General features: G+C 32.7%; 7 protein-coding genes across 11 annotated transcripts in view; 4 read left to right on the top strand and 3 right to left on the bottom strand.

The window, feature by feature from the left end:
• Window positions 1-5,657: 5,657 nt before the first annotated feature.
• On the bottom strand, window positions 5,658-29,446 carry LOC132752026 (LIM/homeobox protein Lhx9-like). Its single transcript, XM_060742285.1, has 5 exons — window positions 26,457-29,446; window positions 24,579-24,784; window positions 22,243-22,607; window positions 15,384-15,601; window positions 5,658-8,837 (listed from the first exon to the last, which is right to left on the bottom strand). Exons 1-5 carry the CDS (start codon window positions 26,556-26,558, stop codon window positions 8,553-8,555), a joined length of 1,176 nt encoding a protein of 391 aa, XP_060598268.1. The 5' UTR covers window positions 26,559-29,446; the 3' UTR covers window positions 5,658-8,552.
• Window positions 29,447-31,296: 1,850 nt separating this feature from the next.
• Window positions 31,297-32,678, top strand: LOC132752023 (uncharacterized). Its single transcript, XM_060742278.1, has 3 exons — window positions 31,297-31,305; window positions 31,446-31,624; window positions 31,949-32,678. Exons 1-3 carry the CDS (start codon window positions 31,297-31,299, stop codon window positions 32,676-32,678), a joined length of 918 nt encoding a protein of 305 aa, XP_060598261.1.
• An 18-nt stretch (window positions 32,679-32,696) lies between these two features.
• Window positions 32,697-35,036, top strand: LOC132752031 (uncharacterized). The gene is made up of 2 exons (XM_060742294.1): window positions 32,697-33,435; window positions 35,002-35,036. The coding sequence occupies exons 1-2, from the start codon at window positions 32,697-32,699 to the stop codon at window positions 35,034-35,036; spliced, it is 774 nt and encodes a 257-aa protein (XP_060598277.1).
• Window positions 35,037-36,405: 1,369 nt separating this feature from the next.
• LOC132752032 (snaclec alboaggregin-D subunit beta-like) lies at window positions 36,406-39,302 on the bottom strand. Its single transcript, XM_060742295.1, has 5 exons — window positions 39,173-39,302; window positions 38,610-38,751; window positions 37,823-37,989; window positions 36,886-37,047; window positions 36,406-36,719 (listed from the first exon to the last, which is right to left on the bottom strand). Exons 1-5 carry the CDS (start codon window positions 39,207-39,209, stop codon window positions 36,454-36,456), a joined length of 774 nt encoding a protein of 257 aa, XP_060598278.1. The 5' UTR covers window positions 39,210-39,302; the 3' UTR covers window positions 36,406-36,453.
• A 12,565-nt stretch (window positions 39,303-51,867) lies between these two features.
• On the top strand, window positions 51,868-76,129 carry LOC132752028 (LIM/homeobox protein Lhx9-like). Its single transcript, XM_060742286.1, has 5 exons — window positions 51,868-52,556; window positions 62,480-62,685; window positions 66,461-66,813; window positions 74,589-74,794; window positions 75,331-76,129. Exons 1-5 carry the CDS (start codon window positions 52,443-52,445, stop codon window positions 75,613-75,615), a joined length of 1,164 nt encoding a protein of 387 aa, XP_060598269.1. The 5' UTR covers window positions 51,868-52,442; the 3' UTR covers window positions 75,616-76,129.
• An 18,543-nt stretch (window positions 76,130-94,672) lies between these two features.
• Window positions 94,673-129,614, top strand: LOC132752029 (actin-related protein 5-like). Of its 5 annotated transcripts, none has more exons than XM_060742287.1 (20): window positions 94,673-94,775; window positions 96,488-96,679; window positions 98,168-98,262; window positions 99,084-99,188; window positions 105,054-105,165; window positions 108,262-108,357; window positions 110,128-110,321; window positions 111,788-111,904; window positions 114,480-114,578; window positions 115,091-115,177; window positions 117,631-117,759; window positions 118,300-118,452; window positions 118,952-119,035; window positions 120,461-120,569; window positions 121,090-121,151; window positions 122,256-122,350; window positions 124,652-124,726; window positions 126,797-126,914; window positions 128,598-128,709; window positions 129,317-129,614. In XM_060742287.1, exons 2-20 carry the CDS (start codon window positions 96,562-96,564, stop codon window positions 129,484-129,486), a joined length of 2,130 nt encoding a protein of 709 aa, XP_060598270.1. In that variant the 5' UTR covers window positions 94,673-94,775; window positions 96,488-96,561; the 3' UTR covers window positions 129,487-129,614. The 5 variants fall into 5 exon arrangements, with proteins under 5 accessions (XP_060598270.1, XP_060598271.1, XP_060598275.1 ...); XM_060742288.1 differs by having other exon boundaries at window positions 94,686-94,752; window positions 96,486-96,679; XM_060742292.1 differs by having other exon boundaries at window positions 94,698-94,775; window positions 96,541-96,679.
• A 3,430-nt stretch (window positions 129,615-133,044) lies between these two features.
• The window catches only part of LOC132752030 (ciliary microtubule inner protein 2B-like), a 12,226-nt gene continuing 1,091 nt past the window's right edge, over window positions 133,045-144,179 (bottom strand). Inside the window, exons 2-6 of the mRNA XM_060742293.1 lie at window positions 136,352-136,587; window positions 136,038-136,213; window positions 135,683-135,821; window positions 135,268-135,489; window positions 133,045-133,845 (exon numbers count right to left, since the gene is read on the bottom strand). Of these exons, the coding sequence (XP_060598276.1) occupies window positions 133,763-133,845; window positions 135,268-135,489; window positions 135,683-135,821; window positions 136,038-136,213; window positions 136,352-136,587 (856 nt within the window). The 3' untranslated portion in view covers window positions 133,045-133,762. The remainder of the gene's footprint in view (window positions 133,846-135,267; window positions 135,490-135,682; window positions 135,822-136,037; window positions 136,214-136,351; window positions 136,588-144,179) is intronic.

Raw genomic sequence — 144,179 nt, forward strand, 5'->3', positions numbered from 1 at the left:
TCAGCGCCTTCTGTGCTTTGATTATATTAATAACCCCGCCTTGCCAGTTAAGTGTCAAATTGCTAATCAGCGACTCGTGTTTTTTGTTTTGTTTTGTTTTTTGTTTTGTTTTTGTTTTGTTACTTTGGTGTTGTTTTTCCGTTTTCTTTTCTGTTCTGTTAAGGACAAGACTTTTTTGGCCAAAATATTGGTCCGGCCAAGACCGGACCGTCGTCGACGGCCTTGTTTGAACAGAATAATTCTGTTGGATTTCTAAAACCGGGATATTGGTTGTGCAGGGATAGAAAAATTTCCGATAAGGCATAATATGCAAATGGTAAATTATATATATTTTTTAATATCGCGGTTTCGAGTCAGTACCTATTCCGTTTTACCATTCCAGAAAGTGAATTCTAGAGAAAGTGTATGTATGTGTGTGGGTTCTTCTCTTGTTTGCATCATCTCTACCTGTCAAGACATGTTTATCATGTGTGAAAAGGGAAGAACAAACTTAAAGAATTTATAACACTGTAACTCACAACAATGGCATACGAGAGTTACGGCGAGATCTTAAACTTTTTCCAGACGAGCGCACAGATGCACTCGATTTACTGATTTTCAACAACTCTCTCTGATTGATGTATAACCAGATTTTTTGTACCTCTAGTTCAACTGAGTGATTTACAACTCAGGAAAGGCACTTCATATTATCGTAAAACGTATTTTGTGGCGTGCACCTGTCTGTACGTGTCTTTCACGTGTCAGCTTACTTCCGGAACCTGTGTAGAATTCTTTTGTGTACTGAAAAAAGTTGTAGGTCTTTTTTTACAGTATCAATGATTGTGAGGGAAAAACTTAATACAATAACTTCATTAACAATATTCATATTATAGTAAAATATCTTAATTGTCTGAAAAAATCGCTTTCCTCTATTTAAAGTGACATTATGCTCTTTTTTCATATAAATGTGTTTTTGTTTTTAAAGAATTTTATAATGGCGATTGACCAACAGTTGATATTGGAAAATGTTAACGATAAAATATAAATCTGCCTAAGATATATGAAGTTTATGTTGTAATACTTTAGACATTGAAGATGAATACCATTTTGTTTGTATATGCCGTTGTTAAGTAGTAAGCCGAAAACTGTCCAATATGTAAAATATTAAAGGCTGGAATTCAATGTTTTACATATTGGTCAGTTTGAGGCTTATATCTTACTTAAATTGCTACTTTTATTATCAAATAATATCATCATGTTATCTATCGTTAAATTAGAAATAATGTATTTTTGTGCTAAAAGTGTACAATTCTAATGTTTTAGCAATTATTTTCTTCTTACTTGCAAATTCCTATATAACAAAATGTCCATAGCGTTTTGAAATATGACCAATTATGTACATGAACACAATGATATACACAAAATATACCAGTTACAAAAAAACAGGGTCTTTCAAATTTCTATTTGAAAGACCCTGACTTACACGCATACAGTAGAGATCAATTTAAATAGGGGATTTTACAAGAAATAGTAAAAATAAAAGGTTTTCACATTTTATGTGTAAAATCTTGGATATTTTAAATGATTGACTGGGACAATTTGTGACTTTTAAGAATGATTTATACTGACCATTTAGTGTTAAAATGATATTTTTAACTTCTACAACTATCACCGATGTAAAATGTTGTGTAAAAATGGCCAAAAGTGTGAATTTTGGATATTTACGCAGTAAAATGATACTTTCTTATTTTTCCACAGGAGTCTGAAATCGTTTCTGTAAATAAGCTAAACATATATGTAGTCAAATATAACCGCTTTTGTTTTGAATAGATGAATTTCTTTTCTCTATTACATTTATTTGTAAAGGCTTTCTTTTTTTTGCTGACCATTACACTTATTTGGAAAGAGACATTACGTACATACAATGAAGCAAATCAAGTATGATTGTCGACTAAATGTTTTTTTTAAAAAACAACAACAAAAAAACGGACAATAGGCATCCCATTAAAATCATATTCTAACTGATGCTCCGCTACCCCCCAGCTAGAGATAGGAGTTTTAGGGCTTGGAAATCGAAAACAAGTAGGCTTGAAGATAAAATTCGAAATGATCATCGGCAGATAACAATTATCAGATTAGTGTTCTTTTCATAAAATTCTGTAAAAATGCGTAATGGGCAAAGGAAAGACATTCCTCGTGTTCTGATATTAGAGGTTGCATTTTACTGAATCTTTTACTGATAATTTTCCACAAAGTCAAGTGGTCATACAAGCTTCCGCGCTGTCTAATATTAATGGTCTGTTGGACATTAATATTGGACACCTTCCTGTACTGTTTTAAAGATACAGTACAGTCAGATCAAAGGAATGACGTCATAATAGTAATTTAATTCGTTTTATATACATTTATTAATTAATTTTCTTGTTACTAGATAAATTTAGATGATGAATTGTGAAAAAAAATATCACGATTGCTATTACCATTATATTGACGTTATGTTTGTAAATATTATTGTATTATAAATGATGTACAATGTACAAATCTATATAAAGTATCTGTTCTGTTCTATAAAAGGACTGCCTCGCTCTTTTTATAAATTGAATATAAATTCCGGTGGACATTTACTGAAGTTTGGGCCAGTAAGTTATTTTCCATTCATGTGAAGTAGATTATAAAATTTAAATGAATTATGGCAAAGTGTAAACTTATTTTGACTTTCAAGTAGTTCACTCCCTGTATACTCTTGGCTGGGCATTGTGTCACTTTAATAAAAAAATAATTGAGAATAAAAATTGATTGCATTTTTGAAAAGAAGAGCTGCACGCCTCCAGATGAGAAAAAATGAAAGAACTTCAAACTTGAGAAAAATGTATTAAGATCTTAAAAGAAGTAAAAAGATTCAGTATTTGATGTCATGTATAGGTTAAAGGTTATTAGTACAAGAGAGACAAAAATAATGTTTAAAGAAAAATGGAAGAAATTGACCCTACTCTGGATTGAACCGACAACCCGCAGTTTCAATACAGTGGTCAATATTTGTAGCCTATTATATATAACTTTATTTATTATTTTATTTATTTAAATAATCTTCAAAATGGAGGTAATGCATTCTATCCTAAAAGCGTAAAACGAGCAATATATTTTTGATATTCGAATATACTAATTGTTGATTTTGAATTGCTGAATATTAATACCATCAACAAATTCTTAATTGATGTAAACTCACAGAACAGTGAACATAGGTTGACATAAGGTGTAGATTGATACCAAGTGAGTGAATCCACGCGTTATATCTGGATGATGTACGAGAACTATATACAGAAACCTGCACAGTGTCTGTGTAGATTTCGCAACGACTTTCGACATGCTTGTCTATTCTGACAAAGTTTTTCATAAATCATCATTAACGAGAAAGAGCTATAGACATTTTTACATGTGCTGCTGAAAAGCATGTATGGATGTGCATGTTATTTCTACAATGTCGGACATGAAATACATAACAGTTTTCTCCCCAAATAAACACTAAATAACATTTTGTTGGTTTTGTTATATATATATAAAACAACGTTGATTTAATCTTGAAATCCATAGAGTTTTTCATTTTCAGAATCAGACGAATATAACGTTGGTGAACACAAAAAGAATAATTGTCTTAATGGTGCACAAAAATAGGAAATTGTTTAGACAGTTTAGGGCTTTATATATAGGAAAATCAAATTTTAAATATTTACATTTAAAAGTGCAAGAGCCTTTTTTAATGCATATAAAATGTCGATAATTAGATACATTTGGAAGAATTAATGCTATTTAATCTGTATTTTTACTTGATTAATTTGTTATCAAATAAATGTATCCATCAGAGTTAAAATGTTTGCGCAACAAAATTTTTTAAGTTTATTTCTCATTTTTGCATGTTATAATATAAAGAACACATAACAAATGCTGCATGAATTATTTCATAACACAATGCATGTAAAACATACTTAAATAGATTTATTGAAAAACAGTATATTCATGTGATACATGCATCAAAAATTGTACCTAAAAAAATTGTTGTTGTTTTTTTCATTTGGAATAAAACATATTACCCTTGAACTTCTTAAATTATCAGTTTCCACATTTTGAACTGTAGAGATATCAAGACGAAAGTAAGTCAGCCAAAAGTGTCAGAATTAATGCACAGATACTGGCTGTATACTGGTGACAAATGCTAATTCATTTTAGTGCCAGCAGGGTGTTAAAAATGTAACAGACTGTGAATTGCCAACTGTACGACAATGTATTTAATATGTAATGATGTAACTTTGTGAAGTATTTTCGTTGAAAATCTCGATATTAAGTTTGTACTATATATGGCCAGTTAAAATACGTTTGTTAATATATACAATTTACATAATTATACATGGTGTTGTGTACGATCTTGAGTTTGAAGAATCCTTCGATTTATTGTCCGACGTGACAATCTTTTTGTCTTGAAATCTTAGAGTACTCTCTTTCCACAACAATGTGTATGTGTGTGGACTGTGGAGGGGATGCTAGGAAAAGCTGAGCACAAGCCGATATGTTATTTTCTAGAGGAACTTTAACGACAATACACTACAGCAAACGACTCGTTACCAGTGATTTGTAGGCTGTCAAAACCCTGCTGTGGTAACACTCTATAAATCGAGAAAGCTCTTGAGATAAGGCGAGATACTCCATGGGTTACAAATTATCTACAATTTCCATACTTCAACATGCATGTCATGTGGCTAATATCTTCACTTCATAAAAATACGCGATAAGACCCCCGTATAACTCTCGCCAGAATTCCGCAAAGCTCAGTATGTTTCAAAACATTTCCTTGCGGAGTATGTATTTCGTTTAGAAGAAATTTATTTGTAATTCTTACAATATGTTTGAGACAAAAGATTAAAATATAAAACGTTAAATGAATAGTGGATGTCTACATTTGATGCCATTAGATTGTGTCTCAGTGTTTAAATATCTTAGGAGTATTGAATAACTGTATTAAAACAAAATATCTGAACAGTTATATAATTCTCTAAATTTGATGCATCGATTTCCATTTTTCCACCTTTTAAAATTACCAGTTAACTTATAATTGTTTTCCGACCAGTATGTGAAAGTGAGGATTATACATTAGGTTATGACTGTACAGACATCAGTTGATTTATTTATTTACCAAAATATATAGGTGTTTGTGAACCAAGCACGCACAAGATTTATGCATGTTTAGTATCAATAAAGACAGTTGACACGTGAAGAGTTATGGTGTATGATAAGCCTTCTGGCGGAGCATACAATCGCTTTGTCTTCAGTCACTGATAATACTTGATAAATGGTTTGTCAATATTTTCAACTTTCTTGGGGCCAAAAAAGTTTAAGTGAAAGTATAATTTAAACGGCATTTTTAAATATACATGTATATTCTTTATATATTCTAGTTCCATTTAAAGTGTGTTTATGTCTACTTCTTTATAAAAGTTAACAGTTGGTACAAAATAACAGCATTATCCAATTTTTTCAGATTATGGAAGACGACATTTTCATTTCAGTCCTGTAAAATCCAGATTTTGTTGTCATGACAACAAACACATTAATTTAATGATAAAATACTACATCACTACTTAATAATAAGAGAAACATTGTTATTGTGTTTTATATATCATGTCATTATAAAATTTATTACGTAAGTCTTGTGATGTCAATTATAAATTGTTTGTGAGCTCTCAATTTTGAAATATGATCATATATATTAATATATGTATTATAAATATTTCTTAAAATATAGTTAAATACTTATTTGAAACTGTAATCAAGGAAAAACTATAAACTCTGTTTTCACGTTTACTCTTCACAATAATACCATAGTCACAGAAAAATATCATGACTCAAAATCATTACACGTAATTCTAGCACATTTGTGAATGTCAACATGTAAGCACAACTTGACAATTGTGAATATGTACATTTGTATACCTCAGTTTAAACAATGAAACAGGTACATTTATAAACATTAAAATATAAGCACAGTTTAACAATTGTGAACATGTACATTTATAGATTATATGTCAGTTTAATAAAATCAAAGCCCTTAGGGTAATGCCAAAGGTTAAAATGTGTGAATCGTGAAAGTTCAACGTTTTATTTATTTATTATCATTATTTATTTTATTTTGTTTACTTGTAGAGCAGATTGATACTTTTTACGTTATATCAGTCTACGCTTTTATAAGAAAAGTAACGTTAACATTATCATAAAATATCATCCACATAAAAATAAATTTTATCAGATCGATATTTTTTTAAAATTTTACTTCACATTTCTTGTGTGTTAAATGAGAGATCGCCACTTTTGTCGGTAGGCAAATACATGTACATTCTTCTGTAAAAATGAAATAAAACCAGAAATGAAACAAGTACATGTCAGTAATACATCATATAAACAAAAGCATTGATATGAAAAATAAATCCGCGATATACACACACTCAGTGTCTTGTTTTTAGATACTGTATTGATTAAAATTGTACATCATTGGGTATTCTAAAATTTATTTTGCATATTCAAGTTTTTTTCTATAAATACTTAATTTATTTTCATCGAGTGGCATGAAAATAAATATTTCATAAGTGGCGTTAGCCACGAGTGAAATATCATAATTTTCATACCACAAGATGAAAATACATCCTGTATTTATAGAAAAAAAACTTGAATTTTCTGTTTATTATATACATGTACATTTTTCTCAATTTTGACATAACAATTTGAAAAACATTCCCTTAAATTTTGTGTACTGGTAGAATTTAGAAGAAAGAAGTCCAGCAAGACACCAGTGAAAATACGGAACATATGTTTCACTGCAGTGAAAAATAAATCTTTACAGTGAAAATATGAAAAATGAAAATACGCATTTTATTTCATCAATATTTCACAATATTTCATTTATAAGTATATGATAAACACTATTTTCAAACGAACGTCAAAAAGAAAGAAAAAACATATTCGTGACACATATTTATATAAAAAGTTACATGGTAGAATTATCATTTTAGAGATGATTGGTTATTGATAATCAGCGTGATAGAAGATTCGCTCAGAATGTGGTAATTGACCATGTAAATAAATTAAGAAATTTCTGGCGGACAAAATACCGAACACAAACATTTTTCATCACTTTTATTCTTTTCAGTTTCAAAAGTGAACAGACTACAGAAATATCAAAATACTTCTATTAAACGCGAATGTACATATTTGAGGCGGTGTAGAATCTTATGTTTCGCGTGTAATGCATAACAACATTTGCTACATATTCCAAATATCATCGTTTGTCAATTTTTGTTTATGGGTAATAAAAGTATAAGGTTTACCAACACAGACTAAACATAATTTAAAATACATACACATGTATATATATCGTCAACATTACTTAGTTCTATTGCACTCATTATTTTACGTGGTTCTTTAATAATAAACATGGGATGACAAGTTTGTATGCCTTCTTTCATAACATTTTGTAAAAATAAAAATAAAAAATTTGTTATTTATGCATCATGATACATAAACAAGCCATAATTATGCCATGCAGTTAACAATTCTTTAAATGTTGATTTATTTGTTGAAGAATTACTATGTTTGAAACGCAAATATGCACGAAATGGAAAAAAAAATGTTTTTATAGTAACATGCATTTGTTTGTGTTTTGTTGTTGTTGTTTTTCATAAATCTATCAATAATAATAGCATTGTTCTTGAATAAAATAATCATGAGTTAAGAATGAAGGTAAATTTGTGTTTGTTCACCTATCAGCCTACAATGATAGTATCACGGATTGAAACAAAAAGTTAACCGACAAAAAAAACTGTTGGACAAAAGTTAACTTGTAATTTTGATCATCATATATAAGATGCAAAGATGGGCTCCTGTTACATAAAAACACAATAAAATATTATTAATAAGATCCAATTCAAAAAAAAAATCTATTTTGAAATTTAAGTTATACTAATCATATCATCATATCACTTACAAGATTTTTAATTGATACCTAACACGTGCCTAAATAAGTGAATATTAAAGAAGTTGATTAGAAAACTTTAAGAAATCTACAAAGGAAGATGGAAGCAGATAAATACGAGACAATGACAGATGTGAACATTTCCGTGGATATTTAGACATTCTGCATCCGGGCACTGCACAGTACAAAGCACGAAACAATATCTATATTCATTAATCGTAAATTATAATCATGAGATAGTTTCAATAAGAATGTTTTAAGTTGATAATTTAACTATTTAGTTTAAGTTTTCTAATATTATGTCAATACAATCAGTTTGATAAGTATATTCGTCAAACACATTATTCCCATCTTATTATGTCATTTAGTCCAAAGGGGAAGTTTATTTTTTGCGAAGTGTGTTTAAATAATTGTTTTGAGCACAAAACCTTCACGAAAATAACTTGCCACAAAAGGTTTTTTCGAAAAATATTTTGATCCACACCTGTTTAAGCAGAACGTCATAAATATGTTTGAATTTTTATCACTTTCTTGAAAAAGGTTTTACACATATTTAGCGTTAATTTATCGCAGATATTGAATTAGTGAACAGTTCAGTCAGTCCGCCATTTTGTTGGTCATAGTCAGTTATCCCAGCGGGCATGTCCGGAAGTGACTGCGTGGAACTCATATCCGACAACGACGACGAACTATTATTACTCATTTCTGTAAAAGCCTTGTCGTCTGTTTTCTCATCGTCACTCAACCGGAACTCACTATCTGTTACCGCTTGGCCGTCACCTTTCGTCTGCTCTTGTTTTAGGACATGACGTCGATACTTAGCTCGTGCATTCTGGAACCAAACCTATGATGGAAACAAAATTCTACATATGACACGATTCAAGGAACAAAATGAGACAATGTTGACACCAATAGAAAGAAATAATTCCGAATTACATGTTTATGTCCTATTTCATATCGGGTTTACATGTTTATGTCCTATTTCATATCGGGTTTTCTTTCTGTATTTTTTACAGAAAACTTCATTAAAAGGGGCGTCACCACCTCTCCACAGTGTTCAGACTGATTGCTGGCGGCATCCATTTTTGCGTATCTGATTGTAGTGAACGAATCTCATTTACAGCTAAAAACCATTAGGAGCAGTCTACAAAATTTGTTTTGCGCATGCTCCGTTTCAAAATACGACTTAACTTAAACGAAAAATTAACATCGAAGTGAACGAATCGGTACATAGAAAAATCGGAAAATATCATTTACGTTACTATGCGCTACGTGGATGTTTCATTTCGTTCTAATCTTTTAAACTGTATAAATCGATTACAGTATTGTTTTCTGAATAGCGTTTTACTATTTCATGTTCCGATAAATAGTAACAGTGACAATAAAAAGTAACAGTGAACATTATAGCTACACTATTATATGACCGAGTGAACCATGTACCGAAATTTTGCTGCTCCTTAAACTTTTAAACCGGTATGACTAAGTAACGCAACGGGGATTTTTAGGCGCAAATTTGACACAAGTTTGATTTTCTTAAAATATAGTGGTTGGAGGCATGCAGCTTTATATTCTGTTTATTCCAATCAAATTATATAAAACATTTTTTCTGTAAATCCTGGACTTAAAATTGTCTGATTAACATACTTTATGCCCGTTTTTGAAAATGTAGAGGAAATGTTTCCATATACTTGCCAAAACATTAAGCGAAAATTTTCTTATTGAATTTTACAAGAAAATTTGATACTACTTTTAATATACATATCATTTATTTTAATTAAGTTCCCGTTGTAGAAAAAGTATCCCTAATGCGCCAAGAAATAGTCAATTTCTCCGGCATATAATCTTTCAAAACATTAAAAAATGAAGTGTAAAACAAACTTTCATTATGATACTATATATTCAATTTATATAATAAATTCTATTTTGTTAAATAATTGTAATTTATAACCATTCATTGTGTCTTTTTTCCAAATATTTTCAAATTAAACAAATCTTCTACAGCAGCAAAAAGACCTCTCGCATGCTTCTTTTTAAAGAAGCAAACTTGTAAGTTAATTGCAGCGAAAAGTTAAAAGCAAGAGGGCCATGACGGCCCTGAAATCGCTCACCTGAATATTAAAACTCTCCATGACAAGGAACAAGTCATATTGTTAATTTTAAACAAAAGCAGATACAAGTACAAATGTTGCTGCATTGCAGCAATTGAGAAGCTCCGCGCCAAAAAAAATGCGCTCATTACAGATACCTTACCAAATCATTCCTGCGAACAGTTCATTTTCTATTTATATCAAGTACAAGTGTACATTATTCCGGATGTTTTTTACATTATTTAAAATTTGCATAATTATTTACTTATCGTATGCACTAACAAATTAAAACAAAACAAAACCCCATCTTTTCTACTTATAACACGATTCAGAGAACAAAATGAGGCAATGTTAACACCAATACGAACAAATAATTTCGAATTACATATATATGTCTTATTTCTTAAAATACAAGCACAATTATCGAAACACTTCAAAATATAACCTTGCGGAAACCAACTGTCTTCAGACAGACAGACAGACAGACAGACAAACTGAAAGACAGACAACGCCATTCCATAAAACGTCTAGAAGTTTCTTCAGGCGTATAGAAATAAGACAGGGAACCTAACAAAATAAGACAGGCGAACCAACCCAATTTAACAGAAGAACTAACTAAAAAGACAACGAAACTATCAAAAAGGGACAGAGAAATTAACGATATAAGACGGAAAACTAACAAAATAGGACAGAGAAAATTTGAAAATAACACAGGGAAACTAACAAAATAAGACAGGGAAACTAAATTTAACAGAGAAACTAACAAACAGGTCTGTGTGACCATGGATGTCCCATGTTCAAAGTTGAGTAAGATATTATCAAAACAACCTTTCTGGCAAATTTTCAGGATATTTACCTCTAAAATGTAAACAATGTTTTCCATATTTGAGTTGTGTGACCTACTTTTTGACCCTAGATGACTCATATTCAAACATAACCTAGAAATCATCTAAACAAACTTTCTGACTATTTTTCAGGATATTTGGAATAAAACAATAGCCTCTAGAGTGTTTACAAGTTTGTTCTATAGTTGGGCTGTATGACCTAGTTTTTGACCCCAGATGATCTATATTCGAAATTGCCTTAGAAATCATCAAAACAACCTTTCTGACTAATTTTCAGGATATAATTTGGACTGAATCAGTAGTCCCTCAAGTGTTTTCTCTATTTGGAAACATATAGCCCCCGCGGTGGGGCCTACTTTGAAACTAGTAGAGGTAATTTTTGAACAATTTTGTTAGAAGACATATAGGTGATATCATTTAATACATATCAAAACTCTAAGCTTTGTATCTTCAAAAAAGAAGATCTTTAAAGTTTTTACTAAATGTACATAATGAAACCAATGACTTCCGTGGCGGGGCCAATTTTGATCCCAGAACTATAATTTGAACAATCTTGGTAGAGGTCTATTACACAATGTTTCATGCTAAATATCTAACCTCTAGCCTTTGTCAAAACAGAGAAGATGTTTTTTTAAAGTTTTTTTTTTATTATACATAAAATAAATCATTGAACCCCTGGGGTGAGGCCAATTTTGACCCCAGGGTTATAATTTGAATAATCTTGGTAGAGGTCCACTACACAATGTTCCATGCCAAATATCTAACCACTTGCCTTTGTCGGTTCAGAGAAGAAGATTTTTAAAGTTTTTACAATATACATATAAGGAAAATCAATGACCCCTGGGGCAAGGCAAAATTTGACACCATGGCTAAAATTTGAACATTTTTTGTAGTTTCATTAGATGATGCTACACACAAAATGTCTAAGCTCTAGGCCTTGCACTTTCAGATGAGCAGATTTTTAAGTAAAAATCAACCAAAGGCGTATATTGAACAATCTTAGTAGAGGTCAAATACACAATGTTAAATGCAAAAAAAACAAACAAACAAAAAAAAAAAACAACAAATATCTAACATCTAACCTTTGTCAAAACAGTGAAGATGATTTTTAAGTTTTTACTTTATATATATAGGAAAATCTATGACCCCCTGGGATGAGGCTAATTTTGACCCAATGGCTATAATTTGATTAGATGAAAATATCTAAGCTCTATGCCCTGCACTTTCCGAGGAGAGTTTTTTTAAAGATTCCATTTCAAAAACCGTTTTTAGCTTTTCTGACCCAGATGTTCAATGGAGCAGAACCATTTGAACAATTTTTGTAGAGTTTCAAGCTAGAAACATCCCAGGAAAATTTCATCAAATTTGGCCCAGTAGTTTCTTTGTACATAAAGTTACACGGACGCACTGACGGACGATGGACGCCGGGCAAATTGTGATCACAAAAGCTCACATTGAGCACATTGTGCTCATGTGAGCTAGAATAGAAGACATAGAAACTACAAAAAGACACGAACACTAACAAAATAAGACAAGGGAACTTACAAAATAAGAGAGCAAAACTAACAAAATAAGACAGGGGAACTAACAAAATAAGACAAGGGAAGATATCAAAATTAGACAAGGAAACTTACAAAAAAGGGAAACTAACAAAACAAGAGCGGGAACTTACAAAATAAGAAAGGGACACTAACACAATAAGACAAGGAAACTACCAAAATAAGACAAGGGAACTTACAAAGTAAGAAAGGAAGAAGAGAGTGAATTTACAAAATAAGACAGGGAAACTAACAAAATAAGACAGGGAAACTAACAAAATAAGACAGAGAAAATAACAAAATAAGACAAAAGAACTTACAAAATAAGAGAGTGAAACCGGGAACTATCAAAACAAGATATGTTTGTAAAACATGTATGCCCCCTATCAGCAGCCAATTATTCATGTGATAAGGTAATTATGCATGACTTCTGACCCAGTGATCAAACAATTAATAAGGGTTATCAAGTATCTACTGGTCATGACCTTGACCTTTGACCCCTTGACCCAAAACTCAATAGGGGTCATCTACTGATCATGACCAATCACCATATCAAGTTTGAAGTCCCTAGGCCTAAGGGTTCTTTAGTTATTGATCGGGAACCGTTTTTACCTACAAGGTCAATGTGACCTTGACCTTTGACCACTTAACCCCAAAATCAATAGGGGTCATCTGCTGGTCATAACCAATCACCATACCAAGTTTGAAGTTCCTAGGCCTAAGGGTTCTTTTGTTATTGATCGGAAACCGTTTTTACCCAAATGGTCAATGTGACCTTGACCTTTGACCCTTGACCCCAAAATCGTTAGGGGTCATCTACTGATCATGACCAATCACCATACCAAGTTTGAAGTTCCTAGGCCTAAGGGTTCTTTACTTATTGATCGGAAACCGTTTTTGCTTACAAGGTCAATGTGACCTTGACCTTTGACCCCTTGACCCCAAAATCAATAGGGGTCATCTACTGATCATGACAAATCACCATACCAAGTTTGAAGTTCCTAGGCCTTAAGGTTCTTTAGTTATTGATCGGAAACCGTTTTTACCTACAAGGTCAATGTGACCTTGACCTTTAACCCCTTAACTCCAAAATCAATAGGGGTCATCTACTGATCATGACCAATCACCATATCAAGTTTGAAGTCCCTAGGCCTAAGGGTTCTTTCGTTATTGATCGGAAACCGTTTTTGCTTACAAGGTCAATGTGACCTTGACCTTTGACCCCTTGACCCCAAAATCAATAGGGGTCATCTACTGATCATGACCAATCACCATATCAAGTTTGTAGTCCCTAGGCCTAAGGGTTCTTTCGTTATTGATCGGAAACCGTTTTTCCTACAAGGTCAATGTGACCTTGACCTTTGACCACTTAACCCCAAAATCAATAGGGGTCATCTGCTGGTCATAACCAATCACCATACCAAGTTTGAAGTTCCTAGGCCTAAGGGTTCTTTTGTTATTGATCGGAAACCGTTTTTACCCAAATGGTCAATGTGACCTTGACCTTTGACCCCTTGACCCCAAAATCGTTAGGGGTCATCTACTGATCATGACCAATCACCATACCAAGTTTGAAGTTCCTAGGCCTAAGGGTTCTTTACTTATTGATCGGAAACCGTTTTTTCTTACAAGGTCAATGTGACCTTGACCTTTGACCCCTTGACCCCAAAATCAATAGGGGTCATCTACTGATCATGACCAATCACCATACCAAGTTTGAAGTTCCTAGGCCTAAGGGTTCTTTAGTTATTGATCGGAAACCGTTTTTGCTTACAAGGTCAATGTGACCTTGACCTTTGACCCCTTGACCCCAAAATCAATAGGGGTCATCTACTGATCATGACAAATCACCATACCAAGTTTGAAGTTCCTAGGCCTTAAGGTTCTTTAGTTATTGATCGGAAACCGTTTTTGCTTACAAGGTCAATGTGACCTTGACCTTTGACCCCTTGACCCCAAAATCAATAGGGGTCATCTACTGATCATGACAAATCACCATACCAAGTTTGAAGTTCCTAGGCCTTAAGGTTCTTTAGTTATTGATCGGAAACCGTTTTTGCTTACAAGGTCAATGTGACCTTGACCTTTGACCCCTTGACCCCAAAATCAATAGGGGTCATCTACTTGTCATGACCAATCACCATACCAAGTTTGAAGTTCCTAGGCCTAAGGGTTCTTTAGTTATCACTCGGAAACCATTTGGTCTACTGACCGACGGACCGACGGACCGACGGACCGACGGACCGACAAGTGCAAAGCAATATACCCCCTTTTTTTCAAAAGGGGGCATAATAAGACAAGGGAACTTACACAGTAAGAGAGGGAAACTAACAATATAGACCGTATAATCATGTATAATATTATAATAGATACGTACAAAAACTTAAGACTGAGAAAGGACGATATACAAATTCGGATAGAGACTGAAGTGAATATTGCTTAAAAAGACACAAGTTTAATGAATTTCACTTTCTCCTCATTTGCCCTTTATATAACACATGACGTGAAACGTATTTCAGGGAGTAATGGAAATCTAGTTTATCATGTCAACAAACTTTTATTAATATCTTGTCATGCAGATTAAAGTGAAAACAGTGTCTTTCAATTAGCCACATATATTGCTAATGAATTCTCTTTACGAAAAAAAACACAGAAGAAGATTTTCAATAGTGATTAAATTATAACTTATGTACTTTTAAAAACATATGCCTGCCGAGTGTTAAACATGAAAAAATGGCATTATAATCATATGTTAATGACTAACTACTTGTATTTTGCGCCGAAGGCCTTTTATTGCAACTAAATTCATTGTCAATGCCATTTTCATTTTTGTAGTCATTTTCAGTCATAATGTGAATATCATTCCTTTTAAAGATGCTTCTTTGATATAAATGGAAAGCGTTAAACAAGACTGGTTTACCTGTAGAACCCGTTTTGATAGACCAGTTTTCTGGGCGAGCTGTTTGAGATCTTTGGCATCAGGATTATGATTCAGTTGAAAGTAAGATTTCATAGCTCGAAGCTGGTGATGCTTAAATGATGTTCGAATCCGTTTCTGTCGTGGTTGCCCGGATGTAATGTAACCATCTGGGCCCATGGTTCCGTCTCGTTGCGCATCTGGATCTCCCGACATAAAACCTATTATAAAAGTTATCATACTATGATTATTTAGTAAGTAATAGTTGTTTTATCACAATAACATAAACGATTTATTACATTTCTACATATTTGGTTCATATGTAGATACTATAGGCAGAGTTTAATCTGGTGATAAATATATGCTTCTTTGATTAAATTGTATTGGAATATGAAGTTTATTTACATGTTTGTGTATACTAATCTAATATACAAAAGGACGTTTGATTAAAATTATTTTTAATCTGAAAAAGAAATTGAGTACAAAGTACCAAAGGACCCTTTTAAAAAAAGATCCTATATTGTTAATAAAAAGTTTTGCGGAGTCATAAAATACGTGTTATTATGTTTTTCTCTTACAAGTGAAATTTTCGGTAAGGTCCTAAAGTTCTGTAATATATTCTTAATTCACATGTTTGTTTACGATTTCCTACAAACATATTCCATTGCAACCGTTACTTAATTTATTCTATGTTCTTGGTCTCTATAATCGTTTTTTATTAATTCAATGTTTCCACCAATTCGTACGTGCAAAGGTCGTAACGCCTATCTTCTTAAAGAAACAAACACGGAGAGCGTTCATCGTCGGTGGTCAGAAATCAAAGACATGTTCGTCGGTTAAGCTCGTGTCGGAACCTATTCTATCCTCTGATTGAAGAATCTCCTTTAAGAGGCCTACTTGAAGATCACCTCTGTGTGCGTATTTTACAGACATTTTACTGAAGTGTTTTATTTTAACTGTACCACGTGTTCAAGAGTAGTAGTAGAAAATAGACAAACAAAATTCGGTTTCAGTGTAAGACACGTTCTCCTTTTTCTTTTGTTTGATTAAATTTTTGAAAATATAGTATAACTTTACTCCTTCACTTGAAAGGACAAACATAAAAATGGATCGTCAATATTTAACTTACACCATTGAATCAATAATTGTAAAAAGAATTGTTCTGTTTGTTTCGGGGGTGTTTGGTTTCGTTAGTATTTACAGTTTTTGAATACCGTTGGTACTCTGGTATGTTTTCTTCAAGTTACGACAAGGAACGTGCCATAAGAAGGTGAAAAAAGAAAACACGATAGAAATAATACGTTTGTAAGCAATGCGATTATAATTTCTCCTGTAGAACTCTAATTGCAATAGTCAGTTTTTAATGTTGTTTTTTTTTTAATTTTTAAAAAAAATATTTTTTTACACTTTTAGTTCCCATTCAAACAACCATTTATTTAGGGGAGAATTATGTAGGAACTCATTCATTAAAGCATATTGATGTCCATATCCTTACGGTAACATTTATATATCTTGCTACCCTACAAAATGAAGGTGTGTGTGTATATTCCGGATCACGGCAACGAGCCACGTTGAATTCACCAGCGTACATGTGCACCCATCACACCGTTCCTGGGCAGCAGGCAATTTACCAGTACTAGATGCACCTCCACAAGTTAACTAATTCTTAACATGTCAGAGCGGGGATACAGTACGAATAACCGTAAAAAAGTTCATGATCAATCACAACGAAAGTGACCTGCAATGTCTGCGAATAATAATAACCGGGTTGCCAAATTCAACATTTCAGAGCTAACCGGACGGAGCGTTTTGATGTGGATAGTTTATATTCTCGGTAGACAAAAGCGCTTGAATGAATTATAACATGTTTTGTTATATTAACCATAAAAACACGCAAAAAGTGTTATGATTTGTTTTATCCAAAAACAATATTGGACGTCCCAAAACCGAACCAAACATTCCAAAACGGAAGCTATTTTTTTCCTCAAAAAGAAGTGTAAACATAACTGGATCATATATACATGTATATGACACGATTGATATGATTCTGCAATACAGAGCTTTAAAATATTCAAGAAAATTTCATGGTAAGTGGTCTTAACATATTGTTGCTTTCTTGCTAATGAGCTAAAATAAATACCCGTGTGGCACGAGCGCGTCTAAGACAACAAAACGAATAAAACATAAACAAATAACAAATATGTGTCATATGTACTGATTAAAAATGCATTCAACGTCTTTACACTAATTATATGTACATATATCTTATTCATTTATTCCTTCATTTTTTAAAAAAGATTTTTAAACTTTAAAATAATTAAAATTGCATTAAATTGTAATTAAATCGTTTGTATTAACAGATTGGTTGCATCTTTTCACATAGTAAAAATTCCTACGTTAAAGGTACAATTTGAATATGTGCATTTCGAAAAATAACAAAAGTAAAAGCAAATATTTTTTTCGAAAGTATTTTTCAGTTTATGTTTTGTATGTTAAGAGAAGCATACACTACTGAAAAGTTTAATCTCTGCCTAGAGCACTGGTTACACCACTCGACATTTCAACTCGATTCGCTGCACGTTTGATTGGATTGAAACTTAATAATCTTAAAAAGATCGTGAACGCGAACAGACGTGGATTGTCCGCGTTAGATGAACTGTAAATAAGTCTAGCATTGTTATCTGTCTCTTGCCAATGTTCAAACACGCCCCCTACCGGCGAATTATTTCTCCCATGTTAACCTTTTCTCTTTATCGATCAAAGACATTTTCTGAGCACGAAATTATGCCCTAACTCATGATGTCAAATGATAATTGATAATTTTTTAAATGCAAAATAATAATAATAATAATAATAATAATAATAATAATAATTATTATTATTATAATTATTATTATAATTACTATTATAATTGTTATTATTATTTTGTTTTATTATTATTATTATTATTATTATTATTATTATTATTATACTAACAATTCATGTAATAATAATGAAATAAAACAAATCAAGACTTGTGTATCAATAAACTGCCTTTTTATGTAAAATAATAAACATGAACAAGGCCGTCGTCGATGGTCCGGCCGGTCCGGCCTTGGCCGGACCAATATTTTGGCCAAAAATGAGTAAAAAAAAAACAAAAACAAAAAAACACGCATCGCTGATAAGCAATTTCACACTTATGCAATGCGCGGTAATATACAAACTTGACCTGAAGAAACAACTGGATAGTCCGATACTGTTAATTGTTAATTGTATATGTAGGAGTCCTACGAAGTCAAGTGTTAAGTTATCTTAATTGGCATTAATTGACATCGACGTGGCTTCGGACAGTATATATATATATATTATATGTTTATTTAAACTATAACATCACAATTCTCAAAAAATTACTTCAGTTCATATACAAGTATCTTAATATGAATAGCTAAAAAAATTAAGATAGCAAACTATCATTATGTGTGACACAATTCCATCGGAACCAAATCAACCAATATCATTTTCGTTTCCAAAACGAACATAAATTTGTGAGTACATTTTTTCATCAATGTTATATATATTATGATATAGCAAAAAAAAAACAGTGCATGAGATTTGCAATATGCATTATGAAAATCTTAAACTAGTATGCCTGAATTCTCCGAGAACTTGATAACATTTTATTGATTGTATACGGCAACCGTGTTCTGGCCTGCAATCGATCTTGCCATGGCTTGTGTTAAAGAGAGATTTGACCAACCGGGATATCCCGTATTTCAGAACGTGGAGGATTTACGTACTATGGTCGCACAACCTTTGAAGACCGAGTACACTAGAGAAACTTGGTTTTGTTTGAAATTCCTATGGTAACGACATTAACCGAGACATCTTAGAGGTGCAGCTAAGGCCTTACCTGTTACGTTTCACATTTTGACAAATCAGAAAATAGTACTGTTACTCTACCTGACGTTTTGAAATTTGTGTCAGAACAGTCAATGCTAAAACGAGCACTGTTCTCTGAGGTCGTTGTGTTGTTTAAGATTTTGTTAGAAATGCCTGCTACTAATGCTACAAGTGAAATGACATTCTTGGCGCTCAGAAGAAGAAAGACATACCTGAGATCGACAATGTCTCAAGTACGTTTGAACAATCTAATGGTGTTACATATTCATTAAGTACAGGACAGATTCACTTAACTAACGTGACTTATTGCCAATGAGTTCATTACCACCAGAGAACGATGGCGATGTGTTTTTGGAAAATTTACATAAAATGAAACTCTGTGTTGTGTAAGATTATTGTGAACAAAATACAAGTTACTGCTAAACAGAAAGTGGTTATTAGTGACTCGTAATGTACTATTCTTCCATCATGTCATCGATTGATATTTAAGCCTATACCATTGTGTGATTTATGTTAAACAATAATCCACGTAGCTGTACTATTTCTTGTATTTGTTTATCTATAATTATCAGATAAAAATGCATCTAAAGAATTATAACATCAGTTATTGTTTATTTTTCATTTGCCAAATATCAATTACATGTACTGTATTCATTTTTATGTACACCTGTCCGTCCGTTATGCGAACCTTAAATTTCACCCTTAAAACTTACGGCGCACTTAAAAATGTAAAAAATCGTTGACATATATTACTATAACATGTACTAGCGGCAGGCTGTAAACTGTGCCAAATATACGGGAAAACGCCCCTGAGAGCGTCCTAGAATAAAAAAATTTCCGGGGGAGCATGCCCCCGTACCCCCCTAGATTCGGGCTCAAACCAACAAAGTTGGCCGCACCAATCACAAAATCGTGACGACGGGCCTGATGAAACAGATTACTTTTTTAAGAATGCCCTAATATTATCAAAACTGGAAACCATTTATATCATTCTGTTGAAAAGCTATATTATAGGCAATGGAAATCTTCTATATTTTATATACTAACTTTTAACAAAAATGTAAACTTGATTGAGCAGTCATCTTCAAAGAGTTTTATATAATTTGATAAACTATTACTGTAAGATAAACCTAAAAATATCGTATGGATATTGTAATAACAATGAAGAGAAAATGTTACACGGATGAAAGAGAATTTTATAAAATATTATTACACAATCTTTTTAACTGAAGTATTTATGAGATAAGAGCAAGTTGTGAGACTGGCCGGGAGTGACGGACTACATACTGGCTGTCCTGAAAGCATTCAATGAGGCATTAAACCGTCCTCTCTCCGCCATCCTTCAAGGACGTATTGTTAAAAAGATCTGCCATTTGTACTCCCGCTGTCCGAAATAAATGGTATTTAAATACGGTTGTATTAACACAGTACCTGGCTTTTGTCGCATGGCGTGCGGTCCTTTTATTAAGGTCTGTTTTACATAGGTGAATGAGAAAAGATATTTTCACGTGATAGTTTTGCTCAAAATTGTAGCCATGTAAAAAAATCATGAAAAAAAAATCTCGCTTTCTCCTTGAATGTCCGCGCGTTCATGATTGTACATCAGGCGTATCAATCCGTTCAGATTTGCTAAATAAGTCTATATGATAAACAGCATGCACAATATCACTTATTACTGACCAAAGTCACATCTTAATATCATTAAATTAAAATGCATATATCTAACCCCCCCCCCCCCACCACAAAACATGTATTTCATGGCTTACGGTATTAACGTGATACAGAGGTCACACGTGTTTGTTGTTGTTGTCTTCTACTTTATTTAAATGGTAGTTTTACCTTGTCTACCTGACACCATTATACTCCGAGCAACGCATGTCACATGAATACTTAATAAAACTAAAATTAATAAAACTAAAAGAAAATAAGCTAATCACCAACAACAATAATGAACGCAAACATGTCCTAGGAAAATTATATAGTACATTAAAAGCTTGCATAATGTATTGAACAAACTCTAATTAGGCATACACTATGTGAACTTTTTATTTAGGTGCAACCTGCAGATAAATGTGATTATGATTGCGGAAATGATAAAAAAACGCTCATATATGCTTACCATTTTTTTTTATAAGTTAATGCTTTACATTAGAGTTAATATTATCATTTTCATACGTAAAAATAGTGAAAAAATAAGTAGTCAACAATACCAACGTTCTTCAGGGTACATAAATAAGAGGTTTATACACGACAGATTGTCTATTTTGATAATTCTATCGTTGATACCTTATGTGTAGCGCTATACAAACTTACATAGTCCACTACATCTACTGTAGAAAAATTGTCATATTTCTTTTCTTTATTTTTTTTTATTTAGAAACATTTGTGGTTGTTTCAGGATAATGGTATATTTACGTAGAAAATAGAATTTTTCGACAAGATGTGCGCCGGCAAAAGAGAGGATGCGGCCGTATTAAAAATAAAGGGTAGAGCCATAACACTGAATTACAGAAACAATCTGTTTTTAAATTGTGTTAAATCATAATTATAAATTATTGCATGCATATATTTTAACATTATCTTGATTTAAACGATTCGCACTCCATGTTTTCGTACCTTTTGAAATTTTCGGTCGACCTATAGTCTTTTCACATCTTTACGTTGTTGAAGTAATATTTAATGGTGTGTGGAATTGTTGTTGCTGGGTTTTTTTTAAATTAAACTTATGTAAAAGTTATCTATTTTAGAATCGTCGTTATCAACCATATATTTGCTTTATTATTAACATTTACAGCAGATAGATTAACTGTTAAAATATAGTCTCTGTTTTGTTGGTATTATTGCTGAGTTGAGAACGTACTTACACCTTATTATCAGCTTTACTATAAACAACAAGATAGTAATGTCAAAGGATCATCAGGAAGTCCATATTGATAAGAAATCAATGATTAGTCTTTAAAATATGCATTAAATGACTTACCCATCGTTCTGTATCCATTATCTGGAGCAGCTATTTTTCTTTTCCGAGGTCTTCCCTTTTGTGTTCTTTTTGTTTCTGGTGGAAAATATGGAATGTTTTCAATCCCGGGTCCCCCCATCATCCCCGGGCTAGCAGATGGCTGTAACCCCTGTCCTTGGGGCGCACCCTGCATCATATTCTCATAGTCTTCACGACAATATATCATATTGTCCCGCATACCGAAATAATCTCCAGGCATTAAAGTCTTATTGCACAAAAAACACGTGAAACATGTCACGTGATACACGAAGTCTCGTGCACGCATCACCATCTCGTTTGCAGCTATACCATGTCGACACTTTGCACAGCATTTTATTGAAAAACGTCTGGAAAAACATTAAAAAGGAACTCTAACTCATAATTCTATTTATCTTATAATGATTTAAATATCGATATTTTCAGAAATATTATTCTTTTATTGTAGTGTTGACAAAAAGTTTATTACTTCTAAAAGAAAATGTCTCTGTCCCTATATTTTACATTATTTATGACACATATAAAACATTGCGCTTATATACATATATTAAGTGAAAGTATATAAACGTTTAATACTTTGTTTCATTCTTTTCTTTATTAAAAAAGAAAATGAATAAGATTGTAAAAGAGACAGAATCCATTGTGTCAAGAGAGTAACTGTCATGCATGTAATTTTGGACATTGGGCAGAAAGTCCGCATTTATCAAACTCAAGAACTCCTACAGATTTTAGTTACATCACTTCAACGAAAACTTATCGAGAGATCCAATTTTGCATAATTGAATATTTTACACATCATAGAGGCTATTTAGTATCAATTTTCGAGAGCAAATTAGATGTTTGTCAAAAGCTGACCGGGCTAATTGTAGCCCTAGTGTGGCAGGGATAATGTTCGCAAGACTGGTGCCGCAGAAAAGAAAGGATAACCGTATTACAAACTTATTTTCAACTTTAGTCCGAATACAGTACTGAAAAAAACAACAACATATTACCAGGGAAAAAGTTACATTTATTTAATTTTCGATTGTATGCCTCATAGTCTATTGACCATCATTGAAAACTCATTACATTACAATTCATTTCTGTGTTTACTTTTTCATAAATATAAACATAAAATCAAAGTACAACACTTATATGAAATAGAAACCGTTTAAACAAATTTAACGATAAAAAAAAATAAAAACGATAAAAAAGGTTTTAAACTAACATAGCGTTTGATAGTTTTAAATTTAAAGTTTTACCAGTCCAACATATGAACAGAATTTGAAAAAAAAAATACTTATTAAGTTATTGCGATAATTTTGCCTATATTTTACATTATTTATGACACATATAAAACATTGCGCTTATATACATATATTAAGTGAAAGTATATAAACGTTTAATACTTTGTTTCATTCTTTTCTTTATTAAAAAAGAAAATGAATAAGATTGTAAAAGAGACAGAATCCATTGTGTCAAGAGAGTAACTGTCATGCATGTAATTTTGGACATTGGGCAGAAAGTCCGCATTTATCAAACTCAAGAACTCCTACAGATTTTAGTTACATCACTTCAACGAAAACTTATCGAGAGATCCAATTTTGCATAATTGAATATTTTACACATCATAGAGGCTATTTAGTATCAATTTTCGAGAGCAAATTAGATGTTTGTCAAAAGCTGACCGGGCTAATTGTAGCCCTAGTGTGGCAGGGATAATGTTCGCAAGACTGGTGCCGCAGAAAAAGAAAGGATAACCGTATTACAAACTTATTTTCAACTTTCCGAATGACAGTCCGAAAAAATACAGTAGCTGCCAACTTTTCATGGCAAACATTGACCATATTATTTACATTTTCATTGGTGTATTTTTGCTGAATATAAATATAAATTCATGTACAATCATTTATTGAAAGAGCAACACAGTATTAATTTCCAAATTATCGATATACTTAACAATAAAAAAAATGTTTTAAACTAACATTGTGTTTGATAGTTTTAAATTTAAAAGTTTTACCAGTCCAACATACAGACAGAATTTGAAAAAAAATTACTTCAAATTTATTGCGATAATTTTGCTTTATGTTATGATAAGATATAAATACAACTATGGTAAACAGGAAAAGCATTAATAGTTTAGCCATGATTATTGAATGTGAACTATCCAAATAACTCTATTAATCATGCTATATGTATTACAAAAGATATGAGAATATATGAACGACTATAGTTCAGTATCCAAGTATTTGTAGCTAACACAATTTATGCTATGTAAGGACATTCATAAAAGCTATTTTTAAAATAATATTATTAAAAGTGATTTTTGTTCAATTATTTACCTATAGTAGTCTTCTTTACAATAAACATTTCCTTCTCGCACAAAGCACGTGAGTTCATTATCAAGATGTAGTTTACAGTCGTAACACTGTAGACATTGCACGTGCCAATGTTTGTCGGCTGCCATGAGGAAATATCTATCATCGATTCTACAACCACACCCTGCACAATATCGAAACTCCCCTGACCCGTGCATATCCGGCATTGCCTGAAATATTTAAGCGTGATTACAGTATTTGATTAAAAATAACTATTAAAAAAAACTATTAAAAAGCAAACATAAACCCTAGCACCGGCTACAAATAAAGTGTAAACAAGAAGTTACATGTCGCAGGTATGTACATATAAGACTGGATTGGAAATTCAAAAAGTCTATTTATTAAAAATATATATATTTTGTTATATTTACTATAAGAGTATTCAAAACATTTTAGAACGAAAGGATAACACAAATTGATTCAGATACTTTTTACAAAGAAAGCGATACATGTGTTTAGCAGAGTGGTGAAGTTTAAGTGTTCCTTAAAAAATCACTCTTAAACTTTTAGTGCTTCCTTTAACTTTAATGGTTTTAACAATTACACATTTGTTTTCAGATTGTGGGGAAAACCTAATTTTTATTGTTTGTATTGTAAGAAAGTTGAATTTTTTTTAATATATATTGACATGTTTAAGTTAAAGTTAAGAAGCATTAGGAGTATGCACTCAAAATATTGACTCTTCAAACAATCCGTTAAATAAACTCGCTGCATTCATCACGGTGACGGCTATTTTCATAGTTGTATAAGATATAACAACAACAACACTTGCAGTATTTGATCAAAGTTATTTGTTAAGTAGAAAAATAAAGAACAGACTTGTATAGAGACCTTTCAACTGTCATTTACGTGTGTTACTGATAGTGAAAAAAATGTCTCCCATCAACACGTAACATTTCTTTTGAATAAAATATACATGTATTTGTTGTTACTGATTGTTCCGAAACATCCAAAAGAAGATCCAAATATAATAAAAAGAATGATGCGAAATCTGGTGTAAAAAACGCAACAAAAATCTGCTAAATGCACCCAAAATGTTTAGATCACCTGCAAATCGTGTTTTTGAATATGTCTGAAAAGGAACCAAAAATGAGATATGTAAATAAGAGGTATCAATGCACGTGTATTTATCTACTCGTGCATTTATTTATAACATCATAAACATGAACAAACTTTATCAAACGGAAAATAAATAATACATGTAGCAGAAGTCTTATTATATCTTCCATGATATATATTTGTAGGAACAATACATAAAACACGGTTTAAAGTGAGAGGTAAAACCAGTGATACACATTCGTTCACGGTCGTCAATACTTAGAAGAATCACTTACATTAAAATTTATAACCGGATGTGCAAATTATTATTAGCAATTTTAGAAGAACATGTATTAATATGTAGCAAAAAAACATGATGGATGACAATGTGATATATAGATAACACGGAATGATGTAACATTATGATGCCGGTGGGAAAATTCAACCCCCGTAGATACACGATCTCAGTCCGGAGGTAACAAGTGCGTTTATAGATTGTAAAGTCTCTGTGGCATTTCTACATGAAACACAAGACATATCTAAGAATTTTAAATGATAAAACACACTATGGTTTCTAAACAGTAATACTATATACACGAAATGTTTTTATCTGCTACCGTGATGCTCGAACTGAATGACTTGTTATTCTCAATTTAAACGAGTCTTTCGTTTTTTTCTTCTTCTCTTTTATAGAAATAGTTATAAGAATGCAAATAAAAAGAATTTACATTGTTGTTCTTTTTCACACCACTCTATTTTCTCAAATTAATCTCTAAACTTTCGATATAAGAATATAAGACATACCTCATTTAGGTATTCCATATCGTGGTCGGTTCGATATCGATCATCGTACCTTGTATCGTCATACCTCCGATCACCTTCTAGTGGATTCATCGTCTCCACCATTATGTTCTATTAGCACTAATTTTGTTGTTAGATATCATATATAAATCCGTGATGTCGTAGATTAATACACGTAGATAAGTCTCATTTTTGTAATATATTATTAAAGAAGACTACACATATTTTGAGATTTGCCACATCACGTTGCCTTCAATGGTTTTTGTACGTAAAATATAAATAATGATAGTAACATGTATCTACAATGTCAGTGATCATATGAACACCGTGCACCCGATACCGTATATCAGTATATATACACACGAGACGCTCTAATATTTACCAGAATCGTTCAGGTGACACAATTATCATTATATTGTCTACAATATAATATCGTACGTCGGTTGTTAAATTTTTTTTTAACCTCAAGCTTTAATATTATCGTCTTCTACTAAACACTTAGCGATTTTGCTACAAATAGGACAGTATCAAAATCCAAACAGTAAAGAAGAAAAACACTTGAAAATACACTAAAAATGTTGGTCAACTTTTGATTTTAATCCGTATTTGTTTATCCGTACAATGACAACTATTAAAGAAGATCAGAATATTTATCGTGCTGATAGGTTTATTTGTTAAACAGCTCAGCTTTTCTAACTACCAGCATGAATCACAGAGGAATTATTTGCTAACCGTGGGAGTGGGCGGAGTAAAAACGAATTAGTATGCATGGGGAGCTGAAAGGGCATGGCCATAGACGTAAACGAGCAAATTCTGTAAGAAGGCGGTTATATTGATTTACCCGTACCAGAAAAGCAAGGAAAGTCGATGTGCTAGAAGCAAGCCTCTTGCTATAGAAATTCTCTGTATGCTAGCGTTTAGATTGGTCGGTTAACGTCGTAGATAAATTCCAGTGGCGTGTGCGTTTTTATTCTTTTACCCAGGTCTCAAAGACCCTGTTTTACCATACGTACTCTTCCAGCGAAGTTTTTTGTTACAGCACAAACGTGCGAATTTTATTCCAGTTTTTTTTTCTTTTAAAGAGATAGAAATATAGAAATTAGAATTTGATCTGACTCGACATGTATGATTTAAAACTAAAATGTATCAAAGTGTTCATTCCTCAGTCCTGGAATAATGTTTTAGAATGTTTTAAAACAGATGTATGTAACTTTATACATACTTGTTGACAGAACTTATCGGTATTTTACTCTGGTCAAAACCCAACCAAACCTACTTCACACAGAGGAGGCAAACATGTCTATAATTTTTGTTCTTCCATAGCCCTCGGTGTACATACGGGCTTCTTTGAGCTTATACATGTAGTCTTAATTTTTACTGACTTGACAGGTTTTTGGACGTTATAAATATTATGAAATTCTAGGTATATTCTCTGAATCTTAAATTACATACACAGCGTGATTATATATTTAACCACGGGTATTTTACTGGATTGAATTGCATACTATTCTACTACTTAACCCTTGATTATCTAACGTCCAGTCGACTAGAAATATTATAAGAAACATTGCGTTATTGTTTGCAAAAACGAAGAAAAAATGTCGAAGTACCGCCTTTGATAGATGCATTTTCATTACTTTATTGAATAAGTTTATTAATCAGCCTATTTTCTTTTAAATTCACATTTGATATTATCAAACGATGTTAACTCTTACCAATTTACAAAGTTAATAATTATAACATGTGTATTTGCGTCATGTTTTATTGTTAATATGGAATGTGTAATGTGTAATGCATATTGATTAAAACTTGATTAAAAAATTGAAATCTTTGGACTTAAAATCGGGGATTTTCAAAGTGTTTCTGATTCAAGAATTTCGGAAATTCCCCATACGTTAAGGAATGCATTGTTTACGCACATGTGAAGTAAACTTCGCGTGTTTTTTTGTGCTTCTGCTCAGCACGCTGACGTGTTAGTTCTTTTTTTTTCTATTTTCCTTTCTTCAACAGAAACTTGTTTCTTTGCTTCTCTAACTTTTAAAATAAAACTCGAACCATACGCCAGCGGAGGAAGTGATTCCCAGGTGTTTTCCGACTTCAAAGCATCATAAAATAAGGAAATTTCTGTATATATTGTATCGAGGGAGCAGGTTTTTGTAATCATTCTGTTTTCAAAATAAACATTCGATCACAACACCAATATTTACATTGGACAAGTTAAAAGTTTGCACGCGCTTTACAAGTTTTGTTTTTCTTCTCGTGGCTGCATACTGAAACTCGTCTGCGACCATGCATGTTGTTGATATAACGGAAATCAAAGATTTGTTTCAATGTGTAGATACTGTTTGCATGTGACGAGCAAATTTAACACCTACAATTCTGTTCCAAAAATATTTAAGAAATTCTTATTTAAATTATCTTCTTACAAAATACATCAATCTTTGTTTTAGCTGAAGGCGTGATTTATTTCATGGAAAAATATAAATTTTGTGTTTTGTACGTAATTATACACAAACTTTCTCAGAGTGTCGGCATCTTTGCAGACAAATGAAATGTATTGATATATTTTGAGAACTACGGGCTATATATCATCTTCAAGAGAAATTCAGCTTTTCTTTTTCTGCTTTAACGATGCCACTTTGGTCACAAACTGGCGCGTGCGGCCTTGTGCGCATGTGCGCACAATTCATTATTTCCGACTTGTGCGGAAAAATGAAATGGTCGCGGAGAAATCTTACAAATTACAAATCATTGTTAGAGTGTGTTTAAATCTTATTTTCCAGTAATTAAGGGAAGGATTTCTGATTAATGACTCTTTAACTGTCATTCGACACGCGTTCAAGTTTTATAATGAGAAGATGACTAGATGTTCTAAATAAAGACATTTTACATCGCCGAAACAAAATTAATGGAAACAATGTTATACATGTATAGATTATATATATTATATATTTGACAAAAATTTTAAAAGTTTTTACATGTAATGTCTAAGACGATATGAAATAAACTGACAACTTATAGATATCATCATAGCAAGCGACAATATGTGTTTGAAATGATAAACACCAGTTATCAAAAAAAAAAAGTTTGTATAAAGCAAAAATGTTACAGTGAACGTGAACTTGATAAAAGTAACAGGAATAAATATAAACAACTGATCCATAACGACTTCAAAATTCTAGATATATTGTTAGTTTTTTATAAAACTTATACATTAGTAAAATATAATTATGATTAGTGAATATATAACGAAATATAAATAAAAAATAACTTCAAGGGTATTTGAACAACAGCATATTTTCTCATATAGTGGTTGTCAGATGATAACGGTTAAACGATTATTATTTCGTAGCCTTGACATACTAAGGTACTTCATGACATAAATTCCACTTAATTTCTTCGAAATGTGGATCTAAAAAATTACAAACCTCGCCAATTCGTCTGGCCACGAGATAATATAAGTTATATCATTAAGAAAGAAACCCTCAAGTCTGATCAAAAGAAAATAAGTAGATCTGAACTTTAGTCATATTGAAAACTCGCTAACTCGTGATAACGAAGAAAAACCCACTCGTGGTCACGAGATAATTTTTACCCTCTGTGCTTCCGATGGATCCTGTTCAAGATCAAAGTTCATTAATTTCGTTGTTAACTTTCTTATAGTGAAACTTCAAATTTAGGATAAAGTTGAATCGGAGACAAGGTCAGATTAGGTTAATAATAACTTTTACATATATTCATTTCAGTAAAAGATAAAAAGATAGCCATTCAGTAAATTGAAGTCAAATTACTCTGAATCTTCTTATATCAAATAGTGATATATTGATACAAGCATGTAAGCTCCTGAATAAAAAACCCACCGACGTAAGGTTACACATTCGTTTTACATACATTTTAAATAACTGTTCGTGAGCTAGGACAACAAGGAAATAATAATAATAATTGCCTTAATTATGTCTGCAATTCAGAAGAAATTATGTTGGTAGATTGAACACCATCAGTTTAAATTGACATTTTGTAGTGAGATATCGGACAAACTGATCGTTACCGCAGTGTCGTTTGCAAATCATGTTGTCAATTGTGATGAAAAAACTTTAATTAATATCCTGATGTTTCCTTTAAGTTAAAGAAAATTCATGAATACAAATACTTCGTGGAAAATTTCTGCATACTAACGGTTATTTCATTCATTCATTCATTCATTCATTCATTCATTCATTCATTCATTCATTCATTCATTCATTCATTCATTCATTTTATTATATATATTGTTATTACTTTTTTTATTAAAGTCTATAAAAAAGTTTTTAAAACACATATTATATACTTTGACAGTACGAGTATTGGTTATTGTATGGACATAAATAATGCTCTTTGCTATTTGTCTATAGTATAAACAATGGAAAATTATATCTTTAATTGTATTAAGCATAAAATGTATGAACCGCACATAAAAACATTAATATGTAATCAAACACAATAGCAAAAGTTAATATATAAATATTAAATCATTGTCGCTAGAATGGTAAAAAATTGAGCCTGGGTACGTTTGGAGAAGAGTAAAATAGTACGTTCGAAATGATAGTCTATAATTCCTATTTAATTACAATTCATGAATATTCTAATACATCTTTCAAAGCTTAGTACACTTAGTACGCTCACTATAAACGATTTAAATCTAAAAGCCTAAGTAAGACCACCGCATAAGAAATGCTGAAAAATACGATTATATATACGTATGTATGTGGTAATAATCTGAACAAGTACAAGTTTGACTTACTGGATACTTTCACATGAGTCCATCACAGTGACTTTGTGCCTCGGAGAATTTAAATCCAACTTCATGTTACAGGTAAGTCTCGTTTAATTTACCAATGGACGTACAACGTAGTCCTATCAAGGAAGAAAGCAAAACTAGATCATATATGGTTCAATTGTGTTTTTTTTTCTTAAAACATATAAAACTGGTTAACTTCACCCATTTATTTTAAGTTAAAATATTTCAACAAAATCGAGAGTGATAATGATGAAGATGATAATAATAATGATGAAGATTATAATTCTAATGATGATTCTAATGATGATAAAATTGATCATCAGTATTATGATAGTGGAGGTAAGGATTATGGTGGTGGTGATAGTAAGATAATAATGGTGATGATAGTGGTGGTGTAAATGATAGTGGTGGTAGTAATGTTGATATTGGTGGTGATAATTATGATGGTAGTGGTGGTGAAATGGTGGTAGCGGTGACGCTGGTAATGTTGATAGTGGTGGTGATGATAATGATGGGAGTGGTGATGATGATGATGATGATAGTGGTGGTGGTGATAATGATGATATTGTTGGCGCTGGGAATGTTGATAGTGGTGGTGGTGATAGTGATGATAGTGGTTGTGTTGATAATGATGGGAGTGGTGGTGGTGATAATGTTGATAGTTGTGATGGTGATAGTGATGATAATGATGGTAGTGGTGGCGCTTGTAATTTGATAGTGGTGAAAGTGATAATAATGATAGTGGTGGCGCTGGTGATGTTGATAGTGGTGGTGGTGATAGTGATGATAATGATGGTAGTTGTAGCGCTGGTGATGTTGATAGTGGTGGTGCTGATAGTGATGGTAGTGGTAGTGCTGATGATGTTGATAGTGGTGGTGGTGATAGTGATGATAGTGGTGGCGCTGGTCATGTTGATAGTGGTGGTGATGATAATGATGGTAGTGGTGGCGCTGGTCATGTTGTTAGTGGTAGTGGTGATAATGATGGTAGTGGTAGCGCTGGTCATGTTGTTAGTGGTAGTGGTGATAATGATGGTAGTGGTGGCGCTGGTGATGTTGATAGTGGTGGTGATGATAATGATGGTAGTGGTGGCGCTTGTAATGTTGATAGTGGTGGTGGTGATAGTGATGGTAGTGGTGGCGCTGGTCATGTTGATAGTGGTGGTGGTGATAGTGATGATAGTGGTGGCGCTGGTGATGTTGTTAGTGGTGTTGGTGATAGTGATGGTAGTGGTGGCGCTGGTCATGTTGTAAGTGGTGAAGGTGATAATGATGATAGTGGTGGCGCTAGTGATGTTGATAGTGGTGGTGGTGATAATGATGGTAGTGGTAGCGCTAGTCATGTTGTTAGTGGTAGTGGTGATAATGATGGAAGTGGTAGCGCTGGTGATGTTAATAGTGGGTGGAAGGTGATAATGATGGTAATGGTGGCGCTGGTCATGTTGTAAGTGGTGGTGGTGATAGTGATGGAAGTGGTAGCGCTGGTGATGTTGATAGTGGTGAAGGTGATAATGATGATAGTGTTGGCGCTAGTGATGTTGATAGTGGTGGTGGTGATAATGATGGTAGTGGTAGCGCTGGTCATGTTATTAGTGATGAATGTGATAATGAAGATAGTGGTGGCGCTAGTGATGTTGATAATGGTGGTGGTGATAATGATGGTAGTGGTAGCGCTGGTCATGTTGTTAGTGGTAGTGGTGATAATGATGGAAGTGGTAGCGCTGGTGATGTTGTATAGTGGTGAAGGTGATAATGATGGTAATGGTGGCCATGGTCATGTTGTAAGTGGTGGTGGTGATAGTGATGGAAGTGGTAGCGCTGGTGATGTTGTTAGTGGTGAAGGTGATAATGATGGTAATGGTGGCGCTGGTGATGTTGATAGTGGTGAAGGTGATAATGATGGTAGTGGTGGCGCTGGTCATGTTGTAAGTGGTGGTGGTGATGGTGATGATAGTGTTGGCGCTGGTGATGTTGATAGTGGTGGTGGTGATAGTGATGGTAGTGGTAGCGCTGGTGATGTTGATAGTGGTGGTGGTGGTAATGATGGTAGTGGTAGCGCTAGTTGTGTTGATAGTGGTGTTGGTGATAGTGATGATAGTGTTGGCGCTGGTGATGTTGATAGTGGTGTTGGTGATAGTGATGATAGTGCTGGCGCTGGTGATGTTGATAGTGGTGTTGGTGATAGTGATGGTAGTGGTGGGGCTGGTATTATGTTGAAAGTGTTGATAATGTTTACACCTTATATGAATAGAATAACATTTAATATATTTAAAGATGGCCTGCAAATTATTTTCATTACCAGAAAAGTAAACATAGCAAGCGCAATTCAATATGAATTCAATAACAACAGCTTGTTGTTTTTTTTATCCGACATCTTGGATGTTTTTGCCAAGCGTTGTAGACAGTGTTAATTGTTAACATATAAAATCACGAATCTTTATAAACACAATAATAAACGGTGTGTTGGAATATACCGACTAAATCTCGTATTACAATTATGCAAGTTGTCAACCTTGTTTTGGCATCTTCAGAAAAAAAATAATTTTATGTCCCCGTTTACCGGCATAGAAAAAATGTTTTATTTTTCACAACACTACCCCAAAAGAAGCGTCAGTTTATGTAACTTTGAGCGATGGGTCAAATTTCTACCTTTGGTGATTTTTTAGCCGTGATGCCGTAAAAGATAAAAGTAGAAATATTTACGCTATTCTTTTTTACTATTTTCAAGACTTCTAGGCCTTATTTGATATCAGAGATTGATAATCATTGATGATCTTAAACTGTTGCCGATCGCCAGACTTCCCTCTAAGATAAAGGACATCGAACGGTCTCAATGTAAGAGTTTTTTTTTTAATTTCTGAGGCTAATGTAGACTTTTTTACCTGGTCGTCTAAAATCAGTTTGACTTCCTGTAAAATTTACAGAGAAGGACTGAATATAAAAATTTTCATTTCTCATTTTAGAAATTACAAACTAAGATCTGGGAATCTCAATAGCTATTCTAAAATAAAATGTAAAGGATAGATTAGTAGTTCTTGTCATTCTGAAGCAAAATTGTAAGGATAGTTCTATAAAAATGTAAAGGATAGTACTTGCGATTATGAAATAAAATGCAAATTATGGTTTTAAAATAAAATGCACAGGATAGTTCTTTAACATTTTCGTTTGCTGAGATATTTAAGTAAAGTTCTGTTTACCCATACTTCCTTCCACAAAATAATTTCTCATTACATTTTCTAGTGAAATTAATTTACATAACTTACTAGTTTATTCTATACAAGAACATACTGAGTTATAAATTCTGTCCAAAATAACGAGACCGCCAATAAATTCCAAGATGCTGTAAGTTTACTCATGTACATGAATATATGGAAAAATGACATTCAGTACATTGAAAGTACAAATAAACTTAAATGAAATCAATTGTTCTCCATGTATGTGGAGTTAACATTTATTTTCATACCCCCAAACTTTCACACTTTACATAATTAATGTGGTTGGTGGGTTATAAAACTTCGGCCGATTATCCTTTTTTAAAGATACATTGTACTTTTTGTTTCAAGATAAAAGGCGGTTATGTGACTATTAATAAAAAATCTACTGCCTGAATTTTCTAAAAACCATCATAATTCACTTTTGCCCATGTATATATAACTAAAATACCACGTTCGGACGGAGGGGCAGAATCAGTAAATGAAAGAAAAAATAAACGAACTGAATAAAATGTTTGAAGATGAGGGGAAATTTGTCATACTGTAAATATAACTACAGGATTCCAGCGTGGATTTGCTGTAGTTATACCCTAGAGACTGGCAAGTTGGAAACTTTAATACTCTATGATGCCAATTAGTGTGGCTTAAGCAGACGGTCAGCATATAAATGTACCGTTATATTCTCCTTTCATTGCCGGAGAATTTATTTACAAAATAAAACTGTAAATCATCATTAGGGTACGGACTAATTCCGCACACTCCCGCCAATTATCGCCGCCTTATCGTAACGTTATCGTCACTTTTATCATGCACGATCAACCCATAACAATAATACCCATGAAAATAATTTCTCACTGAAACAATTTACCTTTTTGTCGGCTTTACTTTCCATTGCTAACTGTTCGAAGTAGCGCGTGTCTGCGATACACAGTTGCTTTCAATTCTGCTTCTCACATTTTACACATATTACGTACTCCTAATAGACAAGCAGTGTTTGATAAATAACGGTGTTATTACTTTACTTACACATTATCTTTTATGGACTAGTGACGTTAAATAAATTTGCGAACGACCGCTAAAATTCAATGTTAAAGAGATTTAATCGAATATTCTTTTGTTGCTAAAACAATAAGGACAACAACGAATATGACAAAAATACAATCACTTGAGAGAATATAATAATCAGAATGTGATCGAGTCCTTATAAATGCTTAACATTCTATTAGACGCTTTTCATAACTTTAATAGAATTTCCAACTGCGCAACAAACACGAATAAGGTGGTTTTGTATTACGTACTCTAATGCTATGTTCTCACCGCCGATCAGATCAACTCGATCGACCCGATCACATTAATTCCCCGATGATACCCGACCAAGCTGGATTAAATGCACATTCATGACTCCTACACGACCTCAAGTCGACCCGACAACTCACCAACATCCCGACTTCTTCTCGAACACCCAGACCTATACGCGAGTCATACACGATCTCAACTAGACTAACTGGCCTGGACCTCTGCTCGATCGTTGCCAGATTTCCACCCGACCAGATCGTAATGATCGTTATCGAGTCGTGAATAGAAGTCAAGATGATCGTGAACAGATCGGGTAAGAGATGTATACCTGACCAAACTAGATCGTTACACGATTTATTCTCGATCAACTAGGTCTTCTATTTGATCACTATACGATCGCTTCTCGACCGCTTATCTACTCGATCGCTACTCGAATTTTTTTGACATGTCAAAAAAATTCGGGTAGGAAGCCCGAGCCATGCTGACCAAGGTAGACCACTCCGACCACCCCGATCACGCATGCAGGCCGACCTAGACCGGTACCCGATCGCTTGATCGTGCTTGATCGAGTTGATCTGATCGGCGGTGAGAACACGGCATAAGTTATGTTTCATTCTTTCAAGGACTTTGCTTACGCTTCATAAAAAGGTTTAAAATAGAATTAACTTTTGCTTTGTTTTGTTTTGTTTTGTTATACTTCAGTATCATCCATGTATTAAATACATCTACATGAAATGCATCCGTCATTGCCGACGAAAACGCCTGAATATCCGCCGGGACATGACTTCTGGCAATCTATATCCTGGCATGCCACTGTTGTCGTCATCATAACTGGTGTTGTTGTTTTAGTTGTTGGTGATGTAGTAGACAATGTTGTTTCTCTTACCGTCGTCGTCGTTGTTTTCATTGGCGTCGAAGCCGTCGTCGTTTTTATATTACTAGTGGTATGAGTAGTTTTATGGGTAGTTGTTGGAAGCATGTCTGTATAGATAAGACAAGAAATATTACAGTGAATTTGCACACTCATGACTTAGATATGAGCTTTAACAATATTTAAAACCAATGAAATAAGAAATGAAAACTAATTACTAAAACTGAAAAACATTGCGCTTTTTGTATGTACAGGTATAAAATAAATATTAATTACCATATTGACATATAAAATTGTAGGTAAAGGGCCAGAGTCCACACGGTTCGTCCCACCAGTGACCACCGTCCTTGATCTGTAATACCACGCAGTCTTGAGCAAAATGAATCAATTTACTCGGTTCGTCTTTACCCCAATACGTAAATCCATGAAGTCCATCACCTGAAATACACGTATGAACATTAAATAAAACCGAACTAAAAGCTGGAAGTAGGAGGTGACTCGTTGTATGTGAGCTTGTCGACTGAAAACAACATATACCCGAAATTCTAAACAATTTAATGGATAATTTAACATACAGTAAAATTGGTGTAAGGAGGTAGGTCAGTGGAACATTGAGAGCTATTATTTTTGCATCTCAGTTAGTTAAACACATGCTGGAAATTTCATCTGGTATTGGGATGCCAGATGCGTCACGTGCTTTAAAATGACGTCATTTCGGTACATTTTAGAATAAAACTGCATGTCTAAGACGGCTTCATTTCGCCTGTAAATTCATACACTACTGTAACAAAATAGTTACGTATTAAATGACATTAATTTTCCATGAACAAAAAATATTTTGAGGTAAACCATTAAAAATATGGAAGAATATTCAAGAAAATAAAATGTGAAAAGCCCCGTTACTTCGGGACAGATATTCTAATCGGGATGCATCATTTGACATATAATTTACAGTATGTTTGCTATTCCAGCACACTTCACATTAAAGTCAATATTTCAAATGTCTTGCTCTTTAAAAGTACTGACATTGTTTTAGTGTTTTTACATATGTATTTTATGTACTTACAAGGACAAACTGGCAATCGTTAGGGGAAACCTAACCTATTGGGATCAAATATTTCTCTTGAAAATGACTGAAATATTGTCTGTACTGTAGAACAAATAATGGACCCATCTCCTATTATATTCTTAAAGAATTGAAATATAAACTGACCGTTTTCCCAGACATAATGGTTTTCATTGGACCTGTCATTGAGTCCTATCCACAGCCCCTTCGAATCCGGGGAAAACTGTTGCCATTCTACAGCCTTCATCAGAAACTTCTGGGTACCAGAATCGGGAATTGACACTAGAGTACCGCCCCGATGGTGGCAGTAGTCCCTTAAGTAATATAAAACAGATTATAGTAATTGTTAAATTGACTCATGGTGGTGGGTTACATTAATAACCTTGAATATACAGGTACATACACCTTAAGAAATATGTGACCGTTGTATATCATATCAAATCGATCATATTCATTTAAGGTTCAATGGTAAGTAAAACTACATATAATCTTTCCACATTAATTTTAAATTGTCTGCAGTAGCCCTGAACCTAAACGTATTTGACATTAATGTGATATCTGTTTAATATTATGATAATCACATTTACATAAATCCATCAAAATGCAGTATCTGAATATGTAGAAGGAACTCAATTATGTCATTGTCATTATCAGATTAGTACAGAACAAAGAGCTTTACTCAAACATAATGGTTCGTATGCCATTCGTTCTCCATCGTAGTTGTATATATGTGCAAAAGTTGACAATTACTTAACTATAGTATAACAACACTTGTCAACATAAGGTAACTACTTCTACAGTAATGTAAGATGTCCTCCTAATCTAGCACATTATAATCGCTCATAGAAGGCACATGTTTAAATTCCTCAAACGTTTCAACAAGTAACATAATATCATAAATGACAAAAAGGACATCAAGAACGAGGTTAGAAACCTTGCATCACTCCAATACGTTGGATTGCCGACTACAAACTCTATACAATACTGGCCATACGTGAAGAGTCTAGCTGATCGGTGTATAATAGGGGGACATCTGTAAAGGTTGCGGTTGAAATCGTCCAATAGAAACCCTAACCCTACAATCAAACAATTTACAAAGTTATATACTCTTTATTTCCACTTTTCAACAGAAAATTGTTGTTTTTTAACTTTATTTTGACGTCATCACATTTATTACCTATAAGATATTTTTGATAAGAAAAAAAACTGTGATTGAAGTAAAAGTAGCTTTAAATAGCTCGCCGCTATGATGATAAAAGTAATGGTGTCACAATAAAGTTAAAAATAACTATATATATTTTATTTTTTGCGATTCTTTTTAATTAAAGATATTGTACACACATTTAAAAATCTTTAAAATCAACAATAAAAATGTTTCCTCGTTCTACTGAAATACTGTATATCCGTCTTGTTGTTGCAAAACAACAATATTATGAAATAGAATTCGAATTACAAATCAAGTTAGATCTATATTCAATATTGAGCAATAAAGCTTACCAGTGTGTAGCACAAAAATTACTAAAAGTAATTTCATTTTGTGATAGGAAAAACAATAGGTCAACTATGTATCTGTCATACCGTACTTTATTCATGTACACTGTGTAAAATCTTATCTCCTGACATTTAAATACAAGCATACATATCATTATAATTAAGAAGTTTTAAATTTAGAAGTTGTTGATATTACAAATAAATTACCGTTTTGGGTTCGAGTCCCACCAGAACAAAGATGTCCTCTTCTACAGATTGACACTTGGTGGAATCCTGCACATTGGGACACTTGAGGGAATATCCAGCACAGAGTGACGATTGAGGGAAGGTAGATATCGTCTACAAAATGACACTTGAGGGGAGGTAGATATGCTGCACATAGGGACACTTAAAATAAGGAATTCAGCTTGTACATATCGACACTTGAAGGAAGGTAGTCCTGTACATAGGGACACTTGAGGGGTTGTAGTTATTTTGTACTTGGGGACACATGAAGGAAGCAAGTTATCCTGTACATAGTAACATTTGAGGTGAGGCATAGGGACACAAGTATCTTTCAGAGAGGCATACAGCCGCCAATAGTTTTTGGTAAATAAAAATTTGGAAAAAAAAGAACTTCTAATGTCGAAAATGTATACAGGGCCCTACTAACCATACGTTTGGCTAGACCAGGGGCTCTCCGGTAGGGAATCTAGCTCTTTTTGATATTTGTCGATAACGATACTCTTCTTTTGCTTCTTATTTTGCATTATGTCTGTCAATACACTTTACTGTATTTGCCTGACAATTTTTGTACGTTTTGTATTTTTCTATTGCAAGCGTTGTATTATGTTTACATGTTTATGATGTCTTGGCCATATTCTTCACAATGAAATTGTTAAATTGGCCAAAGGCATGATATTATGTCGATTTGCTAAAAGAACCTGAACTGAACTGAACGAATGATCAGTGTTACATAATCAATTATGCTAAAAGCTAAATTCATTGAGATATATAGTTAAGAGTGATGAGGTCTTAAGACCTATTAAATGCAGGTCAATTTAATATTTTTAGAGGGAATTGAAAAAGTAGTGGAAAATATAACGGGGTACTTTAATCAAGGAGGAAAGTTTCAATATCATCATTTTTGTATCTCTGCTGCTGCTGCTTGGTTCCATTCCATAAAAATTCTATTCGATAAACATCCTCGGCTTAAGCATATTATTTCTTTTAATAAAAAAAGTCAGAATTAGATAGGATATTGCACTTTTATGTTTATTGCGTCATATATTTACCTGAAACAATATGAAAGTGACAGAGCCAATAAAAGTAACGTTTATAATGAATATATTTTAATACAGAAAATATGGACGATATGCGACGCAAAGACACACTCTCGCCGCAAAACATACCAAGTACGATATGCACCGCAAAACGTCCACATGTGTACGATATGCGACGCAAAACGTCCATACGCGTACGTTTTGCGGTACGGACGTTTTGCGGTGTTACAGGGCCTCCGTCGCCGACTGGTTTCGGCGACCGACTTCAATTAACGCTGTAAGTTCCGACAGAAAACAATCCGGCTAGCTTATAGAAGTTCGGTGTTTCTACTCGAGAAAAATATCCATGTGTGCCTGAAATAATGCACGGAAAGGTCCCAAGGCCTTCATCTACCATTCAAGCTGGTTAGTCACCATCTAGATTACGTGAAATGTAGCGTGAGATAACAAGTTTGCTTCTTTAAAAAGAAGCAAGCGAGAGGTCTTTTTGCAGCTGTAGAAGATTTGTTTGATTCGAAAATATGTGGAGACATTTTTGCGTGAAAGGCACAATAAATGTTTAAAAATTACAATTAGTTAAGAAAATAGAATTTATTTTATATATTGAATATAGTATCATAATGAAAGTTTGTTTTGCAATTTATGTATTTTATGTTTTGAAAGATTATATGCCGGAGAAATGGACATTTTCTTTGCACATCAGGGATATTTTTCTACAAAGAGAACAATTTATGTTATGTTATCAATCATTTCGATTAATGTTTTGGTAAGTATATGGAAACATTTCCTCTGCAACAGAGATTTTCAAAAAACGAACATAAAGTATGTTAATCAAACAATTTTAAGTCCCAGATTTACATAAAAAAATGTTTATATTAATGTTAATGTTTGATTGGAATTAATAGTGTAAAAAGCTGAATGCCTCCAACCACAATATTTCAAGAAAATCAAGCTTGAGGAAAATGTGTGCCATTTGCGACAAAAAGTCTCCGTTGCGTTATTTAGTCATGCCGGTTCAAAAGTAAAAGGAGCAGCAAAATTTCGGTACACGGTTCACTCGGTCATGTAATAGTGCATGGTGATATTGTAGCTAATTACTGTTATTAATATTTTTCGGAACATGATATAGTAAATTCAGAAGACAATAATCGATCTATACAGTTTAAAGGATTATAACGGAATGAACCATTGCTCGTACTTTACAGTAACGTAAATGATATTTTCCGATTTTTTCCTTGTACCGATTTGTTCACTTCGATGCTAATTTTTCGTTTAAGTTGCATTTCGAAGTGGAGCATGCGCATAACAATTTTTGTAGACTGATTCTAATGATTTAAGGCTTAAAATGCGACACATAAGTTCTAATTTGATACGCAAAAATGGATGCCGCCAACAATCATTCTCAATACTGTGGAGAGGTCTGATAACCTCTCCAATTATGATTGTAAGATAGCCAATGAATTCACCGCACATAGCATTGTTTTAGACGGTAAATTTAACTAGTCTAAATGAAATGATGTATAAAATCATTGTGCGCAGCAGATTATTGTAACGCCGCATGACAGCGCTGCCTCATAAACGTTAACGTAGTCGAGTTAGTTTAGTTTGTACTAATTTATTTTAGTCACTCGCGAATCCGTCACTGGAACCAATCAGTGTCAAGTTACTTGCTCAAGTAAGCAACGACTTGCCTCTGATAGGATTTGAACCCATGCGTCCAGTAATTCTTAGATCACTAGTTCGGCGCCTTAACTACTCGGCCACACCAGCAGACATAAAGTGGTCGAGTTCGTTTAAGTGGCGATTTTCAAATGTGACATGGTAATTCAAGCAAGAAAAGACTTTTCGGAGAATATTCCATTTTTTGTCACGCACTTGCTCAGAAACATGTGTGCGCGGATTTGGTATGGAAAGAATAAGTTTTAAAAATTTATTTAGCCTCCTTGAATTCGATCACGTGTCACCCTTTATTATTTTATTGTTGGAGCCGACATAAATATGAATCAACGGAACTCAAAAGATGCCACCTTTTATTTCGCTATGACCCTTAGTATAACCGTGGAAACGATATAGTAATTGAGGAAAGATTTCGAAACCGAATCTAAAATTCATATCGAAAATGATGAACGTCTGTTCGAAATAAAGATAACACTAACAAACAGTTAAAAGCCATAGTATCATAAAATGAAATTAGCAAAGTTTTTCAACTTTGTTCAAAACAATGCCCTCAATAATGAATACATTGAACGAATACAGTATTTTGGTATTTACCTATGCTACTAAACTTGTATAGTAAGTTGCTGACTAAGTTTATTCCACAGTCAACCTAAATCAACAAAAATCATAGACAGTAGATTTCGGATTTGGATATAATTCTGAAATCCGATTTAATTGTCCGTCATTGTGCATTTTAAAATTGATTCTGGCTTTCAGACATGTTTTTCAGTGATTCTTTTACCAAAATAGAATTATTTTTCGGCAGATGTCATCTTTATTCATTATACAAAGATTGCACTTAGCATCACGTGGTAGAACTATTTTCAATTCGTGTGAAATTCGAGATGATATCGAAATATCGTTGAGGTGTTGCAATAAATGTACAATTCAATTGTTTGTAAATAATTTTTCATTAAGTGGGGTAAAGTTACATTGCACTATAACATTTTCTCTACTTCGTTAACAATTATATTTTGTCTTAACTGTTTTAAATCCTAATATACAATCTTAAAAAGTTCCTAAATTTTGTAGATACAGGAAGGTCAAATAAGAGAATTTGATGTAATTGAAAAAGTATCCCCTTAAGAATAGTCAACTTTTTGTGAGGTAGTGTGTAAGAAAGAACCTTAAGTCAATAGGCCTTGCAATTTGAATAGGTAACTATATTATCGGAAGCAAGCCAGGCTTATTCACTGTTCTATACTTTGTTGATGTAGACATAGTAATTGCATGAAATGGTGAAGAAGGTTACATCACAGGACTCCTAGTGCACATAATGCCTCAGAAACAATTAAATTTTACTTCTCTAGAAAGCGCAAACATGAATTTTTATAAAATTTAAATAATGGTTTTAGAGAATATAAGATGTGTTTTACCTGAAGAAAGTAGCTGTAAATGTGAAATAAGTTTTCATGAAAGTAGCAAAATGTTACTGAAGTAGTATTTTGACTTCCATACAAAATACTGATTCGCTATAACTATACTTATTGCCAAAAAAGCAACAGCAAAAAGATGCTTAAGATAATTGGCCTGGATACTATAAAAGTGCACCAAAAACAAAAAGCATTTTCAGAAATAAAAATAAAAACATCTTTATGCATAATGGGCAACAATAACAACTAGACTTGTGAGTGATCAATCTACAAAAATATCAGAGTAATCAATCTACAATCAATATACGAGTTATCAAACTATAAACAATATTAGAGTATTAATCTACAAACCAATCTACAAATAATACACGAGTTATCAATCTACAAACAATATTAGAGTATTATTCTACAAACAATATGAAAGTTATCAATCTACAAACAATATCAAAGTGATCAATCTACAAACAATACACGATTTATAAATCTACAAACAATATATGAGTGATCAATCTACAAACAATACATGAGTGATCAATCTACAAACACTATCAGAGTGATCAATCTACAAACAATACACGTGTTATCAATCTATAAACAATGTTAGATATTAATCTTCAGAAAATACGAAAGTTATCAATCTACAAACACTATCAGAGTGATCAATCTACAAACAATATACGAGTTATCAATCTACAAACAATACAGAGTATTAATCTACAAACCAATCTACAAACAATACACGAGTTATCAATCTACAAACAATATTAGATATTAATCTTCAAACAATATGAAAGTTATCAATCTACAAACACTATCAGAGTGATCAATCTACAAACAATACACGAGTTATCAATGTACAAACAATATCAAAGCTATCAATCTACAAACAATATCCGAGTGATCAATCTACAAAAAATACACGAGTTATCAATCTACAAACAATATTAGAGTATTAATCTACACACAATATCAAAGTAATCAATCTACAAACAATGCAGTGATCAATCTACAAACAATATACGAGTAATCAATCTACAAACAATACACGAGTTATCAATCTACAAACAATATACGAGTGATCAATCTACAAACAATACAGAGTGATCGATCTATAAACGCTCACATCTCACAACTTCAGAACGAAATTCGCTAAATGATAACATTGCCTTATTTCATACCAAACTGTCAAAAATGACAAATATAGTATTTAACCCCGGAAAGATAATAATGCAATAGTCGGAAAGTATCACTTCCTCCTGCGCCTCCTTTAGCGCCACGTGACTGCCATGCGATCGTATCCAGACGACCATAAAGGTCTTTGGCTAGAGACCACGATATCGGCACCCTGCCGTTTAAATTGTTTCTATATCTGAAACTAAATACTTTTCAATGAACAGTTTCCCCAAGTCGTTGAAGTATTTCGAGTTTCTAATGATTGTTTCACCGCTGTTTGCGGAATACCAATGACAAGAAACACGTGCATTCCGGAAGGATGCCATTAATTATCATATCAAACCAAGTTTTTAATAATACGGTTACGCACGATAACGAAAGCGTTACAGTCTTAAGGCTGTATTTAAGATACTTTATATGCTCCGTGGTTTATTTACTTTATCATATCATATCTCTAAAATATTTGATACTGTTGTAAAAACAATACACTTAAACGAGTATACAATAGGGCTTCCGATATTAGGCAAGATCAGTTCTCATATTGAAGCTGTTTTATACAAAAATGTCTCAAACTTTTTTCTTTTACCTTTTCCGGACCCTCACTTCTGTGTTCATAAGTTTTACCCCAGCAATGTGAGGAAAGTAAATATTAAGCTAGATTTATATTAGGTTGATGCTCATACTTGCCTGGTTTTCTGGTCTATAGGCACTATAATTTTGCGGTAGAAAAGCCGGTGTTACGTGTTCACATGGACGTGGCCAGATTCACGGTACGGGAAAGTCGCCATAATTATGACTTGTGATGAGTTCATTGCGTGTAATTCTTTAGTATATTTTATTTGTTCTCTTTAAGCTTCGGTAACTACCTAAAAAGTGAAATAAATTGAATTTAGATTAGGTATATGAATGGGATATATTCTAAAATCTAATTATTACTATACACCATTATGTCCATTTGTCTATTTACATTACTTTCCACCAATAAACGTCTAGAAATCTGTCATGTAAATATAATTAATTTTACACACTGAGTATATCTTGAACATTTACAAGTAGTCGCCGTATACTGTAGCATGTTACGGGAAGTTTTACTATTTTTATAAGATAAGAAAATGGTTCAGGATGAAGAGTGTCTTTGTGCCGATATTATCGTCTGCTGTTAGATTACAGTTGCTTGTCAGACATTCGGCTTTTATTTCTAAGAATCCACCATAAAAGTAGGGTGGTGATATTTATCCGCGATATAACACTAGGGTGGAGTTATTTATACACCTGTCAAACGTGGGCGATCACATTGGTTTAGAAATGTAACATGTTGACTGAGAAGGGAAAATGGTGTTAAAATTAACAAGCAAATTACTTTTATTTTTAATCACTCTTTAAATAGTGACACTTTAATTAATTAAATGTGCTTGCGTGTGGGTTAGACAAAAAGATCAGACCATGTTTTGCAATCTACTAAGACGTCCGTGCGTCAAGCTTCTCTTGGTGCTAACGTGATAACTCGCAGTTCGTGTTAAGAAGGTAACATATATGTCTAATAACTGTAACATATTATTATTTTACAATATTTCATCCTTTATTTGTTCTGAAAATATGGTCGTTATATTTTGTATATATGAACAAATATGAAAATTGAATAAAGACGGAAACTTTTCCGTGATATTGATGACGGGTATTAGTATCGGTTACGTTTCCTTTCAACCGGATCTATGTTGGCATGAAAAGCTGTTTCAAATAGCGGCTGTAAGACCTTTTCATACAATCACGATCGAAAACCTATTATCAAGGTAAATATTTGATTAAATTGTTGAGCCCAACTCTTACAAAAAAGGAACATTGAAGTACGTTATTCCAAGAGATTCCGTACAAACGCCTCATCGACCCAAAGTAAATAAACTCGCAGGTGTTCTGGTATTTATTACTACATGCTATTTTCACAGGGTATTTTTTACTTAGGCGTGTCGATAGGTTTTCATATGTCCCAGCGACCAACACCAACCAAAGTTCGGTTTTAATATTTCGTCACAGACCCCCAAAGCTTGCCATCAGATGCTTTATTTCATCTTTCATCAAGTTCTCCGAAATTTTGAAGAGAGGTTCATCACAAATCTCCAAAACTTTAAAGCAGACGTTTGATTTGATACAAAGATCTCCGAAGCCATTATGCAGGCGCTTTTTTTAATCAGACGTTTGACTTTTTACCAAGTCCATAAATTATACATGTATTACTGTGCCTAGACACTAGACAGAAGTAGGGCGGGACAACTATCCGCTGGTGGGGAGGCACACACATAAAGGCCCATTCAGCCTAAAAATGCTATCACTATTTTTCAAAATCTATTTTATTTTTGATGTCCTTTTACAGTTTCCAAAAAGTTACTCATTGGTCATATTTCTGAACCATCTTTGCGCTTTGGTAATAAGTATATAGTTATAGTTAATTAGTGTTTTGAATGGAAGTCAAAATACCACTTTGTTTACATTTTGCTACCTTTATCAGAAATGATTTTAAACTCAACAGTTTTTTCATCAGGTGATAAGCATCTCACATGTCATAAATCCATTTTTACAACATCATTTAACTCATTTTTTGCACTTTCGATAGAATGAAAAAAAAATTTCCATTGTTTTTCGAATTTTGATAAGCAATACTCTCAAAATACCTGTATGAAAGAAATATGTTTGTATATTTACTTAAAACGGAAGGTGCATGCACAAAATCATTACTAACGGTTTAAACTTATCTTAACAATCGGAACATCTCGGCTATAATTCATAATAACCTCGGACTTAATACGGATTGAAAGTAGTTCTACCACGTGGTTTCAGATGTAAACAAAACTTGAGGGTATATTTGACGTCCAAAGGAAAATTAAGTATATTTCGGTAAAATTATGATCGAACACGTGTCTGTCAATCATAATCAATTTAAAAATGCTCACTGATGTACAATTGTAACCAAATCCGAATAAATGTCAGGTGTATAATTTGTACTTTTGGTTATAATAAGTATATAGATAATGTGGTGTTTACTTTTATATCTGTAAATTTACTTAATTTAGGTGCACTTTTACTCGAGATATTGATGTAAATAAAGTATTCAAATGCAAGCATTAAATTACCATATTTGTTAACAGATTAAGTGTAGACCGAAATACCGTATGAGTTCTGTGTATTCTTTGTGTTCGAAGAATGGCGGAAAGGGCCGAAAAGTTGCGATTGCTTAACATGGCAGCAAAATATTCTTTTCCAAACATTTTATTCTGTTTAGGTACAATATCTATTTGTGTTAATTATCAGAGACAATTTATGTTAAAAGTCTGTCGCGAATCGGTTATAAGATTGTGGAATTTTACCGTTTATAAATTTTATAGAATTATTTCATGTTTATCTACCGTTTATCTATAAAGCCACCGGCTTCCCACAGTGGGTTTTTAAGTCTGTTTATACTCGGCGCCGGAATAACCATATGTCCGAGATAATCGCATCATTGTCGGTTCACTACGGTAGTCACATCGGGGACGTCTTTTTATGCCGAATCTTCTGGGAGCCCGTTCTTCGTTCAATGCCACAGTTTGATAAGTTGTATGCTTTTATATTATATCTTAAATAATAAGGATAAAGTTTTATTTATGCGCACACTATTTCTCTCATTTTTTTATCTCCTTAGTTAGAAAGTTTTTTTGCATATTCTTGTAAAAATCTTTTTCAAAGCTTCAAATAGTCAAATGCGCAATTTTCAGGATTCGTGTTGTTCATAATAATAATAATAATAATAATAATAATAATAATAATAATAATAATAATAATAATAATAATAATGTAGAAATGACAATTTTGCTAGTACTGAAACAGTTTATTCGCTTAAAAATAACACTTAAATTCAAAGCACATTTTACCCTATCATCATATTTGTTTATTCATTTTTTAATTCTGGTATGATTAAAAAATGGTTTTACTTTATGATATCATAATGAACTTTAATGAGAAGTACATAATATTATTAAGTCTGTCTCTGTTCGTTCTTTCCTGATAGTATTTCTACAAAACCATTCGCATCGAATAGAAAAGATTTGCAATTATATGGTGAGTAAAGATGATACGTTGGTAACTTCTGGGTCACATATGTTCTGTGTTATTGTAGTGATAATCAAGTACTCCTTACACTGTACGGAAAGGTTCCAATCAACTGCGGCCATTAATCATGTCACCAAGCATTTCCGTGGCGTTGATGAAGTGGTCCGCAGTTTTCTTCGAAATAATTCACAACAAACGTTATTATCTTGTACAAATTAGATAAATTATTCCATGAAATATGTTTTAAATAATGACGTAGTGCATCAAGGAATGAAAACAACATAAAATAAGAACTGATGGTAGGAGACTAGCTGGATATTATTGATTTGTGTTTTATTTGTAGTTATTTTACAATCCTTAAACGTCATCTTTTCGCGTGATAACTTTACGTAGTAGTTAACAATTCTAACTGTTTATTTGTTAGGGGAATTTCAGGACCTGGTGATTTACAGTAGAATTATTATCTTATATAATTATCTTCACGACAGTCGTACAGGAATAAAAACAACAACAACAAACATTTCTTTAATTTAACAATGTGTATGATCACGAATCTTCATTTTACTTATTAACAACGTTTTTTTATATTACAATAGCTTTCAAAAACTTAACCCTTGATAATATTCTCGGACAGTTTTTCTAAAATACAAAAAAGTTTACATCGTTATGACATTTTTATAACTTCATACATGTATAACATTGTTATTAAGATGTGAAATAAATTCATTTGGAAAATTAAGTGGGATAGAAAAAAAAGCAAAACTTTTATCAGACGTTTTCAGGGTTTTGTTAAGTACCTTTCAAAATACAATAAAATCAATTAACAGTTCATTTGTGTTTATCAGTGCTTGTAAAACAATACTGGTAGTATCTGTTGTTATCAGGCAACTACTCATGTTTCGTTATGGTTTATCAGTCTCTGTGTATTTCATACGGATCTCTAGTAAGTCTGCTATAACTCAAGACGATTAGCAAACAATACATAAAACATGCAAAATGCAAGCGTCTCAGTATTTCTTGATCAAACAATAAAATAATTGCCTTTATCATTATTGTAGCATTAAAAAGGAAATATAGAATCGCAAAAATATAAAAAAAAATATTGTAACTGAACAGTCAGTAGATGTTAAATGACAGGAAACTTATGCCCATTTTACGAATGATCATCTTTTTCTCAAAAAGCAAAACATTGTGTGCAAACGATTCATATTTAACTATCAACCGCTAGTACTTGTATATTTATTGGGCCTATGAGCCTTTGCATAGTGTCACCATAGTTACATTATATTAAAAGTTAAAATCTCTTTGGAAAAACGGAAAACAAAACTTGACTACTGTTTTATATTATTATTTTTATATAATGATGATTGTTATTATAACGGTTTGTAAAATAAAACTTTAACACAGTGTATAACCGCATAAACATCGTTAATCAGCTTTAGTTATATTGTTAGATTTGAGGTTTTTGACGGCCGACTTCTCAACGGTCGACGTGTCAACATGACAGGGACGCTGGGTTTACAAATTCCCTATCAAGGCTATCAGGAGCAGAGTCAATATTTCTGCCCATCATTCCTGCCAAACTACAAGAAATCAGCACCATAAATTGGTGGTAAAATTTTTAAATCTGTAATAAATCAAATGTAACGGCGGTAATTTACGATAACCGTCACGTGCTCTAGTCTCGATATGGATCGCGTGAAAATATCGAATTCTAATTTTATCACGACATCAGATGATTTGTGATAAAGGCGATTAAAAGCCAAACTATCAAATCTCAAAGTCAGCACGTTATGAAATTCCAATTCATTTTTTATTTTGCCATTCAAACGTATGAAAATTTTAAATCAATTTTATATAAAATAGTTTTATTTAAACAAACGAAATATAACATTACAAAAAGTCCATTTGTTTACTCAGCTTCCATATTCACACGATATAATGAATTGAACATATAAGTTCATATAAACATTTTAATTTGCACCGTTTGATTGCAGACATTGATTAAGTAATGCTTCTTATAATTTAAATATAAAACGTAAAGTAAAGTTGTAACATTTTTAGCGGATTGCATCATACAGACATAAGTGTTATTTTCTACAACATTTCTACATTCATTTCTTATGGTGGTCGACTTAGTTAGTCAGCACAACAACTTGTTTCAATATATCATTTAAGTCATAATTTTATTTTATAAAAACCTCGCATTTCTTCAATTTTACAAGTGTTGAATTATCTAAATATAATTTTTGTTTAGTTTTAATTAGACTCCTTGCGTGATGATGATGCAACTGGAAAATGACATTTATGAAGAAAATAAGGTGATAATCCAGACATATAATGGGACAATGTAATAATGTTATAATTTGTTTGTTTAGCGTGACACAGCTAAAGTTGACCAGTATAATCCTCCTTAAATACTTAGTGGCAGGAAAAATCCTTATCCAAAACCAAAGCTGTCTTCCGGCAAGACAAAAGTGAAACAAAATGCATTATATAGGATTGTCTAGTGGCCCCTCACTTGTATTATATCATAATATTGGTATCTCTCTTGTTTGTTTCTGATTCAGGTTTTTCTATGACTTTTTTATTAAAAAGTATATAATTAAAGTTCTCTTCAAGTTTATGGAACATGAATGTTTGATAACTCTTACACATCTACATGGTCTGAGGAGGTTGTCTTTATATTACCGACAAGCGGCCGGGAACTAGTCATTTACTACATCGTCAGTGTTCCCTATGTGACGACGGGGCGTCATGTATTCATTTCAGTCCATCGCCTAGAATAATAATAGAATAATTCAATGACTTGTCATGTACACATGTATCGGTAAAGTAATTGAGAAAAACAGGTGAAAGAACCTCACAAAATTTGATATTAATATAACGAACAAGTCTTATTATTTCAAAGTTACGTAAAATGAAATGCCCGACTTAGCTGTTGAAAATAAAGAGAATATCGAGATGTTTCTGTTCTTCCTGATTGCAGCGAAGATATCAACTACATCTCCAATAACATGCTAACGTTTACTGCTGGCTCCGCCTCAAGGAGGAACAAAATATCAAGAGCTTGATAGTCCCGCCCATTGTACGGATTCTTAAGGCACCTGCGGATTGAAATGAAAAGAAAATCAAACAGGGATCGATTTTATGCTGTCTAGATATTGTTGAAAGGGGTAGGAAAGTTGTAAATACCCGAGGGCAGATTCACCTACCGATCAAACATGTAGAAAATCTTGTGACATTTGAGAACACTATTGTTTGAATAGTAAAAAATCAGCGGGATATTTGAGCTGTGCGAAAATCTCCAAAATCTTGTAAAAACGGAAGGAATTTATGTACAATGGCACAGCGGTCGACCGACTGGATTAATCGAGGTACGACCTCGGGAATAAAACGATAAATGTACAAAAAAGATTTCGTATTCAATCTTAAAAGTGTGCGTCTTTTCAAGAGATTAAAGAAAATACGTTAAAGAAAAAGGATGTTTTAAAAAGAAACATTTATTAGAAGTTGGGTATCAAATAACTCACTTTGTTCACATAAGTGCACTTATAATGAATCAATCAGTTGACAAACTTCAAACTACAGACTTTGTATGTTATAAATGAAACACAGAGACAATATATTTTTATCACTATTTTATAATAATAAATGGTAAAATAACATCTCATGAATAGCAAGATGTTAGATCAAGTTTATGTTGGAGCAGCGCCTGATGTGTTTGCAGACGTACGGACGAACAGTCTCGAAAATGAAAAGCATTATGACACGAACATAAACCAGGTAGGTTACATGCATGCTTGTTAATTTAGCATCATCATATCTTATGACACACGCGGCACAAATTCACGTGATTTTGTCTGGACTTGGTAATCCGTCTTATATATACTTGTACATGAATTTAGTGATATAATTATAAATAGTTATACTCTTCTATCATCTAACTATCTTTATAGGTACAATTTACAGAAATAAAGAAATACGTTGAAAAGATACGTATAAATTAAATACATGTACATCTATATACTTGTTTAGTTATATATATAACACATTCCTCTCACACATTATACTGTACATAAATGATAAAAAATGCCGGAACAAGAAAAATTATATAAAAAAATAACTGTTTCTCAAAATAATTTATTGCCAACCGGTTTATTAAATATATTTAGGAATAATAATAATAATAATAATAATAATAATAAAAATAATAATAATAATAATAATAATAATAATAATAATAATAATAATAATAATAATAATAATAATAAATATTATAATAATAATAATAATAATAATAATAATAATAATAATAATAATAATAATACATGTAATAGTAATAATGCGGTACAAAGTACAAATAATTTTTATGGCCTTCTGCAACAAAACAACAACATCATTAAATAAATTCCAGTAACAACATTACATAATTTGAATAATATCACATTCATTCGTAGACAAATAATACCTGTATGCTTAAGGTATATTATATTACATATAACCAATTATATGTAGGTAACTTATATGTAAAATTTATACATACGTAATGTTTATTTTAACAAAATTCATAAAAACTTGTCTTATCATTCGATCTGCATAATATGCTTTTTTATTCTTATTGCTATCTAAAATATATCTGAGAATACGAGAAGTGAATAGCGTATGGTACTGAAATACAAACCTTTGTTACATTTGTAACAAAATGTGTGTTACCGTTATATGAAGCAGATCCTAATTTGTGATTTTCCTTCAAAGTCAGAGATAAAGCTAGATCGTGAAATGAAATTCCCTGTGTTCATTTAATGACATCCGCACAAGTTCAGCATATATATGTACTTATTGACAGATTACAACATCACTGTATCTGTAATTATTGACAGTTTCAACGTCACTGTATCTGTACTTATTGACAGATTACTACGTCACTGTATCTGTACTTTTTGACAGATATCTACGTCACTGTATCTGTAATTATTGATAGATTACTACACCACCTGTTTCTGTACTTATTGACAGATTACTACGTTCACTGTATCTGTAATTATTGACAGATTACTACGTCACTGTATCTGTACTTATTGACAGATTACTACGTCACTGTATCTGTTCTTATTGACAGATATCTACGTCACTGTATCTGTAATTATTAACAGTTTACTACGTCACTGTATCTGTAATTATTGACAGTTTACAACGTAACCGTATCTGTACTTATTGACAGATTACTACGTTAATGTATCTGTACTTATTGACAGATATCTACGTCACCGTATCTGTACTTATTGACAGATTACTACGTCACTGTATCTGTACTTATTGACAGATTGCTACGTCACTGTATCTGTAATTATTGACAGATTACTACGTCACCTGTTTCTGTACTTATTGACAGATTACTACGTTCACTGTATCTGTAATTATTGACAGATTACTACGTCACTGTACTTATTGACAGATTACTACGTCACCTGTATCTGTACTTATTGACAGATAACTACGTCACCTGTATCTGTACTTATTGACAGATTGCTACGTCACTGTATCTGTAATTATTGACAGATTACTACGTCACCTGTATCTGTACTTATTGACAGATTACTACGTCACTGTATCTGTAATTATTGACAGATTACTACGTCACTGTATCTGTAATTATTGACAGATTACTACGTCACTGTATCTGTACTTATTGGCAGATTACTACGTCAATGTATCTGTACTTATTGACAGATATCTACGTCACTGTATCTGTAATTATTAACAGTTTACTACGTCACTGTATCTGTAATTATTGACAGTTTACAACGTAACCGAATCTGTACTTATTGACAGATTACTACGTTAATGTATCTGTACTTATTGACAGATATCTACGTCACCGTATCTGTACTTATTGACAGATTACTACGTCACCTGTTTCTGTACTTATTGACAGATTACTACGTTCACTGTATCTGTAATTATTGACAGATTACTACGTCACTGTTTCTGTACTTATTGACAGATTACTACGTTCACTGTATCTGTAATTATTGACAGATTACTACGTCACTGTACTTATTGACAGATTACTACGTCACCTGTATCTGTACTTATTGACAGATTGCTACGTCACTGTATCTGTAATTATTGACAGATTACTACGTCACCTGTATCTGTACTTATTGACAGATTACTACGTCACCTGTTTCTGTACTTATTGACAGATTACTACGTTCACTGTATCTGTAATTATTGACAGATTACTACGTCACTGTTTCTGTACTTATTGACAGATTACTACGTTCACTGTATCTGTAATTATTGACAGATTACTACGTCACTGTACTTATTGACAGATTACTACGTCACCTGTATCTGTACTTATTGACAGATTGCTACGTCACTGTATCTGTAATTATTGACAGATTACTACGTCACCTGTATCTGTACTTATTGACAGATTACTACGTCACTGTATCTGTAATTATTGACAGATTACTACGTCACCTGTATCTGTACTTTTGTATTAGAATTAAAAAAATAATCACCTGAGGCTAATGAGCCAATGTAGTTAATAATTATTTTAAGTTGTGGGACTGCATCAACGTCGTTGTTGTTGATGATTTTTTAAAAGTTTAAAAGGTTATTTAAACCTTTTGCATACATATATGTATATGCTTTATTATTGTTTAGCAAACAAATAGATAAATAAATAAAATAAATATAAATAAATAAAATAAATAAAATAAATAAATAAATAAATAAATAAATAAAGGTGTCTTGCTCAATTCTAAAAATGAACCAACTTTAATTTGGTTTGGTATATATGGCATTGCACCAATCTGATTAAAATCAGCTCTAAATAACGCTCCGCTTTTAGATCTGACCGTGACCAAATACGAAATCATTTCTGGTGACCTTTCACACAGCCAATCATCGGCGAGCTTTCATAATTTTGAAAGCGATGTGGTTTCTAATTTTAACCCTGGGAAAACCAATATAAACCAATTATAAAGAAGATGAAACATATACGGTCATCATCAGATCTACATAAAGAAAACAAGTAAATCTGAACTTTAGTCAGATTGGGCACTGAACTTCATACCTTTAGAGCGAGGTATACTTTTGTATGCAAATACTCGTTTGTTTTAAAATGATGGTATCACCACATTGTCATCGTCACGTATACTTTGACGCGCCTATAGTGAATGCGCTTCTTTGCGCTATGTCTGTGCAACGCAAAAAAAAGCCATGTCACAGTATATGCACGGCGGTGCCGCAAAATAGGAATAGGTTTATGATAAATGATCATAAAGCGACTCAAATAGGAGTCAGTATGATACAATTTTAATTTATATAGTATATGGCCAAAAACGCGTAAATATTTTTAGATTTTGATATATGTTACACATATATTTGATAACATGGATTTGAAATATGACAGTGTTCAATGTCGAAAGAAAGAAACGTGATGGGACATGACTTTAAAATCATGATGCGCTTTTTCAAGCAACCAGTTCTTTATTTTAAAAAAATCGGCATTTTAGACATATAGCCAAAATGAATCAGATTTTGAAAACAGACATTGCTAGTGTATTTTTATGGAATGTAGCACGTGTTATACACGAGACTTGAACACATGTCCCGTGCTCGTTTACTCATCTTCTTTGCACGCGCTATAAGTTCACAATATCTGTATGAAATATGCCAATAACTTCACGCATCATTAGCGCCCTGCCAGATGGGCATATCAGGCAGACATCTTTCAGTTTTGTAGTAGGGTTTTGTTTTTTTCTATAATTCATAATAAAGACACAGGGATCAATTGTGGTGGAAGTTTTATTTATTCATTAAGTAGAAAACAATATTTTTTATTGAGAACGTAAACATTTACTGTTATTATCTTTCTTTGTTCTTTTTGTAAAACTCGTATATGAAGACATAACCTTATATCAACATTTACACAACTTAAATTTGTAAAATACCGGCATCAGTATACGATTCTGCAAGTTTTTATCCCAACAAATATGTGTCTAAAAATTAAGTTATAGACTGTATATGATTTACATTTTGATATTATTATATAAGTACAGAAAAACAATACTATAAATGTGTCATTCTTATCGTGTTTAATGTTTTGATATATATTAAGGTATTTTAAAGTTAAAGATATACTGGTCGGAGAGATAACTCCGACGCATAGATAACCCTTGATAAATTTTATATAATTGTTATAACTTTGTTTTTCAACAAACAAGCACATGGTCACCTAAAAGTATTGGAGTAGGACAGAATGGGGTGATTTTTTTATAATTTGGTAAACTTTTTAATGTTTTTCAAATAACCTAAATTTTTCGTAGGCAAAACTACTTCAAAACGTTCTTTTTACGAAATTACAATTAGGTTGTTAAAATTGTATAGACCACAGGCCACTGACTTGGGAATGATTTTAGTAAAATTGTTTAAATATTCACAGAAAATAGATAAAACATATAAGAGGTAAAAATAAATTATTGATGCAGATTTTCGAGTCATTTTTTACTTAAAAAATTAAGTGTCGACTTTATGTACTGTTGTGGGGTAAAAAGACCATGTTTTGTATACCTCATTCAGGACCTTAAAGAAGTACCAGATTCCATTTTCATACATAACTTTTATAGTGTAATGTAAAGTCTTTGAACTGAACTTTGTTAAGGTGGTTCAATATCTAAAATATACAGGAAGATAAATAAGATATTGCAAAAAATATGTGATTCAGTGTTGGAGTTATCTCTCCAACCAGTATTCTGTTAATGTTCAAATATGACATGTGAGAAACTCAGATATTTAGTTATATTCTCAAATATTGAAAAATATTCCATACATTTCTATTGTCTACCCGTTTATTGGTCTAAACATTAAAAACTTGTCAGTGTTTAGTCTCAGATGTATGAAATGACAGAGAATTTCTCCAAATTTGTAATGACCTTCAAACAGAAAATATGTGTCACGAAACATGTTGTTGTTCTAGATTACATTGTATTTATCTTTCATTGGTCTATCTTTTAATCGGCAAAATAAAACATTTATAAACAACAAGTTATTTTCTTCTGTAGCTTAAATATCATGATAACTAACGCGTTAAATGAAATAAATACTTACTCAAAACTGTCTACTCTACTTATACAGATCACGAAAGAAGTAAACAAGTTGAAAGGTTTCCTTTTATAATTTAATAGAATGACAGATCCTTACTTTTCATCATATTTATTTTTTCTAGAAAGTACGAGATATTTGTTATATAAGCGCACGCCCATAAAATACTCTCTCCTCAAAAATGATACATTATTTTCGACAACCATTACCAGTGTGTTTATTTAATAATCTTCAAAGATACATAAACAAGTTGTTAAAGATATTAGACTTTGCGCCACAGCTCTTTGATTTTAATACATATAGTTTTTTTTTTATTTTGGCCGGAGTTATTAACTTTTTAAACATTGAAATTACTAAAAGTGCGAGAAGTATGGTGTTCTAGCTAACATTAGGCCTCTCCAGCATCTACCTACTGGACCACAACCTAACCAAATAATGTAGAGTAAAAGCCACGCCCATTTCATTTAGTTAACCAGAATAACTTCTTAACTTATATCAAAATATACAACATTTCCAACACAGAATTATTTTAAAAGAGGTTGTGGGTGTATGTGTGTGCGCAGTTTAAGTTGTTTTAATTAATCACCGTGGGTAAGCAACTTTGGTCACGTGACCACAAAAGTCAACGAACACGGCCAAAAAAGCCCGCTGACGTAAGTTTTTATAGTAATTCTTTTTCTATCGAGCCGATTTAAATTATGCAATATAGCCTAACGACCGCGGTATTTCCGATGCTTTCTAAAAAAATGCATTTGGTGTCGTCTAACGTTTTGTACTTTCTGAGAACATTCAAACAATATTTACAATTTGTCGATGACAACGTACACACTCTTGTATAAAATATTCGAAAATTACTTAATAAATGATGTCAGTTCTTAGTAAAAATTTCAAGTTTTAAAATGTATAAGAGAATGTTTTAATAAAAAAAGAACGTGTTTCTTGCTGTCATTTTTTGTTTTTATTTAAAAATTGTCCAACTTACGAAATGTCAACGTCCATGTGCAGTCAAGAAAATGTCAACGTTCACACTCCCAATTAAGTTTGATGGTGGTCTGAACATAATGCTGCAACTTCGGACTAGGTGGCTTTTTCCGTTTTTTCTGTATTTCTCTATTTCATTGTCACATCCGTGTTATTTGTGCCGTGTGGCGGCTGTAAAAAGTCTCCCCGTACATTTAATCAATGATGTTATATTTTCGATCCTTAAAGATCGTTCAGCACGACATAATTGTTGTGTATACATGTTATGTGGTACTTTAAGTTTCTTCTATTTGGCCTTTTTTAACTTGGGTGGTTCCAGTATTCCTACTTGAATACTGTATAATCACCCTTAGGATATGTTGCCTGCTTTTTAAATTTGTCTTTTGACGTCTTATCTGTGATATGCAGGCTTCATAACCTCAGATCCCCTTTCAAAATTCCATTTTATTTAGTTCCGCCCATTGTTTTCTCGTTTAGGGCACAAGCATTCTTTTATTTGGGGACCATACGCCGCTTTACATGGAATGGCACTACTGTGTCACATTGAAGGTTCCATGATAACCGCCGTATGAACACATCTGCGGATGTTTCTAAATTCAAAATTTCACCATTTTCGTGTTAAATGTTGAATTCTGCTTAAGCCGGTGCTAGGGGGCGTGGACGGTAACTTGCACTTTCCATTACCGTCCATGAACAGGCTCAATCAAACCGAGCCTGCAACATTTACGATTTTGTCGTGTTGGGCTTTCTTTAGGGATTCTGTATTTCTCTATTTCATTGTCACATCCGTGTTATTTGTGCCGTGTGGCGGCTGTAAAAAGTCTCCCCGTACATTTAATCAATGATGTTATATTTTCGATCCTTAAAGATCGTTCAGCACGACATAATTGTTGTGTATACATGTTATGTGGTACTTTAAGTTTCTTCTATTTGGCCTTTTTTAACTTGGGTGGTTCCAGTATTCCTACTTGAATACTGTATAATCACCCTTAGGATATGTTGCCTGCTTTTTAAATTTGTCTTTTGACGTCTTATCTGTGATATGCAGGCTTCATAACCTCAGATCCCCTTTCAAAATTCCATTTTATTTAGTTCCGCCCATTGTTTTCTCGTTTAGGGCACAAGCATTCTTTTATTTGGGGACCATACGCCGCTTTACATGGAATGGCACTACTGTGTCACATTGAAGGTTCCATGGTAACCGCCGTATGAACACATCTGCGGATGTTTCTAAATTCAAAATTTCACCATTTTCGTGTTAAATGTTGAATTCTGCTTAAGCCGGTGCTAGGGGGCGTGGACGGTAATTTGCACTTTCCATTACCGTCCATGAACAGGCTCAATCAAATCGAGCCTGCAACATTTACGATTTTGTCGTGTTGGGCTTTCTTTAGGGATTCTGTATTTCTCTATTTCTATTTAGATTGCCCTCTCAAACTGTATATCAGCACTGGTTTATACGAGGGAAAAAGTTGCAAGTACATTTATTTCATCGCAAATAAGCTTTAACAACCTTTAACTTTTTTAATGTTATTTATTTGTCCTTTTGTTTTTAAAAGAAATATTTTCAGCTACTCAGACTGCTTAATGATTAGCTGAAACAGCCATCTTAATAACGTAAACAGCCAGGATAAGCGTCTCTTGCTCATGCAAACTAGTGCGTTCTGTAGCAACAAAAGGGTCCAAGGTTACAATTTTATATTACCAGTATTTCAGCAGATTTACATCACTAACGTTCAGTATATTTTCAAGAATATATCTATCTACTTGCACTAGTTATGTAAAAAGATATCTTATAAACAATTCACTATTTTATAGGTTGGTTAAGGTAACCAATTACCCTTTGTAAAATTGTTAGTTACTATAGTAGCAAGTTTCTAGTATAAAACTTTTACTGCTCAAGTAACCAGTTACCGGAAAATGGTTACTAGTGGCTAAATTTACTTATCTTATTTTTTGCGCAATGTATGAGTTATAGATATGAATCAATGACATTGTTTAAACATTTAAAAAGTTATAACAAGTAACACAGTAATACGAACCACTTGTAATTACAGAAATGCGACAATATAATTATATTGAAATGATTGTTACAATACAGATATTGTATCCACATTTTGCTCAAATAAAATGGTTTGCTTGAATTTATAATTTTGATTGCAATGTAAATTTTCTAAAATGTATTGCATTTTTGTTAAATATGTCTATCATAGACTTGTAAATTAACAGACATGGTTGGCAAAATTTGCAATGAAACAACAAGGGCAAAGAAAACAATGTGGATGCAAAAATACATAACACGTCTGTTAAGCTAGCCCATGTATAAAATGACAGTAGCTATAACATGTGGCAATTACATAATTAGTGCAAGGAGATATATTCTTGAAAATATAATGTAAATTAAACGTTGTGATGTAATCATAGGGTTCAAGTGACGCAACTGCTCTGCTGAAATACCGGTAATACCTATAAAATTGTAACTCGGCGTCAACGTCAACCTTAGACCCTTTTTGTTGCTACGGAAGGCACTAGTTTGGTTGAGCAAGAGACGCTTATCCTGGCTGTTTACGTTATTTAATAAATACGTTATTTAATTTAATGACTGTAATATGTAATGACTGTAATATGATCTAAATTGATACAGTATAAAATTGCTGTTTCAGCTAATCTGGATTTTTTTCTTCTAAAAGAAAATCACAAAACAACAAATAAATAACATTAAAAAGTTAAAGGTTGTTAAAGCTTATTTGCGATGAAATAAATGTACTCGCAACTTTTTCCTTTGTATAAACCAGTACTGATATACAGTTTGAGAGGGCAATTTCAATAGAAAGCCAACTTTTTGTTGGAAAAAGCCACCTAGTCCGAAGTTGCAGCATTATGTTCAAACTTAATTTGGAGTGTGTACGTTGACTGCACATGTACGTTGACATTTCAGTAAGTTTGACAATTTTTCAATAAATACAAAAAATGACAGCAAGAAACACGTTCTTTTTTATTAAAACATTCTCTTATACATTTAAAAACTTGAAATTTTACTTAGAGCTGACATGTGTTTATTAAGTTATTTTCCAATCTTTCCACTATAATGTGTACGTTGTCATTGACAAATTGTTTATATTATTTGAATGTTCTCAGAAAATACACAACGTTTCACGACACCAAATGCATTTTTAGAAAGCATCGGAAATGCCGCGGTCGGTAGGCTATATTGCATAATTTAAATCGGCTCGATAGAAAAATAATCACTAAAAACCTTACCTGAACTGAGCTAAAATGGCCGTGTACGTTGACTAACTGGTCCATGTCCAGATATATAGATCTATTTTATTCTGCATGGAAAGATGAAGGAAATTGAGTTGATGATATGGAGTTGCATTATCTAACGTGTTATACGTATTCAGGTGAGAATGAAAACTTGACAAGATCGATACAAGCGAGTCACTCTAACATTACTTGCCTAATTTCAAATGTTCACAATTTGCTTACAGTACATGAATTCAAACAAAAATATTTGAGGGTATTTTGAGTAACGTACAATCTGTAAATTATGGATTAGTTCAATAAGTAGTCCGTAATTATTTAAATCGGATTCGATGTCGTTTTAGATGGTACCTGACTCATCAGCCGAGAACCAGACAATAATATGTGCTGGCTGTGGAACCAAGATTGTTGATAGGTACTTCCTGTTGGTTGCTGAGCAACACTGGCACGTGGAATGTCTAAGATGCGCCGATTGTAACTTTCAACTGGACTCCCAACTTACGTGTTTCATTCGAGACGGACTCATTTTCTGCAAGTTGGATTATCACAGGTAACTATAATGTATAAATAGTATTATCATAGAAGAAAATACATGCAGTGGAAATGAAACACTATTCCTTAAAGGCCCATTAAGCCCCCCAAATGATATAACTTAAAATAAACTTTCTCTTCTTCTGGTGTCCAGTCACATTTAACAAAATGTTCAAACTTTTTATATTTTGAGATTGATTAGTATTTTGTATGGAAGTCAAAATACCACTTTCTTTACATATGGCTATTTTTATTACAAGTCAGTCACATTCAGGGCTACTTTCTTCGGGTGATAATCGAGACAAACATGTTCTAAATTTATGAAATCACACATTTGCCCTTTCTAACTCGTTTCTGAGGGTTAATATGCCTTTAATAATTTTACAAGCATATTCACTATTCATATCTGTATTCAAGTAATATTAACTTACTCATAAATGAATCAACTGATTCGCCCGATGTTCACGTAAAGCGACAGTTAATTTTAAACATAAACAATACATATTGAAAACGAGTAACATGTTGTTTCTTCTTATTCTTTTGCGTAGGTAAACATACATACATTCTATAGTTTATGATTCGTCTTTTGGTTGAACTGATGTTTGACTACAGAAGGACTTCTTGCGAAATACCAATCTTACTTTCCTATATTTTGTTCTCAAATATTTTAATGATATCGATTTTATAATAAAGATAACTTACATTAAATTACGGATGACAAACATTTAATGATAAAGATGACTAACATTTAATGATAAAGGTGACTAACATTTTATAATAAAGATGACTAACATTTTATGAGAAAAGTGACTAACATTTTATGATAAAGATGACTAACATTTAATGATAAAGATGACTAACATTTAATGATAAAGGTGACTAACATTTTATAATAAAGATGACTAACATTTTATGAGAAAAGTGACTAACATTTTATGATAAAGATGACTAACATTTAATGATAAAGATGACTAACAGTAAATGATAAAGATGACTAACATTTAATGATAAAGATGACTAACATTAAATGATTAAAGATGACTAACATTTTATGATAAAGATGACTAACAGTAAATGATAAAGATGACTAACATTTAATGATAAAGATGACTAACATTAAATGATAAAGATGACTAACATTTTATGATAAAGATGACTACATTTAATGATAAAGATGACTAACATTTTATGATAAAGATGACTAACATTAAATGATAAAGATGACTAACATTTAATGATAAAGATGACTAACATTTTATGATAAAGATGACTAACATTTAATGATAAAGATGATTAACATTAATGATAAAGGTGACTAGCATTTTATGATATAGATTACTTACTTTAAATGATAAAGATGACTAACATTTAATGATATAGATGACTTACTTTAAATGATATAGATGACTATTATTTTATGATATATATGACATCATGCTATGATATAGATGACTAACATAACCATTTTTTATAGTGATATCCATTAATTTTTAAACGGACTGTTCCAAATTTAAGGCAGGCCACTTTTCGTGTTACTCGGTTTTTCAATGGCACAATCCCTGCGTTCTTTTCATATTCAGGACTGTGTTACGGTGTATACATGGTGAATAACCTTAATAACAATAAACACCGGTTGAACTTTGACCATTTTTCCGGCATTCGATCTTTTTTCCATTTAAGATATTTATAACATTAGGATTATGCGAAGATACCAAAAATTTCACTTAGATAAATTGATTTCATAAAGAAAAATCGGCTCAATGGCATTTACATGTAATAAGGCGATAAAGCAAAGTGTCATTATTTTTATGGACTCTAATGCTCTTGAGAAACGGTAAAATGAACAGTGGGATATTTTCTACGATGACACCGGTACTCATTACCGGAAGTTCCGGAAATGACAGAAATGAATTCTTTATGTCTGCTGCTACTAGAAGTTTCGATTTTCACGGCGTCTCAATAGACTCGTGAATTGTGATGATAGAAATTTAATGTGATCGGAAGTTTTAGGCTTAATATTTTATTTTCTTTTGACACGAAAATCAACTCTCAATGGATTACGCAGGTGCATTGTCAGTTCTTTCAATGTCCGGTCCTTTCTATAGTTACGGCTGCATCTGTGAATAAATTCTTTTCTTCTAACGATAAAAAGTTCATGATTTTCTCTTGGCATTTTTTAAATCATGACTTAAAGAAATAGTGCACAATAAGAAATACATCAACATTTCCTTCACATTGTATTAATGAAATGAAACAATTGACATAAGTTATTTTGATATATGGCCAACAGCTATTCTAACTTTAAAAACATACTGCTAATTGTTTTACTTTATTTAACTTCTTTATTAAGATATTTAGTGTGTTCTAAAGGAGTATTTCAAATGAATCGTAAAAAATATCTTTTGTAAATCGATTATTTGTCAATAAAATCAGTTGTTTTTAAAACAATTTCAAACACTTGGTAAGCATTCCTGTGTAAACATTTAACATTTAAATTGTCAATTTAATTTTTGTATTTGTTACTTACGAACACTAACTAGACTTAGTCTTACGGGCATGCGCATTGTTCACAAATCTTCACAAGTTAAAAAACTTACGTCTGGTAAGACCGTTTAGCAGACGACCTTAAGCAAAGCGGTCTCGAATTTCTACAGCCCGGATGTAAAGTCGTCTGGTTAGTTCATTGAGTGACGCTAATGGAAGTTCCATGGTGGAACTTCTGCTGAATTCATCAGGTCGTGTTTCTGACAGATTATTTAGGAAAACATACCCAAAGTTTTGACAAGGAAAAAAATCAGAGCTATTTTGATGGAGGAACAGGTTATTGTTCAGCACGAGACAAACAATCGTATACTGTTTATTGTTGTTAGGATGAGTGTGGCTGATTACAATAAGGTTGTTTGATAATCAGTCAGTATTTAATTTTCTATATATATATAAAAAAAATCGCAAGTTGTTATAAGTAAATATATACAAGTATAATTATGTTGAAATTTCCGAAACCGTAAGGAAGATTGATAAAGCTAAGTATTCAGGATACCCAGCAATATATCTCCAGTAAATTCACCAATGAACTGCAATGTAATGGATAAAAATCTTACTTGAATCATGTGAAAACCTCTATCCTGTGTCTGACTATGATACCAACAGAAAAACCACGTGTGTTAGCCACGAAAGGTGTGCTAAAAAACAACAACAAAAATTAACCCAAATAGCAACAAAACAACAAACAATCCAAAACTCATACAATAAAATAAAATAAATAAAAACAAACAAAAAGAAATACACTGTATTTTTAGTTCGACAATGAATTACAAATCGAAGGAATATCGCTCATAAAATACTCATCGTCGACAGAATTTTAAATTATAAAATCTGATGAAATTGTTTTTACTGATTTTAAAGGCTTATGAACTCATATAAACCTAGCGAACAGGTGTTTAAGAGTTACGCACGTGTGCACGAATTTACTGTTATACAAATGTTGTTTTCGTATGCAAAAATTCTCTGAGTCAGGTTTAAATAAACTATCTATTTAAATTACCCTGAGTTGAGACATATGTTTATTAGATTGTGATCAATATTTAAAATATAATGAAAATACGTCCATAATTACAATTTCTATACTATCTAAAGTTTACATGATTTATTGAAAAAAGGAACGTTTGGGCTAATGCATCACTGTTGTGTAAATTAATTTTTGTGGATGAAAAATACGATTGAACAATCATTTTGTGTTATTTTAAATATTTTCAAATATTGTTTTTATTCAAATCATTCTTTCTCCTTTTCAGAAGATACTCTCAGCAAAGATGTGCAAGATGTCACGTGGGTCTTTCAGCGCACGAGCTTGTTATGCGTGCCAGAGATTGTATTTACCACATAGATTGTTTTCTTTGTTTCTCGTGCAATAAACCTTTGAGAACGGGTGACACGTACGGTATTCATTGTGACCAAGTTTTCTGTCAAGAGGATTATGAACATTTACTGAACAACTTTAACACAGACACGAGTTATTGTAATGAATATAGCACGAGTTTTCCGGGAAACATTGGGGATATGTTAACATTATGTGGGGAACCAATGTCCAAAGGCCGTAGTCGGAAACGAAAACACTTGCTTGCTCCTGACGGCTGCTTACAATTAGGTATGCATACGTATATTATATAGATTACATTTATACCAATGAACATATCTCGTTTGCAATTAGGGGTTTCTCTCAATGCTTCTTTTTCCACTCTAGACTATATATTGTTACAAGGGATAAAAGTTTAGTTTCCCATATCACACACAATTAATATGAAACAAGGAAATAACAAGCTTACATTTCTTACTTATTTTCAACTGTCAATAAGTGTCGTCCATTATCCAGCAGGTACGCGAGTTATTGTAAAACAGAGGATATTGAAATGTCGTTATCCGTCCGTCCGTCAGTATATCTTTCCAGCCGTATTTCCTTCTTAATCCTTATCATAGGTTTGTCCAATTTTCTTGAAACTTGGCAAGGACTTATATACGAATAGGAAAATAATGATCACTAGTTGTCCTCAAATTGAAGGGGTTATGAGGTTTTTGCACTTTGGTATTTTAAAAAAGCATTTTAATTCTATTTTGAGGCATTTTTTATGGAAGTCATCTGTAGAAAATAATAGACGATTAAGTAAAAAAAAATGATATAACGTTTGTTTAAGAAATGGATTAAACTTACTACAGTGTAAGTACCTCAAGATACTTGCAGACATCATGATCATGTAGAAAATATCGATTTTCTTCGTCGATTTTTACATTATCATTCTTTGACATACATGTACTTAAATCGGTGTGAAAAAAAATGGATTAGATGTCTTAAAGTGCATTTTTGGCGGGTGAAATTGTGAGTTTTTTAGCATTTTGTCAGTCGGGCGTCTGGTCCGGTATTTACCGGAATAATAATAATAATAATAATAATAATAATAACTTTATTTACCGAAGGTAACACATTAAGACATATACAGATTGCAACATCTTATTTACAATGCGGCCTTCTAAAATAAAAATAAAAACACACACACAAAAGAACACATATCAATCAAAGAAAATATAACATGTAAAAAGAAATGATTAAATGGTTATCACAATTTTAACATATATTAACACATATACTGAACATTCATACAATTCATTTTATTTATCATGAAACATAATACTTTCATCAGTGCATCATTTTAATCTGCAATTTAAAAAGTAAAATTAACTTACAAAATTACACAGTCAAACAACTTGAAACTAAGACAGACACCCATTATTAGAAAACATAATAATAAAAAACACATGTATGAATATAAAGAGCGTATCCTGTATATATAAGACAAACGGACCGTGCTAAAGTTGATTAAATAAGTATTTCTTGAAACATTTCTTAAATATTGACAATTTTGTTTTTCTTCTTATAGTCAGTGGTATGGAATTCCAAATAACCATGGCATTAAATTGGAATGTGTCATTAAAATAATTAGTACGTGGTTTGTAAGTCGAAATTAAATTTCCGTGAGATATCGATCTTAGATTATACTTTTGATTATTAGATATGGTAAGTAAGTCTCGGATATATTGAGGGGACATATTATTCAATGCTTTATATACTTGGACACCGCTGTGAAAAATACATCTTTTCTTGAAAGGCAATATTTTAAATCTTTTGTATAAATTTTCTGATTGCTTTCTCATTGGAAGGTCTAGAATAATTTTGCAAATTCGTGTTTGTATTTTGTATATTTGGCATATATATTTTTTGTTTTCTTTTCCCCATATATTACAACAATAATCAAAAATAGGAAGAAGGTATGCATTATAAAAAAACATGCGAGATTCCTTATTTAAAAAGTACTTTATACGCCTAAATAAATTAACTTTAGAGTTCAATTTTTTACACACATCATTTACCTGACAGTGCCAATTGAGTGTATTTTCAACATAAATACCAAGCAGTTTTTGTGATTCTACATTGTCAAGAGTTGAGTCGCTAATTTTCAAATTTAATGCTTTTGCAATCTTTAGCTTTTGTCTACTACCTACCAGCATACTTTTAGATTTTTTAGGGTGTAAAAGCATATTATTTATTTTACACCACTACGGTATTTAGTGTGGTGCGCCTCTCTTAAGAGATTATCATAGCACCGATTCAGAGTTTTGAAGCGTAGGAATAGCTAATAGCTTACGAATCCAGTACGATTCTTCTAATAAACGTTTCATATTATTGTGAGACAAATCTGGGTTGGGGGGGGGGGGGGGGAGCGGTTGGACGGAGCTATGTTGCTCCGTGGTTCTTAATTCGGCTATGCACGTTAATACTTTTTATGTTGTTGTATATACATGTATTTTTTTTTTAATTAATAAGTTAAAAAGGTAAGAACAAATAACTATTTATTTATGTATTTTATTTATTGAAAAAAATGAACGTTTGGGTTAATGCATCAATTTTATTTATTATTATTATAATATTATATTATCATTTATTAATAATAAAAATGATAAAAAAAAAACTGACATTCTTAATAAACATGAAATATTTGGGTGTAGAAAAAAACAACAAATAAATGTCAAGCAAATTTAACAATATATTAAACATGAAGTTATTAATACCATATTAATATATTGCTTTCGTGACGTAAAATACAATTACATCTTACTTATAAAACTATGGACTCCTAAATGCAAGCGTCTTTATAAATGGGATGGGGTTTGGGGATGTACAATGAATGTACTATAGTTATTGCCCTAGTTCCAGGCTCGTTATAAGAGGGGTATTTAAAGATATATGACTATTGTTAAACAATTATGTATAAATTTTCTTGAGGTACAAGACAGCATTTTTTGGCCATTATAACGCCGGTGAAAGTAGTAATACACGAATAGCTCGTCGTTTTAAAAAATGATGTCATAATACGTGGTGGATATAAGGTCTATAAGCACAATAGTAAAGGTACTGGCAACCTTGGGACCCGTGGTTCTTAATACGGTTGTGCACGTTAAATTTACCATGCGATATAGAATCTATTTCCGGTATTGACATGACACAGTGGAATACTTTTAAAATTGTTTGTGAAAGAAACTACTTATCCTGTTGTTTTGTTTATAAAATAACTTAATATACGTCGATAGTGATTTTGTATATATTATATTTTAACACGGTATTTTGTAATAATTGTTGTCGGTTAAATTAAAGTTAATTATTCTTGAAACAGTTTATTCTCTTTTTATTTCTTCGACTGTCAAACTATATCACAACTAAAATCTCTGGTCAAGAAACTACAGTTATTTTTGTCAAACTCAATTATTTCTAAGTATCAGCGCGAACTTTGAGAGCTAACATCCGTCTTGTTGCTAATTGGGCGCGCGGACGTGTTAGAAAGCACCATGGTAGGGACTAATTGCCTCTCAAAATAATCTTATAAAACGGAATGGCTTCTTCGGGAAGCACGAACATCAACGATGGAAATTAAACGTAATGAAAGTTGAGATGTGTCAGACCCTGTTTGCTTTTCTTATCAATCTTGTAAGCACACCTGAGAGTTCCTATCACATCAAACAAATACTTTTCAATAAAAACTATAGCGGTTTTTGCACACAAAAAACACACTGAACAACTTCACGTTTTATATCCTTTTTTTATAAAACATTTCAACTGAATGGCAATAATTCCAATTCTAAATTGAGCATACAATTCTGATACGCGTTAAGAGTAGGTTTGTACGGCAGATATACATTAATTTAATTGTTATTTGTTTAGTTAGCCCCCTTATCCTACCTTTCTTGAAGTCACATAATGGCATGATACAAGATTAAATAATCGACAAGATTCATTATTCTTTCACTTTAACTTTCATGTATGGTGGTATATTTCTGCCACCAGATAACCATATAACTAACTAGTTAATTAAGAGGTTAACTAGTTACGTAACTAGTTAACCTCTTAATTAACTAGTTAGTTATATGGTTATCTGGTGGCAGAAATATGCCACCATATTCATGAACAAAAAAATGTTTGTTGTAAATTAAGAAATCTTGGTCTGTATAAGCGCTATTGATACTTGGTTTTATGTTATATTGACAATGCATTAACACATTGATTCACTTTTCTAATACAGTTTTATAATATGATTTATGTGGCTTAATGTACAATTTCTTGTTGTTTAATATTTCCTTTGTGTATTTCATTATATTAAAAAAACTACTGTGAGTAAAAAGATATAGTTTTGCTTAAAAAAAACCCTGTTCTTTCACTCCCTTTAACGGTAACTACTTACGTGAACAAGAGGTTTCCTGTTCACTAGTACATCTGAGTGGATGTAGTAGAAATCCTCTCAAAGTTCAACAATGTCGATAAGATTTCCCCTTCTTAGACAAAGTAATTTGTAATGCCAAACTCACAGCAAGAACATTGCTTTTTGGTACAATAATAAATACACATAATATACATGTACATAAACAATAGTCTTAATATTTTAGTCCTAAAGTTGTGCTATGTTTCCAAAATTCGTTACAAAGATTAAGAATTTAAATTAAAAAAAAAAAATATTATAATTAGAATTTTAATTATTGTATACATGCATATGCAAAGTTCGTTATTTTCTGTATCCAAAACAGTGAAGTATAATTATATCTACACGAAGAGGTGTAAGATGGAGTGTCCTAGCACCATTGTAATGTCTGATATACAAGAAATTATAATGTGGCACGGTGGGGGGTATGTGAATAATTAAACAATCTAGTATATATGTAACTTTTAATGATTTAGATATTTTTTTCAAGAATGACAGGAGTCACTACTTTTTAAAAGTAAATAAGAGACTGTGTAAAAAGTCATTAGAATGACTACAGTTGAAATAATATTGTTATTCAGTCGTGCTGAATTTGTATAGTGCCTTAAATTTGGAACTTGAAGGGATATTTTTATGAAAAAATAAAAATGTTTAGTGTACAGAGCCTCAAGTTCCAGCAGGGTACGGGTTAATATACAGACCTTCCCGGGAAAAATGTTCGGAAAGGGAGGACACATAAATGTTATATTATCAGTATTTTGGCATATGTTATAGCTGGTAAATATGCTTATGTTATAGAATAAATGCTGGAATGGTTTCTCTAAAACAACAGCTGTCAAACTTACAATATACCACCAACGTAATAACATTGCCAGGCATTGACAGGGTCAGAACATATACTGTCTGTTAAATTCATTCATACATCTGCCTAATAGTTCTACCAGATATCAGCTCGGTGTCTGTCTTTTTACAAATTGTGCCCCAAAACAATGAGCAGAGGCGGTGTGACATTCCAATAGATTTACTTTTTACTGTTTTACTGGCCACATTACAGTTGTTGCCTTTTTGAGGGAGGTGTCGCTCGTTTCATTGAATTTGTAAGTACATGTATAACAAACAATGGAAAACGAAGTTAAAGGATTTATTTCAAAATTTGCTTCTTTGTTTTGTTTTTACTAGTTAAAACGACGTTTTCATAGAACACGGTCATAAAGTAAAGCATAGACAATAAACATTACTTTAACTGAATGATGTAAAATATTTGTACAATTATGCTACAAAGCAAAGTTTCATAAAACTTCTGAGATTATGAAAATATGATTTGTCTACGTTTCCGGTTCAGTTGACATTGTACTGATCAATAAGTAAAATAGTCAATGATGATGATTAAGATGGTGATGATGATGTGATAACAAGTAAATTATTTTTATAAGCATCATCCATTCCTCAAATTTTGTTATTAGAAAAAAGATAATTCGGCATCGATATTTTAGCCTTTTCTATTATATCTAAGTATAGCGGTTGTGGGATAATTGTAGCAGAATGATGATAGGTAGAAGTGTGTTATAGATTCCATAATTTCGTCCTCAGCAGGGCATGAGTTATATCGAGTACGAACATCAGTTATTGCATCTTCCCTGATAAAACATAAAACGCCTCCAACTGGGCTATTTCTTGGCAAATAAGGGGTATCAGATGATCCAAACACATACACTGCATATTGCACTTAACTTTTTAGGTTAAATGCTGGCAAATTAACTCACACGAATTACGTAAGTCATATGCCAGTTTTCTGCTAAGATTTAATGTCAGACAAAATACAGCAGAAAATTTTGCGTTGCCAATGTTTTTCTTCTTTTGTAGCGTATTGCCACGTCTTCAGTTTTGTATTTGTTCCAAATTAAATATGTAACAAATCTATTTATTCTGTGTTATTTAGCGCAACTGTGTAATAATAGATTTTCTTTCACCTCAAACTGTAATTACCCCGAACATTTATCTGTAACACAATCTAGTACCTATGTCACTTTAAGGAAAAAGAGCAATACACAGCGCTCTCAAATCAAACATCCGTCTGTAAAAGTAAGCCAATTTAGATGTTTCGTAAAAAGTTTATATAGCTAACCATACTGGATAATTCTTTAAAAAAGAATTGCTGTAATAAAATCGTCATTTCAGGAAAAGCGTGCATTGAAAAAGAAATAGGAAAAGATGTTACGAGAGTTTATATTGCTGCACATTTATTATCATGATATAATCTTCTTATCTCGTCTGTAAAAACTAACTATTTCCATAGGTATAGTTATAACCCATTGAAGCAGCCGCTTGAATATGTTAACATACCTTCAATCATAATTCATTTTCTCATCATTTGAATCACTGAAAGTAAGTTCTACATTGCATATTTGAACAAAAAAAATATATAACGCAACATTTCAACGCACTGGCAATCAATCAATCTTGCGAGATGAGATTTCATATCACGTGTCAGGTATTGACCGTATCTTAGAAAATCTCGTGAGATAGATCGGATTTTTCCCGCCACACACAATGTTACTATGAATGTGTCACGTGTCAATCACGTAGTCCAAAGCGGAACAATCTTCCGAATTTTTTTACTAAAGTATTATAATATGTAAACTATGTATTGTACAACTCATCTTGTGATATTTTCATTAAGGGTGGAATTAATCATGAGTAAATACACAGTATGTCGAGTTAAAATCTTCTGAATCAATTAAAATGTACTCGTATATTGCACTATTTTGCAATGTCAAAGGATTTTATAAGCAACTATATAAAATAAATGCAGTTACATGTATCAACCACGTTATTCTAAAAATACATTAGTGTACATATAATGTTTTTTTTTAATTCAAAAAGATTTAAATGTAACTCTTTCAAACTATATTTCAAGAATATCCACAACTTATTTGTTAATAAAATATTAAAGATTATATACAATGCTCTCATACTAACGTTTATATCTTGATAATGACCGACAAATTGAAATATATAAACCATTTAAACAGTAGCGGTGAAAACATGTTCATACAGAAATGAAAGAAAGCGACTGTAGGTTTATCTCTGTGAGATAATGAGCAACTGAGATGTTTGGATAACTGGCCAGTGAAAACAAACCGCACGTCAAATATCTATCAACACCTGACCGTATTTCACCAAATAGATACAGTTACGGGTACTTACACCATTAGAAGTATCGCTAATTGCGGTAAACGAAGTCCCTACGGAGTCGATACACTAATTAATGATTGAAAAGAAAAACAGGTTAAAAACAAAAAGAAATAATAAGCAGATATTCCTCTCCTTGCGATTGAGGAAAAGAAAGAAATGTTTAAAACACCTTAAAAATCATTTTTGATAAAATTGCATATGTAAACATACTAACACTCAGCTTGGACATTCGATGTCACTTTTAAGTCCCAGCTTTCAGCTATAAACACAACATACATGATGGTGTTCTTGAGGAAAAGGTCTGTCAGGGAGTCCCTAAATAAACTTAATGCGAAGCTTAAAGAAAATTTAGCATGGCATGTAACCTATTCGTTTTCATTAGGCCTGATTGTAAAGAAAGCTTGTAGCTTCTCTGTTATAATTTCAGGCATATTCACAAATGACCATGGAGAAATACTATCACGAGATGCGTTTAATGCTAGTCATCCTCCGAGACAAAAACGAGTGCGAACTTCTTTCAAGCACCACCAACTTAGAACTATGAAATCTTATTTTGCAATGAATCACAATCCAGACGCCAAGGACCTTAAAGAATTATCAAGAAAAACTCAGCTTAGTAAACGTGTGCTACAGGTACTTCTTTCTGCATGTCATCATACTTGACCGGTACTTCAATATATAATGCACATTTTACTTTTTTCAATCCATCTAAGTAAGTTATCCGCCATGATCGGCACTTTGCCTCTAAAATAAGCGTCAATATGTCCTGTTGCAAGAAATATCTTGTCACTTCACCGTTTTTTTTAAATAATAGTGATAAAAATAGATGCCATATACTGGTATAGGATATGGAACGAATGCCTCAAGCCATATAAATCATTTGCTTAGGACAAACGAATTCTGGATCTTGTAGTTACATGGAAAAAAACTTTCTTTTATTCTGATACCAGAAACTTTCCTGAAAAAAAAACAACAAGAAAAAAGGATAGATCTATATACATGACAACACAGCTAAATATCGTTTAGACAGAGAAAAAATGAATGAGATAGGGGAGACAACTAAATTATAAAATTGTTCTTTTCTTTACAGGTTTCCTCTCTCTTCAAAGCACACTTACCTAAATGCATTGTATTATAATACAAATGTACATAAAGTCATCTGATTTCAGGTATGGTTCCAAAACGCACGTGCAAAGTATCGACGAAGTGCCGCGAAACAAGGCAATGAAATTCTAGAAGATGGCAGTAGTTCTAAGCCAATCGCAGATGACAGTGAGACTTCCTGTAGGTCGCCATCAGCTCTCTCTGACGTCAGTTCTAACCATTCAGCTGCATCGTCACTTGATACAAACAACCAATCAGTGGTCTCGTCTCTTGGCGTTACGGAAGAACACGACGAGGACATCGAGCATATTAACGAAATTTTTTCTGATGAAAATTCGGCACCAGCCTAATGCTTTTGATACAAACATTTGACACTGACTTTATATATCAGTATGCAAGATACATGTATTTTTTTTCATACACATGTCTGGACACTTAATATATGAAATATAGAAAAAGGCTTGGAATAAGTTGAAGTTAGCGAACTCAAAACATATAAAGTTTTGCAGCTAATAAGATATATCAGCAATGCATCCAAAATTGCGGTGGGGTCCCCACCCTTTTTATATGAAGCCATTTGTTCCTTACATGGATTCAGAAATATTCATAAAAAGAATCGGCGTAAAAGAATTTTATTATATCTAGTCAAAATGTGTAACTTAATTAAACTATTTATTTTGTGTCTACTGTGAGAGTAACATTATCTCTGGTAGAAAAAGTATAATCTTATCTTCAAGAAGAAGAAATGTCATTTCTTATGAATAAATAAATTATAGTTATCTTTATTACATATGTGCAATACTGTTTTGTTTTATAAACTTACATGTCATATAATTATATTAATAATAAACTTCCGACATTGTATCGCTGTGTTATTTGAAAAAAAAACAACGGTATTGTGATAAATTATTTTTTTTTAAATGTTTAATATTCTACTCCATAAATGACGAGAGCACTGCAAAGGTAGGCAAATATAAGCTCAAATTAAAATTTGTTTGAGTAATCAAAACTGATCTTTCAATTGGGAAAGTAAGACAGTAAGTATAAGACAAATTTTATTTATAGTCGGTTATGGTTAACAGTACACAACATAAGCTTTAAGCTTGTGTCCGACATAAAGTGACTCATTCATGAAATATGTAAAAATGTTTCACTTCTATCATCCTTTAAATATCAGATGACCCCAGGGTGGGGCAAATCTAAATCCCAGGGTCATGACTTACATAACTTTTGTAGAGATCCACTAAGAAATGCTACAAAAATATAAGCTCTGGACACAATGAGATTTAAATGTGATTTCCTTTATAAGTCTATATAAATCAAGTGACTCGAAGGGCCAATATTTACCAAGCGATTAAAACCATTCATGTGAAGGTCGACAAGACAATGCTACATGCCAAATATCTAATCTCTGGGCATTATAGTTTGATACAATAAGACTTAAATGTGGTTTTGTTTCTAGTCTATGTCATCATCAAAGAATAAAAACACTGTACATCTCAGAAATGTTACAACAACAAACATTTATTGTTTAAGAGACCCCAATTGTTTGAGCGAAGATGCGTACATGTCAAGCTCACATTGCCATTTAATGTCCTATTTAATGGATTAACCTCGGTATAACCTTATTAAACCTAGATAAATTACTTACTTTCTTTCCTTACCAAAGATTTCAAACTTAATAGGATGCTCACTGTCACAGAGCAGTCTTGGTGCACCAATGCGTGAAAGTCAAGGTCACAGTGACTGTGTGCTTTTCCTCACAATAACAAGAGAACCAGTTAACCCGTAGCTTCTTATTTCATAGGTTGAGAAGAAACCCGTTGTTGTTTTAAGGCACTGGTGCATAAAGGTCAAGGTAACAGTGACCTTGAATGTGGACAACCATATGAATAAATATTTGTTAGTTCATAAATAGAATACATGTATACTTTAATTTCTGTTTCTTTTTCTATTACGTTTATAGAAGGATTGAGTTCTATTCGGTATCATTTGGCAATTCCATTCACCGTTGAAATACTTGTAAAATATCTCAAGGTGATATTACATGAAATTACATGTAACTATTTAGAAAAATATTTTGCAACACACTTTATTCTAGTGTATATTGACTGCCTTTTTTGTGAACTACATTGTCTGCAATATCTGGATATTCCATGGTGTCTGCTTCCTCTGATGCCTCGTCTATCACAGCATTTTACCAACTTGGGCATTCTATACCATCTGCAATATGGTTTTCGTGAGATAAACTCAATCAAAAATGCTAGAAAACGACCATCTTGTATCCGTCTATAGCGATAGATAGATAAATAAATAAACGTTAAGCATTTTAAGAAGATTCTAATATAGCTTTAGAAAAGGTGAGCGATAAAACTTACATTAAAATGCTCGCACCGGTTCTCTTTCTTGCATACAGAATACATTAACAACCTTTAACAAGACGTTGATTAAAAAGTTTGTCTATTTTTAATGAAACTGCTTTACATCTAACCTTAACATCAGTTCAGCAATAAGAAACCCTTAAAAAAGAATTAAGTACCCTAGAAAAGTAGGTATAAGATTAATGGGGACATGGAGTTCAAGCCATCGAATGTCAAAAAAATCTGGGTTATACCTAGGAAGCATACCTAATAACTATGGCCGAGTGGTTAACGCTTCGGACTAGTAATCTTATGATCGCTACCCGCATGGGTTCAAACCCTGACAGGGGCAAGTCGTTGTTTCCTTGAGCAAAAACTTTACACTCATTGCTCAGTACTGGTTGGTTCCAGGAACGGATTCGAAAGTGTGTTTATAAGCTAATAGCTTCCTACACAATCGAACTAAAATAAATTCTGTATAATAAACTAATCGAATTATCTACGTCACAGGGAGTAAACATTCAACACCAGCTAATTATTTCTCCATTGAACTACTTTACGGGCGGTTGCATCTGACTAAAATGTAAGAGTACATATATTAATGCTCTCTCATCACAGGGGAGGAAGTGTTACACGAAGGATGGAGTTCTTATGATAACTTGTTTGGAGTTCTTATGATAACTGTCACGGAGTTCCTGGAAAATGTTACGGATTTCTGTGGAAAACTTTTCTATATACTTGGAGAACTCGCCTAAAAAATGGTTATTTTTAACTTTAAATGGGGAGTTTGAGGTGCTAAATTAAACTTTGATAATTAAGCTTGCCCTACATATTGTATTTTGTTTCAGAAAAAATCTTTTAGTCCATATTTTGTCGCCTTTTGAAAAAAATCTGCATGTTTTGAGACAAATTACCAAATTACTTGCTAATTCGTACATATTGACCTTTTCATTTGTGATCTTCTTCGTTGCTATACTTAATTACCTAATTATTATGGAGAGCTGCAAACATAAAGCCCGGGCTAATAGATTTATACCCGAATTTTCAAATGTTACGGAGTTCTTGCGATAACTCAAAATATGTCCTGGAGTTCTTATGATAACTTTTGTTACTGCCAGTGTGTTTTTGTGCTTAATCACGGCGCGTTTAAGCGTATTTTATTAGACAATAAGTGTGTAAATCATTATGAAGCATAGTACGCTTATCATTTGCACAAAAATTTGGTTATATAACGTTGGTTTTGATCGTGTTTTTCAGTTCAAGAGATATTTTTCTTACCTCCGTTTCTTGTGTTTTTTGTGTTTGTTTTGGTCTTTTTGTGTGTGTGTGTGTTTTTTATATTTTATTGGAATGACTGTAAACATACTTGATGTAGAGCATTTACTTACAGGATAAAAATACGCTTTGAATCATGATTTCGTCATATATACATTATTCCCGGCAGTTTTAGAGAACAGTAAGTAACTATGCTATCGGTATGCATGTAAATGGTTTTCAGCAAAATAGGAGGTAGTATGCACTACCTTTATCTAAATTTAATGAGGTGGGTGTCGTCTGTATGTTTCAACGGGTATTTCAATTTCCAAAAGGTATCAGTTTTTGTCATAGAAACTTATAAAGTTCTATGACAATGATCACGGTGCATATCCATATCTGTACCCTCTTTGCGAAATCTGCTCAAACGGTACCCTCTTCGAACATGCACAGGTCATTTTCTGCTAAAAACAAACCAGCGATGGATAACAATCCAGTAAAATTTCATTGTAATAAGGAAAGGAGGTTTGACACGTAGAAAAGATGTATACCACGGAACACTAGAATGTTTCATTTATGTGCTGATTTGTCATGTGCACGTTTTTCATGTACTGCAAATTCACAATAAACTACAAAAAATCGACATATCTTGCCTCGCCCATCACATCGACATATTTTTTCGGGCTGAAATGAACCTATGGCTTGATTATATATGCATCACACATATTTAATATGTTCATATACATATCATCTTCGGACAAATGGCAGTATATTGTCAAAAATAAATGGAAAATTCATAAAAACACCCTACTTTCGGTTTTGCAGCGGCACGGGCTACCTCTCTTCATTTGAATTTTCATATCACAGGTACCCTCTCATTTTTTAACACATAGGTACCCTCAAAGCACGACATATACTTTTATGTGTTAATCGCTAAGTATGTAATATTTACATATAAGTAAGAAATATTACATACATACTTAACGATTAACGCAAATAAAAGCATATGTCGTGCTTTGAGGGTACCGTTTGAGCAGATTTCGCAAAGAGGGTACAGATATGGATATGCACCGTGATCATTGTCATAGAACTTTATAAGTTTCTATGACAAAAACTGATACCTTTTAGAAATTGAAATACCCGTTGAAACATAAAGACGACACCCAACCCACCTCATTAAATTTAGATAAAGGTAGTGCATACTACCTCCTATTTTGCTGAAAACCATTTACATGCATACCGATAGCATAGTTACTTAATGTTCTCTAAAACTGCCAGGAATAATGTATATATGACGAAATCATGATTCAAAGCGTATTTTTATCCTGTAAGTTAATGCTCTAAATCAAGTATGTTTACAGTCATTCCAATAAAATATAAAAAAAACACACACACACAAAAAGACCAAAACAAACACAAAAAACACAAGAAACGGAGGTAAGAAAAATATCTCTTGAACTGAAAAACACGATCAAAACCAACGTTATATAACCAAATTTTTGTGCAAATGATAAGCGTACTATGCTTCATAATGATTTACACACTTATTGTCTAATAAAATACGCTTAAACGCGCCGTGATTAAGCACAAAAACACACTGGCAGTAACAAAAGTTATCATAAGAACTCCAGGACATATTTTGAGTTATCGCAAGAACTCCGTAACATTTGAAAAATCGGGTATAAATCTATTAGCCCGGGCTTTATGTTTGCAGCTCTCCATAATAATTAGGTAATTAAGTATAGCAACGAAGAAGATCACAAATGAAAAGGTCAATATGTACGAATTAGCAAGTAATTTGGTAATTTTTCTCAAAACTTGCAGATTTTTTAAAAAAAGGCGACAAAATATGGACTAAAAGATTTTTTCTGAAACAAAATACAATATGTAGGGCAAGCTTAATTATCAAAGTTTAATTTAGCACCTCAAACTCCCCATTTAAAGTTAAAAATAACCATTTTTTAGGCGAGTTCTCCAAGTATATAGAAATGTTTTCCACAGAAATCCATAACATTTTTCAGGAACTCCGTACCAGTTATCATAAGAACTCCAAACAAGTTATCATAAGAACTCCATCCTTCGTGTAACACTTCCTCCCCCGTGCTCATGGGACCGTTGGAACGAGTACATAACAGGTCAACCAAAAAGGCAAACATAACCCTTTGTTTCTTACGCCATAAAATACCAATCAGCTCAGAACCCTTTAAAGACATCGTATCGATCACAATTAGAATATGCATCTGAAGTATGGTGTCCCTATTATCAAAACTCAAATTAATCAAACAGAATATGTCCAAAGAAGATCTGCGCATTACGAACATCAGTGTTACCAAGATGTTACAGTCACTCAAATGACACCGACAGCACCTTATACAACTTTAGGCTCTCCCAGCACAGACAGACTACGACAAATCTATATTCTTTTAAAGATAGGGTTCAACTGGCACCCAAAGAGGCAGATTTATCCCCGGTTTCAGAGCTGCAGCCCCATCCCCCACCTCGGCCCAAAGATACTTTTTCGAACTGGGCTGGAATATTTTCATGTCACCCAAAAATACGTTTATGAACTCACATTTATAAACGATTTGAACCCCAGCCGGATCTTGTGAGAAGATGTCAGTGTCAGCCATTTTCTGACGCTTAACTTGTTTAATATATTGGTATTTATATTGATACTTATGGATGTTAGGTTATTTAATCTATATTTATATCGTAGAAGAGAAACTTTATTAAGCGTTTAAGTTATGCAAAATATAAATGTTAGCATTAAAGCTATAAAATAATTGAAACTCACGAACTGCTTTTATGTGATCAACACTGAACACTAGCAAAAATCCGTCTTATTTCAAGGTTTATTGAGTTAAACATTGAATTGTGATATCGAACTACTAAAATAATCAATAACAAACGATAATTTAGTCATCTGCAAAAAATATTGCTGTATTTTGAAACATTAAATTAAGAGGGAAGTCAATTCCGTAAACTGAACATTACTTGCTGGTGATTGTGAACCCTACTTGTGAGTTTACGAATTTTATCTGTACCCTGACTTGTGAGTATTTTTAAAGATTTAATGCAGAGAACGTTAATTATTTAACGCATTTATTTGTTTATTGACAGGCAAAATGGAAGAATTCAGTTGTCTTCATTGCCCTCTTTCTCTTAAAAAAATACTAGTAATTCGGAAACACTATTGTTCATAATTTGGACATCAGAGCAAAAGCTTAAAATAACAATTTCTCAGTTTGACAACAATAACAGAAACATTAGAATCATACTCAAAAGACTTTAGAATTATTCCAAAAGAACTGAAAAAAATAAAAAAGGACTTTAAAAGCAAATGATATTACAAAAACAGTAAAAATTTCAAGACTAGAAGGACTTGAAAAATAATCTCTAATCAAGAAATGTCAAAAAATCAAAACGCCTGTTAAAGATGTTCACACATGGAAAAAAGATATGTTTTTTAGTATAGAAGACGAAGAGTATAAGTTTAAACTTGGTGTCAACTTATTTCACAGAGCCCACATTTATGTTGTGTTTCAGGGAAGTGTTTGTTACACGAAAGCTACCGTCAAGACCCTCAACTACAAATGATTCATCCAAATCCATCTGAAATACATGTATATGGCAATTTATAGAAAGGAACTGGATTTATATATATCTTTTGACTTAAGATAACTTATGATAGCCAATGATAAACTTTTAAAGTTGTGTGGAAAGAAAACTAACAAGTTATCTTAGATACTGACAAGACTGTAAACTATTTAAAAATAAGTGGAAATAAACTCTACCTTTTAGACATTTAACAACAATATGCAGGAAACTCCTTAAAATGATTTATTAAGAGTGATCCTAGTCGTGCTTGTCAGAAAAAGAAAGTCAAGGAATTTATGAGAATATAAAACCGTGTTTCAAAAAGCATATTGAAATCAACGGTAGGTGTAAAGCTTTCAACATGTTGAAATAAGTAATCTGCCAAAAAATCCTGTGATGATCTTTCGAGGAGGATGGATTGATACGTGACGTTATACAACGGTCACGTCAAAACCAACAACAATGCCGTTGAACTTAATAGTAGAAACGTTTATAGTACTGTTGTTATATCTTAGCTTTATTTCTTTTCAAAGAAAAATGAAAGATAAATGAAGATAAGATTTGTTGGTTGATAATTCCTGTGAAGAAATAATTTTCTTTCTAATTCGTATTACCAGCTACTTCATTCTGGTATTTCCATGGAAAGTGAAAACATGATGAAGGTCGATCCATGTGCAGTGTTGGTTACTTATATAGAACTAAAAGATGTGTCATGCTCTTGTGACATAATAACTTCATATTCTGCAAGATATAATTTGGAACATAGGACAAAAACAATAAAAATCATCAAAAGTGACTCGCAAGTTATGTTCAGTGAAAAACACAATTAGGTACAGATCATTAAAATTGTTTTAGCAAGACGGGTACAGTTATCAGAATGTTTGCCTCTATTATTTACTATGTTTTTTTATCAATATTCAAAGATATCTACACAGGTGTCTGTGTGGTAAGACGAGGTAAGACAATAAAGTTAAGATTCAGTTACGAGTTATCAATAGTGAAATAGAACAATTTAAGCCATAAATTTGCTTGTGTAATCGTACATAAACAAAACACGAAGGAAGAGCACAGCGTTTATGCGCATAAATTTAAAGAAGCTGGTTATAGATATATTCTATAAGGAAAGAAAAAAATTTTCTTAATATGATTAAAATGTTTACATACCGCCACAGATTAGATTCAAGCCGTCTTAAAAAGTTTTTATGGGTCACCCCGCCTGTTTGTACGGAACTGATGTTGGCGGATCTTCTCACAAGATCCGGTGGGGGTACAAATCGTTTATATACTGTGGAACTGGGCTGGAATATTTTCATGTCACCCAAAAATACGTTTATGAGCTGGGCTGGAATATTTTCATGTCACCCAAAAAATACGTTTATGACTGGGCTGGAATATTTTCATGTCACCCAAAATACGTTTATGAGCTGGGCTGGAATATTTTCATGTCACCCAAAAATACGTTTATGAGCTGGGCTGGAATATTTTCATGTCACCCAAAAATACGTTTATGAACTGGGCTGGAATATTTTCATGTCACCCAAACATACATTTATGAGCTGGGCTGGAATATTTTCGTGTCATGTTAATGCATTATTGGTGATACTCTCTTATCAAAACATTTAATTGTCAATCTTTTGCTCATCGTCGGTTACCCACGGTATATATTCCGTACATACTACATTATCTATATATATATATATCTATTATATAGATAATGTAGTATCTATATATATATATATCTATTATATAGATAATGTAGTATGTACGGAATATATACCGTGGGTAACCGACGATGATCCGAAGACTGGCAAGGAAGAACTAATCTACGTTATCCGAAAAATCGTCGGTCTATGTCGGTTTCAAAAAAAAGACCGTCGACCTGAGGAGACAGATTTTAGCGAATACGTTAATGAATAGTTTTAAAGACTGTCGATTATTTTGTATATAACCAAATATCTGCAGTTATTGCTAATTTTTTTAATAATGAATTCTTTATTTCAGTCTTTGGCGGTCATGGAATTTTTATTATTGTATAATTAATTGATTTATATTGATATATATTTTTTACTTTATATTTAAAGTACAACTTAAAAGACATAAAATCTAAATTACTAAAACATATTTATTTGCACCTTGATTTTTTTCATCACAGTCCCTTTCGTCATTCAAGATATTGACACGAGTAAACTGTCGTCCTGTCATTTAGTCTTATCAGTTGAGTTCATAACAATTATGTTTATGGTCTAGTCAATATACCATAATATTTAGGTCAAATTACCACTAATTGCAAAATTTTTAAAAGTTTGTTTTTCTGAAACTAGTATGTATGTACATTTATCACTAAAAAGTCCCGAACTTTTGTTGCTACAATAGCTTAGAAAATGATGCCTGAACTACATGGTACCTTGGATTTTAAAAAATATATACAGAATCAGGAAGCCAGTTTTCATATTAATATGTATTGCAAATTTTAAAATTGTATTAAATATATCATTACAGCATCAAATAATAAATAACAAAATAATAATGCCAATCAACGATAATGCAGTTGGCATATGATTACCAACTTTTTACTTAACTGCATAAAATATTACCCTACCCACTAATGATTTTACAAAAGTAATTGATAAATTTATCAATGGAAACGAGAATTATATTTTGCTTGTGTTTAACGTCGCACCAACATAATAAAAGTAATATGGCGACTTTTAAGCTTACCTAGTGGATGATGAGCGTGCATTATTTCAGGTACAAACGGGCGTGTGAGTAGAACAACCGTCTCACATGAAAGAATATGGCCCCTATATGGCTCAAAGCTCAAACCTACATGGGTGAGAGGTTTGTGGTTTAAAGCCAACGACCTTATCCACTCCCCGCTAAATTAATTAAAAGAACATTTTAATGTTATATATATATATATATATATATATATATATATATATATATATATATATATATATATATATATATATATATATATATATATATATATATATATATATATATATAAAGATATTTGACAGGTTATACCTTTTATAATAGATTGTTTGCATACTGGCCATAGCTTTCGCAGAAGCGGTGGATCCATTGCAGCGTCGGTGGAGTATTCGTCGCAGAAGCGGTGGATAAAATATGGCCGTTTGCTGTTGTCGGTAAGCATATGACTGAATTTTGTTTAATGTTTTAATACTTTACTGGAGACTGGAGTATATGTATACTCTTTCAACTTCTTACACGCACACGGTGCAATTCATTGCCGTTATGCCAACACTTCTGTACAGTTTGACGAGTGGACGCCACTTTTGCCTAATTTTGGTTAAAACACGTACAAATGTGTGCGACCCCATAATACAACGGCATCACATCGTATGAATGATACTTTCACAAATTAACCCTAATTTGGAAATTTGTGAAATTATTATTGCCTGTTTATAAAATAAATGACAAAAAAATGTTTTCAACGCAGACGGCGGTGGATTCGATTGCAACGCAGTGCGGTGGGCCCAATACCATTTATGCATATCTTGAGGGACATAACGCACTTTTCAATTGAGTTCAACCTTTTTTTTTACTTTGACATCCGAGAAACGTGTTTATTTGATGTTTACAACGATCTTAATTATTAAATATATGCTCGTACAAATAGATGTTCGAGTTCTTTTCCATTTTCCTTCCATTGGATCCACCGCTTCTGCGAAAGCTATGGCCAGTGTGATCTCTTTAGGTTGGCAAGAAGTTTCAGCACCCCGTTTCTGCTGACAGGTATATCATCCATTTGAGGGTACTTACAGTATTTTGTGGGGTCAAGGTAATAGACTTTTTGCAGGCAAGTTTGTTTTATAGACAGTGGAGGGGCACTGAAAAAAAAACAGATTGGAACTGCCTGTTCAGTATATTGGCCTTGTCATGGTTGTTTGATTTAACATAGCCTTTTGTTTATCTTGTTTAGAATATTTTAGATGAGAGTACATTTTTTAGTAGAAAATTTAGTTTGAGTGTCTGTGGGATCATTGTCATCAAGTTGAAGTATGTGTTCTTAGTGTCGGGCGTAAGATGTTTTAATTTAAGTTTTGATGAGTGCTTTCAATGTTTTGAATTTTTATCTTAGTTCATAATTCAATTTTTCTTTTTAGTTTTTGGTATACATGTAGATGGTCTCTTTTGTAGATGGTCTCTTTTTGTAATGAGTGTTTATTGCCTTTGTTATCCAGGGTAGGGATTTTTTTTAGATCCTATTCTTTTTTATTAGAACAAATTTAGCGATTGTAGTTTCAATTGCAGATTTATATTGAGTCCATTGTTCTTCAACTGAAAGTGTATCAACCTTAATTATGACTTCTTAGCTAAGTATGTGCATATGATTGTATTTTCTGATCGCAAGATCAGTAAATACATAGCTAACATCCACGGTCTAACACAAAATTTCCTCACAGACCGAACAACGCAAAGTAGTTCTCACTCAAAACTGCTTAAAAACCAGCAATTTAAAATAAAGAATAATTTGTAATGTAGGCATTTAACGAATTACAGTGTATTAAAAGTTTAGATTAGTCAGTAGAAATATAAGGTTACAATCACAAATTTCGCGGATGAATATCTTTTTTACCCAATGAAAAAAGTTCGACTATTTCCGTAAAGCTTAATCAATGAAAATGCTATTTTAACTATGTCGATTACCGAATACTCCAGAGCGTAGTACACAAATAAATCTGACTGTCGAGTAGTGGAATATATACATGTCGGACTGTTTTGGCGAAAAGATTTTCGCTAAATTATTTTCACTAGTGTTTAACAACAGGTTTATCGTGAACAAAATACCTCGAAATTAATAAGGATTACAAAAACGAAATGGAAAATTATAATGTATTTTTTTTTTATTCAAACTACATACGTATTACTTCACCGTAATCCTTGTCGAGGCAACATTTTTTGAAGTGTCTTTTTTTAAGGAAGTAGCCACGATATGCAAGGATAAAGTGTGGCTGTCATAAAAAATGAAAAATGATTTTTGATGTATCTCTAGGCATGCAAAATTCCATATGTATCAATCTCAAACTGTTAAAGAAAAAAATCTAAACGCAGTCGCTGCGTGAGATGAATTATAGTATATAAAAATAAACTTATACAGGAAAGATCAGATAATTTGTCATTTGTTATTTTATAAACGTCAATTTTTTCTGAAGAAGACTTAACGTCGAAAGCTTAAGAAAAACGTTTGTTTTTATTGAACTGATTATTACAGGAAAGATCAGAAAATACCACAGAGCATGCAGCCCTTTATTTTTAAATTAAGGCCAGTTAGCTTTTTGTAGATCTATAGGACAGTTTCTTGGTATTTGTTTGAGTATAATTGGTCCTGCGTGTACGGTTGTTGTGATGATGTCTTGATTTATGGATCATAATGTCCTTATCACGGTCCGATATGTCCCAATGTCTGGTACGAAATGACCATTAAATCTGGTGTGATTGTATGGTCCGAAAAGTCCGTGGTCCGAAATGTCCATAAATCGACCAAATACGGTACGTTACGATACCGAAATCAACTCATAAAATTACAATTAAACAATTTATTTGAATTATTTTTGAATAATTAAGTAATATGGGTTGAATTGAACTTACATGCAAAAAATCACTAAAAAATAGATATTGATGATGTTAGAGACGAAAATATATTTTTATGATTTCTTCCCTACGGAAACGTATAGCGACCACCCTTATATGATACATATCAAATGACTTTTTTTTTTATAGTTTTATAGTATGTTTGTTATATGTAAATATGCTTTGAGGAAAGAAATACATATTTAAAAAGATGTAAGTGTTTTATTTTTTCATTTTGTCAGAAAGTTAAAAGTAGTTTATCTTGCATTATAAGATAAAAAAACGTACGTTAGATTACGAAAACATATGTATTATATATGATTTACAACATAACTTGATTTAATTGCTTTCTTTATCAAATACAGATGTCTTGACTTTTCTCGTGTCACACATCATATAAGACTATCCATTTATAGAATCTTACAAAAATGCGGTCAAAATCAAATGTTATGATGATGAAGCGCACGATATTTTATATTTTTCATAGGAAAAATCTCTTTTTTGCAAAATATATAATATGCAGTTAAAATGATAATTTTCACCAATTTAGTTACGCATTGATTTAAAATTGGCGTGTTTAGGGGATGTTACATGATAAAGATTAGGTAAAAAAGGCTTAAAAAAGGCGTGAGGTATGTTGCACGTTTTCATTATCCCTCATGTACAGACTCAATCAAACCGAGTCTGCAATTCTCTTGTAATTTTGTTGTGATTAATGCTTCCGAGGGATCACTTTGTTTCCAGATTTTTATACTTCACAACAGCAGGTGTCAAGTGCTGTGTGGCAGCTGTAAAAAGTTGCCCCGTACTTCACTTCAGTGTTGTTATATTTTTCTGGTCCTTCGGGATCATTGATGCCAGCACTATCTAGTGTTGAGAATTGAGTACCCCTCAAGCCGGCGCTAGGGGGCGTGAGGGATGTTGCACGTTTTCATTATCCCTCATGTACAGACTCAGTCAAACCGAGTCTGCAATTCTCTTGTAATTTTGTTGTGATTAATGCTTCCGAGGGATCACTTTGTTTCCAGATTTTAATCAACCAGTTGCTAAAAAAGATAATATATGCTGGGGATGGAGAGAAATCTTTCGGTTAAATTTATAATACTTAGGATAAAAAAGACAACCGATCTGCACTATTTGCGCGCGTAATGGAGGAGTCACATTCCTTAATTTTTGAAATACGGAAAGCCTTATTCAAATGGTTCATATACAATGTATAATCTTTAAAAAAGGTTTGTATTGTGCAGGATTTTTATGTCCTCATTATCAAATAACAATTGTAAAATATGTTTTATTATATTTCATAATGATAGAGGTATGCGAATAAAAAACCTCAAGTATATATAACTAATACATATACATTTTGTAAATGAACTGAAAAATTTCACCAGCAATATAAACAGCAGATTGAGAAAATGATATACATGTATATTCAAGATCAAATAACAATGTAAATATTGGTCAGATATATATCGTGTGTTCAATAAATTGTCTTAAATTCTGTTTTTACCAAAATGCAGGGGCGGTAGATATACCTAGATAAATATTTCATATCTACAATAAACATCCATATTTATCATAAATAAAAGGTGATAATTGACTGTCCAACTGGATTACAGTCACTAGCCTTTTGATCAGGTGTAAACTATTTCACACTTGCACATTATGCAGTCTATTAACACCTGTTATCTACAATAAACATCTACTTTTATACACGTCGATTTCTGTATATTTATTTTGATTTCGGTTTGCATAGGGGAAGTACGGAAACGTATAGCGACCACCCCTACATGTTAGTTAAAACAGAATTTTTGACAATTTTTTTAACACATATTATATACCTTACCAATTTTTACAAACTTACTTGATCTGATAAATATGGATGTTTATTGTAGATAACAGGTGTTAATAGACTGCATAATGGGATTAGAGTTCAAGTTCAAATTTTATTTGCAAATCGGCAAATCCTTGCCTTTGGCAATACATACAAAACATATACATAAATAGATCGTGAAATATAGCACACATAACTACAAGATACATATATAAACATTTCAAATATCAGTATTCGTTTTTAAATTAACAAATAACAAAGTAGTATTAATAATCTATCATAAATTTCGTCTATTTATCATTTGTTCCATGGTATTAGATCGTAAATCAAAAGCTTTGTCCAAGTACTTACTTATTAGTAATAATCTATGTTTATTATTAGATGACATGATATAATAAAACTTATTCAGTGTGGGAAAAGATGCATTACGAATAAAAAGTTTTCTTAATTCTGAATAAAATGGACTACAAAGCAGGAAGTGATATTCTAATTCTATCATGTTTTGAGTACAAAGTTTACATATTCTCTCATTTCTGTTTAAACCTATATATCTGCCAGTTTCAATTTCTAGAGAATGGGAACCAAGTCTGAAACATGCCAAACGTTTTCTTAACTTGTCATTCTGTATTACATTTAAATATTCCTCAAAACAAAAATTTGATTTGAAATTCCTAAAATAAAAGAGTTTTGGCATGTTATTTATTTGCTCATGCCAATTTTGTATAAATTGATCTCTAATGCGTTGTTTGGAAATTAAGCTAAAATCAGAAATAACATTATAGTTATCTAACAAATATAAAAATCCTAACTCATTTATAATAGTATGAGCTTGCCTAGCCCAGCATTTATTATTACCATTTACACATTGATCTAAATACATGCTTTATATAGGCGAATGCAGATTATTAACAATTTCATTCCAAAACTTTAAAGACCTTTCTTTACATAAAATTGACAAAGGAAATTTACCAAGTTCTCCATATACAACACATTTAGGAGTTTGTTTTTTGACACCAAGTACATATTTATAAAATTTTATTTGCAGTTTATCAATATCTTTATATTTGTAAATTCCCCATACATCTGAACCATATAACAGAACTGGAGTTATCAGACTATCAAAAAGGTGCAGTTTAGTTTTAACATCTAGCTTTATCCTGTCAAAAATACCCAATAGACTGTTATATGCTCTAAAGCCTTGCTCTGCAAGAGTCTTAGTTGCTTTAGAAAAGCTACTTGTATAAGAAAATTTTACATCTAAATATGAAAAATTATCAACAATATCTACAAACTGACCGTCAATGTTTATACTAAAATTATGTACAGATTTCCTTCTTTCAAAAACACATACTTTAGTTTTATTAACATTTAATTTAAGCCCCCATTTTGACGAATAACTATATACATTATCAACTTGAGCTTGCAAGCTCTCTGGACTTGTAGTGAAAAGCACGATATCGTCTGCAAAAAGTAGCAAATATTTAGACAATAGCTCAAGGTCGCTATTCGACTTTTTGTTAAGATCTATACATTTTTCAATATCATTTAAAAAAAGAATAAATAGCAGCAGGGGAGATAATGGCTCACCTTGCTTTAATCCAAGAGTTACGTCGAAAAATTCTGACATATTCATAAAAGCATTAATTTTTACACATGACACTACAGACGAATACATTGCCTTCAACATATTTATCATTTTACAACTAATACCAGTATCTAACAGCTTAATCCATAACGCATCTCTTATAACTGTGTCAAAAGCCTTTTCATAATCAATGAAAATACAATAGAGTTTAGAATTTTTTGCTAAAACTTTCTGAATTACGGCATGAAGAATAAAAATAGCATCAGAGGTTGATCTAGAATCTCTAAAACCAAACTGAATATCGCTGAAAATTCTTTCTGACTCACACCATTTATTAATTCTATTGCGCAATATTAACGAAAAAAAAATTGCCATACAATTTACAAAAGTGATGCCTAGTAGTTCGAGGGATTATCATGATCACCTTTCTTATGTATTGGGACAATTATCAGAAAGTAATATACATAATCACGTAAATGTTCTGTAACTGGCAATTTTTAATCCATTTTCTAATGCATGATAATGTATATAAATGTTAATATTTCAGAACAATTTTTTAAAAAAGGAAAAAGATGAGTAAAAATTGTTTCAAAAAAAAAATAAAAATTATTGTTTAAAAGTAGAAACAAATCTGAATAAATATCTATTCAATTGCTCATTTATTTACATTGACATTTTACTATTAAACAAATTTACTTGTTTCAATTTCCTTCAATAATGATATTAAACAAATAAGATGAGATTTTCAATCATTTACTTATTTTAGTTTCTCTACGTACATTGAATGTATTCGATGTGTCAAACAAAGGAGGTAAATCTTCTTCTTTCTTCTTCTTCTTCCAATATACTGGCCACCTTCAACTAACTGAAGTTTACTGCCAGGTTAATGCGCAAGACGGAAAGAAAGAGTAAAAATAGTGAGGAATATATACAGTGCAGGTTAAAAACGGACAAGAGTGTGGTTTAGATATAGAGTTGGGACAGATGAGTACGGAATGACTCAACTGTACCGGCTGACGTAGCGTCTGGAGGTAGGCTGTTCCAGTCTTTGATGGTACGTGGGAAGAAGGATTGTTGACGGTATTGTGTACGGCAGTAGGGTATCTTGTAGGTTAGGTTGTGTGAATTTCTTGTAGATGTGGAGTTGGAGGGTATGAGTTGTGAATTGTCTAGAGCGACCTTGTTGTTGATGACTTTGTAGAGCATGATCAGTCTGGCCTCCTTTCGACGTTCTTGTAATGGTTTCCATTCAAGGTCTGCAAGCATGTCTGTGACGCTGGACCTGTTGTGGTACTTGTTTTTAACATACCGTGCAGCACGTCGTTGGACCATGTCTAGACGGTGTATGTCTCCCTTCTCGTGGGGGTCCCAGACAGTGCTCGCGTACTCTACTGTGGGGCGGACTAGAGCTTTGTAGGCCGTTTCTTTGGTGGAAGTAGAGGCGATGTTGAGGTTTCTTCGCAGGAAGCTGGTGATGCGGTTGGCTTTGTTACAAATGTTATGTATATGTTGGCCCCAGTCTAGGTTGTTATTCAGGGTGCATCCAAGGTATTTAGCTGATGTGACGTGCTCTAGAGTATGACCATGAAGAGTGTAGTTATGGCAGATGGGGCTTCTTTTCTTGGAGATGGTGAGGACTTGGCATTTGTCTGGATGGAATGACATTTTCCATTTCTCTTCCCAGACAGCTAATTTGTCGAGGTCAGCTTGTAGGGTGGAACAGTCAGACTTGTTTGTGATGGCAAGATAGGCCAGCGTATCATCTGCAAATAGTCGGACGACTGCGTTGAGACCCTCTGGAATGTCATTTATGTAGAAAAGGAACAGACTCGGGCCAAGGACTGAGCCCTGTGGGACGCCGGATTCTACAGATACTGTATCTGAGGTTACCCCTTCCAAGACTACAGATTGGGATCAGCTGCTTAAGAAAGCCTGAAGTTGGTCTTGCCTCTGATGCCGTAGTGCTCCAGTTTGTGGGATAAAAGGCTGTGACAAACTTTTTTTTCTTTTTTTTTTTTGCTTCAGGTCCACAAATGTGGAACCCCATTTATTAATAAATCAACGAAACATACAATCATATAATCATACATAACCATGCAAATACACATCATACAATAAATCTTTAAACATTTTATAAGATCAAAAAGGAGACATAAGATTAAATAAAAGGAGACATAAGATTTTCACATTACATTTATAGTATAAATTTTGAAGTTGATGAGAGAATATAAAAAGAACGTTAGAAGAAAACAATGGTTAAAATAACATTATATAATAATTATGAACGGATGGTTTTTGAGATGATTTTACTTTCATTTATATACAGTTTATTTGTGACAAACTTTGTCGAAGGCCTTGGCGAAGTCCATGATGAGAACATCAGTCTGTTTGCCATTTTCCATGTTCCGGGTTATGTCATCTGTGAATTAAAGAAGCTGTGTTTCACAGGATCTGCCCTTTCTGAAGCCGTGTTGGAGAGGATAGAGAATCTTTTTTTTTCGGCATGATTCATGATGTGGCTGGTGACAATGTGTTCTAGGAGCTTGCAGCAGATGCATGTTAGGGAGATAGGGCGATAGTTTTCTGGTTTATATCTGCTGCCTTTCTTGTAGACTGGGGATACATTGGCTTTCTTCCAGTTATTAGGGATGGTGCTATTTTTAAGTGACAGAGTGAAGATGGTGTTGAGTATTGGAGCGATGTCAGATGCCAATTCCTTGAGGATGCGAGGACTTATGTTGTCGGGTCCTACAGCTTTATGTGGGTTCAAATAATATATTATAATACCATCATCGAAACAAAATATCTTCCCAAAAAGGTTTACTTATAAGTTGTATTCATTAATTCATATCCAAATATTTTAAAAACAGTATTAGATATTATATAATTATAACGTACTTAATTGATTTCGGTAATGCTAAATATATTTCGGTTAGTATCTAACAAGGGAAGTAATTTGAATAATGCTTGAATTTATTATGCTAATAACATCATTAAAATAAAATTCTTTTCGTAGATTTTTTTACTGGAAGTCAATTTAAGTTATTTATGTACAAGAATGCAAACATAAGCAAGATAATTAATCCTGGCTCGTTTTTATGAGTTGATTTCGGTAATGAAAAGTTGATTTCGGCAAAGTTAACGAAATCAAGTTGATTTCGCCTATCGTAACGTACCCGACAAAATAGTCTGCGTTTTAGACCGAGCCACGTTAACTACAACAACAACAACATGAGAAACAATGCGATTTTAAAAAAAGGTTAACTTTTATTCTTACTAGTAAGTTATTATGTAAATAAGGGAATGGGATAGGCAAGGCAATTGGAAAGATACTATAAAAGGAGAAAATGGATTTCGAGTCATTTCGGCCCATGCCGTATCGGCCGCAAACGTTTGCTACCCAAGACATTTCACTTTCATTTTCAGTCGCGGACATTTATAAGGCATTTTACAAAATTTAGAGTTGTCAGTAGACTACTGAGAGCCCTTATTTTCCTGCTGTAGGGTCTGAATCTCACGAGTCAGTGACGCTTTAACCAAAATTAAGAGTCATGAATAGATCAAGTCACTTTTGTTCATGCATGCTCTGTTTTGTTGTGTATCCTGTTTTCTCGTATTTTGGGGGCTTAACGGTATGACTAAATACCGAATATGAATTCATATTCGCGAATATGAACGGGAGTACCGAATATGAATATTATTTTCTTAAAATCAGCTCTTATGGGATAATTTATGTCAACAGACTATTAATTACTTGTATCATATATATTTTAATGAAAAAATAAATTCTGATCTTTTGGTTGTAAATTAATTACTCTGACCAAAAATTTACTCAAATATGAACGAGAATGACAGAACTCGGGGTTAAGGACTAAACTTAGTTGGATAATTTTAATAAAACAGTACTTTATAACCTGATACACAGTTTTTAAGGCAATATAAAGGAAGAAAGATCGTAACTGTGTGCAAAACAAAAGATATTCTGCTTGTATATACTGACCTTCACCCTCTAAGTGAACCAGGTGCTTTCTCGTAATCTCGTGGAATTTGATTGGTTGTTAAGGCTGGTCGATAAGTGATGATTTTATTCTACACACCAGTTCAAATCATTACTGGTTAGGGACATAAGTGTTTGGCCTGTTGATTGGTTACTACCACCGGGCCCCACCCCTCCCTCACCCACTCTACAACCCTCCTACATGTACCTCTCAAATCCATGTAAACTGCAGTATTTTTCATTCGAAAGATGTTTTAATTTTTGGTATATTCTTTTAATTCAATTTCCTTCATTTCCCATAAAAAGTAAAAAATTAATAACATATATATTTAGTAAAGGTATGTAACTTGCTGCTCATTTTTCATATGAACTCCATTATCCATAACTCCATACATATTTTTTCAACAATTTTCTAAATCTTGGTACCAGACGGTAGGGAATTGATTACTCTTAAAGGAAACAAAGCTGCCATTACAATCATTTCAAGTTTTTATAAGAAGAATATGTGTAATTTCGAAGTCACCGCAAGTGTATAAGTTGACAGAGACCTGCCCGATTGTGGGTTTTTTGTCAAAATTACCCGATTAAACGGCAGTTTATTTGAAATGAATGCTTATTATTTTGTATTGTGCATATAAATATGATAAAATTATATTATTATTTGTAATAACTGTTCAATCAAAACATCATATGAAACTATAACGAACCGTTTTTCCAATTTGTCAAATCTCAATCCAAAATGAAAGTATAAACGGATGCATTCGTATGGAGTCTTTTCATTGGTCGTGTGAAAACCTTAGACCAATGAAAATACTCTGTTAAAAAAATAAAGGAGAGAGCACCCTGCAGAACCATGATTACTTGCATTATGATATGGAATTTGATTATTTGACATGTCGGAAAAACGGTTTTAACATGAGAAAAATAATTTACCTTCAATCTTTTGGTTTGGAAATAAACAAGCTGATTCATTGATATATTTATTTTTTTATAGAAATGAAAAGCTGAGACTAATGAGTAAAGTAATATCCTATTATTATATTTGAGTGTATATTTGCTGATCATACCATGGAAGAAAAACAGCCGACCAATATCTACACATTCAAAGATGAAAAGCCGGAGAAGTTTGATACTCAGTACACTGCAAGTATCAAAGATCAACATGTACCACTAGTAATTGACAATGGTTAGTAACATATATATATTACATAATGGTTACTTAGCAGTTTATAATGGTTTATTATAAGTAACATACATGTATTATATATGACCATTAAGATTTTGTTGAATAAATTTTTCCATATTTCATAACTTACATACTTAAGTTAATATGATATCTAACAGTTATAATGCCAGACATGCTCGATAGAATTTCTGATATTTTACTGTGAGTCTTCTAATACAAATACATTTTAAGTATTGTCATCTATGTCAAACAGCATCAAAGCAAAATGTGGTTATAACTCTAACATTACTGTACACCTAGTGTAATAGTATATATTCAATTTAATGACTGAGGCTATATAAGCTGCAAGGTGTAACATTTAACATGCCTTATTCCAAGTAATAATAAGTAGGTAAAGTGACTTAGCTGAAGAGATACTGTTAAATTTCGTTCGCTCTAACTCAGATCGCTCGAATACTTTCCTTCGCTCGATCTCATCGCCCAGTCCCAGCAAAATTCCTATATAACATATATTGTTCTACCTTAGATCCCTCAAACATGGATCGCTCGAACTCTCGTGTTCATGTAACGTGACTTGTAACTGTGTAATCTACTTATACTTGTTTGTTATTGCATTGATTTTATTAATATTTGGACACAACTTGTTGAACCCATCATACCACATAAATTAATCATATCTCCTATGCCTTCAGTTTATAAAATTTTTGTTTGAATTTTGATAAAAAAAAATTCCAAAATGCCTGTATGAAAGAAATATGTTGGTATTTTTTCTTATGAGCAAATGGTACATGCACTGAATGATTGCTAAATTGTTAAAACCCAACTTAAAATAGCAGCATAATATTTTGTTCCATAACATTTTATTCTGTTTATGCACATTTATCATGTGTGTTATTACAGAAACCTTCTTTGTTCTTTAAAGTCAATCAGAAGATTATGGTTAATTATGAAAATATTCCATTAGATATAGCTTTATTTATACCCTTTAAATGTGCTGGATCATGCAGATCATATTTTAAAAAAGTTAATCAAATTTGCTACAACTTTGTTACTTATTGGTTAAAAACAACATAAAAACAACATTTAGGACCAAGTTGTCAGTATTTCAGATATGACATTGGTTATTGAATGGCCTTAACCCACCCCATAAAGCATAAAAAAGCCAGGAGTGTGGGTTCCACTTGTGATGGCTCTTGTTGATAAAACAACTGGATTTGATAGCATTGTCATGTATGTTTGTTCCCCTTTGTTTGATATGCAGTTGTGATCTGAGCAGTTTTCTGGTTCTGTATGTCCCCTCAATAAAATGAAATATTTGTTTTGCTAAGACTTGCTGAGGTATATCTTATTTTAGCACAGGAATGTCTGAAATTTTTTCTGTGAAATGCTTTTGAAACCATATGTTAATTCATGATTTTAAGCTGTAGTTCAGGTATAGTTGACAAATGTCAAAATTTGAATCTACAGTTTATACTGATATTTTTAAAGGTTCATATCACTGTAGAGCGGGATGGGCAAGTCATAACAAGCCAGACTTGGTGTTCAAAAATGTCACAGCCAAATTTAGAAGTCGCAGAGAAAAGGTAATTTTTGTTTCATACATAGAGCTTCCAAGATTCAATAGAGCTTAACTTCTTATTTAACAGCATACAACGTATGTTCAAAAAGTTTGTGGACTCTTGCTGTCGTTTTTTTACATGGTTCATAAAAATAAACTTGGTTGATATTAGGTACTCCAAAGCAGTTTTTTCACTGATGAACACTAAAACTGTGTGGAAAGTCATGTAAGTTTCGGCACTTTCTTTGATGATTTGGGACTACTGTGTATAAACATCAAAGATTGGCAGATTCTGCTCCATATCTTGGTCAGAGGGGCTAAAATACTTTTTTCATAGCTCTATCATTGGCTTTAGAGCAACCAGTGACTTTCATAGCAACAACTATTGACAACTTTAGTAGATCCTTTTAATATTCTTTGATATATGATTTGTATTGACAGATACACATACAAACTGTTACTATATCATACAAAATATCAGTTCAATATTAAAATACATTATCATTATGCTGTCTTTTAAAGTTCCATCATCATTTGATTTATTTTATTGACATATTTGATCTGTTACATTTCATAAATATACTAAAATGTATTGGAAAATATATTGAGATTAATTTTGTTTTCTTATTTCTTATATACATGTAATATATACATGATCTTCTGATTTAATGTAAAAAAATATTTTTAAATAGTAGGTACCAGTTGGCTATGGTTCAAGTATAGAGGCATGCCTGTCTGAACTTCTGTATGGTCTGACTAGAATATGGTCTATTACTTGCTTTATTCTTTTATTTCAATGTTGAAAACTCAAAACATATGAAATGAACATGATGTTGTATATTAAAGGATGCAGAGATTCAGATTGGCAATGACATCAGTAATTTTGAGATGGTGAGAATGATAATGAGGTCACAGTTTGACAGGAATATTATAACTCAGTATGATGTTCAGGTAAACTTAACTTATTACTTGCCGGAACAGAGAGATGATAAGCCTTTGCTACCAGTATAGAGTCAGGCCAGTGCAGTATGATTAGCTCTATACTGTGGGTAGCTCAATTTTGAATTTTAGCTCACCTTGTCAACATTTACAGAGGTAAGCTTTTGTGATAGCCTGATGTCCATCTTGTGTCATCTTTTGTGCATTGTTATTCACATTGGCCCCATCCTATGCTCATGGTTAGCTATTGTGTCTGTCTGTTGTTTGTCGTCAACAATTTCTTTAAACAATATCTCCTCTGAAACCAATGATGCACATTAACCAAACTTTACAGGAATGATCCTTGGGTGGTCCCCTTTCAAAGTTGTTTAAATGGTTCCAGTCTGTTGCATAAGTAGGTTACAGGGCCAGAAAAGGAGTTTCAAAAATGCAAATTAAAAAAATCTTCTTGTTTGAAAGTACAAGGCCCAGAGCTTTGTTATTGGTATATGATGTCATCTGTTGGTCCTCTACCAAACTTGCTCAAATTTTGTCTCTAGTGTCAAAATTTGCCCCACCCCAGTGGGAGGGAGGAGGGTGGGTGAATGACCAAGTCTAAGAGGGTTAAAGATTATTTGGCCCATAGAAGCATTGTGTTGGTAATGTTAGAAGTCTAACTCCAAGATTGTTCAAATTGGGGTGATAACATATATGTTTATAAGAAACTATAAAAATTCTTCTTGGGTATCTTGAAGGTAAGAAAAAAGGCTTAGAGCTTTGATATTTGGTATATGGTATCATCTATAGTTTCTCTACCAAAGTTATTCAAATTTTGCCTTTAGTGTCAAAATTGGCTCTATCCCTGTTGTCATAGTTTTTTCTTATATGTGTATAGTAAAAACTTTAAAAATCTTCTTCTCTGTAATGACAAAGACTAGATGTTAGAAATTTGGCATGAAACATTGTGAAGTTGACCTTTACCAAGTTGACCTACTTTCTTGTCCTTTGATGTACAGCTACGTTTATGAAATTCGGACCATGTGCACAGTTTTAGATGTAAAATTAAACTTTGATATCAGCTGACCTAAATTTTGATGAAGTGACTTACCTTCTTGTCCTTTGATGTACAGCTATGAAATTTGGAACATGTGCACAATTTTAGATGTAAACTTCAGCTTACCTAGATTATGATGAAGTGACCTCTTTTGCATTCTTTATATACAGCTATGACATTTTTGATCAATTGCACAATTTCAGGTGTATAACAGAAATTTAAATTAAATAATTTGACCGAAATATTGACCTGCAACCTACTTTCTTTGTTTATGATGGTCTATGAAATGAAGACAATGTATAATAGTATAATTTAAAACAAATATATTTTGCATGAACTTGAAGTATGGTCTAGTGACCAACATTTTTTAATTTTTGAAAATAAAATTTAGTTTTCCACGGGCTTTTCACAATAACAGTCTTTTTTTAAAAGGTAAAGAGTTTTTTGTGGAAATTTGGTTTCTTTTTTGGGTCTCTTTTTTTTAGTAGATTTTTTTGGGGGAACACACATTTAAATTTTCTTGTGCAACATTCTTGGCAGAGAGCTTAGATATTTGGCATTATACATTGTGTAGTAGATCATTTATTGGTTATTTGATTCATGGCCCAAATGTGACTCAATGAATTACCTCTGCATTGAAGAATTATGAACTTCCCTAACAATAGATATCAGGAAAGTATTAAGGGTCATCATAGCCCTCTTGTTATATTGAAATCTCTTAAATGTTGAGAAGACTGTTCTAAATCAAAAACAGGGTAAGTTCTTTATAATTACAAGTTTGATTGTCATTTGCCTCAAAATCATGTGGGATTTTATGTGGTCTGCCACTTGCAGAGTGGTAATTACTTGTAAGTTATTCAGGAAAGGTTGGATGAACAAAAATGTGTTAGAAATATCCTAAAAACATATAAACAAAGAAGCAAATCATGTTTTTAATTTAAAAGACACCAGTCTGTAAAGCCAAGGTTTAACTTTTGTAGGCAATTAGCTGACTTTAAAAAAAATTGCATGAAAACAAAAGTTAATGAGTCCAAAGACAAAACTTTGCCATATTTGTTACTCAGTACATTTGAAACAAGTAAAAAATTGCTGGGAAATGCAGCAATATGATTGTCACGGCGAAAAAAACAACAAAAAAAAACAACCCCCAACACAAAAAAACAACAACAAAAAAACAGTTTAATATATTGATAAGGTATCTCCAAATAGCATTGTGTTTAATTGACATGCTAACTTGTTCATATCATAATGTTACTTGTTACAAGAGCCGTGTTTATGTAGTAGAACAGAATAATTATCATTCTTCTGTACTGCATACCTCTTGAGTGAGATTTATCCACCTATGAAGGTTTATGTTGATATCTCAAAGGCTTTTGTAGTTATGCTCTGGACAAAATTAAGTATGAAAAATAACAAAGGGCAATAACTGAAAAATAATGCACGGTAGGTTAAATGTCTTATGTGCTGCACTCCTCTTCAATGAGATCTATCCATCTATGAAGTTTCAAGTTGATACCTCTAACACCTTTTTGAGATAAGCACCGGACAAAAAATATGAAAAATTACAAATGGCAAAACATTATAAAGGATAGAGTTATCATTCTTGTGCACAACATTCCTCCTCAAAAAGATCTATCCACCTATGAAGTTTCATGTTGACATTTCAAAGACCTTTTTCAGAGATATGCTCCACTCAGGTGAAAAATTTAGTATGAAAAATAATAAAGGGCAATAACTCAAAAATTATGAAGGGTAGAGTTATCACTCTTTTGCACTGCATACCTCCTGAGTGATATCTATCCACCTTTGAAGGTTCATGTAGATATCTCAAAGGCTTTTTAGTTATACCCTGGACAAAATTAAGTATTAAAAATAAGAAAGGGCAATAACTGAAAAATAATGCACGGTTGGTTATCATTCTAGTGTGCTGCACTTCTCATTAAAAAGAGCTATCCACCTATGAATTTTCAAGTTGTTACCTCTAACACTTTTTTAGATATTCTCCTGACAAAAAGTATGAAAATAACAAATGACAATTACTCAAAAATTATAAAGGAAAGAGTTATCATTCATTCTTTCATCCTCAAAAAGATCTATCTACCTATGAAGATTACATTGACATCTCAAAGTTTGTTTTTTAGCTCACCTGAGCATATGCTCAGGGTGAGCTATTAGGCTTACCCGTCGTCCGTCGTACGTTGTCCGTTTACACTTTTAAAACATCTCCTCTGAAACATAATGAAACTTCACAGGGATGTTCCTTGTGTGAAGCCTTAACAAAGTTGTTCAAAGAATTTAATTCCATGCAGAACTCTGGTTGCCATGGCAACCAAAAGAAAAAAATTTAAATATCTTCTTCTAAAAAAACCCAAAGAGCTAGAGCTTAGATATTTGGCATGAAACATCATCTAGTGAGTGTCTACCAAGATTGATCAAATAAAAGCCCTGGGGTCAAAATTGGCCCCGCCCAAGGGGATCATTGATATTCCCTATATGCATCTAGTAAGAACTTTAAAAAACTTCTTTTAAAGAACCCAAAGAGCTAAAGCTAAGATATTTAGCATGAAACATCTTCTAATGGGTGTCTACCAAGTTTGTTCAAATAAAAGTCCTGGGGTCAAAATTGGCCCCGCCCCGGGGTCATTGATTTTCCTCATATGTGTATAGCAAAACTTAAAAAATCTTCTTTGAAAAAAAACCAAATAGCTAGAGTTTAGATACTAAGCATGAAGCCTCTTCTAGTGAGTGTCTACCAAGTTTGTTCAAATAAAAACCCTGGGGTCAAAATTGGACCCGCCCCGGGGATTATTCATTTTCTTTATATGTGTATAACAAAAACTTAAAAAATCTTCTTTGAAAAAAACTCAAATAGCAAGAGTTTAGATATTAAGCACGAAGCATCTTCTAGTGAGTGTCTACCAAGTTTGTTCAAATAAAAGCCCTGGGGTCAAAATTGGCCCGCCCCGGGGGACATTGATTTTCCTTATATGTGTATAGCAAAAACTTAAAAATCTTCTTTGAAAAAAAACTGAATAGCTAGAGTTTAGATATTAAGCATGAAACATTTTCTAATAAGTGTCTACAAAGATTGTTCAAATAAAAGTCCTTGGGTCAAAATTGGCCCTGCCCCAGGTATGTCATTGTTTTTAACTATATGTGTAAAGAAAAAACTTGACCAGCTAGACCTTAGATGTTTAGCATGAAACATTTTCTAATTGGTGTCTACCAAGTTTGTTCAAATAAAAGCCCTTGGGTTTAAACTGGCCGCGCTCCGGGGGGCCTATATACAGGTGAGCGACTTCAGGGCCATCATGGCCCTCTTGTTTTTAGTTAATTTATGCTCCACTCAGGTGAAAAATTAAGTATGCAAAATTACAAAGGGCAGTTACTCAAAATTTAGGAATGGTAGAGTGCACTCTTGTGCATTGCACACCTCCTGAGTGATATCTATCAGATATGAAGTTTCATGTTGATATCTCAAAGGCTTTTTGAGTTATGCTCTGGACAAAAAATTTGAAGAAATTTGAAAGAGTTTGAAGAATAACAAAGGGCAATAATGAAAAAATATGCAGGGTAGAGTTATCATTCTTGTGCACTGCACTTTTCCTAAATATGATTTATCCACCAATGAAGTTTCAAGTTGATACCTCCACCTATGAAGTTTCAAATTGATACTTTTTGAGACATGCTCCGGACAAAAATGTAGACGGAAGGACAGACTAATGGAGACTAATTCTATATGCCCCACCGTCTTTTCGGCGGGGGGTTTAATAAAACATTTTCTTGCTCATATCTAAAGGAAACTCAGAATTTTGCTCACAATCACGAGACATGAATTCTGAATGAAGTTTGATGTTGTGGTAAAAACTGATTTAAGGACCAAATTAAGTTATTTTACAACCTGGTATGGTGAATGTTTATTGTGAAACGCATATAGAAACAAATCTCATTTTAGAGAATTGCGCAAGAAAAATGAAATTATTCAAAAAAAGACAATTTAAGTTCTTAATTGCAGATATAGAAACTTAGGAATGTAATGTTCAAAGACATTTTACACGTGAAAAGATTCACTCCGAGAGAGACATAGATCCGACATGAGAACACACATAAGTTCAAATATGTCGTCCCTTCGTGTTTTCGCATTTTCGCATTTTGAGGCGAAGACGCGAAAATATACGGATGGCGTAAATCAGCCACCATATATAATCCATTCAAGGCGAATTTCTCAAGCATGTCGAAAGGATGTCCGGATATATGTTAATATAAAACGCTGATATTTTGTGTGTTGATAAAAATACTGTTTAGATTCTATATGGTTTTGAAAAAAACCTGTTTCTATGTAACTTTTCACGGAAATGGGCTGTACAATGATTGCGTAGATCTAAAAACAATAAAATGTCGGCTATAGAAATCGAAAGGCATTTTGTCATGTGACTTTTGCCCATGCTACCGAAAACTACCCATCACAATATCACGGCGTTGAGACGCCGTGAAATAAGGCCAAATATCAAACAATGTTACAGGATTTAAGAAAACTTTTCTCTCAAAAAATCTCTTTTTTTTTGCCATTTTTGCAACCAGACCATTATGTTATGTTTGTCCTTGCATTTGAACCCATTTCTTGACTTTGTAAAGAAAAAACTTGGTATTTTAGTGAATACTGGACAGTGGCTGCTAAGGTTGATATGAATGTGCCCAACATTGTACATAAGAGAAGAGATTTGATTTGTAACTAAATTTAACAGAACTTTAATATTTGTTTGAAGACATACCTGATGACAATGAAAAATTCATAATTCAATGTTATACACTGTCATTATGAGTGAAATTGGTATATTTTACAGGAACAGATATTTGACTACATGTTTTCTAACCTTGGTATCAATACAGATGGGAAGGTTGATCATCCTGTAGTGATGACAGAGACGGTTTCTAACCCCAACTACTGTAGACAACGTATGTTATAGACATATTTTTTCTTGTCTATCGTAAGATTGCAATATATTTAGTTTTCATAGTTTCTGCTTTCAATGAAAGCATACACATGTATTTTTAAACCCCCACCAAACATAGTTTGTGGGATGGGCAATATATGAATCACTTTGGACCATCCTATCTCATCTCCGGAAGAGATATTGACTTGAAACTTGGCACATCAAAGCAATATCACAATGCATCTGTGTCAAGTTTCATAACTTGATAGTTAATTTGACAGATTTATGCCCCTTTTTTCCCCAAAATGTACCAAAGTGTTTATTTTTTAATTGTTAATTAATGAATTGTCTTCATACTTGGACACAACAATCATTTGGAATATTCCTTCAAGTATACCAAACTGACCTTGACCTTGAGTCATAAATAACCTTGACCTTCAAAGTTAAATTATTGCTAATTATTTGCTGTAACTGGCCAGAATTTTGTTATTTATGAATGAATTGTCTTTATATTTAGTCACAACATCCTTTAGGGCAAGACCTTTATGGAGATCAAATGATTTGAGAACTTGGCTGAAAAAATGACTATGACCTTGATAGTGTAATTATTGAATTTTCACTGTTTTTTAGCTCGACTATACAAAGTATATGGAGAGCTGTCCTACTTGCCCCGGCGTCAGCGTCCGTGTCCAGATTTCAGATTAAAGTTTTGGTGCAGTAAAATATTTTCACTAGAACTATTTCATTTCTTAAGATATCAACTTTAAACTTCAAATATATGTTCCTTATCATCAACCAAATCTTTTGTGACAAGGTTCATAACTCTAGCACCAATATTTTTAGATTTATCTCCCCTTGAACTTGAATTTTACTTAAAAAATATTATTTTTTACTGTTTCTTCTTTATTTCTTAAAGGATCAACTTCATACTTCAAATATATCTTCCTTTTCATCGACGATATCTCATGTGACAAGGTTCATAACTCTAGCACCAATATTGCCAGATTTATCTCCCCTTGAACTTTGAATTTTACTTAAAAAATATTATTTTTTACTGATACTTCTTTATTTCTGAAAGGATCAACATCATACTTCAAATATATGTTCCTTATCATCAACCACATCTTATGTGACAAGGTTCATAACTCTAGCACCAATATTTACAGATTTTCCTCTCCTTGAACTTAGAATTTTCCTTAAAAAACATTTTTTTTTACTGTTTTTTCTTTATTTCATAAGGGATCAACTTCATACTTCAAATATATGTTCCTTATCATCAACAGCATTTTATGTGACAAGGTTCATATCTCTATCACTAATATTTTTAGATTTATCTCTCCTTGAACTTAGAATTTTACTTAAAAAATATTATTTTTTACTGTTACTTCTTTATTTCTTAAGGGATCAACATCACATTTCAAATATATGTTCCTTATCATCAACAGCATTTTATGTGACAAGGTTCATATCTCTAGCACTAATATTTTTAGATTTATCTCTCCTTGAACTTAGAATTTTACTTAAAAAATATTATTTTTTACTGTTACTTCTTTATTTCTTAAGGGATCAACATCACATTTCAAATATATGTTCCTTATCATCAACCACATCTTATGTGATAAGGTTCAAAACTCTAGCACCAATATTTTTAGACTTATCCTGCCATGAACATATATTTTTTTACTTGAAAAATGTTTTTTTTTTACTGTAACTTTTTTAGTTTTAAAGGTATCTACCATAAGCTTCAAATAGATATTCCTTATCATTAATTACATCTTATGTGACAAGGTTCATAACTCTTGAAGCAATATTTTCAGATTTATCTCCCTTTGAACTTAGGATTTTCTTTAAGAAATATTATAACTTCTTTACTATTTAAGATAACCTACTTCAAACTGCAAATATATATTTCATTACACACATGTTGTGTGACAAGGTTTATAACTCTAGTGTGACTATATTAATTATTCCCCCTCTGAACTTGAAATTTATGTTAGCAGATGTTATTATTTTACTATAACTTAATACATTATTATACATAATTGATTTTTCTTTCATAGGTTTGTCTTTCTTACTGTGTCCAGTATTTCATTAGTTGCGCTTCGTTGTCCTGTGACAACTCTTGTTTCTATGGTTACCGGTAAAATGTTGTAAAACTCAACTTGACTTTGACCTTTATAACATTGACCTTAAAAATCAAATTATTGTAATTTATAGTTTTCCTTTTTTTAATTGGCTATAGCTTGAATTTATTGTCTTTATACTTGTGAAATCAATCTTTTGAACAAGTCATTAAAGAAGATTTAATTGACCATGACCTTGAATTGACTTAGACATTTAATGTCCAAATTTGTGAACTTTGTTACAAATTACAATTGATCATAAGTTCTTTTTAAATATTTTTTATGGATTAAATGAATTTATACTTAGACAAAAGAACCCTTATGATAAAACAGACATTTTGAGCAATTTTGATAATTACTTTGACTTTTAATTGACCTTGGAAGTCAAGGTCAAATTGTTTAAATTTGCTTAGATTGTTATAAGTAGCCTCTAGCACAATTTTTAAACAATCAAAGAATATCAACGTGAAACTTGTTATACTTAATAATCATGACACAGGCACAGTTGTAAAACAAGGGACATTATCCTGATATCAAGACTTTTAGAAGTAACGTGCCCCTTTTAAAATTATAATATTTATAAAGGTTGTTTATTGAATGTGGATGCCTTTACAGATAAGTATTAACACTGCATGCATGCTCTTGTATTGGATATTGTGTTAGTAATGCAGTAAATTATGAAAGGAAAAAAAACAAACACATTTTTCTGATAATTTTGAAAACTTTCTTTCTTGAAATAAGAGGTTAGAAATAATATATTTACAAATTCAGCCTAACAAGACTTGAAGATCATTTTTGGAGAAAAATAGAGGAGCTATCATCATGACCCTCTTTTTGGCTTTGATGTTGATATCAGCATTGGTGTCAGCTTGGTTAACCTTTTCATTAAGGTCCATATTCACAGAAAATATAAAAAAGCTATCCTCTTAAATCTTGGTACATTGTATTTTGGATATTTTTAACCATATCATATACAGAGATATTGTTTATTTTAGAGATGTCAGAGTTGTTGTTTGAATGTTATGGGATTCCAAAGGTGACATATGGTATTGATTCATTGTTCAGTTTGTTCAAAAACCATCCACAGCCAGGTATGTTTAATGATAGTTTATACATTGTTCAGTTTGTTCAAAAACCATCCACAGCCAGGTATGTTTAATGATAGTTTATACATTGTTCAGTTTGTTCAAAAACCATCCACAGCCAGGTATGTTTAATGATAGTTTATACATTGTTCAGTTTGTTCAAAAACCATCCACAGCCAGGTATGTTTAATGATAGTTTATACATTGTTCAGTTTGTTCAAAAACCATCCACAGCCAGGTATGTTTAATGACAGTTTATACATTGTTCAGTTTGTTCAAAAACCATCCACAGCCAGGTATGTTTAATGAACAGTTTATACATTGTTCAGTTTGTTCAAAAACCATCCACAGCCAGGTATGTTTAATGACAGTTTATACATTGTTCAGTTTGTTCAAAAACCATCCACAGCCAGGTATGTTTAATGACAGTTTATACATTGTTCAGTTTGTTCAAAAACCATCCACAGCCAGGTATGTTTAATGACAGTTTATACATTGTTCAGTTTGTTCAAAAACCATCCACAGCCAGGTATGTTTAATGACAGTTTATACATTGTTCAGTTTGTTCAAAAACCATCCACAGCCAGGTATGTTTAATGACAGTTTATACATTGTTCAGTTTGTTCAAAAAACCATCCACAGCCAGGTATGTTTAATGACAGTTTATACATTGTTCAGTTTGTTCAAAAACCATCCACAGCCAGGTATGTTTAATGACAGTTTATACATTGTTCAGTTTGTTCAAAAACCATCTACAGCCAGGTATGTTTAATGACAGTTTATACATTGTTCAGTTTGTTCAAAAACCATCCACAGCCAGGTATGTTTAATGACAGTTTATACATTGTTCAGTTTGTTCAAAAACCATCCACAGCCAGGTATGTTTTAATGACAGTTTATACATTGTTCAGTTTGTTCAAAAACCATCCACAGCCAGGTATGTTTAATGACAGTTTATACATTGTTCAGTTTGTTCAAAAACCATCCACAGCCAGGTATGTTTAATGACAGTTTATACATTGTTCAGTTTGTTCAAAAACCATCTACAGCCAGGTATGTTTAATGACAGTTTATACATTGTTCAGTTTGTTCAAAAACCATCCACAGCCAGGTATGTTTAATGATAGTTTATACATTGTTCAGTTTGTTCAAAAACCATCCACAGCAAGGTATGTTTAATAATAGTTTATACATTGTTCAGTTTGTTCAAAAACCATCCACAGCCAGTTATGTTTAATGATAGTTTATACATTGTTCAGTTTGTTCAAAAACCATCCACAGCCAGGATTGTTTAATGACAGTTTATACATTGTTCAGTTTGTTCAAAAACCATCCACAGCCAGGTATGTGTAATTATAGTTTATACATTGTTCAGTTTGTTCAAAAACCATCCACAGCCATGAATGTTTAATGATAGTTTATACATTGTTCAAGATTTCACAGTTCTTTCTATAATTTACAAACATTATGTTCTCATATATATGTTCAAAAAGAAATGTTATTACTTATTTTAGTTTTAATATGTAGAAATTTCACATGCAAACTATAATGAATGTTAAACTTTATTTTCATGTTAATATTATACTGGCATCAAATCAGGAAATTTAATTGTGCTTGAAAAATGACTTGAAAGAATACTATCTTTCATGGCAGACAACACCTTGAGTATCCTATGTAAATGAATTCTATATGTATGAGTACACTTTGTGAGTTGTGAAGAATTTACATGTTAGTTTTGAGATTTGTTCATGAATCAAAGTTTATTTGTTTTTTTAGGTAAGGCAAATTCTGTTGTAATTGATTGTGGATACCAGACAACTCACATATTACCAGTGCTACATGGGAGACTAGATCTAGAACATTGTAGGAGAATCAATATAGGTGGTGCTCATGTTGATGGTTTAATGCAAAGGTTACTACAGCTCAAATATCCTGGCCATGTGAACTCTATCACATTATCTAGGGCGGAGGTTTGTTAACATTTGTTTATAACATTGTCCATTTTTCACGCCTTCTCAACACACACCTTTAGCACATTGGTACTTCTCTTTAAATCAAGTGTGTGCTTTGAACACGTTAATAAGGGAAATCAAGGCATGATTTTGATGTTTTATGTTGATTTTTAAAATTTCTGTTAATCATTTTTTAAAACCAAAACATTAGTTTAACCTGGCTACTGTTATAGAGTGTGTATTTATTTTTTCCAGCTCTATAGAATGTATTTTCAGAGATTAAGGTTCAAATTTCTTTGACTAATGTGGCCGAAAACAGTGTAAAAGGTGACAAAAATGTGCCAAAAGTCATTTTACCTATAACAGGTGTTAAAATTAGAATTGTTATGACTACCAATGGCTTTGGGTATAGTATCAGTGTCAAAGAGTAAATATCCATTCTATTTGTCTGGTGCTGCAGGTGAACACATGTTCTTCAGTTGTGCACCTCTTCATATCAGATCATATCTTCATATAAGATGGTTGTATGTGTTCAGAATGCATTTAACTTTAGAAAAATCGTTTGATTCAAATCCAAATAGCTCTTTATTAATTTGTAACATAGCACCAAATTTAAAAGTATTACAAATTATTTATCATGACTTATTACATATTCCTTTAACAATGACTTCTCCCATATTACAACCCTTGTATGTCTTGTTTGCTAGACATATCAAATATAACAATATGTCTGTGCTTAAATCATCTGTTTTATGAAGTCTGAATAATTCTGAGGTAATAAACAATTGGTTCCTTGAAAACTGTAATTATCACATTTGCTGCTAGTATATGTTAACAGCCTCCTTTAAGGTAACCTCTTTGACCTTTAAATTTAAACTAGTAAATATATTTTGCTATCTTACTGTTCAATTGTTTGCAACACAAAATGTCATAGCTTGTTCTTGCTTTATAAGTCTAGTCTTGCTTACAGTAAAAATCAGAAGTGGTCCTTTATTTTAAAAATCCCAATTAAGGAATTTTTATATTTTATTTATTGATAAAAATAATCATAAAAGATGTTATCTGTGCTTGTTTTAAAAGACATTTAAATCAATTCTAGTGGTTTAAAAATGAAATTACAAGATATACCAAAATATGTGATTCAAAGAAAATTGATAGGTTGATAAATTCATCATTAAGAGGGCACATTACAAATTTTGCATAATAAAAGGAGAATAATGTGATGTTTCCAAATGCACATTGTTACCTTAAACTACCATGCTGTGTATAGTATAACTCATGTCCGTGTGTGTGTTAGTGTGTGTATTGAATGAAGTAAATACTTCTTGTGTGGTCCATTTATCTTCATGCATGATGGGATATCAAAGTAAAGCTGGAAGTTGCCGTATACTTTGTTTTAGTAGCTCAACTTCGTAGATTTGTTATAATAATTAACTATTTATATGTATTGTAGAAATAAAAATTTCATGTATTTTTTGTTGAAGGAGCTAGTACGTGATCACACATACATGGCGGTAGATTTCCTGCCTGAGTTAGAACAATGGGCATCACATGATTACTATGATGAGAATGTACATAAAATACAGCTCCCATATGCTAATGTAAGTAACGTGTACATGAAATACAGCTCCCATATGCTAATGTAAGTAACGTGTACATGAAATACAGCTCCCATATGCTAATGTAAGTAACGTGTACATGAAATACAGCTCCCTTATGCTAATGTAAGTAACGTGTACATGAAATACAGCTCCCATATGCTAATGTAAGTAACGTGTACATGAAATACAGCTCCCATATGCTAATGTAAGTAATGTTTACACGAAATACAGCTCCCATATGCTAATGTAAGTAACGTGTACACGAAATACAGCTCCCATATGCTAATGTAAGTAACGTGTACATGAAATACAGCTCCCATATGCTAATGTAAGTAACGTGTACATGAAATACAGCTCCCATATGCTAATGTTAGTAAGGTGTACATGAAATACAGCTCCTGTATGCTAATGTAAGTAACACGTACATGAAATATATCTCCCGTATGCTAATGTAAGTAACATGTACATGAAATATATCGCCCATATGCTAATGTAAGTAACATGTACATGAAATACAGCTCCGGTATGCTTATGTTAGTAACACTCACATGAAATACATCTCCAGTATGGTTATGTAAGTAACACGCACATAAAATACAGCTCCCGTATGCTAATGTAAGTAACACGTACATGAAATACTGCTCCTGTATGCTAATGTAAGTAACGTGTACATGAAATACAGCTCCTGTATGCTAATGTAAGTAACACGTACATGAAATACTGCTCCTGTATGCTGAATGTAAGTAACACGTACATGAAATACTGCTGGCCTGTATGCTAATGTAAGTAACGTGTACATGAAATACAGCTCCTGTATGCTAATGTAAAGTAACGTGTACATGAAATACAGCTCCTGTATGCTAATGTAAGTAACACATACATGAATACAGCTCCTGTATGCTAATGTAAGTAACGTGTACATGAAATACAGCTCCTGTATGCTAATGTAAGTAACACATACATGAAATACAGCTCCTGTATGCTAATGTAAGTAACGTGTACATGAAATACAGCTCCTGTATGCTAATGTAAGTAACACGTACATGAAATACAGCTCCTGTATGCTAATGTAAGTAACACGTACATGAAATACTGCTCCCATATGCTACTGTAAGTAACGTGTACATGAAATACAGCTCCTGTATGCTAATGTAAGTAACATGTACATGAAATACAGATCCTGTATGCTAATGTAAGTAACACGTACATGAAATACTGCTCCCATATGCTACTGTAAGTAACGTGTACATGAAATACAGCTCCTGTATGCTAATGTAAGTAACGTGTACATGAAATACAGATCCTGTATGGCTAATGTAAGTAACACGTACATGAAATACAGCTCCTGTATGCTAATGTAAGTAACACGTACATGAAATACAGCTCCTGTATGCTAATGTAAGTAACACGTACATGAAATACAGCTCCTGTATGCTAATGTAAGTAACACGTACATGAAATACTGCTCCCATATGCTAATGTAAGTAACGTGTACATGAAATACAGCTCCTGTATGCTAATGTAAGTAACACGTACATGAAATACAGCTCCTGTATGCTAATGTAAGTAACACGTACATGAAATACAGCACCCGTATGCTAATGTAAGTAACACGTTCATTAAATAAAGATACCTTATGCTAATAAGGTTGCAGCTCGGGATAATATACCAGTTCTCGGGCTGACAATATCCTCTATCACCCCAACAGCCATGTGCTGTTTATATATTATCTTGTGGACCTCTGAAAAGCTGATATTAATCATACCCCTTGGGTTAATTTTTATCTGCCTGAGGGTCACTTGATTTATATAGACTTATATAAGAATCCAGAGCTTAGATATTTGGCATGTAGCATCAATTTGTAGATTTCTACAAAAGTTACCCTAAGGTCAAAATTAGCCCTGCCCAGAGAGTCACTTGCTAACCACAATAACTGGGATTTTGTAAAAGTGTGTCACAAATATAAGAGAAGAAATGAGGTCATGGACAAGTTATGCAAAATGTCATGTGAACCTAAGATATTCTGTTAATAAAGCTGCTGCTCATAAATACTGGGAAAATCTATTTTTGATTGGGTTTTAAGTCACATCAACTCAGTAAAGGTAATGTGGTGGCTTTCTTTACTGGTGGAGGAAGACCTGGGATGCCCCTCTGTACATTAGTTCAGGCACAAGTAGAATCACAGACATTTTGTAAGCTAGCTCAGGATAGCTTCCTTACATGAAAAAATCCAAAGTCCCCATTGGGGATTGGAACCAAAAGCAGTCAGGGGCAAGTACATTGTGTTTAAAAATCACCTAATCCCTATAATGCTTATCATGAGATAAAATTGTTGGCTGTATATTTCACTAAGGCAGCTGAAATAAATGTCTAAACTTGTATTTAAAGTGTCAGTATGATACACAGCAACACAAGTTTTTGTTTTTTTTTCAAACCCTTGTTCAAAAGTAAATGTTTGGGACATAAAGATACTAAGTTTGGGCCTGAATATTATCGGTCAATTGGGAATGAGGGAATAAATTTGAGACTTAAACAATTACGTTTAAAAGTCTAAGAATTTAATGTACAATTTCAGGCAACAAGTAACTTGATATCAGCCCAGCAACAACAGGAACGTAGACAACAACAAATAAGACGATTAAAGGAACTCAATGTAAAGAAAAGACAAGAAAGGGTAATTTATAATTCTCAAGATTATTAGCTGTTATATGAACAAATCCCTGTTGTAAGTCTGTTGTTTGTTAGGCAACAGAAATTCACTTTTAGAGTCAGCTGGATTCACAATATGCTTTAGCTTTTAAGTGCCTGCAGCATAAATGCCAACAGTTCATGATTTATATATTTTCAATGTTTCCAATCTCTCATTTTTTTTAATTTCCATGTTGTCGGATCATGTTGCCACTTCCACTTGTTTCCATAGTATCACATAACCATTTTATCATATTTTAATGTAATCATATAGCCAAATAATTATATAGTTTTACCACTCTGACCTTTAATGATGTTGACATTATTCTATTGTTGCCATATTATCATATCACTGCATTAACATATTCTCATGTTGCCACTCATGTTGCCACAATAATGTATTGTCTTGTTGCCACAATAATGTATTGTCATGTTGCCACAATAATGTATTGTCATGTTGTCACAATAACATGTTGCTTTGTGTTGGTTTTTTTTCAGTTGGCAGAAGAAGAGCAGGAAATGAAGAGGTTGATGCAGTTACAGGAGCTGATAGCAGATTATGATGATGATGATGAGGAATATAATGTATGTTCCACATCATTTATATATATTTAAACTACTTTGAAACTTATCAATAATAATAATACATTAAAAATAGAGTTAAGTGAAAATTGTTTATCAGAATGTTTAATGAAATTCATATGAAAACTATATTTCAGTATGTTTAATTATTCCCAAACAATGAAATCAATTGGGGGAAATTAAAATGGCATTCACTGTCAGTCAGTCTGTCGGTCTGTCAGTCACAGTTAGGGGAACTGCATAATGGGGTCAGTGTTTGGCAGTTTGCTGTCCGACTTTGCATAATGAGGTTCATTCCATATTAAGTGTGATTCTTTGGTTAAAAATGCTATCATGCGGTTAAAAAACTGACCATGTGAAATTTGTTTATAGTAACATTGGGTCAATGCTAATGATATTTTTGCTAAATTTCATATTTAAAATTTGAATAATTAACATACCATTGTTCAGACAAAGCAAATAATCTCTAAAATCACTATTGAAATGAGCATATATTACCTGGAATATGGTATATCTTACGATTTATGTTTTTATTTTGACCAGGATTTGAAATCAGTGACCATTGATATTATGTAATAATTGACCAATTATCAGAAAGTAGAGATAACCTGTCTCTTTAATACAACTGTCAAAAAGCTTTCAGCTTATAATATAACAGAAATTTTATTTTGTCACATACAAATCCTGGCCAAAATATAAACATAAATTGTTTATCAACAAATGTCTAAATAGCCCAAGAGAGCAATATCTATTGATTCAATTTAGTGTAGTCTTGGAATTTTTCATTTGTAATGTTGAGTAATGAATGCTGATTAATGCATATGTAATACATATGTAATCTAAAATTTCCAGTACTTTAAACACCCATTTTTTGTGTCGCCTTTTCGACATATAGGGATCACTTCTTTGTCGTCTGTCCGGCCGTCTGTCCGTCCGTCCGTCACAAAACTTGTCCGGACTACTCCTCATAAACTACTGGTGCAATTTCATCCAAACTTTACAGGAATGATCAGTACCAAGTCTAGTTGTGCATATTGTCAGCATTTTCCGGTTCAATGATTTTTGTCAGAGTTATGGCCCTTTAATAATTTTTAGCTCGACTATTCGATAAGAATAAGTAGAGCTATTGCAGTCACCCGAGCGTCGGCGTCGGCGTAACCACTTATGTTAAAGTTTTTGTAATAGTTCAAATATTTTCAAAGTCCATAGACATATGGCTTTGAAACTTTGCACACTTGTTCACCATCATGACCCCAACCTGTAGACAGGAGGAGGTAACTCTATCAAGCATTTTGACAGAATTATGCCCCTTTTTCGACTTAGAATTTACGTTAAAGTTTTTGTAATAGTTCAAATATTTTCAAAGTCCATTGACATATGGCTTTGAAACTTTGCACACTTGTTCACCATCATGACCCAACCTGTAGACAGGAGGAGGTAACTCTATCAAGCATTTTGACAGAATTATGCCCCTTTTTCGACTTAGAATTTACGTTAAAGTTTTTGTAATAGTTCAAATATTTTCAAAGTCCATAGACATATATGGCTTTGAAACTTTGCACACTTGTTCACCATCATGACCCCAACCTGTAGACAGGAGGAGGTAACTCTATCAAGCATTTTGACAGAATTATGCCCCTTTTTCGACTTAGAATTTACGTTAAAGTTTTTGTAATAGTTCAAATATTTTCAAAGTCTATTGACATATGGCTTTGAAACTTTGCACACTTGTTCACCATCATGACCCCAACCTGTAAACAGGAGGAGGTAACTGTATCAAGCATTTTTTTTACTGTCAAGCACTAAGAATAGTCGAGCGTTGCTGTCCTACCGACAGCTCTTGTTATTTTTAAAGTTTGTCCGGACTACTTCTCTTATACCACTAATGCAATTTCAATGAAACTTTACATGATTGATCTGTAGCTCAAGTCCTTGCGCATATTGCAGGGGTTTTCTGGTTGAATGATTTTTGGCAGAGTTATGGGCCTTTGATAAAAAGGTGTTTTTTTCTGTGTGTTGCCAGATACGCAAAAGCTTGTCCGGACTACTCCTCATAAACTACTGGTGCAATTTTATCCAAACTTTACAGGAATGATCAGTTCCAAGTCTAGTTGTGCACTGTCCGTCTGTCACAAAATTTGTCCCAACATGAAATTGGCCATCATGAGGCGACACATGTGATTACTGATCGCTCTTGTTATAACTTTTTGACACTGATTTACAGTATTTATATACACACATTTCACAATAATATTTAAATTTAGCACTTTAAACCAATATTTTATTATACAAACATATTTATTAACATTTATTCTGTCATGTGAAGAAGCTATCCAGCTAGCTTATGAAACATTAGTGGTTCTACTCAGGTGCCCATTCATGCGAATTTAACAAAGTAAAAAATTGTGATTAAAGAAATTAGAATTCTATCACTATAAGGTCAACTTATATTTCAGAATGCATTAAGTGAGAACAATATAGAGAGTGAAGAGGAGCTGCAGGTACTGATAAACAAGTTGTCAGTGAGTATACAAAGATTGAAGGCTGTTATAGATGGTAAAGAACCGCCACCCGAGGAACCTGAGGTGAGAATAATTAAAATATTTGTAGACTTGATGTTTTAACCATCCCACATGGTCATTTTTATATGGTGATTTAAAGAGTAAGACAGAATTTAATTCAGTTAAACTTCGTTCGCTCAAACTCAGATCGCTCGAATACCTCCCTTCGCTTGAACTCATCGCCCAGTCCCGGCGCTCGAATACCTCCCTTCGCTCGAACTCATCGCCCAGTCCCGGCAAAATTCCTATATAATATATATTGTTCTACCTCGGATTGCTCGAACACCCATCGCTCGAACTCTCGAACCTGATCTCTGGTCCCTTCATCAGAAATATAGTGTAAATCACACCTTTTCGGTCGAACACAAACAGACAACAAAAGTTGGGGGTCACCATGCTCTAAATAATTGACAGTCTGCGACTCGTTTTTAACACCTTGTGATCGTGACAAACTAGGATAGCCCTTCTCATTGGTAGAAGTAGGTGTGAAATAGAATTTATAATGGAATAACATAAGTAAATGTACATAGGTAGAGTAATTTAGATATATGATGAAAATTTCAGCCTCGGAAGCAAGCAGTGTTTGACCTACTAGATATACCAGATGATCAATTATCACCAGATCAACTAGTGAAGAAGAAACGTCAATATATACTACAGAAAGCTAAGGAAGGTCGTGCTAAAGCCCAGGCTCAACAAAGGGAAAAAAGACAAAAGGTTTGTATGTTTGTATAACATATGCAGGTTTTCTGATGTATCTTCAAGCAATAATTTTGTCTTGACTTTAGAGTCATCAGACTTCCATAAACAAGCTTTCATAAACTTATTGAACATCTGTAGAAATGTTTGAGTCAGTATAGATAATAGACAAGAAGTCCTTTACAAGTTTTGAACTAAGATGGCTAAGTGGTTAATGTTGAATTAGAAACATTTGCCTCTTACAGCTGTGGGTATGAAATCTGACAGGATATTTAAATTGTTTAATGTGAGAAAGCTATCAAACATTAGTGGATTTTCTGAGGTCTTCTTTCACCTGTAAAGCTGGTTGATGTGTTACATAAAACCCAACATTTCCCCCCCCCAACAATCCCCCCAGAAGGGATGTAGAGGGATGTCTCATTTATTCAAAGTATACCCTTACCACTGTCTTTTAATGTTTTTTTTGTAATATATTTGATTCCATTTGTATTGTTGATATTGAATCTTTTTTATTCAGGAACTCATTGCAGAAAAAGAACTTGAAAAGAAAAGACTGACTGATTTTCAGAGTTGGTTGTCTGAAGTGAGACAAAAAAGACAAGTGAGTTATACTCAGATAATTTGAAGAAGCAGACTTAAAGATGGACTGTTTTCTTATTATGTTTTGATGAAATTCAAAGAGGGATCTTATTGGTAGCTTTTCCTCTTCTAGTATGAAATAATGTATCTTCAAATCATATTATATCATATATGCCCAAAATACATGTATGTGTTGTTTTCAGCAAAAATTAAGATTTGAAATCAAGTTTGCAAATAAAAATTATGTATAGTGAAAGTGATTATCTCAATGTTGAATTGGAATAGTGGTCATCTTGGTTCATGAACTTGGTCACAATTTTGATTTAATTTTTATCAAACTTACTGGTTGAAAAGGAACAATACACAAGAAACCACACATAACGCCAGATTAAAATGGACACTGATTTAATTAAGATCTATCAGTTTCTAACATATCTGGTTCTTCATCAGTATAATTTGTACAAATAAATCTGCCTGAAGTTAAACAATACTAGTGTTAGATGGTTAGTCATATGATATATTAAAATTAGTAACAAAAATGGTATAAGTTTCTAAATGTAGATTTTAAGGCCCATTATGCCCCAGGAATGCATTCATTTTTTATTTTTCAAAAGCTTTTTATTTTTGATGTCCTGCTCTAGTTTCAAAAAGGTTACTGAAATGGCACACAGTTGGCTTGAATGTGTTTTTCACGAGAATATCTGCCATATGACACTAAAGTCTCTCTCTAATTGTGCTGCCATTTTAATCAACATACTGGATTTTGCATTCATACAATGCTAGGTATTTAACATGTAAAATGGCCATGAATTTTAAATGTCTAGGACGTTGTGAAAGTTTTAATTCTACCGAGATTATCATGAATCTACATGCAAAACAGCTTTGTTTGCATGCATAACTTCCCTGCAAAAAATGTCTGCCAGAGATATAAATAGAAAAATCTTGTCTGGCTTTCATAGGTCAAACTGCTTGTGGGATTTCAATGAAACTTTGCAAGACTGATCATTACCAAATTGTTCAAATAGTTCTGCTTTGCTGAACAAGATGGCTGCTACAGCTAAAAATAGACAAATCTTTAATCAACAACTGCTCCTTAGTAGATTTTGATGAAACTGTACATTGATGATCCTTACATGGTCCTTTACTAAAATTGATAAAAATTTGCTCAAATGGTTCATGTCTTTTGCAACAAGATGGCCACCAGAGTTAAAAAATGTAAATAAGCTTTAATGACACCTTCTCCCCAGTCCCTTAAATAGATTTTGATGAAATACTACAGAAATGATCTTTAAGTGGTTCTTTCTAAAATTGCTAGAAATTTTTAGGTTTGTTTTACAAGATACCACCAGATCTAAAATTTTAAATACCTTTTAATGAAATCTCATCAACCACTTGATGAATTTTGATTAAGATAGTCCTTAAATTTTGCTATATATTGTTTTTGTAGAAACTGTTGGAAACTCGTAACAATCGCAAGCAGAAGAAGCAAGATATGGCAAAAAGAAAAACATATGCTGCCCAGCAGAGGATGAGAATTATATCACAGCTTGCTAAAAGTAACTTTTGTTTCAGTATTTAGGCCATTAATTGGAAATTTTAGAACTCTTTTTTATAAAGCAAAGTTTAAACAAAATGATTGAAACAAATTGATGGAAAAAATTCAGGGTCACTGTCCTACTTTATTTAGTTATTTGCCCCTGTCTATCTAACTCAGCTAACAATTGAATATGAAATGACAGTGTTTTAGTAATTACAGTCTTGTATGAAGTTGTATGACTGTAACATCTATAACATTTTATGGTGATTTCTCAAGATTTTTCATTAAAATTAAGTCAATACACAATACTAATATGAAACTTCATAATATCCTATTAACTCGAGGTATGATAGGGATATATTATTGGACAGGATAGTGGCAGTTCCTGTTTAACCAATGTGTTGTATGATATCTACATATGTACCTTATATAGAAGGAGTACAATATCCCTGGCTGAAGCCAGAACATCTGTTGTACAGGACATGATCACAGTTTAATTGATGATATAGTAACACTGGTGTTATATTCAATATTTTCAGATACAAAGAAAGAAGATACCTTTGGACAAGATGACAGAGACTGGGATGTTTATAAGGAAATTGTAAGCTTTTATTTTACTTTATCTTATTCTCGTAACACATCTTATTCATACTATAAATTTTGCATAAATTATAATGTATTTTCAATTATAACATCAAATGTTGAGTTTGTAACCATTTTTGGCCGGGTTGCACTAGTGCAAATCTGGGTTATAGGATGGTGAATGTCGGGCGGCGGGCGGGCGGGGAAATATTTTCGTAACAGTTTTCTAAGCAACTACTTATCACAGCCTCTTGATATTTGGCATACAGCATTGACACATGGTCTCATACCGTGGGATTTGATTTCAGGTCCGTCGCTCATCCACTTCCTGTTTATCCACTTAGTTAAATTAGTTAAATTTTTCGACATTAATGGTCAATGGTAGGAAATTTTCGTACAGTTTTCTCAGCAACTACTTATCACAGCCTCTTGATATTTGGCATGCAGCATTGACACATGGTCCCATACTGTGGGATTCGATTTCAAGTCTGCAGCTCATCCACTTCCTGTTCACTGACTTAGTTAAATTTTTCGACATTAATGGGTCAATGGTAGGAAATTTTCGTAACAGTTTTCTCAGAAACTACTAATCACAGCGTCTTTATTTTTGGCATACAGCATTGACACATGGTCTGGTACTATACCGTGGGATTCGATTTTAGGTGTGTAGCTTATCCACTTTCTCTTTACCCACTTAATTAAATTTTCGACATTAATGGGTCAATGGTAAATTTTTTCGTAACATCACAGCCTCGTGATATTTGGTGTACAAATGCAGCCCGGCCTTTTCTGTCTTTGACCCATTTTTATAAGCTACTGTTTTTGAAGAATAATAAGTGGAGTATCATGTCATGAACCACTCTTCAGTGTTGGCATTGGTTAACCTTTTACTCCTCAAAAATTACTGGGGCAATTTCACACAAACTTTACAAGAATTATCAATATCAAATCTGGTTGTGCATGTCATCAACAATTTCTGATTCATTGATTTTTGTCAAAGTTATGGCCCTTTAATGATTCTTGTTTTGAAAGTTTGTCTGGACTTCATATGTTATACATGTACCTCATTTAAACTTAACAAACCCCTATTATAAATGAAATGATGATGGTTGTTTTATGATAGAACCCCAACATGAGTGACAGTGATTCAGAGGCCGAGGAGCTACAGCTAGAGGAACTAGAAACTATGCTCAAGGAACATGATCCAGAATTCCTGAAGTAATATCAATTAACACAACATAAAATTTTATTTTTAAATATTTACACCAAAATAAAACATTAAAATTCAAGATATTGAGATAATTTGCTTGTTTGTTTCAAAGTAAAAATGAAATATATTTCACAACATCAAATCATTATGTTCACATAGAAAAATATACCTGCCATATTTAGATTTTTTTATAGTTGAAAATTTTGTTCATTTATTGTTGTTTTTTTCTAAGGTGAAATAATATTTTAAAATTAATAAATTCTGCTTTAAATTTGTCATATGTATTTCACAGTTATAATTCAATAATATACCGACATGCATGTGATTATTGATCATGTGTGTTTAGTTTCTATTTTTAACCCTTTACCTGCTGAAACAGAAAGTGATGAGTTTTTATCCAGTGTAGAGCCAGGCCAGCATAACTGTGCAGTTTGACCAGGCTCTACCAACTTCAAGTTTTCATCTTAATTTCCCAAAAATTGATAATTAACAATTTCACAAATGGAAGTGTAATTAAATAATTGAGAAGGTTAAGGGTTAGGTTGTTGTAATGGTTGTTGTTTGTATGTGTAACAGAGAGTTGTTGTTTGTATATGTAACAGAGAGTTGTTGTTTGTATATGTAACAGAGAGTTGTTGTTTGTATATGTAACAGAGAGTTGTTGTTTGTATGTGTAACAGAGAGTTGTTGTTTGTATATGTAACAGAGAGTTGTTGTTTGTATGTGTAACAGAGAGTTGTTGTTTGTATATGTAACAGAGAGTTGTTGTTTGTATGTGTAACAGAGAGTTGTTGTTTGTGTATGTAACAGAGAGTTGTTGTTTGTGTATGTAACAGAGAGTTGTTGTTTGTATATGTAACAGAGAGTTGTTGTTTGTGTATGTAACAGAGAGATGTTGTTTGTATGTGTAACAGAGAGTTGTTGTTTGTGTATGTAACAGAGAGTTGTTGTTTGTATATGTAACAGAGAGTTGTTGTTTGTATGTGTAACAGAGAATTTGTTGTTTGTATATGTAACAGAGAGTTGTTGTTTGTATGTGTAACAGAGAGTTGTTGTTTGTATGTGTAACAGAGAGTTGTTGTTTGTGTGTGTAACAGAGAGTTGTTGTTTGTATGTGTAACAGAGAGTTGTTGTTTGTATATGTAACAGAGAGCTGTTGTTTGTATGTGTAACAGAGAGTTGTTGTTTGTATATGTAACAGAGAGCTGTTGTTTATATATGTAACAGAGTGTTGTTGTTTGTATATGTAACAGAGAGCTGTTGTTTATATATGTAACAGAGTGTTGTTGTTTGTATATGTAACAGAGAGCTGTTGTTTGTATGTGTAACAGAGAGCTGTTGTTTGTATGTGTAACAGAGAGTTTCTCTTTGTATATGTAACAGAGAGCTGTTGTTTGTATATGTTACAGAGAGTTACTGTTTGTATGTGTAATAGAGAGTTGTTGTTTGTATCTGTAACAGAGAGTTGTTGTTTGTATATGTAATAGAGACTTGCTGTTTGTATGTGTAACAGAGAGTTGTTGTTTGTATGTGTAACAGAGAGTTGTTGTTTGTATGTGTAACAGAGAGTTGCTGTTTGTATGTGTAACAGAGAGTTGTTGTTTGTATGTGTAACAGAGAGTTGTTGTTTGTATGTGTAACAGAGAGTTGTTGTTTGTATATGTAACAGAGAGTTGTTTGTATATGTAACAGAGAGTTGTTGTTTTAACAGAGAGTTGTTGTTTGTGTATGTAACAGAGAGTTGTTGTTTGTATATGTAACAGAGAGTTGTTGTTTGTATGTGTAACAGAGAGTTGTTGTTTGTATGTGTAACAGAGAGTTGTTGTTTGTATGTGTAACAGAGAGTTGTTGTTTGTATGTGTAACAGAGAGTTGTTGTTTGTATGTGTAACAGAGAGTTGTTGTTTGTATGTGTAACAGAGAGTTGTTGTTTGTATGTGTAACAGAGAGTTGTTGTTTGTATGTGTAACAGAGAGTTGTTGTTTGTATGTGTAACAGAGAGTTGTTGTTTGTGTATGTAACAGAAAGTTGTTGTTTGTATGTGTAACAGAGAGTTGTTGTTTGTATGCGTAACAGAGAGTTGTTGTTTGTATGTGTAACAGAGAGTTGTTGTTTGTATATGTAACAGAGAGTTGTTGTTTGTATATATTACAGAGAGTTGTTGTTTGTATATGTAACAGAGAGTTGTTGTTTGTATGTGTAACAGAGAGTTGTTGTTTGTATATGTAACAGAGAGCTGTTGTTTGTATATATAACAGAGAGTTGTTGTTTGTATATGTAACAGAGAGTTGTTGTTTGTATATATAACAGAGAGATGGACAAGGAAGCTGGGGAGTTTGATATAGCTGAATACTACAGGTTACATATTGGTGTAGAACGTATCAGGTGAGAACATTTCATTTGACATATTGTGACTTACTTACTGTTTTTAGCTCACCTGTCACAGAGTGATAAGGTTAGCTTTTGTGATCGTAATATGTCCGTCGTCCATCCATCTGTCCATAATCTTTTACTTTAAATGACATCTCCTCATAAACCGCAAAAACCAATTTCATCCAAACTTCAGGAATGTTCCTTGGGTGGAAACCTTTGAAATTTTTTCAAAGAATTGAATTCTATGCAGAACACTGGTTGCCTTGGCAACCGAAAGAAAAAAAATAATTAAAAAATCTTTAAAAAAAAACCCGAAGAGCTAGAGCTTAGATATTTAGCAGGAAACATCTTCTAATGGGTGCAGCCAAGTTTGTTCAAATAAAATCCCTGGGATCAAATTTGGCCCCACCCCAGGGGGTCATTAATTTTCCTTATATGTATTTAGTAAAAACTTGCAAATCTTCTTTTAAAAACCTAAAGAGCTAGAGCTTAGATATTCAGCGTGAAACATCTTCTAAGAGAGTGTGTACCAAGCTGTGCAAATAAAAGCCCTAGGGTCAAAATTGGCCCTGCCCAAGGGGGGTCATTGATATTTCTTTTATGTATATAGTACTTAATATAACCTTCTTTTAAAAAATTCAAAGAGAAAACCCTAAGCTAGAGCTTAGATATTAAGCATGAAACATCTTCTAGTGGGTCAAAATGGGCCCCACCTATTGATTTTCCTTATATGTATATAGTAAACACATAAAAACCCTTTTAAAAACACCAAAGAGCTAGAGCTTAGATATGTATATATATTACTTATATGTGTATAATGAAAACAAAACAAAAATCTTTTTCTGTTACACTAAATAGGCTTTAATTTAGTTATTTAGTATGAAACATTGTCTGGGGGACCTCTACAAAAATTGTTCAAGTTATAGCCCTTGGGTCAGGGGGAGCATAGATTTTCCTTATATGTACATAGTTAAAAAATCTCTAAATTTACTAGAGCTTAAGCTTAGTTTCATAGCAGTCATTGACTTTTCATAGCAAACTGTTAATTTTCATAGCAGACAGTGACTTCAATAGCAAACATTAACTTTCCATAGCAACAAGTGATTCTACCATTAAATTTCATAGCAGACATCGACTTCCAAGGAAAGTTTTAGGAAACCATTTATTTTGTATGGCAGCCAGTGACATTTTATAGAACTGTTGTTTTCCCTTAGCAATAGTAACCAGTAATGTTTTTACACATGCCCTATTTCAGATACAAATATGAACTTTGTGATATCAATTTTAAGATTTAGATTTTATAACTGCTTTTGTTTATAGTTTACAATACTACTTGTTCCTTGTCATGGAGAGTTTTTATATTCCGGTGAGGGATATAAGGGCCATCATGGCCCTCTTGTTTCTGTTATAAATGAAAATGGTATGTATTACCTCCTGGGTAAATACACAACATTGCAAGGATAGTTTTTGCACTGTTAAGATAATTGTCAGTCAAATGTGACTAGGATGGTTATGAATTAAATTATTGATATTTTAAATCAGTTCCTTCAAGATAGGCAACACATTACACTGACAAATTAGTTGTTGAAAGAGAAACAAAAAATACAATGCAATTATGTAATAGATTTGCCCAGCTTTTAATTTGGAACAGTCTGTTCAAAGTTTTAGGGAGTTTAGTATCAAAATAATTTAAAAACAACAAGAACTATCAACAGGCTGCTTTGACTCTATACTGGCAAAGGGTTATCAGTCAGTTCAAGCAGATTAAGTGTTAAATCCATTGTTATAAATGTGTGTATAAAGTTACATCATTTATGATGGTTAGTCTTACATGTATTTGTTGTAAAATACATTTGGTTAATACTGGCTTACTTGCTTAATAATAACTCAAAATCATCATAAATACAAACATGTATCATTGTCTTACACATCTGTTAAAATCATTCGTTAATTTTATAAAACATTTCACTTAATGTTGGAATTGCAGGAAAGGTGTTTTATAGTTTTCTAATCAAGATAATTACAGTTATAATTTGTTTTATGATAAATTGTGTAATTGTACAATGATGTATATTTGTTCAGGGTACCAGAGTTATTGTTCCAGCCATCTATGATTGGTGCTGAGCAAGCAGGAATTGTTGAAACTCTAGACTACATGTTCAAAAAATATACACAAGATGTACAACAGACCTTAGCACAGGTATTTAACTTTGTTCACAACAGTTTTCATATAGGCATTATACATGTTCCATAGGATGCAATTAAGTTTTGCATGATTTTAGAACATGATAATGATCATTTTGGCTCGACTTTTCCAAAGAAAGTATCGAGCTATTGCTGTTGACAGCGGAAAAACTGATGATAATTTCTAGCTCACCCGTCACACATGGATAGTGTGAGCTTCTAGGATAGTTTGATGTCTGCCATCATTCGCTGTAATTCATTCAAATGACAGCACCTTGTAAACCACATTGCCAAATGGGATGAAACCTGGCAGAAATATTCCTTGCATGAAGCTTAACCAAGATTGTTCAAATGGTTCCAGTCTGTTGCATATCTGAATCACAGAAGCTAAAAATAGAATTGAAAAGTGCAATCTTTAAAAAAAACTTCTCCATAAGGACATTGAAACATTGGTTCTCTACCAGTTTTGTTAAAATTATAGCCCTGGGGTCAAAATTTGTCTGTCTCAGGGTCATTTGATTATACATAGAGTCATATAAGGAGATCTTTAAATATTCTTCTCATAAACCTGAGTTTTCCATTTGTGTAACTATAGTTAAAACTTGAAAGATCCTCTCCACAGAACCCCTTACAGCTTTCAAGGTGGACACTAGAGCTTATGTACACGCCTTGGGGATTAATAAGTTTTTGTTATAGAGTAAAAACTTAATCTTTCTTCCCTTGAATCACAAAGACTAGAGCATAAATATTTGGTATGAAACATTTTCCAAGGTTGTGCAAGTCATGGCCCTTGTGTCAAATTCCTTATATTTATTTAGTAAAAAACCTAAAAAATAAACATCTCTTCAATAGACAAGGCAAGAGCACAAAAGATTGTCTGATGAACCTCTACTATTTTTGTTAAAATCATAATCTTGGGGTCCATAGCAACCATTGACTTTCTTCAGCACCCAGTGACTTCCATAGCAACCACCAACCATTTAATTTTCTTAGCAACAATTGACGTCCATTACAGCTAGTAATTTTCAATAGCTACTATTGACTTTCAATAGCTATCATTGACTTCCTATGCCACTATTTATCTCTGTGTGATGGTAAGAGGTAGCTAAATGGGTTGAAATTACTGGATTCTATGTATCTCTTAGCTCCAGCAGGTGTGGTGAATTTGACCTCTCTTATTGCTTGTCTGTAACACCCGAGGTTAGTGAAAATTAACTTTCCAGTTTTTGCGCCATATGACCTAAATTGTGTTGGTGCACAGTTTTTTCCTTAAACAATTTTTTTTTAAAGAATTTTAAGTCCCTTTTTTCAAATTGAAAAATTGTAACAGAAATAATATATGGAATTGGTGTTCTTATGTATTGTGATCAACAATAAAAAGAAAAACATAATTCAGAATTGAAAGAAGATTTTATAGACATATGTTCAGCTGTACATGTATATGTTATCTTCCCTTGAAATGACCTGAAATGAGTAAATAATTATGATTTAATGGCAGATAACTCAAAAGTGAGATCGGTGATAACCACTGTTTTTTCACACAAAATATTTTAGTTGCATTACAGGAGAGATTAGACTCAAGAGATTTGTAATTTCAGTGTCCCTGACTATTATTATATAAAAGAATTGTGTTTATTTTCATTAATTGTAAGTTGTTAAATACATTGTATATTGTATTTTTGTGTGATTTTTTTTGCAGTATGTATTTTTGACTGGAGGCTGTGCTAATTTTGGTCAGTTCAAACAGAGAATGGATCGGGAGATGTTACAAATGCGACCCTTCAAATCAACATTTAATGTGTTCACAGCAGGTTAATTATTTGTTCATTATTTTCCCACCAATACAAGTTTAGAGGGGGTTATATAGTAATCATTTTGTGCTGTCCCATCCTGGTCCTTTTAGCTGGACTATTGAAATACTTGTGGGACTTTCCTACTAACTCATGCAGCAGTGTTTATCATGTAAACATGCATACAACCTTTATTTAGTAATTCATGTCCACCATATTTGGGTGGCTTAGAGTTTAGGGTCAAGGACAAGGTATTGAGTTTATGAAAATTTTATAAACCTTACTACATTTTTCAACTTCATACAATAGCAATGACATGCCAATTTGCATTTTTTTAAGAACTGTCAAGTTTTTATGATATAACTGTGTAAACAAGTGTTTTCTTGGACAGTCTCACATTTAGTAGAAAATAGATAAAATCTTTTTGACAAGTTGGATATTGGGCCAGGGACATGTGTGTTTACCAAACACAGGTTCTTGTTCTTCAATGCAGTTTGTTTAAGAAATAATATCGGTCTGAGCGGTGTTTATCGGCTATTTAACACCGATTTGAAGTTTTAAGTGGTTAATTTTTCACATCAAAAGGAAAAGCTTGCAGAAATAAGATTGTTATATTGACATTTTACAGATGATCCAAGTTTGGATGCATGGCTTGGTGCCCGGCAGTGGATCACATCATCAGGTATTGGTAATGTTTGGATTACCCGAGCAGAGTACCAGGAGAAAGGTGGAGATTATCTAAAGGAACACATAGCCTCTAACCGATACCTACCCCACCCAGTACTGGTTAACAAGTGATACAAACATTGACATACATTATTCTGACTGCGTCTGTAACTACAAAGATACACTGCAGTGATCCTTCACACAAATTGTTCCTCAAACAGTAACTTTTTAAGAAAAGATAAATAAAATAAATAAGTATACATTAACATTTGATTTCTTTAAGAGTTCCTCATAAGATTGTATTGTTTACAAAGTTATTTCAAATTGTGTAAAGATTTATTTTCTGTGGGAATGGAAACCTTGTCTTTACGTCCTTCAGTCACCTCTGGCAATAAATCTCGGGTGAGCAATGAAGGCCATCATGTCCCTCTTGTTTAGTTTAGAGTGCTTGTCAGCCACAAATAAAAGAGACAATTATTTGCATTCATCGAGCATTTTGTGTTCACATGACATTTTGTTTGTATGTTTAGATATTGTACTACCACAAGTGTGTTCATAATTGAGATACATATGTTATATAGATACCTTCATATTTATGCATGCAAATGAAAATTGCAGCATAATTATACCCCCAAAAACGAAGTTTGGGGGGGTATATAGGAGTCACCCTGTGGTCGGTCGGTCGGTTGGTCTGTCGGTCGGTCGGTCCAGACGTCCGTTGCATTTTCCTTGTCCGGAGCATAACTTGAAAACTAATGGTTGGAATTCAATATAACTACATACAATGGTCAAGCACATTGAGAGGAAGTGCAGTGCACAAGAATCATAACTCTATCTTGACTAATTACAGAGTTATTGCCCTTTGTTACTTTTCCTTGTCCGTGGCATAACTTGAAAACTACTGGTTGGAATTCAAAACAACTTCATACAATTGTCAAACACAATAAGGGGAAGTGCAGTGCACAAGAACCATAACTCTATCTAAAGTAATTACAGAGTTATTGCCCTTTGTTGCTTTTCCATTGCTTTTTTTTTTTACTGTTGCATTTTCCTTGTCCGGAGCATAACTTGAAAACTAATGGTTGGAATTCAATATAACTACATACAATGGTCAAGCACATTGAGAGGAAGTGCAGTGCGTAAGAAACATAACTCTATCTTGACTAATTACAGAGTTATTGCCCTTTGTTACTTTTCCTTGTCCGTGGCATAACTTGAAAACTACTGGTTGGAATTCAAAACAACTTCATACAATTGTCAAACACAATAAGGGAAAGTGCAGGGCACAAGAACCATAACTCTATCTAAAGTAATTACAGAGTTATTGCCCTTTGTTGCTTTTCAAATGCCTTCTTTTTGTGTCGCCTCTACGGAGTAGTGGCGACATATAGGGATCACTTCTCCGTCGTCTGTCTGTCCGTCTGTCCGTCCGTCTGTCCGTCTGTCTGTCTGTCTGTCTGTCTGTCCGTCTGTCCGTCCGTCCGTCACAAAACTTGTCCGGACTACTCCTCATAAACTACTGGTGCAATTTCATCCAAACTTTACAGGAATGATCAGTACCAAGTGTAGTTGTGCATATTGTCAGGATTTTCCGGTTCAATGATTTTTGTTTGAGTTATGGCCCTTTAATAATTTTTATTTTTAAAGTTTGTCCAGACTACTTCTCTTATACCACTTATGCAATTTCAATGAAACTTTACAGGATTGATCTGTAGCTCAAGTCCTTGCGCATATTGCACGGGTTTTCTGGTTGAATGATTTTTGGGTGAGTTATGGCCCTTTGATAAAAAGGTGTTTTTTTCTGTGTGTTGCCAGATACGCAAAAGCTTGTCCGGACTACTCCTCATAAACTACTGGTGCAATTTCATCCAAATTTTACAGAAATGATCAGTACAAAGTGGTTAGTCTAGTTGTGCACTGTCCGTCTGTCTGTCCGTCTGTCACAAAATTTGTCCCAACATGAAATTGGCCATCATGAGGCGACACATGTGATTACTGATCGCTCTTGTTTTTGTCCGAAGCATAACTTGAAGACTAATGGTTGGAATTCAATATAACTACATACAATGGTTAAGCACATTGAGAGGAAGTGCAGTGCATAAGAACCATAACTCTATCTAAAGTAATTACAGAGTTATTGCCCTTTATTACTTTTCCATTGCTTTCTTTTGTCCGGACCATAACTTGAAGACAAATTGTTGGAATTCATTATAACTTCATACAATGGTCCAGCATATTGAGAGGAAGTGCAGTGCACAAGAACCATAACTCCATTTTGACTTATTACAGAGTTACTGCCCTTTGTTTCTTTTCCTTGTCCAGAGCATGACTTTAAAACTACTGGTTGGAATTCAAAACAACTTCATACAATGGTCAAGCACAATAAGGGGAAGTGCAGTGCACAAGAACCATAACTCCATCTTGACTAAGTACAGAGTTATTGCCCTTTGTTACTTTTCCTTTGCTTTCTTTTGTCTGGACCATAACTTGAAGACTTATTGTTGGAATTCATTATAACTTCATACAATGGTCAAGCACATTGAGAGGAAGTGCAGTGCATAAGAACCATAACTCCATCTTGACTAATTACAGAGTTACTGCCCTTTGTTACTTTTCCTTGTCCAGAGCATGACTTGAAAACTACTGGTTGGAATTCAAAACAACTTCATACAATGGTCAAGCACAATAAGGGGAAGTGCAGTGCACAAGAACCATAACTCCATCTTGACTAGTTATAGAGTTATTGCCCTTTGTTACTTTTCCTTGTCCAGAGCATAATTTGAAAACTACTGTTTGGAATTCAGTACAACTTCATACAGTTGTCAAGGACATTCAAAGGAAGTGCAGTGCACAAGAGCCATAAATCCATTTTGACAAAATACAGAGTTACTGCCCTTTGATACTTTTCCTTGTCCGGAGCATAACTTAAAACGTACAGGTTGGAATTCAAAACAACTTCATACAATGGTCAAGCACAATAAGAGGAAGTGCAGTGCACAAGAACTATGACTCTATCTTAAGTATTTATAGAGTTATTGCCCTTTGTTCTTTTTCTTTGTCTTTCTGGACTTATTACAGAGTAATTCAATTAAACTTCATCAATGGCCAACCACATTGAAAGGAAATGCAACATACATGAACCACAATTATCTTTAATTGCCCACAACCATAACTCTATGTTTCAATTCTATTACAAGGTATTCTGTTACTAGTAACATCCTCATTTCCGAAGCAGACTTGTGGGGGTATTAATCACATTTAGTGATAGTTCTAGTTTTACTAGATATAATATACTATGTAGTATGATTTGTTTTGTGTTTAAGAATAGAGTAAAAATAAATAATGAAATATTTGTTTTTAGTTTTTTTGTAGAAATATAAATTGTTGTTTTACTTTAAGAAAATTTAAATTTAACTACACAGTTATCTTTTTAATGCTTTATTACCAATTATAGATCTCCATTCAACTTGTATGTTGACAACCTTTATGCTAAGATCATTGATTTCCTATGTTAGACCAACTAGTCAAGGCTAGAATGTTGCTATATTACCTTACACTGTGTTAGACCAACTAGTCCAGGCTAGAATGTTGCTATATTACCTTACACTGTGTTAGACCAACTAGTCCAGGCTAGAATGTTGCTATATTACCTTACACTGTGTTAGTCTGACATACAAAACAACAACAAACATAAGTTATTTAAACAGTTTAATCAAAACATGAAAAAAACATTATCACAGAGTATGAGCATTGGTCAGTGAAAAGTCAATCCTAGAATATTATACACAGATAAGTTGTGTGATAACTATCATCATTGTAAAAATAAGTAATTTCTAGTTTATTTATTATGTGGCCATTATCTATCCTATTGTGGGAACATGAAAGTTTTGTCAGTCTTCTACACATTGGATTACTGTTAACAAATTATTGAAATAGAAATAATCAAACTAATAAAATATAATTATGTTTAAGATGAAGAAGTATTTCAGAAACAGTTCTGCTGGAATTACCTTAGTAGAAAACATGTCAAAATATATAAATTTAGTGCATTATTTATTACAACTGGCCATGTTAAACTATAGAATGTTTCACTGTCTATAAAATATGTAAACATATTAAATAATACTTAACAGATCTACTACATAACAATCTATATATGTTTTATTATTAATAATAAATTGCACACAATTTCATACAATGCTTGATTATGATAGGGAAAAACTCTGTAATGTTACATAATTTTGAGAAGTTGTTTTAATTGAACAAAACATATATAATACAGTCATAAAAATATCTCTGAACAGTATATTATAATACTTGTTTGAATGTGTGTGTAACACATACTTAAAATACTCGTAAGTAATTTTCAGATAATTTTAAATGAAATTAAAATGTCCGTAAAACCAAATCAACACACTGATGCTCGAAGCTCTGATGTTTTGGCATTTTCTGTACTGTGTCCAAATGTGCCACCATACCGGAATTTTTGACCTAAAATATTAATGAAATAGTATTTTATAAGACAAAATGAAGAAATATAGTGGGTATCAATATGATAAATCTATGTCAGAATATAATTAAGCAACTACATGTAATAACAAATTATTCACATATATGTGTTTAGTAAAAATGGCGATATACTTTTACAACTAAGATATATTTTCCAGTATGTGTATGAAGTAGGCAAAACTTGTTTGTGTAATGACAAGTGTTGTAAGGAAAGCACGCCTGGTAAATGATAGAGCTACCTCTTTCGGAGGTATACGGTAAATCGCTCTATCGCTACTTCCGAGCTAGTGCATGTCGCTAAAATCAAGTGTCAAGTGTTTTCATTTTTTATATATTTTGTAAACTCTACACCAAATATCGAAATTCGGAGAATGCTATGCCATGTAGATTTGATTAAAGTTTCCAGAAAACGTAAAGTTGTTATAATTGTGTTTGAAATGTAGTTGTGGCGGCGTTTCCCAGTTAGCGAATTTAGCGTTGAAATGGACCGTTTCATCATGAAACAGATTATTTTTCCTCCAATTTTCATCTAAACAGCGATTCAGATTTAAAACAAATATGTTTCAACTAGATATAAGGTCTAGAAATGAAAGAAGATTGAAATCAGATCAACATATTAGTTAATAAAGAAAATATAGGATAGTTGTTCTTGGAGACAGCTGTGTCGTGATGGAGGTAGTCATGGTCCATTTCAACGCTGAATTCGCTAACTGGGAAACGCCACCACAACTACATTTCAAACACAAGTATAACAACTTTACGTTTTCTGGAAACTAGGTTAGCAATGAAAGTGACAACATGATTACAGACTAAAACTGTATATGAATGATGTAGGTAGGTAGAGGTATTGAATGTGGGAGACAGAGTGACAACAGATGAAAATGTCCAATGAAAGGAGGGAATGTAATGTAACAGCGATTATTTGACAATAGATAGTTTGTCGAATTTTGTTGTAAAAACTATCTAGAATGAAAGAAAATGGTCTAACTAAGAAAATGAATTCGAACACCAATATCTTTTATTCAGTCGTTAACGCTGTACAGACGTTTACGTGACGCCACAATGTAGCGCCAAACAGCACGCGCAAAACAATCAAATCAAGTACGCTATTTTAATGTCGCAAACGAGTTAAGTTTAACATTTATTTCACTTTTAATAATTTTAATTTCGCTTGAAAAATTATAGAGTGAAATAAAATAAACAAACAAAGTTTTATCAACGTTTCCAAAATTCGTTATTCTACACACAGAAGATTTAACGACAGTTTTTATATTGTTTCTTGAAAAGTAGTCCGGCAAACATGCATACCACGTGATCAAGTGCCGTAGATCAGTAAAAATATACGGCACCTTGTTATCGGGCCGAAATTGATACAAGAATTAGTGACAGGATAAAAAGATTTACCTGGTATATGACCAGTATAATGAGGTACAAGCCCGCTTTCTACTGGATAAATGAGTTTTGTGTCTTGGACTTTGTTCTCCGGACGGTGGATTGTAATTGCCTCGGATTGCAGGTTCTTCAGACGGTTTGTGTCGGATGTGAACTCATTCAGGGCGTCGTGGGTGATAATAGGATAACCCATACCTAGACGGGGTCTCGCACGTGGAACAAAACCGGTATATCCTGTAATAAATGTAGTCATGGTAATGTAAACAACATGACATTTTCAATATCAGATGATAATTTATTTAAGTCTTAGGATGAACGATTTTTTTATGTTTTATAAACATTTATCTTTTATAGAAGCATATTTTTACAGGATTTGTAATAGAGAGTTAATTGAATTAGCATATGTTGCATGTATTTAATGACGTACCTGACATAAATCTCTTCATCTCGTTGTCGTCTGCCATGTAGAAGGGAGATTCTGCACTCCTTACCATACTAGGCGAAATATAAGGTTTCGCCTCTGCTGCTGTTGGTTTCAACGGGGTAATGTATCTGCTGCGAATAGGCTGAAACAGCAGACAAATAAAACGTCTATCACGTGGCATTATCTTAGCATTCCTGCATAGGAGTTTGATATTCGATTTAAAAGTAAATACAGTAGACGAGTCTGTTCCGAGATATTCTAGATCTATATGTATTTTCTCGGAACAGTCCTATTTTTCAATTTGAACAAGGGCCCAATTCATTTTAATGAAAGGTAGTGGGGGTAACTTAATACTTACTGGGAGGTTAGGAACAGCAGTTTTATCAAGTTTTCCTGATTGTATAGCTTCTGTTAACCGAAGTTCTTCAGCATTTTGTTTATGTTTTCTATGGTCACCTTCAAAATCTGTGATAGCACCTTTACAGTTGACAGCGTAACGCTTGCCGAAGAAATGCTCACTGCGAGGAATGAATCCTACAATACATAAGACAAATATAAGTTCTTTTCTTGCTTGCATGAGTACAAACTCTATATGTTATGGTATAATCACTTCAAGATAATTATAACAAACATGAAATCGTGGAACCTGTTATAAACGTGATAGTGTTTTACCTGTGTAGCCGGGTACCATTTGTTCCATCAACTTTTGATCTCCCCAGCTATGCGTTCGAGACTTGAGAAGATCCGACCTAGTGTCAGTTTCTGGACATGGTGCGGAGTTTGCGCGAATCTCTGCTAACACCAACTGACCGGAACTGGCCACAGCGTCATTCCGTAGCAATTTGGAAGTTGTTTTACCGAATGTTTCTCCTATTTGGTATTTGAATTGTGGACAGAATCCTCCATATCTAAAAATACATCAATTGTTTTACAATCAGCTTGTAATCAACGCATTACACAAAATATAAACACTATAACCTAGTTCACGGCGTCGAATTAAGTCATCATTTTCAGGCTATTATAGAATATACCATTGAGTCAGTTGTCACAAGTAGGTCCGGCCATTATTTCCCCTATTCTAGTTCAATATGTAGTCACTGGGATAAAACTGATATATCTGAAAATCGAAGGAGTCAAAAGGCCAGGCTGTTTTACAATACATTAAAGTGTCCAAAACAGTTCCAGAATACATGATATTGTCAAAATAGTTTGAATTATGATTTAAAGCTTGTAAACGTTTATTTATCTTCTGTAGTAGTTTGTATAAGAAAAGATTTATAGAAAGTTTGCAAATTTATGTGTTAAATTGAAGTGTTGAAGTCTTCAATGTTATCTATCACCACAATCTATGTCAATGATTTACAAGTGTGGGCCAACGCGTTGTTAAGGCACTAAAACAGTTATTAAATACTATATTCTCAAACTGACAGCGACCGAAATGTTCATGGTCACATTGTTAATTGAAAAAACCTCTCTATTCTTCTGTTTCATGTATTTTCATTGATTTGTGCTGCAGTCTGTAGTTAAAACCTTCGATTTATTGACTCGCTCCACATACAAGTGTGTCTCTATCTATACCTCTTTTAAAGTGACAAGTTAATAGCTTTTTAATTGTTAATCGGTTTTTTGTTATATTGGTTTTCAAGTATTTTCTCTAGTCTACGTTTAACATTTGAATTTGTTTCACAAATAGGAAACCATTGCGGCAATGTATACAGCTAAAATAAACAGCTAAAATATATACAGCTTAAGTTTACAGCTTAAGTATATACAACTTAAGTTTACAGCTTAAGTATATACAGGTAAAGTATATACAGCTTAAGTTTACAGCTGAAGTATATACAACTTAAGTTTACAGGTAAAGTATATACAACTTAAGTTTACAGCTTAAGTATATACAACTTAAGTTTACAGCTTAAGTATATAAACAGGTAAAGTATATACAGCTTAAGTTTACAGCTTAAGTATATACAACTTAAGTTTACAGCTTAAGTATATACAACTTAAGTTTACAGGTAAAGTATATACAACTTAAGTTTACAGCTTAAGTATATACAGGTAAAGTATATACAGCTAAAGTATATACAGGTAAAGTATATACACCATAAGTTTACAGGTAAAGTATATACAGCTTAAGTATATACAGGTAAAGTAATACAGCTAAAGTATATACAGGTAAAGTATATACACCATAAGTTTACAGGTAAAGTATATACAGGTAAAGTATATACAGGTAAAGTATATACAGGTAAAGTATATACAGGTAAAGTAATACAGCTAAAGTATATACAGGTAAAGTATATACACCATAAGTTTACAGGTAAAATATATACAGCTAAAGTATATACAGCTAAATTATATACAGCTTAAGTTTACAGCTAAAGTATATACAGCTTAAGTTTACAACTAAAGTATATACAGCTTAAGTTTACAGCTAAAGTATATATAGGTAAAGTATATACAGCTTAAGTTTACAGCTTAAGTATATACAGCTTAAGTTTACAGCTTAAGTATATACAGCTTAAGTTTACAGCTTCGGAGCCGCCTCCGTGGTCGAGGGGTTAGAGTCGATGACTTCTAATCCAGTTACCTCTCTGGCGTGGGTTCGATCCCCGGGAGATGCTTTGGTAGTTTAGCGCGGAGGAAGGTAGTCTAGTACTGCTGTAACTCTCCAGGAACGATGGTTAGGAAACTACCCGCCTATATGACTGAAATACTGTTGGAAAAATGCGTAAAATGAAACAAACAAACAAAACAAAACAAACAAAGTTTACAGCTTTAGTATATACAGCTTAAGTTTACAGCTTAAGTATATACAACTTAAGTTTACAGCTTAAGAATTTACAACTTAAGTTTACAGGTAAAGTATAATTATACAGCTTAAATTTACAGCTTAAGTATATACAGCTTAAGTTTACAGCTTAAGTATATACAGCTTAAGTATATACAGGTAAAGTATATACAGCTAAAGTACATACAGGTTGAGTATATACAGCTTAAGTTTATAAATCTTAAGTTTACAGCTTAAGTATATACAGGTAAAGTATATACAGGTAAAGTATATACAGGTAAAGTATATACAACTTAAGTTTACAGGTAAAGTATATACAGCTTAAGTACATACAGGTAAAGTAATACAGCTAAAGTTTATACAGGTAAAGCATATACACCATAAGTTTACAGGTAAAGTATATACAGCTTAAGTATATACAGGTAAAGTAATACAGCTAAAGTATATACAGGTAAAGTATATAAACCATAAGTTTACAGGTAAAGTATATACAGGTAAAGTATATACAGGTTAAGTATATACAGGTAAAGTATATACAGGAAAAGTAATACAGCTAAAGTATATACAGGTAAAGTATATACACCATAAAAGTATATACAGCTAAAGTATATACAGCTAAAGTATATACAGCTTAAATTTACAGCTTAAGTATATACAGCTTAAGTATATACAGCTAAAGTACATACAGGTTGAGTATATAAAGCTTAAGTTTATACAGCTTAAGTTTACAGCATCATATATGATGCAAAATTTACTAAAGTACATGTAGTTCATACTGTATATACTACAGAAACGGGTACAAATAGCGTTCATTTTTGTCGGAATACAACATGTTAGGACATAATTATATGGAGGTAAACTAACAACGGTCTTATACCACCACCACTATATAATTTTTTATGTCTCCCTGTGTATATTTAATGCCCACAGTTATTTGTTCAGCTTCTTTCTTTTAACATATAAAAACGAGCACATGCTATAATTATTTTAGATAAGGCCTGGAGACTTTTGTTATTTTCTGCTGGTCGATAGTTTTCTTCATTTGAGCAAACAAATAACAAACGGTTAAATCGATTTGGAATTACAGGAAGAAAATAGAACTGAAATGAGAAAATCGGTTGGCAACATCACAGTACTTAAATTTGATTTTTATACGTACAGTACTTATATAAAAACTCGGCATATATATTCCCATTTCCTTCTGTTTAATATAGAATTAAATAGGATATATATTTTAAGAACAGTAAAATATTAGATTTTAAGATCGATTACAATATAAGACCAAACTGAACACTACACATTTTTGACATCATCTTACTTCCGATTATTTTATAAATCGCGGTCATGATTATAATGGATATTGAATGAGTGAACCCATACTAAATTTATTGAATGAGTTACTTAAATTTTATTATAGAAGCCTCTATAATAGAACAGAACAGAACATAATTTTATTTTGACTTGTACATAGTACATAATCATAATCATAAATAGTGTGATATTACATTGATAGTGCATAAACAATACATTTTCAATACTAATTTTCAATGAATTAAAACAAACTTTCAAGACAATATGTGTAATATTAGTTCATTCAATGAGTTCAATAATTACAGTAATGAACCTACACGAGTATAATATTCAAATTGTCACATAGTTCTACCCAAAATAAAGTGGAAATGAATCAGTTTTCATTGACGCGCCTTTATTGCAACGCTAACATTTAGCGTGTATAACGCAAATGGCGTCATGTCAAAATATATGCTCGGTCGTGCAATACCATTTTTATAGAGTCGCAATCATAATTTGTTTTATTCAAGAATATCGGAACTTTTCGGCCATTTCCGTCATACTTCAAATAAATCGGTTTAACCTGTGCTATAATAAAATATAAGTTACAGCTGTACATTTTATTTTATTATATGGTAATAACATTGATTTACATAATATAAATTCAAAGACATTAAAGTAAAACACACATTACATGTACTTTTAAATATGTGCTGATAATTGTGTTTTGACAAACCGGAAGTACGAATGGCAAAATTATTACTATCGAAAGTAAATGGTAAATTGATTCAAACTGCCGGGGATATTGTTTTCAGCATACTTTTATCGAAAGTAAACTTTGTTCATTTTCAAATATTTTATTATCAATAAATTGCTCAGTTACTTATTGTGTAAAGCTTTGTTAACACCAATGTCACGCGGTGGAACTACTTCCGAGATGATTATTGGTAAGTGACGAGTTGTACCGAATGCCTGAATGTAGCACTACTTACAAATACGTTGAGCATCTCTGAATTTTTTCGGATAATATGTATAAAAGTCGGTATTGAGTCGGCTCATTACTTAAAATACGTGGTTTCGAAAAACACCTCATACAGAACCTTTAAAGTTATAAATTTACATTTAATATTGCTACGACAATAAGAATATGTCGATTTTCTCGAACATTTCCAATTAGTTGTTTATGTATTTGTCACTCAGTACTCTGCGTTGTAGAGCTGTAAAATAACATTTAGTTTATATAAAATGTATATCTTGGCTAAATATACCAATAAAACTTGTTTTTTTATCATTTCTTTATTATTTATACAGTTATACAGTAACATACAATGCAATGTTAAGCAACATTAATTACCCCCAACTTTCATTTAACGACATTCCAACATTTCAATCGTTTTTCTTTTATTTACCTTTGGCTTACCGATTGACAGTCAAAAAGTTTTTAAAAGTCAAACCGTTATCTGTTATCTAAAATATAACCCAACAATTCATTCATAAAGAAAATATAAACGGTACTTTTGACTGGCATATTAGAACAGTTTTATCTAAACCCGATCAATTCTGGATTAGCTGTGTCGATATATACGGATTTCATTAATCCGAGCAAGTCATATATACATTGTTTGAATTTTATATTTTAGAAACGTTTACCTATTGAAATTGATATTCTAATATGTTATATGGTCTCTTGTCAATAGTGTACAATACACACATGTTTTGTGTCACATCTGTGCATTATCTTTATCATTCCTACTTACTATAGTAATATCTTTAACAAATAATTTCGTTAACAAAATGTTGAAATTAACATGTTTAAATTGTATGTTCTGTCTACTTTTATATTTTAGGTCATAATTCAGTTACATTACAAACACCTTAATAATACCAAGTACGTATATTCAAAACATCAATTAAAGTCGTATTATTCTGATAGTTCAGTCTTTATTTAATTCCAGCCGACGTCTATATATATCAATTTAACTATATCAAATAGTGACATGTGCTTTTTATAAAAGATACGATATGACGGTATGTTAATGGTTCGATTTTAGCTATTTTTTATAAGATTTTTTGTTTCTAAACATTATATACACTAAACACAAAAGGACAAATTGTTTAAACCAGTGAGAGAAATAAACTTAATACATATTTAATTATCAGTATTGTAATGTGTTTTGTCATGTATTTATATACCTGATATATGAAATACCAATATTTGTAACACTTTCTATACAAGGCGAACACTTAATCTCTTAATGTCCTATCTCAGCGACATACTTTTTGTAAATATAAAACGATTATACATATACATTATAGCATAAATGGTATATATGATTGTTGTTTTTATTTCGCAATATATCGGTTGCTAATATAATGCCGCTTAAAGATGCTGCTGTCGTAATGGAATGGGAGAAATTGTTGATGTGAAAGAAACTGAAGCCAGTCTGTAGAAATGTTAATATCCGAGTAAACCATTAAGCTTTGTTAGGCCACATGTGTCACAAATCACATTCGTCACAAGTTTTTATGAATTTGTGACGAATGTGATCACATTCGTCACAAATGACTTTTGTGACGAATGTGATTGACCAAAATCGGGTAAAAATGCCAATCACAAACGTCACAAGCAAAATTGAGAATTTTTAAACAGGCGAATCACAAATGTCACAAGTTTATTTTTCAATATGTGATACACGGAATATCATAAGGACAATCGTGGTTATATCAGTGCGATAGTACAAGGGCGACAATGCAATAAATCGATATTGTGATGTCGACATCACGATACCAATATCTTTTCACCACCATTGCATTATCGCCATCGTACTAACTTGTTGCAATATCGTATCGTCGGCATTGTATTGTCTTCATAGAACTGTCGCATTGTCGTAATGGTATTGCTATCAAGTCGTCTTACGTTCTCGAAACCTTCAAAAAATTTTGGTGACAATGCACGGCATAGTATCAGACTTCAACTGGAAGTGATCTTTTACCTCTGTGAACCCTCAAATTTCTTCCCACCATACAGCGACAGTCTAAAGGAATCTCACAGACTTAATCTTAGTTTCAGTACAAATTATGACCATATTTACACCAATGAGACCATATATGATTGTTTGGGAAGTAGCTGAGACCCCGTTGACTTTCAGGATATCTAATTAGAGATTAGGACCTTTTGACATCAATGAACCTTTTTTGGTCTGACAGACTTTTGACTTCCGCAGACTTTCAGGAATCTTGGTTCAATTAAAGAGTATGACATTTTGACATCTAGGAACCTTCTTTCCTGAGACGATTTTGCAAGTCTGTGCCAATTGCTTGCAGACGCTCTATGGAACTTTCCATATCTATTCCACTAGTAATAATAATATAGTTAATTCGTTTAAACAGATCGTGTCTTTGTGGCGGGCCGCTTTATCGTTTCGACGCGTCTTAACTTTTTTCGCCTTTTATGATTAGATAGTTTCAAACGACGGTGTTTAGTGAATTTTATAGAGGATATTTGTTTGTTTTGAGTGAATATGAAATATATTTCACTGAGAAGTGAGAAAAAAAATGAAATATGTATCACGAGCGCGTAGCGCGAGTGAAAATATGAACATTTTCTCACTTCGATGTGAGATATAGTTCATATTCACGAAAAGCAAACACATTTTCTTTTTATTTTATGTGCCTTTTGAAAAGTGCTTTTAGACCGTTTACTACTGAAGCGCGGAGACTACGCGCGCGTAAACAATATGACGGCAAACGTTAACGCTGCAAGCAAAATAATCCTTATTTATTCAACGGCCAAACGGGAAATACTGATGATGATGATGATGATGATGATGATATGCACATCTTGTTTGTTTGTTTATGTGTTTATCTAAAGTCGCCGCCGGAAAGCCCATATAAGCGACCGTACCCTCAAGTCGGACCAAATCCTTTAGTGTCCCGTCGAGATTTTTCGAGATGCGCATCTCCTCTTTATATTAAACTAAATTTCGTTGAAATTCCTAGAGCGCAGAAAAGCAATAGTTCTATATACAGTGTTTTATAAATAACAACAACAACAAGGGGCAATAAGTCTGTTTTTAAAAAGAAATGGAGATATGCTGGTTATATGTGCAACTGGTTTAAGAATGAAGGTTCCTACAAAGTTGCAGCATCGATATCCATCCAGAAGTTGCTGAAAAATAGCGTGGAAACGAAATGATTCCATATACAGTGTATAATAACTAATCAATGGCCGGATAGTGCGGAAACTAAATCTGGACTGACAGGCGGACGAACACGCTAAAACAGTCCCATCACTCCCGATTTCATCAGCGGGGGAGGGGATAAAAATGTCTGTAGTTTTAGTTCCAATAATTGATTTCAGTCCTAAAAATTTGTGACGTTTGTGACTCAGTGAAAAGCATTGAAGAAAACAATATTTAT

This window comes from Ruditapes philippinarum, unplaced genomic scaffold, assembly GCF_026571515.1.
Source record: "Ruditapes philippinarum isolate M1 unplaced genomic scaffold, ASM2657151v2 ctg1786_1_1_1_1, whole genome shotgun sequence".
Classification (NCBI taxonomy): domain Eukaryota; kingdom Metazoa; phylum Mollusca; class Bivalvia; order Venerida; family Veneridae; genus Ruditapes; species Ruditapes philippinarum.

Bases quoted from the DNA above. Each gene is read 5' to 3' on its own strand.
- LOC132752032 (XM_060742295.1), bottom strand. From the start codon at position 39,209: ATGAAATTACTTTTAGTAATTTTTGTGCTACACACTG. The intron at 37,990-38,609 runs GTTTCTAACCTC...ATATTACTTAAG, and splicing joins ACGTATTGGAGTGATGCAAG to GGACTACTGCCACCATCGGG. The intron at 37,048-37,822 runs GTCAGTTTATAT...CGTGTATTTCAG, and splicing joins CCATTATGTCTGGGAAAACG to GTGATGGACTTCATGGATTT.
- LOC132752026 (XM_060742285.1), bottom strand. From the start codon at position 26,558: ATGGTGGAGACGATGAATCCACTAGAAGGTGATCGGAGGTATGACGAT. The intron at 22,608-24,578 runs GTAAATAATTGA...ATGTTTTTCCAG, and splicing joins TGTAAAGAAGACTACTATAG to ACGTTTTTCAATAAAATGCT. The intron at 15,602-22,242 runs GTAAGTCATTTA...CTTTTATAATAG, and splicing joins TAATGGATACAGAACGATGG to GTTTTATGTCGGGAGATCCA.
- LOC132752023 (XM_060742278.1), top strand. The intron at 31,625-31,948 runs GTAAATGATAGT...GTAATTTGATAG, and splicing joins ATGGTGATGATAGTGGTGGT to TGGTGAAAGTGATAATAATG.
- LOC132752028 (XM_060742286.1), top strand. From the start codon at position 52,443: ATGAATAGCAAGATGTTAGATCAAGTTTATGTTGGAGCAGCGCCTGAT. The intron at 52,557-62,479 runs GTAGGTTACATG...ATGTCGTTTTAG, and splicing joins ATGACACGAACATAAACCAG to ATGGTACCTGACTCATCAGC. The intron at 62,686-66,460 runs GTAACTATAATG...TCTCCTTTTCAG, and splicing joins TGCAAGTTGGATTATCACAG to AAGATACTCTCAGCAAAGAT.
- LOC132752029 (XM_060742287.1), top strand. From the start codon at position 96,562: ATGGAAGAAAAACAGCCGACCAATATCTACACATTCAAAGATGAAAAG. The intron at 115,178-117,630 runs GTATGTTCCACA...CTTATATTTCAG, and splicing joins ATGATGATGAGGAATATAAT to AATGCATTAAGTGAGAACAA. The intron at 128,710-129,316 runs GTTAATTATTTG...GACATTTTACAG, and splicing joins ATTTAATGTGTTCACAGCAG to ATGATCCAAGTTTGGATGCA.
- LOC132752031 (XM_060742294.1), top strand. From the start codon at position 32,697: ATGGAAGTGGTAGCGCTGGTGATGTTGATAGTGGTGAAGGTGATAATG. The intron at 33,436-35,001 runs GTATTATGTTGA...ATATAACTACAG, and splicing joins TGATGGTAGTGGTGGGGCTG to GATTCCAGCGTGGATTTGCT.